The following is a 144,179-nucleotide window of genomic DNA, read 5'->3' on the forward strand; positions in this document are numbered from 1 at the left end:
TTCACATTTGCACTTTGAAGCACAGAAAAGAATGAGAATTGTTCCTTTGGGAAGGTTCCTTCCCTGCACAGCTGAGTTTGATACTTGTTTTCTTTAAGGACTCCATCATACAATTTTTTAACATTTTTAAAGCTTGTAAAACAGACATGAATGGATTTATGGTGTTTTTTTGTTTTTTTTTTTAAATATTTGAACTGTGCTTTCTTTGCAGTTTTCCACATCCTATATTCTGTTGGAAAAAAACATCCATTTATTTAAAACTAAGCCTTACCCAAAGCATGTCACATCTTGAAAAAATTCCCAAAGCACACAAAAATGCCAAAAACTAAAATACTATTCTGTAGAATTAAATTAGAATCTGACTACAGCATTAGGCTCAGGCCCCACGTTGTGGAAACACAGCTTTTTTTTGTTGCAGATATTGTTGCGGTTTTTTGAACCAAAGCCAAGAATGGCTACAAAAGGAATGAGAATTATAATAGAAGTTCTTCTACCTCTCCCTTCTGCTCAATCCACTCCTGGAGGCCGCCTCAGGTTCCGGTCCAAAATACAGGTAGCTGCAGTGCATCGGCATCCTGTCGCGCACTCCACTCCGGATTAGGCCCAAATGAATGGGCCTAGTCGGGAGGAAAGAGTGTCTTCAGGCGGATTCGCGAGGCAACTGCGTAAATTTCAGGGAGTGATGCAAGTGGTGCTAAAATGTTATCTCGCTGCCTGAGTTTTAGGCTCCAAAGAGCGTGACAAAGCTTATGCGCGCTACACATTGAAATCAATGGGTTAAAAAGCCTCCCATTGATTTCAATGTGTAGCGCCCGTAAGCCGGCACACATTGAAGTGAATGGGATCTGTTTTGAGCGCTCACACTCTGACACGTGTATACGTGTCTGAACAGAGGCGGATCCAGGGCCGGGCAACCGCCCGGGGCCCCGCGCCCGGCGGGGCCCCGCGGCGTAGCCTGGAACACAGGTCGCATGTCCAGCGGCAGCACACAGCATAGTTGGGCAAGTGCCGGGGCCCACATAGCCTCTGGGGGCCGCTGGCACTTGGCCGCCCCAGCACAGAACTAACGGGGAATTCTGTACTGGAATTCCCGTTAGTTAGCGATCGTTGCTTTCAGCAATATGTGCAAATGCACATACCGCTGAAAGCTGTCAGTGCAGGCTGTGGTCGCGCAGTCCACGTCCTTCACTGACCGTAGAGTGACCTCTGTCCCGACGTAGCGTCTGCCAGGGACTGACGTCATCAGCACTTGCAGCCAGAACATGGAGGAGGACGCTGGCTGCTCTTTGTGGGACATGTCATGTGGAACTTCAGGTAAGTAAAATTCTCGGGGTGTGGGGGCCCTACTGTGATGCATATGATACTGAGTGGGGGTCTACTGTGGTGCATATATTACTGAGTGTGGGGGCCCTACTGTGATGCATATATTACTGAGTGTGGGGCCCTACTGTGGTGCATATATTACTGAGTGTGGGGGCCCTACTGTGATGCATATGATACTGAGTGTGGGGCCCTACTGTGGTGCATATATTACTGAGTGTGGGGGCCCTACTGTGATGCATATGATACTGAGTGTGGGGGCCCTACCGTGATGCATATGATACTGAGTGGGATACTGTGTGGGGGTCTACTGTGGTGCATATATTACTGAGTGTGGGGCCCTACTGTGGTGCATATATTACTGAGTGTGGTGCATATATTACTGAGTGTGGGGCCCTACTGTGGTGCATATATTACTGAGTGTGGTGCATATATTACTGAGTGTGGGGCCCTACTGTGGTGCATATATTACTGAGTGTGGGGCCCTACTGTGGTGCATATATTACTGAGTGTGAGGCCCTACTGTGGTGCATATAATACTGAGTGTGGGGGCCCTACTGTGGTACATATAATACTGAGTCTGGGGGCCCTACTGTGGTGCATATAACCCTTTGTGTGGGGGCCCAAAGTGGAGCATATAATACTGTTTCGGGGCCTAAAATGGAGCATATAATACTGTGTGAGGGGCCACTGTGAAACATATAGTACTGAAGGGGGATGAAACTGGGGCAGAGATGAAGGGGGAAATTTAACAGGGGGCAGATAAAAGGGGCACTTAAAATGGGGGTGACATTAAAGAGGACCTTTCATGGGTTGGGACACATGCGGTTTTATATACCGCTAGAAAGCCAGTCGGCTTTCACGAGCTGTGCCCCAGGTAAAGAGCTATTGGTGCCGGTATTGTAGCTCTTTACAGTCATTCAGGAACGTCCTTCTTCACAGCATCGTGGGGAGCATAGGCACTGCTGTGAAGAAGGACGTTCCTGACAGAGTGTCAGAAACGCCCTTCTGATTGTGAAGAGCTGCGGTACCAGCACTGATAGCACTTCACATGGGGCTCAGATCATGAAAGTTGGCTTTCTAGTGGTATATAAAACCACATTTGCCCAAAGTGATGAAAGGTCCTCTTTAAGAGGGTCATTAAACTGTAGACAACTGGAGGGGGACATTAAATAATGGGGGTCACTGGAGGAGGACATTAAACCATGGGAGTGCAGTGATGGAAGCCAATAGCCTGGGGAACAGTAAAGGGGGTGTGCAGGATAACATTTTTTTTTTTTTTAATTATAGGTGAAGCTAGGCATCAGACAAACAGCTCTATAAATAGATGGTGAGACCAGTCCCCCAACCTTGACATACCTCACTCATTTCCCCCCTCCTTTATCTGTGAGCAGGAAGCTAGGTCACATGTGTGGTGCAGACACAGGAACAGGCTCGCTCCCGTGTACTTGGCCCATCTCCCTCCCCCCAGTTGGTCAAATACAGCTAACTAGTTAAAAAAACACCTCAAAAACGCATTTTTAGGGCTAATTTTTTCAAAAAATCCTGGGGGGGGGGGGACCCCCAGACCCCCTGGTGAGTAGGGCCCTGCAAAAGTCAATCGCCCAGGGCCACACAAAGCCTGGATCTGCCACTGTGTCTGAATGTGCGGCATGTTACTCCGTGGGAACGGAGCCTAAGTTGAGACCTTTCTAGAACATAAAATAAAGACTTTAATCAAGTAAAGACTTTAATCAATTTACTGGTGTATCCTGTATAAATCTTTCATGTCTGAACATACCCTTACTATGCTATAAAGAACATAAAAATAAATGCAGGCATCTTTGCGGAACCTCTCAGCATACAGAAATACTTGTTAATACTTGCTAAAACGTAACAAAGCAATTTCACAATGAATGAATTAAAAATGAATGTCAAGTGTTTTTGGTGGCATTTCTTTTTTTGGTTTTGTGATATTCGGGGGGGGGGGGGGGGGGCAAGTAGAAAGTGACATGTGAAGGCAATTTATTACGCAAGGCAGTAGTCGCTATAATAAGCAGATCTCTCCTGATCTGGAACCTGTTTATGTGTCTTCGGGGTCATTCACATTTGCACTTTGAAGCACAGAAAAGAATGAGAATTGTTCCTTTGGGAAGGTTCCTTCCCTGCACAGCTGAGTTTGATACTTGTTTTCTTTAAGGACTCCATCACACAATTTTTTAACATTTTTAATGCTTGTAAAACAGACATGAATGGATTTATGGTGGGTTTTTTTTGTTTGTTTTTTTAAATATTTGAACTATGCTTTCTTTGCAGTTTTCCAAATCCTATATCCTGTTGGAAAAAAAACATCCATTTATTTAAAAATAAGCCTTACCCAAAGCATGTCACGTCTTGAAAAAATTTCCAAAGCACACAAGAATGCCATAAACTAAAATACTATTCTGTAGAATTAAATTAGAATCTGACTACAGCATTAGGCTAAGGCCCCACGTTGTGGAAACACAGCTTTTTTTTGTTGCAGATTTTGTTGCGGTTTTTTGAACCAAAGCCAAGAATGGCTACAAAAGGAATGAGAATTATAATAGAAGTTCTTCTACCTCTCCCTTCTGCTCAATCCACTCCTGGCTTTGGCCCAAAGAACCAAAACAAAATCTGTAACCAAAAAAAGCTGCTTTTCCGCATCGTGGTGCCTTAGGCTGAGTGCACACGGGGTCTTTTGATATAGAACCTGAGGCGGAGGCCGCCTCAGGTTCCGGTACAAAATACGGGTAGCTGCAGTGCACCAGCATCCTGTCGCGCACTCCACTCCGGATTAGGCCCAAATGAATGGGCCTAGTTGGGAAGAAAGAGTGTCTTCAGGCGGATTCGTGAGGCAACTCCGCAAATTTCAGGGAGTGATGCAGGTGGTGCTAAAATGTTATCTCGCTGCCTGAGGCCGGGTTCACACGGAGTATTGTGGCTCGTCATTTGGTACGTACACGCCACGGGATCTTTTGTGGGCCGTATACGCTCCCATTGTTTTCAATGGGAGCCGGTACCGTATACGCGGCGCTATTTTGTGTGTATGTACCAAATGACGAGCCACAATACTCCGTGTGAACACAGCCTGAGTTTTAGGCTCCAAAGAGTGGGACAAGGAAACTGGGTCTATATTACACAGGTCAGCACATTTAGGCTGGGTTCACACAGGGATTTTTGGGCTGCCTCAGAATCCAGTCCAAAAAACGGCATCCAGTCGTGGCATTCCGCTCCAGATTAGGCCCAATGAATGGGCCTAGTTGGGAGGGAGCTGTCGCGCTTGCAGAAAAAGGAACCTATTGAAGTTAATGGAAGGCTTTTTTTTCAGTGCTGCAATTCCACACCAATTTTCTCACAATTTTCCTCTGTGTGAATGGACCCAAGGAGTATATCGCTTCGTTTTTCTGCGAGCGGCACAAAACTACTAGTGGAAAAAAGAAGTGAATGACTCCCACTGAAGTCAATGGGAGGCATTTTTTTGGAGCGGATTTTGACGCGGAATCCGCCTCAAAATCCAGCTCCAAAAACAGCTCCCATTGACTTCAATGGGAGCTGCTCACTTCTTTTTTCCACTAGCTAGTAGCTGAAAATAGAAGCGAGCTGCCGTATCTTGCCGCGGATTCCGCAGCTGTGGCATCTGCGGTACGAGGCTCCCTCCTGATTAGGCCTATTTTTCAAGCCTAATCCGGAGTGGAATGCTGCGATAGGATGCTGGTGCACTGCGTCGGCTAGCCGCGCGGAAGTGTTCACATATGGAATACAAATTCCGCCGTGTGAACATACCCTTAGGCTAAGGCCCCACATAGCAGGCTACAGCAAAAAAAAGTGCTGCAGGAAAAACCGCAGTAGCAGGTTTCCTCTGTGGACTTTCTGCTTCCATTATACCTATCAGGGAGCTGCTGATGTTTCCGTAGGTATAATTGACATGCTGCGATTTCCAAATCTGCAATGGTTTTGGAAATTGCAGCATGTCCGCAGAGCCGATTTTCTCCACTATACAGTAACTGTGAAACGTCATGTATTTTTCCGCTGCATTTACAGCACGTGGGGTCCTGGCCTTACACTTAACAGTATATGTAAATAACATACAGTAGAAACCAGTGGATGGGGGTGCCAGTTGCTGTCACCCTTTTCCCTTATTCTTCGAACCATTTGCTATCTTAGTAATCAGTTTGGGAATGATCCAGATGAATCTTCCCCTGAAATGCAAAAAAACTTCTAGGAGAATCCATATTTTTTTATGTAAAATTTAGTAGTAAAATGCCTCAAGCTTATTAAGAAGTGTATTCCTTGTAATATATAAGGTATATTTTTGGTTCTCTTTGAGGCTAAGACCCCACGTAGCGAAATGCAGCAAAACAAACCCTGTGGAAAAAAACACATATACATAGATACAAACTTTTTGGCACAGCTTTATTACATCATATTGACTTTGAGCTGAAATTCGGGACAGGCTGCTTCCTACTGATGCTTCCGATTCCTATATTAGAAACCAGTTCAAGTAGTCACGAACTTCTCTGGAAAGCCATCTAAGAGGTTGTGACTATCTGAGAAGTTCCTGACTACTTGAACTGGTTTCTATTATAGGAATCGGAAAGATCAGTAGGAAGCAGCCTGTCCCGGATTTCAGCCTGTCCCGGATTGCACTTGAAAAAGGGCGTTAAAGCCCGGAACGCGTCATGCTAAATAAAGTTGCCTTCTACATCTATCGGGGTGAGCGCTGGTGTTTTTGCCTGTCCCCTTGGAGGCTGGTCCATCTCTTCTATCAGCATAAAGATGGTACCTTTAAAGGGGCTTTATCATTGGGAAAAGTCATTTTTAATTATGCACATACTTGCATAGCCTTTAGAAAGGCTATTCCACATATACCTTTTGTATGTTAATCACCTCAGTAGTTTTAGAATAAGCCCATTTTTATCTATATGCTAATTTGCTTCCACCGTGCAGTCCGGAAGTTCTCAACGAGCACACTCTGCTATTCTTTCCTATGTGTGTGTACAGCACAGTCTACTGCTGCTCACCCTGCTCTCACACACACATAGCAGAGAATAACAGAGAGAAGTGCTCATTAGAACTTCCTTTGCTCGTTGGAAGCTAATTAGCATATGGATAAAAATGGACTTATTCAAAAACTGCTGAGGCAATTTACATACAAAAGGTAGGTGTGGAATAGACTTTCTAAAGGCTGTGCAAATATGTGCTTAGCTAAAAATAACTTTTCCCAATGATAGAGCCCCTTTAACTCAGAAAACTCGAATATAGTACAAAATGTTTTCAATGTGGTATAGTTAATAAATAGAGATGAGCGAACAGTGTTCTATCGAACACATGTTCGATCGGATATCAGGGTGTTCGCCATGTTCGAATCAAATCGAACACCGCGTGGTAAAGTGCGCCAAAATTCGATTCCCCTCCCACCTTCCCTGGCGCCTTTTTTGCACCAATAACAGCGCAGGGGAGGTGGGACAGGAACTACGACACTGGGGGCATTGAAAAAAATTGGAAAAAGTCATTGGCTGCCGAAATCAGGTGACCTCCATTTTAGACGAATAGTGGATTTCAAATCCGGGTCATATGAGAATGTGAACTTTGTGACTATGAGACAGGGATAGCTGTACAGGCAGGGATAGCTAGGGATAACCTTTATTTAGGGGGGAATGTTATTAAAAATAACTTTTTGGGGCTCTATCGGGTGTGTAATTGTGATTTTTGTGAGATAAACTTTTTCCCATAGGGATGCATTGGCCAGCGCTGATTGGCCGAATTCCGTACTCTGGCCAATCAGTGCTGGCCAATGCATTCTATTAGCTTGATGAAGCAGAGTGTGCACAAGGGTTCAAGCGCACCCTCGGCTCTGATGTAGCAGAGCTGAGGCTGCACAAGGGTTCAAGCGCACCCTCGGCTCTGATGTAGGAGAGCCGAGGGTGCACTTGAACCCTTGTGCACCCTCGGCTCTGCTACATCAGAGCCGAGGGTGCGCTTGAACCCTTGTGCACACTCTGCTTCATCAAGCTAATAGAATGCATTGGCCAGCGCTGATTGGCCAATGCATTCTATTAGCCCGATGAAGTAGAGCTGAATGTGTGTGCTAAGCACCCTCCAGACACGAATTTGGGTTTCCCCCTTAACGAGTTTATGTTCCCCATAGACTATAATGGGGTTCGAAACCCATTCGAACACTCGAACAGTGAGCGGCTGTTCGAATCGAATTTCGAACCTCGAACATTTTAGTGTTCGCTCATCTCTATTAATAAACTTTGTTTTTTTTTCAGTTGGTATGCATTTCTTATTCATAGGTACCATTTTAATAAAGGGCTTCAACTATTAGGGTATTGTCATTTTGTACTCTATTAGGGTGCATTCACACTGAGTAAACGCTAGCTTATTTTGTAGAGTAAAATTACACTTGTAAATTTTGCTATCCCATTGACTTCAATGATATTTTACAGGCGTATTTTTACAGGCGTATTTTTTACTGGCGTATTTTTTACTGGCGTATTTTTACACTTGTAAAAAAATATCATTGAAGTCAATGGGATAGCAAAATTTACAAGTGTAATTTTACTCTGCAAAATAAGCTAGCGTTTACTCAGTGTGAATGCACCCTTAAAGAAGCTTTATTTACCTTTTTCAGGAAATCCCCTTTAATTATCTATTTGCTTAACAATTAATCCTGAGGTTCTGGAAATGAAAAACAAGTCTCAGTGTCTGAGGAAACCAAGTTGTCAGGTGAAACACAGACTACCATATTATATTAAAAGGTTTATTCAAATTTAAAGAGTTATTTGGTTTATAAATCCCATTAACAAACAGCATATTCAAGTTTTCTGAGTTAAAGGTAGCATCTTTATGCTGATGATACCCAGGTATATACTTCCTCTTGTGACATCACCCCTGCACTACTCAGTTTGGAGACTAGTTTAGAAGTTTGGAGTTGGTATTTGTTTAGGGGCTCTATCTTTATACTGTGGTATCGTGTATGATTTTTTTTTTTAGGAAATCCCTGTGTATAAATTCAGCATTCTGGTAATATTTATAGAGTGAAGTATCATAGTACGTCTTCCTGCATGCACTCATGATAGAGTGGTTTTATTAATACATACAGTGTTGGCCAGAAGTATTGGCACCCCTGCAATTCTGTCAGATAATACTCAGTTTCTTCCAGAAAATGATTGCAAGCACAAACTCTTTGGTATTAATATCTTCATTTATTTTGCTTGCAATAAAAAAAAACACAAAAGAGAATGAAAAAAAAAGTCAAATCATTGACCATTTTACACAAAATGGGCTGGACAAAAGTATTGGCACCCTCAGCCTAATACTTGGTAGCACAACCTTCAGACAAAATAACTGTGAACAACCGCTTCCGGTAACCATCAATGAGTTTCTTTACAATGCTCTGCTGGAATTTTAGACCATTATTCTTTGGCAAACTGCTCCAGGTCCCTGAGATTTGAAGGGTGCCTTCTCCAAACTGCCATTTTGAGATCTCTCTCAGGTGTTCTATGGGATTCAGGTCTGGATCCATTGCTGGCCACTTCAGAAGTCTCCAGTGCTTTCCCTCAAACCATTTTCTAGTGCTTTGTGAAGTGTGTTTTGGGTCATTGTCTTGCTGGAATACCCATGACCTCTGAGGGAGACCCAGCTTTCTCACACTGGGCCCTACATTATGCTGCAAAATGTGTTGGTAGTCTTCAGACTTCATAATGCCATGCACACGGTCAAGCAGTCCAGTGCCAGAGGCAGCAAAGCAACCCCAAAACATCAGGGAACCTCCGCCATGTTTGACTGTAGGGACCGTGTTCTTTTCTTTGAAGCCCTCTTTTTTTTCCTGTAAACTCTATGTTGATGCCTTTTCCCAAAAAGCTCTACTTTTGTCTCATCTGACCAGAGAACATTCTTCCAAAACGTTTTTGACTTTCTCAGGTAATTTTTGCCAAATTCCAGCCTGGCTTTTTTATGTCTCTGGGTAAGAAGTGGGCTCTTCCTGGGTATCCTAACATACAGTCCCTTTTCATTCAGATGCCGATGGATAGTACGGGTTGACACTGTTGTACCCTCGGACTGCAGGGCAGCTTGAACTTGTTTGGATGTTAGTCGAGGTTCTTTATCCACCATCCGCACAATCTTGCGTTGAAATCTCTCATCAATTTTTCTTTTCCATCCACATCTAGGGAGGTTAGCCACAGTGCCATGGGCTTTAAACTTCTTGATGACACTGCGCACGGTAGACACAGGAACATTCAGGTCTTTGGAGATGGACTTGTAGCCTTGAGATTGCTCATGCTTCCTCACAATTTTGCTTCTCAAGTCCTCAGACAGTTCTTTGGTCTTCCTTCTTTTCTCCATGCTCAATGTGGTACACACAAGAACACAGGACAGAGGTTGAGTCAACTTTAATCCATTTCAACTGGCTGCAAGTGTGATTTAGTTATTGCCACCACCTGTTAGGTGCCTCAGGTAAGTAACAGGTGCTGTTAATTACACAAATTAGAGAAGCATCACATGATTTTTCAAACAGTGCCAATACTTTTGTTCACCCCCTTTTTTATGTTTTGTGTGGAATTATATCCAATTTGGCTTTTTGACAATTTTTTTGTGGTTTTCCATTGAAGACAAATTAAATGAAGATAATAATACCAAAGAATTTGTGCTTGCAATCATTTTCTGGAAGAAAATGAGTATTATCTGACAGAATTGCAGGGGTGCCAAAACTTTTGGCCAACACTGTAGCACTGCAATATCCCAGTGAAGAATATACATGAGATATTCAGTACAGTGGAATGTTTTGGCGTTCTGGTGTAATTACCGTCATCAGCGAATATCTTATGATGAGGGGTACTAGAGACAAGCAGGTGCTGGATTCATTGCTTGAATTAGACCCCAATTTTAATTCAGTTCTCAGACCAGATTCCAAAATAAATTCAGAACCTAGATTAGACCCCTCAAAAAAAAGTATAATACAATTAGACCCAAGACCAGATCAAAAAATACATTCCAATCTCAGACCAGAGCTTAAAATACAGACCCAAGTACAGACAGGATAAGTGGATTTCCCCTGTAGGATCCAGTAAATGGTTTGGGATAAACAGGTCTCTTACCAGTAAGTACACACCCAGATCACATCTTTTCCAGTGCTATGTGTGAGTGGGAATTATCTCCACTAGTGACACACACAAATATGCAGCCTGTGAAGTAAAGCTTGTATTGCTGCCATTTCCTTCACCAGGCTGATACAAAGACCTGCACATGTTTTTAATAAATCTTTATAAAAGATATTTTTGGTAATAAACTGAGAATTAATTCACTGGGCAGCCATCCATAGTTCTATCCCGACCTCCGGGCATTTGTTTATACAGGAACATTTTTATTTTTAGACTGTTCAGAATGTTCACTTTATTATATTCACTGATGCAATGCTCTTACAACTTTATTTTTCTGATGATTACGGAGTATACATAGTTGAAGGACTGTTATGTCAAAGACATTTTTGATTCTCCGTGTGTAGTCCTGATTCTGTGATATTTCCAAATTTTCTCAATATGGACCTGTTATGATAATATCTCTGGAGAAAATATCATAAATTGCAAGGGTGGAGGGGGTAAATGTATTGGTATTCCATTTTCAGAAACGGGGAAACGGAACGTCACCGGATAATCAGAAAATGTACCTGGGGTGGTCACATAGCCACCCCAGGGATATGTGTAACTATACTTTTTTTCTAAAGTATGTCATTAGAAAGTAGGTGGGTGAGGGTGTTTAGATTAATGTGGAAATTCCATTTTATCCCGGACAACCCCTTGAAGTCTAACTAGAATCCATAACAAACTGACATGACAGATCGAAGCCAGGGGGATGAATCAAAACAATGAGTGTTTTCAAGCCAAAAGTCAGTTTGAGATGTAATATCAGAGCCAAAAGACAAGCGGATTTCCTGTAACAAGCCAAAAGTCCATAATAGAGAAGTCCAGCACAAACAATCAGGATATAGGAGCCTCACTAAAGTAACCAAATAGCAGGCACCTGGCTGAGGAGGAATAGAGTTTAAATATCCCTCCTCAGCTGCTAATTGGATCAGCTTAGAAGAACTCTGAAAACAGCATCAGATTCACAAGTTGGCAAGGTAACCTTAAAGGAACAGCAATTAAACTGAGACTCCTAACAGTACCCCCCCTCCTTTTTGAGTGGCCACTGGACCCTTAACCCCTGGACCAGGTTTTAATGGAAATTTCCTGTGAAAATTCCTATCTAGAATATCTTCATGAAGAGAACGAGCTGATAGCCATGTGCATTCTTCTGGTCCCTGCCATTTTCCATGTACTAAGTATTGGAGTTCACCTTAACATCTACATGATTCAATGATTCTATGATTCTCAAATTCTGGGTCAACTTCTTAAGACATAGATTTTTAGTAGAGAGCCACACTTTTTCTCCCACAGCAAAAACAGTTTTACTTTATAACTAAAAAGTCATACATTTAAAAGCAAAAATGGTTCTTTACAACCCCTGTAAGCAATAGACACGTGACTACTACGACTAATGAGAGGTACTGGTTAATACAAATCCCACCAGTTGCTTGAACTGTGCGATCAGCAATAGAGTAGTATACATGCAGGTGAAAGGTTAAGGTTCATAGTATCTTCTACGGAATGTTGGTATTATCCATTTACTATCACTCTTCATTTAACCCCTTAAGGACACAGCCTAAAAGTGTGCTAAGGACCAGGCCTCGTTTTTAAAAACTGACATATGTCACTTTATATGGCAATAACTTTGAGATCCTTTAATTTACACAAATGTTTTTGCGGCTGTTTTTTTGTGACACATTATACTTCATGTTAGAGGTAAACGTTAATTACATTTTTTTGTATTTATTTATAAAGCAATAATAGGAAATTTGATGGAAATCGCAATTTTCAAAATGTGAAATGCTCTGCTTTTCAGATATAGTCATACCACCCAAATGCATTAATACATATTATCTCCCATATCTCTGCGTTATATCGGCATCATATTTTAATCGTCTTTTAATTTATTTTGGATGTTAGAAGGCTTAGGGGGCGTTCACACTACCGTCGGTGTCCGACAAGTAGTATCCGCTCCTAGTGTCCGATCAAAATCTGTCACGGACATTAGGAGCGGACACTAGCTGTGTCCGTGACACCTGTCATTTATTTAAATGGACATCGGGTGCGTTCTTTTGCACTCCGTGCCCTTCCTTCCCTGTCCGCATGTAAAGATGTCCGACTTCTCAAGCAGACAGAAAAACCCGACATGTCGGGTTCTTCTGTCCACTTGAGAAGTCGGACATCTTTACATGCGGACAGGGAAGGAAGGGCACGGAGTGCAAAAGAACGCACCCGATGCCCATTGAAATAAATGATAGGTGTCACGGACACAGCTAGTGTCCGCTCCTAATGTCCGTGCCAGATTTTGATCGGACACTAGGAGCGGACACTACTTGTCGGACACCGACGGTAGTGTGAACGCCCCCTTACAAGTGTAACAGCGATTTTCCAGATTTACAAGAACATTTCCCAAACTGTTTTTTTAGGAACTACTTCAGTTCTGAAAACGATCATAAAGGCCTATATATTAGAAACCTCCCATAAATCACCTCATTTTCACCTCAAATAAATCAAAACAGCAATTGGGATGTTTATTAACCTTTTAAGCATTTCACAGGAATTAAAATAGTGAAAAAAAAAATTAACTGTCTAAATTTCATTAATACACTTCTCTGGAGCCCAGAAATACCCCACATGTGGGTGTAAACTGATTTTTGGGCAGACGGCAGTGCATGGAAGGGAAGGAGCGACACTGAACGTTTGAATAGCAGATTTTGCTAGAATAGTTTTCAGGCGCCATGTCTCATTTGAAGATCCCTTAGAGTACCAAAACAATGGAAAGCCCATAAAAGTGACTCCATTTTGGAAACTACACCCTTCACAGAATTCATCAAGGGGTATAGTGAGCATTTTGACCATACAGCTGTTTCACAGATTTTACTAATATTGAGATGTGAAAATGAAAAATTACTTAAACGTCACTTTATCCCCAAATTTTTCAATTTAAAAAGGAATTTAAAAAAAAGAAGAAGACAGCCTGGGGCAGATAATATATATTTGCATCCCTGATCCCTTCATAGTTTGAGGATATACTCCAACTTTTGTTTACTCAGGGTTGAGTGAAGAAGCTTGGCAATTACTACCATGTTTCCCCCAAAATAGGACACCCCCCAAAAGTAAGGCATGCGGGGGGGGGGTTCTGTTGAATTGCCTAATATAATGCAATGAAAATAAGGCATGCCGAAAAATCTTTGCAGCCGACTGAACACTGTGCGATGTGCTCGGTGTGCAAAGGAAATCCGGCTGCTGCCTCTGCTGTTGTGCCCACTGTTCCTGCTGCTGTAGAATGAGCTGTGCATATGCTGCGGGGAGTCGGATCTCCCAGCTCATCCCAGAGGAAGAGGCAGCAGCCAGCTTTCCTGTGCACACCAAGCACAGAGCATAGCCTCCAGCCGGCTGCTGTCAGTGAATTGAGGATCACTATGCCCCGCCCACGAAAGGCCCGCTAAGCCCCGCCTGCCGAAGGCTCGCTAAGCTCCACCCACCACTGCTGGGATGAACAGCAGCACCAGCGCTGCTACGAAGATGGGAAAGGTAAGTATGATACCTTCCCCCCCCCCTCCCCTACACTACCTACAACCGGCAGTCATGCTGACGTCCGCTAAGGAAGTGCCGGCATGACTACCGGTTGTCATAAGACGTCCCCGAAAATAAGACAGGTCCTATATTTAGGACAACAATTTAATATAAGACACTGTCTTATTTTCGGGGAAACCCGGTAACAGTTTCTTAGCGTCACACTTTTCAGATTTTCATTTTAAGTAAAATTTTGGAAACCATATATCATTTTGGTTCCACTTCACAATTACCTGCTACTTTGTGTTGGTCTATCCTTTAAAATCTCAATAAAATACATTTATATTTGTGGTGGAAGGGTGCAAAATGTGAAAGTTCAAGGGGTATGAATATTTTTGCAAGCCACTGTGGCCCATTCACTCTCCACAGTACTTGGTATCTCACCAATCTCAGATAATACAGTGATACAGTGATCTTCCTGACTACTTTCTATCTAAAAACTGCCAAGAAGTGTGCTTTGGCTTGCTGTTATGTAGTGGCTGGTCCTTGTTAGGATGCTGCATGGGGTTGCTTTAATGTCTATTCCCACATGTAACCCCCATTCAGCCCGATACTGCTGATGTTCTTTACACACTATACACAGTCCTGCTTGTTCCACATCCAGCACAAAGGTTAACAAGGGAGTAACATGAAGCCCCTGGGCTGCAATTCGAAATCTGTACCAGACCCCCCCCAACTATAATATATAATGTATAGTACTGGTCTCCTCATAATGGAAAGCTCGTGGGCTCCTGGACTGCACCTTCTGCACCCCCTTAAGTTCCTGTATATGACATTTGCAATACAGCATCATATACATGGTATGGCGGTACAACCAATATTCAACATAAACAGTTCTAATATTACATGGGTAGCAGACCCATAATAACATTTAAAGGATATAGACCTATTTAGAGGAATGCTTATTAGATTTTAACCCCTTAGGATCTGAGATGTTGAAGTAGGAAATAAATAAATGTTAAGTATTACATTGAACTTTTTTTTATCTGCCCACTTAGGACCTTTCATTGCAGGATAGTAAGAAAAAAAAAACCTACAGAATTTTATATTGTGGTTCATTCATGATAAGCCACATCTGAGCTATCAATTTACATATTAGGATAGGGATATTAAACCTATTACAGCAGGCCACAATGGGAAATATATCGCTTAGTGAAGAAGAAATGTATTTTTGTAGAGAATGAATAAGAGCTGTAATTCACTGGGTTGTCTTGGCTCTCATTCATTGCACTGCTCCACCTCCTGGTCTGGTTTTGGGGCTATGAAGTCAGCTCGAGTAGCTTTCATAACAGGCCGGGCTGTGGTAAACAAGGGCCGTTGTGAGCTGCTTTTGGCAAAGATGTGAACTGCACACATACTGTTTTTGTGCAAGTTAGCAGGAACATTGGAGAAGAGTCTGTAGTGAGGACCCGAGAAAGCAGCAAGCAAATAATATCGCATAATATTAACATAACTAAAACACTGCTAAGACTTTTCTTAGAATGGCTTAAGTAGATTCGGAGAAAAATGATAATTGGAGATAGCTTTATAGGACAGGATGTTTTATTCAACAACACTTGGCTGGCACACATGTATAAATGACTAGAGGGTAGCTGGCAGCTTTTGTCTGGCAATCAACCTGTTGGAGTGTGGAAATTCGTGACATTACAAACCTGTATTACTAAGAGCGCAAAGGCAAAAAAAAAGCTAAATTCCTTACCTTTGTAAATATTCACTACATGGACAAAAATCCTATACCTACATGCACTTTCAAGACATCCCATTCACAGGCCATAGACATCAATATGGGGTTGGTCACTCATTTGAAGCTAAGACAGTTCTCACTCTTCTAGGAAGGCTTTCAGTTTCTACCACATTTCTTCCACATTAATTCTCAAGAGTATTTGTGAGGTCAGACACTGATGTTAGATGAAAAGGCATGGCTTGCAATCTCCATTCTATTTCATCTGATAGGTGGTCAGTTGAATTGAGATCAGGGCGCTGTGCAGGGGAATAAACACCTACAAGCAGAGAGGTCATCCAATGAAAAATTATTAAACCCCTACAGTATTCACAAGTTTATACTTGTGAATACTCTAACCTACAACACTATGGATACAGTGGCGTAACTAGGAATGGCGGGGCCCCGTGGAGAACTTTTGATATGCCCCCCCCCGACCGACACCGACGCCGAAGACCTTAACCGACCCCTCCTACGCATTCCTGCGCATTCTATTATGCCCTATAGTGGCCCCTGCACGCAGTATTATGCCCCATAGTGGCCCCTGCACACAGTATTATCCCAAATAGTGGCCCCTGCACACAGTATTATCCCCAATAGTGGCCCCTGCACACAGTATTATCCCCAATAGTGGCCCCTGCACACAGTATTATGCCCCATAGTGGCCCCTGCACACAGTATTATGCCCCATAGTGGCCCCTGCACACAGTATTATCCCCCATAGTGGCCCCTGCACACAGTATTATCCCCAATAGTGGCCCCTGCACACAGTATTATGCCCCATAGTGGCCCCTGCACACAGTATTATCCCCCATAATGACCCCTGCACACAGTATTATCCCCAATAGTGGCTCCTGCACACAGTATTATCCCCCATAGTGGCCCCTGCGCACAGTATTATCCCCAATAGTGAATAAAAGCATAAAAAACTACTATTTCTTACCTGTCCCCCGGCTCCTACCCTGTCTTCTCTGCTACCGTCCTTCTTCTATGACGTCGGACGTCACATGACCCGGGACGCAGGCTGGATTCATGTGACTATTTGACAAAGAGGGGCACAAAATGCTACCTTTAAACACACAAATTCTAACTAGCATAAAATATAACTTTTATTTTGATCAGCTAAAAATAATCCGTACCGGCTCCCACCATCAGGGACCGGGAAATGCGGTTTTAACCGCAACTACATCTTTATTATTTTTTTGATTGTTACATCCTCTCCTGATGATAAGTTTAACTTTGAAACGCGTTGAGAGATTTTATTATGCGCATCTTAAACCTGGATACCTGTAGTTTATTTTGAACAGGCAGGGACATAGTGAAAGAGCATAAATGTCAGTAAATTACTAAGACCAGCATTTGGTATGCACACTTAATCTGTAAAAAAGCCGCACCTAGCTTACATAGGGTGGCATGTGTGTAAGTGTGCATGAGTGTCAATAGGCTCCAGGGCTCTATGCAAGATATCAGAGCAGGATAATGGGGGGATGATTATCCTATACAGCTACGGCAGCAGCTAGAGTAACAACCTCTTATTCTTGAACCTATAAAGTGGTGTTTACTAGCATGTGCCAGAGAGTTAGTTTACTATTCCCTGGATGCTCATTTAAATCAATATAATTGCGCCAGCAGTCTGTGGGGACACATACTGAAAGAGTGTATTGGGAGTTGTCCTAATCACGTCTGCTGGTGTGTTTATTTGTTTGTTTTAATAGCCCTGGCTATATTATTTTTAGCTGATCAAAATAAAAGTTATATTTTATGCTAGTTAGAATTTGTGGATTCATGTGACGTCAGAGAGGTCAGGAAGGAGGCCTGGCAGGATCGTGGAGAGGTAAGTAACAGTGCTTTTTATGTTTCTTACCTCTCCCGATCCGCCAATCATTATACTCGGGGGTCCGAAAAGACCCCTGAGTATAATGATAGCAGCAGTAGCGGCTGTCACCGGGCCCCTAATGTCCCGGGCCCTGTGGCAGCTGCCTCTGCTGCTATGGCGGTAGTTACGCCACTGTATGGATAGTAATATCTCCTAAAGTAAGGCACCATAAATTATATATATACCACCATAAACACACATAAGACACAAGATACAGACAAATGAAACCAATTCCGAAAAAGAGGGAAAATACCATCTAACCACAATCTATCAAACCCAAAAAGTATCAATTGATTAAATACTTGCCCAGGTTTGTTGGTTTAAAAGTCTAATGCAATCCCCACCCTGCACCCTGATGCGCATTTCATCACCTTCAGTGGCGGATCCAGGCTTTGCGGGGCCCTGGGCAATTGACTTTGGCGGGGCCCTACTTATTGGGGGGTCTGGGGGTCCCCCCCAGGATTTTTTTAAAACATTAACCCAAAAAATGCATTTTTGAGGCGTTTTTTTAACTAGTTAGCTGTGCTTGCACACCTTATAAAACTGACCTTATTTGTGTACTATTAGCTGCATTGGGAGCGTGCACGCAAGGCCAGTGGCATAGAAGCACCACCAAGCCTCATGCTTGTAACCCATACCTCCCTTTTGAAAATAAGAAAGATGGAGAAAATGTGCGGCGCGCCGTGCGCGCCGCAGCAAACTTGGCTCCACCTACTTTTATGTTGACTCCACCCATTCTCATTCATTTTTCATGTGCTCCCACACAGTATAATCCTCCTACAGTCACCCGTAAATTATATGTCCCCCCTCCAGCTCTCCCCCAGTTTCATATACACCCTTCATCTGCCCCTAGTTTCATGTCCCCCCTCCATCTCTGTCCCCAGTTTCATGTCCCCCCGTTTCTGCCCAGTTTCATGCCATTCACCCCCTTCATCTGCCCCGTGTCATGCTGTTCTCCCCGCCCCCTTCATTTTCCCCAGTGTCATGCTGTTCTCTCCCCCTTCATCTGCCCCAGTGTCATGCCATTCTCCCTCCCCCTCATTTGCCCCAGTGTCATGCTGTTCTCCCCCCCTTCATCTGCGCCAGTGTCATCCTGTTCTCTACCCCTTCATCTGCCCCAGTGTCATGCCGTTCTCCCACCTCCCCCTTCATCTGCCCCCAGTTTCATGGGCCCCCTATATTATGTTCCATTTTAATGTTTAACACACAAAAAAAAAAACACACTCTCCTTCCCTCGCTCTCCCGCCGCTCTCTCCGCAGTCTCACTCATACACATATTGTAGGTGCGATGTGACGTCATCACATCACGGCTACAAATGCCGGAGCGAAGCATTAAAGCAGGAGCTGAACTTTGACAGCTCCTGCTTTAAACGCCTATGTATTCAGCTCATCGCCGATGAGTTAAAATCGGGACATACCTCCCGCCAACCAGGACCATTTTGTTAGGTCCAGGCCGCGCCGCGGGGCCCCTCTGGGCGGGGGCCCCAGGTGGTTGCCCGGCTCTGGATCCGCCCCTGTGTAATACCACCCATTTATGAGGACATGACTGGTCTAGGTATAGGACACATATAGGACCTGCTCCATAATTTGCAGCTCTTCAATGTGGCCCTAACACACAGCCGCAAAAACAATGGCCATGTGTACTGGGCCCATTGAAATATAATAGTACAAACTTTTATCCACAATTGAGGCTGACGCTAGGTTCACACCTGCGTTCGGGTCTCCGTTCTGTGGTTTCCGTCTTCTGCATGCAAGAAGACGGAAACCACAGACCGGGTCCGGCTGTGAGCGTTTTATGCTCTCCGCCGCAAAACGTTTTTTTTAATTCGGACACAGAGTACTGCATATCTGACTCTGTGTCCGGATTTAAAAAACGGTTTCGTGGCGGAGAGCATAAAACGCTCACCGCCGCTCACGGCCGGACAGCTTTCTCACCCATTCAAATGAAAGAGTCCTGCAGGTTTCCGTCTCCTGCCTCTGTTTTATGCAGGAAACGGAAACCTGCAGAACGGAGACCGGGCGCAGATGTGAACGAGCCCTAAAAAGTACAGTCATGTGCATTACAGCTTAGTAACTCCTTGTGCCTCATAGTAATAGCAGTTAACCCCATCATGTCCTTCACATTAACCCCCTGTGTTCCTCACATAAGAGTTACTGATATGCGAGAGACATGGAGGTAATAATGAAGTATCTTCATGATTAGTACCCCCATATATCTCACACATCAGTAACCCTTATGGTGAAGTACACAGGGGGTTAATATGAGGGACATGATGGGGTTAACTGCTATTAATATGAGGCACAAGGAGTTACTAAAACTAAATGAATAACTCCAAATGCCTGACATTAATAGGCATAGTAAGTGTAACCCCCCTCCAGCCTGTACCTGTGTTCTTTCTTTACTTTCAGTTTGCTGAAGCTTCCTCTTCTCCCTCTCACGTGTGCAGGACGGCAGGGATCTTCTGTAGAGCGATAAGCTCCGCCTCCTGGGCTCTCCTCATTGGTTGACAGAGGGCAGCCAGAGAAGGGGGGTGAGGAGAAGCTTCCTGACAGCGCTGAGTGGAGCTTCCCCTGTCCATAGCTGCAGCTCCCTGCGCTGGCTGCTCTCTGTTAGGCGCTGTTGCAGTGCTGGGGCCCTCGGCAATTGCCCTGCCGACCGACCCAACCTGCATTTTGTTAGGTGCGGGCACTGCCGCGGGGCCCCGCTAGGCGCGGGGCCCCGGGCGGTTGCCCGGCTCGCCCGGCCCTGGATCCGCCCCTGGTCACCTTCCTCAGGGAGTGACCATTGTGTGGGTCAGTCAACTTCTTCCACAAAACTCACCCAACCATACCTTTATGGACTTAACTTGGGCATTAGGTTGCAGCTGTTTTGGAACAGGGCCTTCCCTAACAGTTCCAACAATGTTAGAAGTATACAATTGTCCAATTTATTTTGGTATGCTAAAGCATTAAGGTTCTCTTCACTGAAACTAAGGGGCCTAGGTCAATCTCTGAAAATCAAAGCATGATCCCTCCTCAACCAGACTTTATAGTTGGCACAATGCAGTCAGGTAATTTTCTGCTAGCATTTGCCAAACCCAGACACATTCATCAGACTGCCAGGCAGAGACATTTCATTCATTACTCCATAGAACATATGTGCTTTACAAGACTCCATCTGACACTGAACATTGTGCTTGGTGATGTAAGGCTTGCATGCAGCTGTTTGGCTATGGAAATCCATGCCATGAAGCCCCTAGCGGGATACAGCACTTGGGCTCATGTTAATTCCAGGGAAGGTTTGGAGTTATTGTGTCAGCAAAGAGTTGGCAGCTTTTACGCACTATGCAACTCAACACTCAGCGACCCTGCACTGTATGTTTACGCGGTCCACGACTTACATGGCTGAGTTGCTGTGGTTCCTAAATGCTTCCACTTTTTAATAATACCACTCACTGTTGATCATGGAATAGCTAGGAAAAAATAAATTTCACAACCTTTTTGCAGTGGTGGCATCCTATTACACCAGCATGCTGGAATTCATGAGTTCTTCAGAACAATCCATTCTTTCAGAAATGTTTGTCAGGGCTCGTTCACATCTGCGTTCTTCTTTCCTTATTGCAGGTTTCCGTTTCCTGCATAAAACAGATGCAGGAGACGGAAGCCTGCAGGAGACTTTCTCACCCATTCATTTGAATGGGTGAGAAAGCTGTCCGGCCGTGCGCGGCAGTGAGCGTTTTGCGCTCTCCGCCGCGAAACCGGGTTTTATAATCCGGACACAGAGTCGGACATGCACTACTCTGTGTCCGGATAAAAAAATCCGGTTTCGCGGCGGAGAGCCTAAAACGCTCACCGCCGCGCACGGCCGGACCCGATCTATGGTTTCCGTCTTCTGCCATGCAGAAGACGGAAACCATAGTACGGACACATTGAACGCAGGTGTGAACCCAGCGTCAAGGCGACTGCGTGGCTAGGTGCTGAATCTCATACACCCATGGCATTGGGACTGAAATTAACACTTCAATTACTAAATGTGTGTTTCAATTTTTTTTGTCCATATAGTGTATTTGAGAATATTTACATTTGTAAAAACTCAGATCTTATAAAACATGGCTCAATAGTAGCTAGGCTGTGGAGTCGGTAGGCAAAATCACAGACTGTGACTCCAACTCCTCTCTTTTTCCACAGCTAATCTCTGGCTCCTTCATAAATGACAGCCTGCCCATAGTTTCTGTATAATATCCCGCACCAGCTGTGCATCTTCAAGGCTAAGCAGTACGCCACAGATGCATGATAGGCAACTCATCCAGCAAACCAGTACCCTTCTCCATATTGATGAAGGTTAAGAACCTTGAAACATCTGATGGCAGATGGGGGACCAGAGGTGAGACCTCCATATTAGAGATGAGCGAGTACTGTTCGGATCAGCCGATCCGAACAGCACACTCGCATGGAAATGAATGGACGTAGCCGGCACGCGGGGGGTTAAGCGGCCGGCCGCCGTCAAAGCGGAAGTACCAGGTGCATCCATTCATTTCTATGGAGCGTGCTGTTCGGATCGACTGACCCGAACAGTACTCGCTCATCTCTACTCCATATATAAGACATTTATGGCATATGCTGTGGACATGACATACATTTCCCACATGGGAATAACTCTGTAAGATGTAAACTGATTTGTATCCTATTTCCAGTGAAGCTTTGACTAACAATAAGTCTCCATGCAGATTACATGTTTTCCTATTCTGGTGAGTACAAATAAATAAAGTTGTCACAGTGGATTTTTATGTTATAGTCAATCATTTTAACCTATTACTTTTTTACAAAAGTGTTGTAATATTCTTACTGGCAAAGTTCCTAGCTTTTAATGCTGACCAGTAAACTGCACTCCAGTGTGCCAGACAGTAGTGCCGCTGCACAATATTACATCAAAGTGAAGATGCAGCCAGTGGGCAACAAGACCACTTGACATGTCTGCACTATGGATGCAAAAATTGTGACCTAGTTACTACCCAAGAATACATAAAACTGGAATGTTTACGGTTTCACAAACATTTTTGCAGTAATTGTATAGATGCTTATAATATTTTGTTTCCCCTGTCAGTATTTCTTCGGAGTGTGAAACCCACACAAGCACGGGGAGAACATACAAACTCCTTGCAGATGTTGTCCTTGGCAGGATTTGAACCCAGGATTCCAGCGTTGCTTAGAAGTAGTGCTAATCATTGAGCCACCATGCTGCCTTGCTTATAATAATCTAATAATTTTATTTAAAGGTCATTTTGTGGACCCTCAGGACACTGTGTCTGGTCTTCAAACCAGTTTCCAGTAATGGTGTCTGGGATGTGTCACATTAAAGCAAGACTGTAATGCCATCTATAGAAATCCAACCTTCCTTTAAGAACCCCTAACTGGCTCCCCGCTGTCACATCTTCTTACAGAACTGCATAATATCACATTATTCATCGGATGAAGACATTATATTAGTAGGCCAGACAAACTCAGGCTTCTATGATGATATCATTAGGATGGCCACATCACCACCATGTAGTTCCTTGGAAAAACACATTATTAAACATGACTGAATAGAAAATCACGGTCGATCCCTGCCAAAAATGGTGAAGGAATACTGAGGAATCATAAAAGTAGATAGAAAATCCATTAGTCTGGAACTAATCTATAGGAAAATATGAATCCTATTAATATTATAAATGTGAAATGTTTGTGAGTTTGTGGGTTTGTGACTTTGGATGTTCGGATGTTTGGCGGTCAATCACGCAAAACCTGCTCCACCGATTTGGCTGAAATTTTCCACAAACATAGTTAATACACACGATTGCGCAATAGGCTACTTTTGAACACAATAACCCACATACTTTTTCCACACGAACCCCACAAAAAACAAACTGACATCACCATCTCTGCAATCTCACACACTTTGGACCATAGCAAGCCCCTAAACTTCATATTACCCTCTACAGCCTAGCCCCTAACCCCACACACTCACATTCACATATACTTTCCCACTTTCACCCTCACCTTCACCATCCTGCAGGAGCCGACCTCTGTCACTCTCCGGACCAGCCATGTTTGCTGACCCCCACCGCCCACCACACTACTCCACTAGCTTCACAGGAGCATGCGCACTTTGCAGACATAAACAACGTGTTGCTAGCGCGCCACCATTTTGCACCTCCACCTTAGGCCGCAGCACACGAAATCCTGCCTCCAGCCCGCAACAGTACCCAACGCCGCTATTACCTCCCTGCTGTTTCCTCTGCACGATCCATCCACCAGCCCTGGTGACACTGGCAAGTTCACGTACCACTCTAACACTGCCAGGACCTCTGCCCTCTCTACTCCGCTGTGCCAACACCTTACGCTCCATAATAAACTTACCCCTCTCCCTCAGTGCCCTATCCTTCCACTTCTCCTCCGCAAACACACCTCACAGTCACTTGCACCTCACTTCACCCACCTTGCTACGACCCATGCCACTGATGTTCCTATAGCAACCGGCCACCATACCCCCTTGTACTACGGCGCATGCCGGCACTTTCCGTCTGCCAGGTGTCTGATAGCCGTACGCCCGCCATAGCCCTTCCCTTACACAATCGCGCATACACTGCGCTACCCCCGTCATGTCTCCGGTTCCTGCCAACTTTGCGTCCTCCGCCGCCTTCTCTTACCTTTCCCGCGACTCCCGTCTGTCCCTCCACCGCCTACACTGGGCTAGGCTGCCGCCGCGAAGGTTCCTATAGCAGACGCTAGCTCTTCCACGCCTCCCACACAGCTCAGTGTGTCTAGGCTGCTGCAGGCTATGCTACGTAGCCTGCAATAGCACTGGCACGATTATGCAATACATAGCAATACATTACGATTGCAATGCATTGCATTATTCAGGATACCCCATGCTGGTGTACAACGGTATTGTTTTGCAAGCTGCTGGATGCAGCCTGCAAACCTCATTAGCATTAAAATAAAAAAAAAATTAAAAAAACAAAAAAACAATTCTGTGAAACACACACATTACCTATCCCCGCCTCCGAAATTACCCACTCTACTAACTGTACTAAACATTACGTCTGCATACTCTCACACTATTAGACAATGCATTGCAATACATTACTATTGCAATGCATTGCATTATTCAGCGCACCCCCTGCTCTCCTTCACACCCACTAAACGCCCATGTATTTGCTGAAAATACACGTCTACAAATACACGTTTAAGGGTCCATTCACACGGCATAACACGGTGCTCATTTGGTGCTTATTTTTACGCTGAGCGCCGCGTTACGGGAGCATTTGCACCGCGCTATTTACGGTGCGTGTTTACGGTCGAGTGTACGTGGCGTTAACGCCACGTAAACCCGATCGTAAAATTTCGACTCGATTTACACACTTCTACAATCACTGCAGACGAAGTCGCGGGTAACAGCTAGTTTCTAATATTTGTGATTACCTCAAAGTTTTTTGTATTACCTAAATCAATAATGTTAAAGGCAATGTTCAGGTGTTAAGACTTCTCGTCGGCTGCCAGGATGGTTAGTCCCTGACGTTGCAGATCCACAACTCTTTCACTTTGTGAATGGATATCGGAGTTGTGATATATCGTGAGAAAGGAAGAACTGGTACTGCAAACATTATGTGGGGTGATTTCTAGGGTTGAGCGATCGTGTTTGGAAAAGATCGGATTCCGATCGGCGATCGAGAAAATTTCATGATCGCCATCGGAATTCCGAACACAATCTTTTTATGTGGGATCGAGATCGGTGATCTTTTCCCACAATGCTTTGCTTAGCTTTCACACTGTGTATACGCTGTATACTCAGTGTGAAGGCTCCGCTGCAGTTCCATAGGTATGAATAGAAGCAGCCGGCACACAGCCTTAACCCCCTGTGCGCCGGCTTCCTCCATTCATTCGAATGGAAGGCTAAACTAAACATCTCTAGCAGCTACTTACCTCTAGAGATGGCTGCTCCGGTGCCCTCCTTCTTCTTGCCTTGCTGCCCCGCCTCCCAGGTTAGTGTTTAAAGCGCTAGGTAGGCAGGGATTGTGGCTTAGGAGAGTGTGGGCGGGTACAGGGTGGGGAGACATGACGTCTCCCCTTCCAGTACCCGCCCACACTCTCCTAACCCGCCCATACTCTCCTAACCTGGCAGGGAGGGGTCAGCGAAGGGAGAAGAGAAGTGTGGAGCGGCAGCAAGGACAAGAAGAAGGAAGGCACCGGACCAGCCATCTCTGGAGGTAAGTGGACACCAGGGGGGACTAAGTAGCCAGAGGATTAAAAAAAAATCTTCTGGCTACTTTAGTGATTCACTACACAGCGTGGATTCTAACAATTGTTAGAGTCCATGCTGTATAGTGTATAGGATTGCTTTTAAAAATCCCATTGACTTACATTGGGATCGGAATTGGGATCGAGATCGGGTTCGAATGAAAAATGACGAAATCGGATTTTAAAATCGATCCTGAAAAGTCAAGATTGGCTCAACCCTAGTGATTTCCCTAGAAAATCTTCACGGACTCAGACCAGTTTGCTGCATGGATTTACAATCCCTGATTAACTATTGTATTGCTGAGGATCCCATTGTTATGACCCAGCGGTCTCAGCAGTCTCGGCCTGTTAGGTTCAGGTGCAGAGTGTCCAGACGGCATTCAGCGCGTGAACCACCTGATGCACAGCAGGGGAATGTTCACACCAGACATGCTGTTTCTGCTCTGGCACTCGGGCGTGGATCACATGGTGAGTTGCCTGGTGGATCAGTGCCTGGTGTGTCTTGGCCTCTGAAAGGGTTAAGTTCTCTGCAGTGCTGAATACTTTACAGGCCATGGGCGAGGCCTTCTCTTTACTATATAAGGCTGTTGCACATGCTATCTTATGCCGGTCTTAAACTTCTGTACCTGTGCTCTAGTAATGGTCTGTTGTCTGAAGCTGCTACCATCTGCATCCCGGCCCATCCAGTTTCTTGCTCCTGTTCACACAGGACTGGTTCGTTAAGTATTGAGCTCCTATCCAGACATAGTGTTCCGGGCGCAGCGAGCCCTAGGTATTTTTTCTGTTTGGAGGTTTGGAATTTTTTTTGGTAGGGGTTTTTTATAGTGTGTGATACTCAGTTCTGTTTTTTCCTATCCCTGGCTTAGTTCAGTTATTCTGTGTTTCACGTTTATTTTCTCCCTATGCTTTGCGTTACTCATGTTCACCGTTAGTCCAAGTCTGGACATCCGTGGGGGGCTTGTTCTGTATCTGCCTCTCCTTCGTAAACGTGAAGCTAGACAGGGGCTCTATTTCCCTTTGTAGGTTAGCTACTTCTCCGGCTGTGCTCGTGCCCATTCAGGCAAGTTAGTCGGGCCCACGGCTACTTCTAGTTGTGCGAGGCAGGGTGTAGGAGAATCCACACTATAAGTCCAAACTGCTCATACTTATTATTGTTTTCTTTTATATATGTTTTTCCTTTACTAGACTGAGAAGTTATCAGTCAGGGGCCAGTCCGTGGTCAGGGATCCCCAGACCATAACACCCATAGATTGGTGCAGGGTTGGGGGAACTACAGATTAATTCCCTTGCTCTTAGAAACCCCAATCTACTGATTCTTTTGCCTCACTTTCCCTCACCCACCCGTCTATAGCTCCCTTCCTTTTTCTTCTTTTTTGTTTTTTCCATCTCCCTGACAGTATTTTTCAATCGCTCCATAATGCTAGCAATGATTCCTTTTGTCACTTACTCTGGGTTACATAGTTATTCGTTGTTGACTCTTTATAAAGTAATGAAAACCTATTCTACCTAAATCACATTTTTTGTGAGTTCTGCTTTAAAGTTGCGAAGGCCAATGGCCAAATATTGCATAATATATTGTTTGAAAACCAGTAAAGTAGGGCCATTCCATAATGAATAATAACATTTTTGCACATTGATCATGTTCTTTGTGGCTGGACAATTTGTAATTGTAATTGCCCGGCTTGGCAAGCATGTGTGGATCTTTTGTTAGAAGACAAAAAAATTAACTAACCGCAAAATAAAACTTTTCCAGCCAAATCAGTGCTCAGATAAGCTTTGTTTTTTTTGTTTTTTTTTACAGGAATCCAAGGTTTTGTCCAGGGGGTACTTACTGTCTCACCACTTACTAGACTCCTTATCCAGCATATTTTGAGTGAAGACCCATTAGCACAAGGGCATGGTTTTGTTAATAATCACCACAGCTTTTCCTTAGTGTAAGACATATCAGACCCCACATGGCATATTGTAGTTTTTTGGGTCAGTGTGTAAGAAAATACAGCAGAGTCCAAAACAGTTCATCAGCAGGCGATCAAAGTTATTGAAGGAGTGGATGGTTTGTATATTTAGGATAGATCATCAATATCAGATTGATTGATTTGACACCTGACAACCTGTTGACTGAAGCCACAGGAACTAACAGAAAGACCAGAGGTGTTCCCTGTGTTAATATTGATTTCGGGGTTCGCTAGGATCAGCTGAAAAGTAGGAGTTCAGGGTGTTGGACCTCCACCAGTTTACTATTAACAAAAGGATAAGGTCAACAGTAATGATATCTCAAAAATATTTGTGACATCAAAAATTATATATACACAAGCCTCTTTTCATACCCAGCCCTGTAACAAGGGAATGCTGAGTAACTTGGCAGCAGACACATGGAAGTCATCTTCAATGAGAGTATTTTACTGTAAATATTTAAAGCTGTTACTTGAAGCAGACATCAGGGATTTTAATATGCATTAATAAATGTGACCTTTTATTCCATTATATGTCAGACTCTATTTCTATTTCACAGGAGACACAATTTCTATACGCAGTCATCTCTCTGGCACATACTGCAACAGAATGAAGGATTGATTTGTTAAGTGCTAAAGTAGAATATGTAGGAACTAAATAACTAAAAATGTATTATCATTACAATACAGACTGTGAGAACCTCACGTCAGAGCCATATGCACAAATCTTATATGGCAGCGCACAAAGCCCCTACCAATTGATAGACACTATGTGTGTCCTTGTTTGATACTTCGTAGTAGTGAAATGTGGTACATATAAAATCGGAGGCATGTAGAGATACAGTATGGGCTTAAAGCAAGGTAAGGATGACATATTAGGCTACATAGTCATAGCCAGGGGCGTAACTACTGGGCCCAGGACATTAGGGGGCCCGACGACAGCCGCTACCGCTGCATGTTTTTTATTATTTTTTAATAAGGCTGTTACCGGCCTACTTATTTACCGATCCTGGCTGGGGCCGGGATCGGTAAGTGACACCGCGGGCCCCACAAGCACTATTATACTCGGGGGGTCTTTTCAGACCCCCGAGTATAATAATTGGAGGCCCAGGAGAGGTAACTGAACATAACAAACAGCGTTACTTACTCTCGGGTCAGGCTTCAGGCCGACTTGTGTGATGTCCCTGACATCACATGACTGGGACCTGCATCCATACGCGTTGTGACGCAGGCCCCCCGGTCACATGACATCCCGAACATCATTGAAGATCGCCGACAGCGGCGGAGAGTGTAGCGGAGCCGGGGATAAGTTATAAATTTTGAATGGAAAATATGAAAAAAGTTGTTGCGCATTAACAAGCATACAAACCAGCATCCTTAAAGACATTCTATCATTAGAATCTCGTTTTGAACTACCCTGTTTCCCCGAAAATAAGTCATCCCCCGAAAGTAAGACATAGTAGAGGTTTGGTTGAATTGCCTAATATAAGGAACCCCCTGAAAGTAAGACGTCCCCCAATAATAATAATCTTTCTGCACAAAGATTGTATGAAGAAAAACATTGCAGCCGGCTGAACACTGTGTGCGATGTTCCGTGTGCACAGTGTACTGCTGACGCCTCTGCGATACGTTGTATCCACTGTTCCTGCCTCTGTAGGATGAGCTGGGAGATGCCCGCTCTGTATACACTAAGCATCGTATGTGGTGGGGGGTCCACTCTCACAGCTCATCCCACAGCAGCAGGAACAGTGGATACAACGTACGGTATCACAGCAGCAGCCGGCTTTCCTGTGCACACAGAGCACCGCACACAACATTCAGCCGGCTGCAATGTTTTTCTTCATACAGTCTTTGCGCAGCAAGCACATCTCAGCGTAGTGCAGTGGTGGCAGCAGCACACAAAAATAAAATAAGACATCCCCTGAAAATAAGACATAGCATATCTTTAGGACCAAAATTTAATATAAGACACTGTCTTATTTTCGGGGGAACACGGTAAGCCCACATCAGAATTGGCTATTCTTAAGAAAGCCTATTCTTCCCCTACCTTTAGAATTCTTCTCTGTGCCACCGTTCAGTAGATATCCCGTTTTTTTGTTGTTATGCTAATGAATCTCCAGAAAGCACAGGGGGCAGTCCCCCATGCTCAAACAGCACTGAGGGTGCCCCCTGTGCTGCTTGAAAACTCTCCAGTACCACCTCCATCTTCTTCTCCGCCTCTTCTCCTGTGCCACTGTTGCGTCTTCATCCAAAAGCGCCAGCTGCACATGTCCCTCGGCCATTTTCCTGTGGCCGAACGGGAGCAGCCACAGGAAAATGACCAACGGACCTGTGCTGTTGGACATTTTCCTGTGGCTGAACGGGAAGGGACATTGCAACAGAGTCTCCAATGTGGTCTTCTATACACTTCATTTCATCGCTTTGTATTAGATACTATTCCTCTGAATATCAAGCTACTGGGAGACTCACTTCCATGCTCGTGTTCAACTTTCTCCAATATAACATACACAGAAATCCTTGTAAAAACCTTCCTGTGATTTTAATCTTGTGATGGTAATATAAATGTAACATAAAAATACGGATCAATTTTGCTTTGTGATCCAAAAGGGCAGTTCTCCGTCGGACGGAACAAATGATTATGCAGTTAATATTCGGAAAGAGGGAAAAATGTTCAGTAATCCTGACATCTGTGGTCTTGAAAACTATTTTAACACAAAATATTCATACTAAACCCCTCTAAAGAACACATTGACCTCTAAGTTACAATGCCAATGCCATGACAAACCAAATCTACAAAAATTATTTTAACACATGGTTGTCTCATACAAGTAGTAGAAGAGTGGAATATAAGAAAAAAGGTAAATACCCTCTCTTATTAATACTCTATATTGCCATTGCAAATGAATCAATAGTGATGTATACACATGGTACAGTATGGATCCATAACAGTTTTCCGTATGTGAAACAGATTACAGACATGCACAGAAAAACATGAAGACATACAATGATACGGCCCTGACACTGTGTTTACACGAGGTTTTAAATAGGTTATCACTATTTTTTTTACAAAGTCATAGCTTATTCTTGAAGAAGACCTTTTACCACCTCCACCAACTCCAGTTTTCTGCGTCCTTTAAGAGACACTGCTCCATTGATTCTGGCACAGCTGGATTTTTTTTCTCTAGCCCCACCAATCCTGATCCATCAGTGCTGTTAATTTTCATACAGTAGGTGCGTGAGTCACATCTCTCATATTGCCCAATAAAAGGCGGACAGTATCAGAACTCAGCATCAAGACTCCTTGTCTGCTCCTCTCGGAGATGACCCACTTGAGAACAGAGACCCTAAGTAGCATATCAAACACCAAAACTAACTGAACTGATTGCTCTGAAACGGTGTGAGCTAGAGAACAATTTCCAACTGCACTGAAATCAGTGAAGCACCTACTAGATGATGCAAAGAACTGGAGTTGGTGGAGGTGGCAAAAGGTATTCTTGTGGCTAAGGTTCCATGTAGCAGCCAAAAAACAAAATCGCAGCATTTCCGCAGTGGATTTTTTGTTCTGCAATGTGTGGATGGGATACTATAGTAGGCAGTGTATTCGCAACGTTAGGGCCACAGCCTTAGGCTGGGACCCCACGGACCGGAAACGCCGCGATTTGCCTGCAGCGGAGACGCTGCGGGAAAAATCGTGGCGTTGTACAGTGCAGGCAAAGTGGATGGGATTCATGCAAATCCCATCCCCACTTTATGGAAAAGATCACAGCATGGACACGCTGCAATTTGCAAAGCCGTTACAGCTTTGCAAATCGCAGCATGTCAATTATATCTACGGAAACGCCAGCGGCTTTCCCGTAGATAGAATGTTAAGAGAAAGTCCGCAGAGGAAAACTCTGTGAACTTTCTCTTAAAAGTGCTGCAGAAAGAACCGCAATGCGTTCACGCAGCGGTTCTTCCCGCAGTGCTTTAGTGCTGCGGATACAGCCCGTGGAGCCTTAGCCTTAAAGGGTCTCTATCACTAGGAAAAGTCATTTTTAACTAATCACGCCTTTGCATAGCCCTTAGAAAGTCTATTCCACAGTTACCTTTTGTATGTAGATTGCCTCAGTGGTTTCTGAATAAGTCCGTTTTTATTCATATGCTAAGTAGACTAGTGCACGATAGATGGTGCACACCTCTCTCTGCTGTTTTCTATGGGAGGCTGCTGCTGATGACTCGCTTCCTGTTTGCTTCACACACATAGAAGATAATAGGAGAGAGGAGGCTGCTGGGAACTATCTGAGCTGGCTGGAAGCTCATTAGCATATGAATAAACACGGACTTATTCAGAAACCACTGAGGCAATCTACATACTATAGGTAAGTGTGGAATAGACTTTCTAAAGCCTATGCAAGCATGTGATTAGATAAAAATGACTTTTCCCAGTGATAGAGCCCCTTTAAAGTGTTTTTCCAGCTTTATTATAACAAAAGCTTTTGACCTCTCCGCAATCCCCAGCTTCTCTGGGTAATAGGCTGCCCAGGTACCTGCTGCGATCCATTTCCTAGTTTTTTCCGACCCACCCAGGAAATTCTCCAGCATGCCAGATGAGCCAATTACTGGCTGCAGTGGTGACTGGCCTCAGCCAGAGAAAAAGACTACATACACTCACAGTGCATCTGTATGTCACGTGCAGTCATACAGTCCTATGAAAAAGTTTGGGCACCCCTATTAATCTTAATCATTTTTAGTTCTAAATATTTTGGTGTTTGCAACAGCCATTTCAGTTTGATATATCTAATAACTGATGGACACAGTAATATTTCAGGATTGAAATGAGGTTTATTGTACTAACAGAAAATGCGCAATATGCATTAAACCAAAATTTGACCGGTGCAAAAATATGGGCACCTCAACAGAAAAGTGACATTAATATTTAGTACATCCTCCTTTTGCAAAGATAACAGCCTCTAGTCGCTTCCTGTAGCTTTTAATCAGTTCCTGGATCCTGGATGAAGGTATTTTGGACCATTTCTTTCTACAAAACAATTCAAGTTCAGTTAAGTTTGATGGTCGCCGAACATGGACAGCCCGCTCTCAAATGATCTGAAAACAAAGATTGTTCAACATAGTTGTTCAGGGGAAGGATACAAAACGTTGTCTCAGAGATTTAACCTGTCAGTTTCCACTGTGAGGAACATAGTAAGGAAATGGAAGACCACAGGGACAGTTCTTGTTAAGCCCAGAAGTGGCAGGCCAAGAAAAATATCAGAAAGGCAGAGAAGAAGAATGGTGAGAACAGTCAAGGACAATCCACAGACCACCTCCAAAGAGCTGCAGCATCATCTTGCTGCAGATGGTGTCACTGTGCATCGGTCAACTATACAGCGCACTTTGCACAAATAGAAGCTGTATGGGAGAGTGATGAGAAAGAAGCCGTTTCTGCACGTACGCCACAAATAGAGTTGCCTGAGGTATGAAAAAGCACATTTGGACAAGGCAGCTTCATTTTGGAAACAAAAATTGAGTTGTTTGGTTATAAAAAAAAGGCGTTATGCATGGCGTCCAAAAAGAAACAGCATTCCAAGAAAAACACATGCTACCCACTGTAAAATTTGGTGGAGGTTCCATCATGCTTTGGGGCTGTGTGGCCAATGCCGGCATCGGGAATCTTGTTAAAGTTGAGGGTCGCATGGATTCCACTCAGTATCAGCAGATTCTTGAGAATAATGTTCAAGAATCAGTGACGAAGTTGAAGTTACGCCGGGGATGGATATTTCAGCAAGACAATGATCCAAAACACCGCTTCAAATCCTCAGGCATTCATGCAGAGGAACAATTACAATGTTCTGGAATGGCCATCCCAGTCCCCAGACCTGAATATCATTGAACATCTGTGGGATGATTTGAAGCGGGCTGTCCATGCTCGGCGACCATCTAACTTAACTGAACTTGAATTGTTTGTCCAAAATACCTTTATCCAGGAACTGATTAAAAGCTACAGGAAGCGACTAGAGGCTGTTATCTTTGCAAAAGGAGGATCTACTAAATATTAATGTCACTTTTCTGTTGAGGTGCCCATACTTTTGCACCGGTCAAATTTTGGTTTAATGCATATTGCACATTTTCTGTTAGTACAATAAACCTCATTTCAATCCTGAAATATTACTGTGTCCATCAGTTATTAGATATATCAAACTGAAATGGCTGTTGCAAATACCAAAATATTTAGAACTAAAAATGATTAAGATTAATAGGGGTGCCCAAACTTTTTCATAGGACTGTAGATCTGGAAAGAGACTTGTGTCATCTCATACACTTGTATGTCTGAGTCTGTGCCGAAAACGTACAGAGCTAAAAGTCCTTTCATTCTGCACACTGTATCTTGAGAAACATCAGTTTACAGTCTTTTTCTATGTCAGTTTGGTTTTCATATGCGCTCCCATGCACTTTGGCTGCAGTGTGACTACTACATGGAAATCTAGTCAAACAATTCACAACTATAAAGAAGCCAAGTGTCTACCACTGAAGAAAAGTGGTAACAGATTACAGCTAAGGCCCCATGTTGCAGAAACGCAGCATTTTTTGTTGCAAATTTTGCTGCAGTTTTTTTTAAGCCAAAGTTAGGAGTGGCTTGAAAAGAAATGGGAACTATGAAGAATGCACTTGGACAGTTCCATTCTATTTAATCCACTCCTCTTTTTGGCTCAAAAAACCGCTGCAAGATATGCGACAAAAAAAACTTTTTCCATTCCTAAACCTAAAGGGGCTTTCCGGCCCACAGTATGTGATCTGTGGGGGTGTAACACCCGTACCCTGTACAGATCAGCTATTTCAGCAGCCTTTAGGTGCTGCGAGCTGGGGTAGTGGACGGGGAGTGCATGCTGACTGTGCCTATTCAAGTAATAGGTGGAGTGAAGCGATTCCTAGGAACCATCACCTTGCAGTGGATAGGGCTGATGCACTATTGCTATAACTTGAATAGGAGCAACCTACATGCTCCCTGTCTATTACTAAAGCTTCTGGTTCCTTAAACTGTCAGCAGAGCTGATCTTTGCAGAGTCAGGGTGTCAGACTCCCACAGATCACATGCTGAAGACGTATCTCCCATTTTGGCCCGTAAAACCCCGTTTATATCACACTATAGGTAGTAGGTTTCATATATTCTTTTAACAATAAACTGTAATTGTGCTTGATAATCTAAACATAACTTTAATATGGATTTTTTTTGTTCCCCATGGTTCATCCTTCTGGGCTCTTCTGACATCATGTGGCCATTTCTAGCATTACAGTCTGTTATACACACTGAAATTCTGTCTTCCTAATTACATCAGGGAAGACAGGCTTGCACATTCCAGTGAGCGCCCTCTATTGGATTGCAACACTGAGGCACCTGACTTCCTAATTACATCATGGAAGACAGATTTGCATATTCTTCCCATAGTCCCTTGCAAAGTGGTGTGCGAAAGGCTTAATAAGTCTCCACACACCTATATGGTGGTCTCTCCCCAAGGAGTGACGATACCCCCCTTAGTCTGTTATACAAGTATATAAAAATGCATCATAATTAGAGATGAGCGAACAGCGTTCGATCGAGTACATGTTCGATCGGATATCAAGCTGTTCGAGATGTTTGATTCGAGTCGAACACCAGGTGGCAAACTCACTAAAAATTTGATTCCCCTCCCACCTTTCCTGGCGCTTTTTTTGCACCAATAACTGTGCAGGAGAGGTGGGACAGGAACTACGACAACAGAGGCATCGAAAAAAAATCGGAAAAAGAAATGGGCTGGCTAAATCAGGTGACCTCCAATTTATACGGATGGTGGATTTAATATCCGGTTCATATGAGACTGTTAACTATGTGACTGTGAGACAGGGATAGATGTACAGGCAGGGTTAGCTAGGGATTACCTTTATTTAGGTGGAAATATCACTCACACAGCAATGCATTGACCAGCATTGATTGGCCGAATGTCATACAGAGTACAGCATTCGGCCAATCAACGCTGGTTCTAAATTGGGACAGAATGGAGACTGCTGTGGACCAATCTTAGACTCCGCCTCCTCCGGCAGAACCAGCGTTGATTGGCCGAATGCTGTTGTTATGGTTCTGTGTGTATATATAAAAATAATAATAAACACAACCAGAACCGCTAAGCTGCAGAGCACTGCAGCGAGGTCCACAGGCCCAGATGGGCAGCCGTACGTCTGAATTATTCACCACCAGTTGAACTGCACTGGCAGTGATGTTGTACAACACAAATGTAAACAGGCGGCAACAGACTCTCTCCAGTTAACGTCACTGGGAGAGCGTGCCAATGTATAGCAGTTGAACAAATGAAGTTGTCAGAAGCTCCTGCTATTTACAGCAGGAGAACCAGGCCTTAGCATGTGCTTCACTGTACTGCAAGCACAAGACTGCCAGGGGTTAACTTCACTCCTGGTCAGTCACACAATAAACTCCTAAACCTGCAAGGAGATATAAGGTAGTTGGACTAGGAATGGGTTGACTGGTTCCAAAGGGCAGAGCCAAGGAATACTAGCTGGATCCCTACTCAGCTCCTACAATTGACTGGAACTTGGCCCTAACCTCCTGTCTCAACGTATATTAAGCAAAGTGGGAGCACCGGGCGGGCGTCGGCTCACACTATTTAAAGGCTAGTCCCCGCCCAACAGGGGCGATCACCGATCATGCTCAGTATGGCCAAAATGGGACTTAGCAAGTCTATGTAATGGGATGGAAATTCCTATGAGACGATATTGCTTGTGAACATGTGTGCTTTTTAATTCTGGAATAAACGCTAAGTTTTATAAGGACCGTGGATGCAAGCTGGAATTTTTTACTTCTGAATCTTCTTGCAAAATGGGACTTAGCCTTAGAGCGGACCCAAAATGTCTGAGCATGCTCAGTAGGGAGAGAATGGCAGCCTCTGAGCGGCTCCAAAATGTCTGAGCATGCTCAGTGGGCCGAAAGCTGGACTTAGACTCCAGACATCTTACTGCACAACGCCGAGGGCGAGGTTCGGATTGGCCCGCAGGTGGCGCTATGCGCTGGACGGGAAGCCTGCAGGACCCAATCCTAACAGCTGTACTCTGTATGGCATTCGGCCAATCAACACTGGTCAATGCATTCCTATGCTGAGATGTAGCAGTGCTGGCCGTGTGCTCAGCACTGCTACACCGGAGATGAAGCAGAGCTGAGTGTGCGCTGAACCCTGCTGCATAATCAGCGCTGCTTCATCTCCGGTGTGCATCTCTGATGCATCAGAGCTGAGTGTGCAGCAGGGTTCAGCACACACTCAGCTCTGCTACATCTCTGATGCAGCAGATCTGAGTGTGCAGCAGGGTTCAGTGTATCTCTGATGCAGCAGAGCTGAGTGTGCAGCAGGGTTCAGCGCATCTGACGCAACAGAGCTGAGTGTGCAGCAGGGTTCAACGCACACTCAGCTCTGCTACATTTCTGATGCAGCAGATCTGAGTGTGCAGCAGGGTTCACATCTCCGGTGTAGCAGTGCTGGCTGTGCGCTCAGCTCGGCTGCATCTCCGGTGTAGCCGAGCTGAGCGCACGGCCAGCACTGCTAAATCTTGGCATAGGAATGCATTGACCAGCGTTGATTGCCCGAATGCAATACAGAGTACAGCATTCGGCCAATCAACGCTGATTCTGCTAGAGGAGGCGAAGTCTAAGATCGGGCCACAGCAGTCTCCATTCTCGTACGATTTAGACTCTGCCTCCTCTCAAACCAGCCTCCGGCAGAACCAGCGTTTATTGGCCGAATGCTGTGCTCTGTATGGCATTCGGCCAATCAACGCTGGTCAATGCATTCCTATGGGAAAAAGTCAGCTCCCGCATATTGCAAACTGACAGGAATCCCGACGTAATACAGTGACTTGGGCATGTTAGATGCCCCCAGACATGCTTCCCCTGCTGTCCCAGCTGCATTCCAGGGTGTTAACATCATTTCCTGGGGTGTCATAGTGGACTTGGTGACCCTCCTGAGTCGAATAGTGGTTTCCCCCTAAACAAGTATTTATTCCCCATAGACTATAATGGGGTTCGATGTTCGATCGAACACTCGAGTATTGAGCGGCTACTCAAATCGAACTTCGAACATTTCACTGTTTGCTCATCTCTAATCATAATATAGCTACGGTGCATGAAATATGGCAAAATAGACTTGCTATTATTTTTTAGTTTTTGAAAATGATATAAGTATTTAGTCTACATGTGGTTGTCCTGGGAATCCATACATCCGTGGGGAAAGTCTCTTCTACGAATATTATAGATCAGGGCTACACAACTTTATTCAGAGAGTCACATTGTTAAGTTGTACTACTCAAAAGGGTCATGCCAGTCATACAGTGCCCCAACTTAACAGTGCCAAACACTTGCCAAATTACTTTTTTGACAGGCATGTCTTTCTGAACAATCAGGATGCATACAAGCAATGCCAAAACAAGTCCCTGCAGAGTTAGGCGTCAATGCATACACATTAGACTTCAGACGGCCATCCAAACAACGATGGGATTGTTTGTACGAACAGTCCCACCAGAAACATTAACAACTAAACTGCCATAAAAAAAAAAAAAAAAAAAAAAAAAAATCTGCAGTTAGCCTGCACAAACTGGCCAAAGAAAGGCCAAAAGCAACCATTCATGCCAAACAATGGTATCTTTGTCCAACATCCAGCAAAAAATATTCAGGATAACTGATCTGTGTTCGGCAGGTGAAGGTAGCCAGAAGGTAGCCAGAAGTCAACAGAATTCGTCTCTAGCGGAGCTGAGGTGGATCATCGACGCCAACAACACGCTCATTATATGGTGTCCCAGCGAGCTGCTGAGATACCGGAACAATCACGGGCACAGCGCGAGGAACAAGTTCAGCAGCAGGCCAGCTTGACAGCTGTCAAAACACCAGGGCAGGCGGATCCTCAACACCAACAACACGCTCATTATATGACGTCCCAGCGAGCTGCTGAGATGCCGGAACAATCACAGGCACGGTGTGAGGAACGAGGTCAGCAGCAGGACAGCTTGAGAGCTGCCCATACGCCAGAGCAGGCAAACCATCGACGGCAGCAATTTGCTGAATATAGGCGGATCATTGACGCCAACAACCCGCAGACAAAGTTGCAGGCAGAGGCTACTTATACATATGGAAACACTAGTGTTTTACATATAAGTATAATAGAAGCAGAAAGTCCACAGAGGGAAGGCCTGCAGAAAAAATTGTGATGTATTTCCGTTGCAGTTTCCATGCGGTTTTTTTTGCAGCGATTCACTGTTTGGGACTTTAGCCTTAAAGGCGTTATCTCATGAAACAACACCTGTCTGTTTATTCTGATGGGGATTCATTAATTTGAAATAAATTTTCCGGCATGCTGCCTTTAATTTACATAATAGTCCTTCTAACTTTGGCCAAAGAGCTCTGCCAAAGTGGACTTTACATTCTTTTATAATTTCATTCAGGCTTCAGACCCTGTCAGTCCACTGAAACTGCCCCCCTCCAGTCCACCTTAAACTGTGCTGCTCGTTTAATTCACCTCACCCCCCGATCTTCATCAGCTGCTCCCCTCTGGCAGTCTCTCCACTAGTTACCTATAGCCCAGCGAATTGAATTCAAGCTACTAACGTTAACATACAAAGCCATCCACAACCTGTCCCCTCCATATATCTCTGAACTAATCTCCCGCTACCTGCCCACACGTAACCTCAGATCCTCCAACGACCTCCTACTCCGCTCTCATCCGCTCCTCACACAACCATCTCCAAGATTTCTCGTGTGCATCCCCCATACTCTGGAACTCCTTACCACGACACATAAGACTGACCCCCACAATCACAGGCTTCAAGAAGGTCCTGAAGACTCACCTATTCAGGAAGGCCTACAACCTCCAATAACACGACTGTCACCACACTACCATCTGTACAGTCTCCCCCTCTCCTTCTGTCTCTCCCCCTTCCCTCATAGACTGTAAGCCCTCGCGGGCAGGGCCCTCTACCCCACTGTGCCAGCCGATCACTGTTAGTATTATACCTACCTGTATATTTTGTGTACTATATGTAACCCCCAAATGTAAAGCACCATGGAATTAATGGTGCTATATAGATAAACAATAATAATAATAATTCTGTTCCAGTGGCAATGTAAGACCAAGTTCACACTTTGTGTAAATAATGGACTCTTGAACCAGTTTAAAAACGTGTATGTGATACATTGCTAAGGAATTAATCAGTAGGAAAAAAAATTACAGCAAAATTCATGACAGTGGGCTGCGATCCTGATAGAGAGGCAGGCCCAGGATGCACACTGACAGTAAATTCATTCTCTATGAGCACTAGAGATCGCTATTAACAGAATTCGGCTACCTCTGGTGCTCACAAAGAGAATGAATGAAGCTCCAGGGCACATGCTTGGCCTGCAGCTCCAACAGAAAGGTCCATGTGGGCTGACCCCACCAATCATGAAGTTATCCCCTATTCTTTCGATAGGGGATGACTTCTAAACTTAGTACACCCCTATAGTGGATTAGCGTATCATGAACTTGTCCACTACCCTATAGATATTGGATACTTCTAAATTTAGTATAAATTCAGGACATATTAGCTCCAGTTTTTCATTTCTGAGTCCACTTGAATAAACATGTCAGGTATGATAACATCAGCAGCCCAGTTATTCTGCATGGATCTTCTTTAGTGCATGTGAATGTAGGTGACATTGATGAAGATTCTGTCCATATTAAGATGTGTCGGCTACATTGCAGATTTTTATTTTCCAAAATCTCATTTACTGTTGAACCATTCTACAGCATTAACCATCCTGGGGTGTGAATTTTACAATCATAAGGTGGGTTTTGACTGCAGATTTAACTCTTTGCAATGTGTAGAGTGAATTCTGCGAAAACTTTGCAGTTATATGGTAAAAATCTGCAAACTTTAAGAGGTTTTCCCAAGTCGCCCTGTCACCAACTTGCAGGCTGTAAACTTTGTTCTCTTCCTGGTTTTCTCGGTAAATTGGTGGGCTGGGTTTCACTTCCTGTCTCACATGTAAAGCCAGCGGCCAGTCGCTTCTATGCCTGGCCTTGCATGCCTGTGTGCTCCCTTATCAGCAAAATTCAATTAGCGGAGCTGATAACTGGAAGAGCAGGGAGATAAAACAGCTCAGAAATACAAGCTGGCTCCAAGCACTCAGCTCCCCCTCCCTCCAGAGAGCAGGAAACTATGTCACTTGTCCTTGGCAGAGAGATAAGATCATCCCCAGGTCTGTGATTATGGAAACACAGTGTAAACAATGAAGTGAATACATTAAAGGGGTTGTCCCATCACAAGGATCCTATCTATACTGCTTGTTAATGTGAATGTAAAACTTTTCCTAAATACACTGCTTCAGCAAAACTGCTTTGTTTGTCCACTATCTTACTTTATTCATTTTTTTTTGACACATCCCTTGACTTATCTAGTCATAAGTCAAGTGATGTATCAGCCTGCTCTCAGGGGGGAGGGAGGAGGGGCTAAGTGCACGGGAGCGAGCCTGGAGGGGGGGAGTAGTTTACCCTTTAGGGGGAAGGGGCCGCCAATACAGACCCGGCATCCGCTGTAATGGAGAGGCGGATGCCGGGGAGTGTAGACGCCGGCACAGGTGAAGCCAGCAGCGGCAGGAGTGATGCTGATATTCCGGAGGGGAGGGAGGGGCAGAGGAGCGGAATAGCAGCATCACTCCTGCCGCTGCTGGCTTCACCTGTGTCGGCGTCTACACTCCCCGGCATCCGCCTCTCTATTACAGCGGATGCCGGGTCTGTATTACATTGTGAAGGCTGTACGTCCAATGCCTAGTGCATCGGCAGCGCACACGCAGGGCCAGCGGCATAGAAGCGACGACTTCTCGCCGCTGGCTTTGCATATGTAACCCCGCCCACCAATGACACAACAAAGCCGGAAGACAGAAGAATTTACTGCAGCGAAGACTGCTGAGTATGCTACGTGGGAATACCCCTTTAAGATAACAGTCAAACAAAGCAGTTTTGTTGAAGCAATGTATTTAAGGAAAAGTCTAGAATCCATATAAACTAGCAGAATAGATAGGATCCTTGAGATGGGACAACCCCTTTAATATTAATAATTTGATCTCTGCAAACTTAATACTCTGGACAGAACCCACAACGTGTGAACAGTATCCTAACAATGGCTCCCAAAGCTGACAGCAATGTATCAGCAACACCACTACAATGATCTGTCTAAGCTCTACAGGCAGCAGCTCTAATGTAGAAACTCCTGGTATATATAAGGGTATTCTTGTAATAACTTAATGTAGTCGTCTTGCTAACGAACTTTCTAAACTGGAATATCTGCAGTGAGGAGTCAGGCGATAACCCTCTGCTATACCCTCGGTTACCATTCATTCATTCATTCATTCATTCATTCATTCATTCATTCATTCATTCCCAAAGCCCTGGGAATTTTCACTTCCGTCGCTTTGTCAATGACGTCATGAAGCTCTTGCAGCCATTCTGCTTCTTTCCACCTCTGCCAGTAACGCGCTGATTGGCTGAGCCCTGACAGTCACATGATTCGAATGACGTGTCCCGGGAAGTGGCTGATGTAGATGTATAGAACGGATCCGTGAATTGTAACGTGGAGCGCTGGAGACCCGGGGGGCGATCAGCAGATCGAAGATCCGTCCTGGGGCGACATCCCGGTGGCTTGCGCTCCTGCTGCAGACGTGTTACATTCCAGCGCCATCATGATTAAAGCCATCCTCATCTTCAATAACCACGGCAAGCCCCGGCTGTGCAAGTTCTACCAGCACTATGTAAGTGACGTCACTCCGACACCCTGACACCTGCTGGGGGGTGGGGTTAAGTGACAGCTTTGCAGACAAAGGGTGCAATGGCCGGGTGTCATTATTGTGTGTGACAGCAGGCTTGCAATCTACTGACCCCTTGGGGTATGAACTACAAGTACCAGCATCCCATGCTGAGCTATTCTTTATGTTGAAATAATGCGATGTTGACAGAAGACTCATTAGAGCAGGTCTCTACACACTGTACGAATGGAAAATGCAATTAGAACCCAATATCATTCTTCACATGGCAGAAATTTTCCTATCTGAAAATTCAACTTCAGGAATTTGAAACTGATTTTTCCGATTGTCCAAATTCTGCGTCAAATTCTGCTCCTGTCAGGTGGTATTTTCTGCCTCCCGTTCACTTCATTAGGAGTTATCAGGCAGAATGTGCCTGAAGATCACAAATGACGCTTATTCTTCCACTGGTTGAAAACATCAGCTAGAGGAAAAATCAGCATTGAAATAAATGGAGGCTGGATTCAGGCGGAATTTGGAGCTGATGTTGAGGCGGAATCTAGAATTTGGAGCTGATGTTGAGGCAGTGCTAAATTCTTTTGTGTGCAGATTTTATTGCAGAAATTTTTTTAAGGAGAAATCCTGGAAAAGCATTTTGTTTTTGCAGATTTTGCTGTGTTTTTTGAGCCAAAGCCAAGAATGGCTATGAGAGGAAAGGGAGATATCTAAGTATCACTTATATGTCTCCCTTCTGCTCAATCCACTCCTTGCTTTGGCTCAAAAAACTGCAGCGAAATATGCAACCTAAAAAAGCTGCTTCTCTGCAACTTGAGGCCTTGGCCTAAAGCTGAGTTCACACAGGGTTTTTTAGATCGGATTTGACGCAGAATCCGACTCAAAAAAACACCTCCCATTGACTTCAATGGGAGCCGTTCACTTCTTTTTTCTGCTAGCGGTTTTATGCCGCTCACGGAATAAAGAAGCAAGCTGCGGATTCCGCAAAAGAATCCGTGGTGCAACACTTCCTCCCAACTAGGCCCATTCATTTGGGCCTAATCTGGAGCGGAATGCCGCGACTGGATGCCGGTGCACTGTGCGGCTAGCCAGTCCTACTCACTGCACCCCTGGAGTTATTGGATATAGATGGGTACTGTCCTGCAACCCCAATTCACTGATGATCATGACAGTCCCTGTATGAGTTCTCCTTCGGTCATGCATTGATCATATGTATTGTTAAATTATGTTGTATTGTTAAATTATGAGCTCCGGGACAACTTGTGAAACTTGGAAGCCCTTGCTGATGAACTCCTTAAATCAGCAGTGGCACCCTTCTGAGCATCACTTCTGCTTCATAGGCCTGTGATGTCACATTCTTTTGTTATGTGACCTGTTTACAGCTCAGTCCTTTTTGCATATTGACAAAAAAGGGATATCTGGGCAGCAGAGGCAACAATTCACAAGGTGAACACAGTTTGATTCCGGTGGCCCTATCCTTAGGGTAGGTCATCAGTTAAAAATCCATGGGGTCTGACACCCAGAACACTCCCGTCCTGCTATAGATCTGCTGGTTGCTGCAGTTTTACTTGCATGATGCTGCTTCACAGGCCATGTGATGTCGCATGGCTTGATCACAACTCGGTCACATTCAAGTAAGTGGGTTGTGCTGAAATACCAAGCAAAGCGATAAATATATGGGAGGCAGTGTACTTGATAAGTACTGAAGAGGCTGCTGCGCTCACCTGAATGCTACAGCCCAGGTGTCTCACCTCTGTCTTTATTTGGAGACCTATCTTAAGAATAGGCTACCCATTATGAAACCTGAAACTCCTTTAGGCTTAGGCCCCATGTGGTGAAACGCATGATAGTTTTTCCCACAGAACTTTTCACAGAAAGTGTGCAGAGTTTTCCTCTGCTGACTTTCTGCTTCAGTTACATCTATACGGAAAATGCCAGTGTTTCCGTAGGTATAATTGGCATGCTGCGATTTCCAAAAACACGCTGGTTTTTTAAATCACAGTATGTCCGTTGCAGATATTTTTATGCGCTGTATGGATGGTTTAGCCAGAATCCCATCCACTTTGCATGGACTGTAAAATGGGGCGTTTTTTGTTGTGATATTTGTGCTATGTGGGGCCCCGGCCTTAATGCTGCTTTTATATTTATGAATTTGTCTATATTTCATGCACTGGTAGATTCATTGCTTTCATTGACCTGGTTTCAGGCATCCATAACATGGCTCAGTTTACAACTTAGCTTCTTTGTATTGTAAGTTAGGTTCAGTAACACCGCGGGATCTTCATTTAGCAGTTATTTTTAAGTTGTCTGGGGCCAAGTGTATTCTCCTAATATCCAAAAAACATCTTTTCCCATTTTTATGAACTGTTAAAAGTATTGGGATAATAGAAGAATTTTTGGCCATTGTTATTTGTCATATTATTCAATACATCTTGCTTCATAGTGCTTTCTATCTCCTCCAGAGAAAGGAAAGTATTGTTAGTTTATGTTTTAGATGCTTCTCATAGGTTGGAGTTTTTTTTATATGTATTTTCTCTAAAGCTTCATTCAATATAAATACCCAGTTACATTCCGAACTGGCTTGTGGCTGCCTGCTGCCTCTCACATGACCCCATGTAATGTGATTTAGTGACGGATGGCCGGTAACAAAGACCGCGTTACAGGATGAGAGGCTGCTACTCACTATAGCAGATGATGTGTCTGTAGTCTATTGATCAGTGAAGAGTAACAAGTCTGTCCCTCATTTGCACGCTTGTTCAGAATACAGGGATGAAAGGTCTCGTAGACAATATAATTATAGAGATGGCTTTATTACCATACACCTTCATTAAAGGCATGAAGCCTTTCAAGTTAAAGCTCTGCTTGTATATTAGGAAACTGAATATACAGAAAGTCAATGTATACTAATGTTACCTATATTGCTCCATAATGTACTGGATTGGTTTAGGTAATAAAGAACAGCAGCACCCAACAGAAAACATGGGATAGAGGATGAATTGTTATAATAGCCATCAGCGTGTGACAGTATTCTCACTAATGTAAAGAGTGCCAGGAAGAGCAGAAGAGGGAATTTGATCTTCTTGCAGCTCTTTCTCTCTATGATCTGAATTTTTGTCTAGTCGTAAAGAATACTCTTAAGATAATAGGAATATATTTGGGAATTGCAACAAATAAATCTATGTGCACTCCCAAGAGCACTGACAAGTAGGGAATACACTTGGCGTGAATGTATAAAGAGTGATACTGAAGGTGTATCCCAGATGTGTGATGCACTAAACCTGTACACTTCCATAGTGGGATCCCTCTGAATTAAAAAGAACAGTTAGCAATGGTTTAGTACAGTCTACACCATTAAAGTGGTCAATGTACACCTCAAACAATTTAGCGAAACAGAGGGAATGTTATAAAATAGCACTGCCACTTTGGTACCTCTTGCTGATCTTTGTTTTTGGTTTTATTGCAATGACATCCCTGACTGCCCCAGTTTGCTGCTGTAGCCCATCACTGACCTCAGCAGTCATGTCGAGTATTCAGAGATGATATTGCTGCAATGCCATAAATGAAAATCAGAATCCCAAACAATTTGCTCATTCTGAACTCACTGCTTAAAGGGAGTCTATCATTAGAAAAACACCTTTTTAACTATTGGTACATTGGAATAGCCTTTAAAAAAAAGCTATTCTTATCTTATAGACGCGAAACAGAAGAAAAAATGCAGCCCACTTACTTATGAATCTTCATCTAGTGTTCTTACTGGGAGTTCTGTGTAGTCTCATAGATTTAAGGACAGAGGAAGCCCGGAATTCAACCCCACCGGCTATGAGTCACGTAGCAAAAGAATCCAATAGAAATAAAAGATTCCAGCTTTCATCCACGGTCCTTATAAAACGTAGCGTTTATTCCAAAGTTAAAAAACACACATGTTCACAAGCAGTATCGTCTCGTAAGTAAATCCATCCCTTACATAGACTCGCTGACGCGTTTCGAAGACATATAATCTTCTTAGTCGTATTCTTATCTTACCTTCCATTCTTTTCTTCTCCCCACCGTTTCTGATAAAATCTGTTTCTTCTGTTATGCTAATTACGATTACAGAGCATTGGAGGCGTTCCCCCTGTGTTATGAGCATCCTTGCGTCATAACTTACCACCGCCTCTTAGCTTGTTATGTTCACTCTTCCTCTTCTCAGTATCTTCTGCTTTTCTGCATCAGATGCAGCACTGTAACAGACCACTGGAAAATGGTGGCCTGGGCATGCACAGTCGGTGTTTTTCTAATGATAGACTCCCTTTAATCTTCATTGGTTTCCAAAGACTGATTGCCAGCTCCTTCTGCCTGTAGAAGTCTATGGAAAGGGTGAATCGAAGGCACAGAAACATGGTGCTGCAACTAGCAGTAAGTTTTCTCACACACTATTCATATCAGTACTGCTCAGTACATTACTGAATAGTGGGCCTACGCTGCTGCTTCTGAATGAGAAAGAGAGTTAGGGTGCAGAATCTCCTCTTGTACTTCCATTTTCTGTTTGAGACATTATAGCAGTAAAGCTCTACCCACTAGATAGGGGAAAACTGAGAGTCCTAGAGAGAGTCTGCTCAAGGGAAAACCGCTGAAATTACAGAAAACATAGCCAGGTATAGTATCGTTCCCCTTATACTTATATTTAACAGATTATCCTGAAAAATATTCCAAATTTTAAGGTACAGTATTTTAAATTGACTGTTTTATAATGCTGAGATCTGTTGCAGAGGGATCTTATGTGGCACTAGTACTGTTTGCAAGAGTGTAGTACCTTATGGGTGAATGCACCTAGTCAGCAGGAGAAAGAGGTAGATATAGTGACCGTGCTAGTAAATGCACATAGTCCTGACAGTACTTAGGTTCTAGGTATAGTCACTGTACTAGTAAATGCACATGGGGCTAGCAGGCCTGGTCACCAGGATAAAAAGGTGGACATAGTCACTATGCTAGTGAATACACATAAGCCTGACAGTACCTAGTCACCAGGGACACTAGATATAGTCACTGTACTGGTGAATGCACATGGGGCTAGTAGGACTTGGACACCAGAGAAAAGAGGTGGCTATAGTCACTGTGTTAGTTAATTCACATAGGCCTGGCAGTATATAGTCACCAGGGACATGACGTATAGTCACTGTGTTAGTTAATTCACATAGGCCTGGCAGTACATAGTCACCAGGGACAGGAGGTATTGTCACTGTACTAGTGAATACACATGGAGCTAGCAAGACATGGTCATCAGGGACAACTTGAAGGCTTCTCTTAGACATCTCCTTTCCATGCGAGCGCATATCAACATGTTTCTGTCTGTGATCAGAGTTCATGTAAACTAAAAAGCTTCATAAAATGTGTTGTATGTAACTTCACATATTGTAGTGCTTTGGTATAACCGCTCTCACATAAATGCTTCCTCTCTAGGTTTTTCTGATAACGGGAAGTTCCATCGCTCTGCGGTGTGAACGTGTGACTGGTCACCATTGGTAACACTGCTGTTTTCTTCCTCTGACCTAATTTTCACACAGCACTGATACATTCCATTTACTTTTTATTTTCAGAGTGAAGACATACAACAGCAGATTATCCGAGAAACATTCCACTTAGTATCTAAAAGAGATGAGAACGTCTGCAACTTCTTAGAAGGAGGATTGTAAGTATACAAATAGTGGCGTTATCGGTAATATCTACAAAGCTTGAAGATTTACATTGCACCTTACTTAAAGATGTATCACTCACTTGAAGGGGGTGTCATGTTCATATTTTTGAGATTTAATAGTGCTTTTGAAGATGTTATAAACTAGGGCTGGACAATTATGTCCTAAATTAAAATCCTAAGTAATTGTTTTTTTTGCGTTGATTATGATTAATGGCGATTATTTAGGTCACGCCCCTTTTAAACCACGACCTTTTTTACAGTATGAGTATGTGAGGGTGGCCCTGAGCTTTTTTTTTTTTTTTTTTTTTGGACCAAACACATCCGAACTAGAACTGCTACTTTACTCTGGGGTCCCTTCAGACCCCAGACTACAATGATCTGAGGCCCAGTTATGTTTGACCAGCACCCATCGACCTCTGCTTATTATAGTCTGGGGTCTAAACAGATTCTAGAACATAATGATAGTAGTTCAGATTTGTTCGATCTGAGCTAAACTGCAGGTAGACTCCCCCCCCCCTCCTTCCTATCCCGTCAAATAATGTAATAAACCAAAAAATCTGACCTGAACAAAATTTTGTCAGCTATCCAGGTTGGTGTTCAGTTTCAGTTATCTTTAAATTAATATCCCCGCCCTATTATAAACATAACAAGTACTCGTCTCCCCGTGCCTTGGTCTCCAGCGGTGGCCTCTGTGTTAGTTTGTATACAAGTCCCCTGGCTGACATCACCAGAGCATTCCTTCAAAATAAAATGAAAAAAACTTTCAATGTGATTTATGTTTTTTTTAAATTTATTTATGTTTTTTATATTCTTGTAGTCGTCCAGAGTTTATAGCTGTGCTAGACCTGGGCTCCTCCTAATAGTGGGAGGGGGCTCTATTACAAAAATGTACACTAATAGGCAAATAAAAAAAATGTGTGTGGTATATTACACTGCTGGTTACAGCACGGATATATTATATGATATATTTAATATTTCCTTGACATGTTGTGTTTGGACCTGTGCCAAATATGCACTTTAGCTATCTGCATGATTCTTCTGGTCATTCACATTGTCAGCTTTTTCAGTAATAATTGTATTTTAGCTATATAATCCATATCATTGTCACTGATATAAATGCAAAACTAGGGTATGATACCGTTGTCGGGGGCGGGAGATGTAATAAGACACAAAATGATGTGTTAGGAGCAATGAGACATTTGGCTGCTGCTTATATCTAAGCAGAACAGCCAGCAGGGCTAACACAAAGAATGGGATTGGGGCTTGTGTCACTTACATTGTTGTCTAAAACATAGCCATGATTTGGGAATTAGAGGATTATATTAGTATTAAAAAGGGCTAATCTGAATTTGTATAGAAATAAATGTTAAATAAATCGGAATGAAATGTATTAACCTATAAAGCAGCAGGAGCATAAATAGAGGTAATAGTTATGTATCATGAATATTGTTGGCATGTATACATTCCTCCATTGACTCATGAAATGTGCTTACAGGTTGATAGGAGGATCCGACAACAAGCTCATATATCGACACTATGCAACATTGTACTTTGTCTTTTGTGTGGATTCCTCAGAGAGTGAACTTGGCATTTTAGATCTTATACAGGTAAGTCGTGCTTGTCATCTCATGGTGGTGAAAAGCTTGACACAGTTCTGTTTTTTTTGTTTTTGTTTTTGTTTTTTTTTATTAAAAAGAAGCGAACATTTTTTGTGCCCACAATTTTTCAAAGCCTGACTGACTTCTTCTCCGACTCCTTCATAAATGGTGGACAGCTTGGTTAGTCAGAAGCAGCAAAATTCTCTTATTCATTAAAATTTAAAAGCCAGTGTTTGACTTCCTATGAAAGTAAGTATGTAACAAACGATACATTTATATTGAAAGGATATTCCACTTGCAGCAAATAAATATTTTCACATTGAAAAGATGAACAATATTCAATACATGGATTCATAGATTTATTGCAGTTTTCAAGATCTCTTCTTGTTGTCATACAATATGAGCCGTCTACGTCCACGTTATCCAGACAATGATGTATGTATGGCTCATTAGAAAGACGCAGATCTGATACTGTACTGACCATATGACCAGGATAGATTTTTATCACCGAGAAAGTAAACAGTTGGTCTCTATTTATTGTATGACTTCAAGCAAAGATCTTAAAGGGACTCTATCATTGGGAAAAGTCATTTTTAACTAATTAGTTTTTATACATATGCTAATTAGCTTCCAGCCAGCACAGGAAGTTCCCAGCAGCACTGCTCTCTACTATTCTCTCCTATCTGTGTGTGCAGGAAGTCATCATCAGCAGCAGCAGCAGTTTGTGCTGTATACACCCATAGGAAACAGTAGCAAAGAGGCGTGCACGATGGTGCACCAAGAGGCTAGTTAGCATATGAATAAAAACTGACTTATTCAAAAACTACTGAGGCAATTTACATACTAAAGGTAGGTGTGGAATAGCCTTTCTAAAGGCTATGGAAGGATGTGATTAGTTAAAAATGACTTTTCTCAATGATAAAACCCTTTAAAAACTGTGAGGATCTATTCCTGAGCTTTGAGGAGATGCTTAGTATTTATTTTTTCACAGAATAACACTTGCTGAAGCAGAAATTCCACTTTAAGGCTAAAGCCCCACAGCTTTTTTTGTTGCAGATTTTGCTGCGTTTTTTTGAGCCAAAGTCAGGAATGGATTGAGCAGAAAGGAGAAATATAAGAACTTCCTATATATTTCCCATTCCTTTTGTAGCCATTCTTTACTTTGGCTCAAAAAACCGCAACAAAATCTGCAACAAAAAAAGCTGCATTTCCGCAATGTGGGGCCTCAGCCTAAGATCTTCAAAATATTGATACATAAATTGAATCTAATAGTGACCCATCATCATTGTATGGCACCTGGTCCTGTACTTTAAACAGGTGCCATTGTAACTGTATGGTGCCTGTATAAGGCAGGTTCTAGTTGAGTGCTCGGCTGTCTCTGGCTTGGAGTAGAAGACTGAAGTGGTTTATGAAAGTTATGTAATGAGTAGAGGATGTGGCAGTACTTCTGCTTCCATTGTACCCCTGGCATGGCACAACTACAGAGGGCTATCTTAACTTTTTAAATATGACTTTGATACCCCAGTCACAAGAGAAAACTGCAAATATGTTGACCTCCTGAGCATCAAATTATTATGGTTTAAAAATAAATAAATAAAAAAAAATTATATATATATATATATATATATATATATATATATATATATATATATATTACTATAAAAAGTTTGGGCACCCCTATTAATCTTAATCATTTTTAGTTCTAAATATTTTGGTGTTTGCAGCAGTCATTTCAGTTTAATATATCTAATAACTGATGGACACAGTAATATTTCAGGATTGAAATGAGGTTTATTGTACTAACAGAAAATGTGCAATATGCATTAAACCAAAATTTAATTGGCCTGCCACCTCTGGGCTTAACAAGAACTGTCCCTGTGGTCTTCCATTTCCTTACTATGTTCCTCACAGTGGAAACTGACAGGTTAAATCTCTGAGACAACTTTTTGTATCCTTACCCTGAACAACTATGTTGAACAATCTTTGTTTTCAGATCATTTGAGAGCGGGCTGTCCATGCTCGGCGACCATCAGACTTAACTGAACTTGAATTATTTTGTAAAGAGGAATGGTCCAAAATACTTTCATCCAGGAACTGATTAAAAGCTACAGGAAGCGACTAGAGGCTGTTATCTTTGCAAAAGGAGGATCTACTAAATATTAATGTTACTTTTCTGTTGAGGTGCCCATACTTTTGCACCGGTCAAATTTTGGTTTAATGCATATTGCACATTTTCTGTTAGTACAATAAACCTCATTTCAATCCTGAAATATTACTGTGTCCATCAGTTATTAGCTATATTAAACTGAAATGACTGCTGCAAACACCAAAATATTTAGAACTAAAAATGATTAAGATTAATAGGGGTGCCCAAACTTTTTCATAGGACTGTATATATATATATATATATATATATATATATATATATATATATATATTTTTTTTTTTTTTCAGCAGCCCCACCTAAAAAAAAAAAAATGAGACTGGTAAACCATCTTGGTGATATATAGAACTGAAACTTGGGTCTTTAAGTTGCTAAAATGCTAAAATGAATAGGCCATGTTCTATGTTGAGCTGGTGGATTGCCGAGGAGTTTTTCTCTGTAGAAGCTTACTTCAGTTGTAGAAGCAGCGCTGTGTGAATATACCGTCTGTTACTGTTGAAGGTAATTACGTTGTGTAAATGCCATTCAGATGCCGGTTATTGATCCCTGGTTGTCATATCATTTTACTTGAGACGGCAGAGCTGAAATATTCATGGAATAATAGAAGACTGAGATGAAATATTCATGGAGGACTGACCTAGATATTTAAATATTCTCATTGATGGTGTATGGCGTGTCCTGTAGCATTAGCCTTGTGAAGGATGAATAGCTTACCTCTCCTGGCAGGCAACATGATGTACATCTTATTGCTTCTGTCATATAATAGTTAAAGGGCTTTTCCAGGCCTTAAATTAGTTTTCATCACCAGTTTGTGATCTGTGAGGAACCAACACCTGAACCCCACATAGATCATCTGTTCTGGCAGCCTTGAGTTGCAGGAAGCTGGTGCATTGTATGGGAGCACATACAGTCTGCTCCTATTCAAGTAATACAAGCTGTGCAGCAGCCCCATCCACTGCATAGTGGTGGTTCTAGGGATTGCAACGCCATTCCTGTTATTTTAATAGGAGTATCTTGCACATGATCCCGGTCCATTACACCATCGAGAGGCTGCTGGAACGGCTAATCTGTTCAGGTTCTGGTTTGTGGACCTCACAGATCCTGTGAATAGGTCATCAGTATGAAAACTCCATTTGGGCCCAGAAAACCCCTTTCAGCTAATGTCCCACTTAGCGAAATGCAGCTAAAAAAACATGCAGGAAAGAAATGCGGCATTTGTTTTTTTTATACAGCAATTTTCATTAAATTGCTGCATTTTTTTCTCCGTATATAGAGAACATTCTTGCAATTCTGCAGCTGAAATTAATATGCTGTAGTTTTCAAAAACATGCGCAACTTTTTTTTCTTGTTTGGATAAGATTAAATAAAATGTCATTCACTTCATTGGTACTATAATTCACAGCTTTTTTTTTTTTTTTTGCTGCATTTTGCAGAAGCCAAAAACGTTTCCTCATCATGGGTCGTCCATTGTGGGTTTTCCAGGATTAAGATATTAATCTATATTAATCTTATTAGTGTCAAATCAGTGGCGGTCTTACACCTGACACCCCCACCAATTAGCTGATAGCAGACAGTTCCATACACTGTGTAGCAGCCGTGCAATGCTATTGTAGCTTGGTTCCCATCCATTAATATCTTAATCCCGAAAACTCTTTAAACTCTTCCTACAGTTGTGGAAGTATCCTGCTTGGGGGTTGGAGCAAAGTTCATTTACAGTTCCCCCTGAGCAGGATTACGTTATGTTAAACTGTTCTAGTTTGGGAGCCGAACTGTGATATTTGTTTAAAGCTTCAAAATAAGACCAAGATCATGTCAGTAGCCCACATAGATATTGAGCTATCACTGGTTAAAGTGGACCTCACAGCTTTCACTTTAACCGGTGTGCGAACATGTGCAAGGAGAGGAGATTTTAATATTCTCCTGTCCCCAGTAACCCTAGAACAGGGGTGCCCAATACGTCGATTGCGATCTACTGGTAGATCGCAAAGGACGTATGGGTCGATCGCGGGATGCAGGGATCCCCGGTGTCTGCTTGTTCACAGTGCAGGCTGAGAGTCATCTCCGGACACTGGCAATTTTCATAAGCTACCAGTATAGATAGGATCTATGAGATGAGACAACCCTTTTAAGATGCACATAAGACACTAGAGTTTTTGCAGTTTTAATGTGACTGTTAGAGGGTTAATATCACTCAGTTGCAGCATAATAAGTAACAAAATGTAAACAAAACTTAACAAAAGTTTCCTCATATATAGTTAAGGCCTTTGTAATGTTTCTTAACATTTATATTACACTCACCGGCCACTTTATTAGGTACACCATGCTAGTAACGGGTTGGACCCCCTTTTGCCTTCAGAACTGCCTCAATTCTTCGTGGCATAGATTCAACAAGGTGCTGGAAGCATTCCTCAGAGATTTTGGTCCATATTGACATGATGGCATCACACAGTTGCCGCAGATTTGTCGGCTGCACATCCATGATGCGAATCTCCCGTTCCACCACATCCCAAAGATGCGCTATTGGATTGAGATCTGGTGACTGTGGAGGCCATTGGAGTACAGTGAACTCATTGTCATGTTCAAGAAACCAGTCTGAGATGATTCCAGCTTTATGACATGGCGCATTATCCTGCTGAAAGTAGCCATCAGATGTTGGGTACATTGTGGTCATAAAGGGATGGACATGGTCAGCAACAATACTCAGGTAGGCTTTGGCATTGTAACGATGCTCAATTGGTACCAAGGGGCCCAAAGAGTGCCAAGAAAATATTCCCCACACCATGACACCACCACCACCAGCCTGAACCGTTGATACAAGGCAGAATGGATCCATGCTTTCATGTTGTTGACGCCAAATTCTGACCCTACCATCCGAATGTCGCAGCAGAAATCGAGACTCATCAGACCAGGCAACGTTTTTCCAATCTTCAATTGTCCAATTTCGATGAGCTTGTGCAAATTGTAGCCTCAGTTTCCTGTTCTTAGCTGAAAGGAGTGGCACCCGGTGTGGTCTTCTGCTGCTGTAGCCCATCTGCCTCAAAGTTCGACGTACTGTGCGTTCAGAAATGCTGGCTACCTTGGTTGTAACGGGTGGCTATTTGAGTCACTGTTGCCTTTCTATCAGCTCGAACCAGTCTGGCCATTCTCCTCTGACCTCTGGCATCAACAACGCATTTCCGCCCACAGAACTGCCGCTCACTGGATGTTTTTTCTTTTTCGGACCATTCTCTGTAAACCCTAGAGATGGTTGTGCGTGAAAATCCCAGTAGATCAGCAGTTTCTGAAATACTCAGACCAGCCCTTCTGGCACCAACAACCATGCCACGTTCAAAGGCACTCAAATCACCTTTCTTCCCCATACTGATGCTCGGTTTGAACTGCAGGAGATTGTCTTGAGCATGTCTACATGCCTAAATGCACTGAGTTGCCGCCATGTGATTGGCTGATTAGAAATTGTGTTAACGAGCAGTTGGACAGGTGTACCTAATAAAGTGGCCGGTGAGTGTATATTCAGTGGTCTTCACCATAGTTCATACAAAAATGTCTGCATCTTGCTAGATTTAAATATAACAGAGAATCATTTGCATAAGACTAATGTAGCTCTTTATGTAAAGAGCAGTATAATTAACCCCTTCTAGACCAAGTGCTGTGCTGTATTTTGGAGGGTCTTAAATAGTGTGAGATGGAGAGGCACCGTTAAGGTAAGGCATAAACAATTTTGAATGACCTCTATAAAACTCCTGCCCTGACAGCTTCACCGATAAATACTACATAATACTATCCCCTTAAATCAGTGGTGAACCTAGCGTCTTTGCTGCCTGAGTCAGAAGATCAAAAGACGCCCAGCCCCCCCTCCCTCCCCGGACTCACTACCGGGAAGGGGGGTGGGGTGTTCGTCTTTTGATTGTTCGCCTCAGGCAGCAAGGGGGTTGGACCGCCATGACCACTTCTTCCATTTGTGATTTGACTCTTTAAAGTTTGCGACACAGAAATTTTTGACTCCTCACTTCACGCATTCAACCCCTATATATATATGTATGTGTGTGTGTGTAATATATATATATATATATATATATATATATATATATATATATATATATATATATATCCCACAGTGGCCCCTGCAGCCTATATTATTCCCAACACAATGCACAATAGACTGTGGGGCATAATAGGGGTTTCAGGGGGGTGGCTGTGGGGCATAATAGAGGTTACAGGGGCCACAGTAGACCTTTCAAGCTCTATTATGCCCCACAGTTGCCCACCCAACTATTATGTCCCACAGTTGCACACCCATGAACTATTATTATACTTGGGGGGTCTTTCAGTGTGCTTGGGCTCGAGCCTCCTCGGCCTCCGCGGCCTATAGTAGAAAGGGAATAAGGGGGCAGGTATGAGCAGGCCAAGAGAGGTATTTAAATAGGCCGCTACCTGCTGGGGATACTCCAGCAGGTAGCAGCCTATTATAAAATAAAAAAAGTCTGATACTTACCGCCCTTGCCGCTGCTTCCTCTTCACCCAGTGATAAGACATCTGCGTCTCAGCGCAGGTGGCGTGGTGACACCGCCTGCGCTGAGATGCAGAGGTCTAAACCAGCACAGGAGAGACCGCCCGGGTTGTTTTTAGAGCGGCCTTCTTCTACGCTAGTTTAGGAAAAAATAAAAAAAATTATTGCAATGGCTGCCGCCCCCTCCGGAGTGCCACCTGAGGCCCTCGCCTTTTTAGAGGTGCGGTGCTGCCTTAAATTGTACAATACCTGACCCAACTTTTCAACTAAGTTTACAAACATCAGTTTACAATAGACAGATCAGACTCGTGCACAATCCTAATTCTCAAACTGAATCGAGACCCGATGCTACCCCAATCATACTAATAATACCGGCCCATGGTACACATGAGTATAGATTATTGACAAAGACCTCAACAACGAGACTCCAGACAATACTCCTCTACTTCCTTGCAGGAACCCAACAGGATTTGGTAACAAAAAGATACTCCGTCAAAAACATCCATAAGGCGATAGCTGCCACAATTTAAATACTGTATATATTCAGTATAATAATGGTAAAGTTACTATCAGCAAGCAGGTACTATTATGTTGCCATAAGGGTTTTCATACCTAAATGATGGTCTGTTATCCAGATATTCTATACCTCAGTGGGCCAAGGAGTTACAATTTCTTTGTATATTGGTCATATTGCAGTACAGAGTGTGGGTAGGTAAAAATCCAAATGGGCCTCTGTGCTTTAGTAGTGCACAGACAAACGTAATTGGGGTACCCAAGCTACTACTGTTCAATATGTAATAGACTTTCCTATATATACAAGATGATTTGTATAAGCTGGGAAACCCTATTTAAGTCCATGTTATTAGTACTATAGTGGCAGGCTTGAAGCAATGATTTCTAATTTACTATGTATGCATGAGCTTCAGCAACCTGTGCTTGCATACACAGTTGCAGGGTAAGTAAATAAAATTGTTTGCATTGTTAATTCTATGCTATGAACACTAGATGGTGCTAGAAACTCTATTAAGCTTCCTCCTATGTTCTTGCTGGAGACTAGGAGAACAATATCTGCCTTGACACATTTCTTTTTGGTACTAGGAGATCACACATTTTATTTAGTTTCTTCATTATAAATGACCTGGTTCTTAATGGAAGTAGCACCTGCACTTTTTTAGAACAAGGCAGTGTCGATAATGTAATATACAGGTGCATATGTCAAGGGGAGATGCAGATGTAACAGCAAAGGGTACTAATGCGGAGTTCTTTAAAATAAATAAATAAATAAATAAATAAATAAATAAAGTTTTGGGCTGTAGAGTCAGTAAGCCAAACCTGTTTAATACTAGGAAAAAGCCAGTGATTGAATTCCTATGAAAGTGAATATGTAACAAACTCTACAACTCGTTTTTTATACTATATTAATAATCCTATAACGTAAAATATAATTACGGTAATCACTTTATTCTTAAGCCCGGTTCCATTACCTTTTTGCAATGCTGACTACACTCAAAACTGTCCCCGACTCCAACATCACAGCTGTGTTTTTTGTTTTTGATTTTTTTTTTTGTATTCTCCCAGGTTGTGGAAATAAAGCGTTTTTTGGCTGCTGTGGAATACAGAGGGAAAAAACCAAAAATGCTACATTTATACATAATGAATGATTTTGCCAATCTCATTGGTAAAAAGAGTTGCTTTAAAAGGATAGATTTAATAAAAAGCAGAGGGAAAAAATAGTTGAGAAAAACGCAGCAAAAACTCAGTGAAAAATGCTGCGGGGAAAAAAAAACTTTTTTTTTTTTTTTTTTAAAGCTGTGTTTCACTAGGCGAGGTCTTAGCTTAAGACAAGGTTTGATGAAGGGTTAGGGATAAAATGTGTAAGCAGTAGAGGCCCCAGCGATTCCTACACTGTAAAATGTACCCCGTTATGGGCATTCTTTAGGGTCAGCTTTCTGGAACACATACTTAGGATTTCCCAGATCACTTGGGTTGTACCGGTGTAATTGTTTGACTTTTTATGTTTTATTATTTTATGACATTGCACATCTCAGTGACTTTATTTCATACTCGATATGCTGTAAATGGTGGTTATGGTGAACGCTAGGATGATCCTTTTTTGAGAGTATTATGCTTCAAGACCACTCATCAGAAGGGCTTTAAACTAGAAGAAGAGGGGATGGGAAGAAAAAAGAAAGACAAGAACATGCAGCTAAAAGACATACTAAACAAGGTTACTAGATGTGGTAAAGAGGACCCAAGACAGGATACTCAGAAGGAAATTACGAAAAAGGATACAACAGAGCACAATCTGAAATGTTTTTACACAAACGCACAAAGCATGGGAAACAAACAAGGAGAACTAGAGCTGATGATACACAAGGAAAACTATGACGTCATCGGCATCACAGAAACCTGGTGGAACGACATGCATGATTGGAACATACAGATGGAAGGATACAACTTATTCAAAAAGAATAGAACTAATAAAAGAGGGGGAGGAGTTGCATTGTATGTTAAAAAAAGAACACATCTCCACAGAAATTACAGTTTTACAGAATGATAATCTACTGGAAATTATTTGGGTAGTAATTCAAGGGAAAAACAATAAGGACATCATACTAGGCGTTTATTACAGACCACCAGGACAGACAGAAGACATGGATGAGATTTTTTCACAGCAAATGACCACGCTCTCAAAGAAACATGAAATAGTGATCATGGGAGACTTCAATTACCCTGACATTCATTGGGAAACCCACACAGCCAAGAGTAAAGGCTCCATCAAATTTTTATCCTCTCTAGCAGACAACTTCATTGCTCAGCTAGTAGAAGAAAACACGAGAGGAACATCCATTTTGGACCTAGTCCTAACCAACAAAGAGCACATGGTTAAGGGACTACGGGTAGCAGGGACACTGGGATTCAGCGATCATGCTATACTTGAGTTTGGGGTTGCAAGAAGAAGAAGACCTGAGAAGACACAGACTTCAAGGCTCGACTTTAGCAGGGCAGACTTCAAGAGCCTGAAGGCAAGGGTTAGCAGAATTCCATGGTGCAAAATTCTTAAGCACAAAAATGCACATGAAGGGTGGGAAATCTTCCGTAGGGAAATCATTAAAGCACAGGAACTAACAATACCTAGAAGGAAGAAAAATGGGAAGCACCTAAAAATATCAGGCTGGATGACCAAAAAATTACATAACCTGCTAAAAAGGAAAAAGGAAACATACAAAAAGTGGAAGATGGGAACTATACCTAAGGAAGAGTACACAGCAGTCTGCAGACTCTGCAAGACAAGCATCAAAGGAGCTAAGGCTGAACACGAATTGAAGCTTGCAAAAGAGGCAAAGAGTAAGGTAAAAGGATTTTGGGGATATGTTAAAAGCAAAAGAAAAGTGAAGGAGACCATTGGAGTCCTGAAGAATGACAAAGGAGAAACAGTTAACATGGTGGAACAGCAGGTGGAGCTACTAAATTCATATTTTGTATCCGTCTTCTCCCAAGAAACTAATGGAAATATCGACATTAATGGTGATGGAGATGAGGGGAAGGAGGACTCCAAGCTGACTATAAGCGAAGGTCTGGTAAGAGAGCACTTAGCCAAGTTACAGGAAACCAAGTCCCCAGGACCAGATGATTTACACCCTAGAGTCCTGAAAGAGATAGCAGAGGAAATAACAGAACCCCTTGCTATAATCTTCGGTAAGTCATGGAAAACAGGAGTGGTCCCTTTAGATTGGAAAAGGGCAAATGTTGTCCCCATCTACAAAAAGGGGAAAAGGGACGATCCAGGAAATTACAGGCCGGTAAGTCTGACCTCGATAGCAGGAAAAATCTTTGAGCAAATTGTCAAGGAACATTTACTTTGGTACCTGGATGGGAAGGCATTAATTAACCAGAGCCAGCACGGCTTTATGACCAATAAATCTTGTCAGACTAACCTGATTTCCTTCTACAACAAAATCACTGAATGGTTGGACCAAGGGAATGCCGTGGACATAGTATATCTTGACTTCAGTAAGGCATTTGATAAAGTATCACATAACCTTCTTATTGAAAAAATGATTAAGTATGGCTTTGACAAAAAATCAGTTAGGTGGATTCACAACTGGCTTAATGATCGGGCACAACGAGTAATACTAAATGGCTACACATCGAACTGGAAGAAAGTCAAAAGCGGGGTGCCGCAGGGCTCTGTTCTGGGCCCAGTACTTTTTAATATCTTTATAAATGATCTGGACAATGGAATTATTGGGGAACTCATAAAATTTGCAGATGATACGAAGATAGGAGGAATAGCCAACACTAGAGAGGAGAGAGAGTGTATTCAAAAGGACTTAGACACACTGGAACAATGGGCTGAGGCCAACAAAATGGTATTTAACAGGGACAAATGCAAAGTTCTACATCTGGGTAACAGAAATGTAAAAAACATATATAGTATGGGAGGAATAGAACTAAGTGATAGCATAGGGGAAAAGGACTTGGGCATAATAGTAGATCACAAATTCAACATGAGCCAACAGTGCGGTGCTGCTGCAAAAAAGGCTAATAAAATTCTGGGTTGTATTAAGACAAGCATTGAATCTAGATCAAGAGAGGTCATTATTCCGCTGTACTCTTCCCTGGTCAGACCACACCTGGAATACTGTGTACAGTTCTGGGCGCCTCAATTCAAGAAAGACATCGATATATTGGAGCAAGTCCAGAGAAGAGCAACCAAAATGGTGGAAGGTCTGCAAACCATGTCCTATGAGGAGCGGCTAAAAGAACTGGGATTGTTTAGTTTGCAGAAGAGAAGGCTGAGGGGAGATTTAATAGCAGTCTACAAATATCTGAAAGGTAGTCACAGTGCAGAGGGATCTACCCTATTCTCATTAGCACAAGGAAGTACAAGAAGCAATGGGATGAAACTAAAGGGAAAGAGATACAGATTAGACATTAGGAAAAACTTTCTGACAGTGAGGGTAGTGAGAGAGTGGAATAGGCTGCCACGGGAGGTGGTGGGCGCTCCATCAATGGAAATCTTCAAGCGGAATCTGGATAAACATATAGCTGGGATGATTTAGGAAAACCTGCACTCGCAGGGGGTTGGACCCGATGGCCCTTGAGGTCCCTTCCAACTCTACCATAAGAAAAAAAAAAAAAAAGATATTTGTGCCAATTTCTTGAGGGTCATTTGGTGGTTCATCACTAGTACTTTATTACATTACCTATAAATTCCTCATATAATAGCTAAATATATATATATATATATATATATATATATATATATATATATATATATATATCCGGTTTAGGCACAGAGCAGCCGCGGATGAGACCAGTCATGTGTTTAAAGGGGTTGTCTGGGATCACTGGATTAAAGGCTCAAAGTTCTGGAGAGCTAGAAAATATAAATGCATGGATACATACTTGCATCCTCCTCTCCATTCCTGTATACTACTGAGAGCAGTGACTGGCTACAGTGGCTCCGTGTGACATGACTGCTGCAGCCACTGTGTATAGCGAGCAGCAGAGGTGACAGGCGGCCCAGCACAGGAAATAAGGGGAGAATGCCGGAAAGTGTCAATGGAACTTTTACTTCTAGTTTTTCGGTACTGTGCGAATTTAATATCCTCTTAGACACCTCTGACTTCCATTACATAACATAGCTAAACTGGTTTTTCTTCCATTACATAACATGGCTAAACAGTTGTAATATGTGTCCTAGCAACCAACTCTGGATAAAAGGAGTTAAAATGAAAGCTTATTCCCATGTAATAAGATAATCATTGTAAGGCCTTATTCACATGTCCACATATCATGTACGTAAGGCGTCCATGTTTTTCATGGTCACCTTATGTACTCTTTCTTTCAGATTGTGATTATTCAGACATCGTACATTTTTTTTCTGACACCTACATCACACGAATGTGTTTGGATCTTTGATAAAAGAAAAAGGATGACGTCTGTGTGTTATCTGCTTTTCACAGACTTGGAAGCATACAAAATATAGAAAATGAAACAAAAAAAATGTTGATCTACTTTTCGCAGACTTGAAAATTAAGGACCGCACACTTTTTGCAAATAAGCAGGGTGAGGTGTTATCCTTGAATAGCACGGACCTCAAACATCAGCGTGAATGAGCCCTAAATCTGAAAACGTGGAGCCCCATTAATCTTGCAGCATTCATTTAATTTAGTTCCTGACCACCAGTTGTGTACAGAGAGTCTATAGCGGTGACCTCATGTAGACTGGACCATCACAGACTGTCACTAGCCTTAGCGGCTTTTGGCTGAGACCAGTCATAGACTGCTGCAATTCTGTTGACCTGTGGAAAAAATTAAAGAGGACCTTTCACCACCTCTACCTATTGAAGTTCTTAGCACCTGTGAATAGATGAAGTTCCCCTGATTCCAGCGCAGTTAGTTTTGGTGCCAGATGTGTTATGTAAATTCTGTAATGTCAGAAGGGCGGTGTCAGGCGGGTGTGTAATGCAGAGCTGTAATCAGAGGCAGCCAATGTCAGAGCTCAGAATCACACCCCTTGTCTGATCCAGCCTGACACCGCCCTCCTGACAGTACAGAACCTAAATAGCATATCAGGCACCAAAACTAACAGCGCTGATTGCTTAGGAATGGTGGGGGTTAGAGGAAAAATTCCAACTGTGCTGGAATTCGTGGAGTAGCCCCTTTTAATTGGGGTAAAGCACTGGGTTTGTTGGAGGTGATGAGAGGTTCTCTTTAACCTGGACAACCCCTTTAAGCATTACTTGAAGAACAACTGTTTTTCTCATTTTTGAAACATAATACCTTCAATAGCTGTTCAGACAACCTCTCCAATATTTTACACATGTCTTGGCTGAGCTTGCATGTGTACTAATTGGAAAGAGGGGAGTAAGCAGCTGCCAGACACATCTGTCTATGGATTATCTCATCTGAGGACAAAAGGAATGTGCATGTAGAATTCAACATGCCCCTTCTTTCTTTTACCCCCACACACTTCAGATCAGAAATGATTTGGTTTGGCAGACTTTAATCTGATTTGTATGGCACCTGTTCACATTTGGAAAGCCTTGATCAGGAGTTCAGCTCGCCTTTCTGGTATTTATGGCGACATTTATAGAGTATGGCAGGTTTTCAAATCAAATCAAATAAAGTTTTTCGTCGATGAATAAATCATGATCTGTCATATTCCATATACAACTAGTATATGGCTGCCTTCCTGCTGTAGATGTACATGTATACAAAGTATGGTATAAACATGGTGATAACATAGCCATACGTATCTATCGTGTCCTAATATAGGAGTCATCCGCTTTTGGGCACCTCCTATAAAATGGCCAAGTTGCATCTTTTATAAAACTAAAAAATAATGGCCTTCTTGTCCGTTACAACCAGCATTTTATTGCTGCTATGGGCAACAGCACAACTTTTTTTTTTTTTTTTTGTCATACAGGTTTGAAAAATGAGTCGCACAAACTTTTCCCTCAAAGAATGTGAACAGGACAGTAAATGTGGAAGTTTTCGGTTTGGCTTTGTGTTAGGAACTTCCATTTTGCTTAGCAGAAGCTAAAGGCTCTTAACTTTGACATTCAGCTGCATTTCCAAAATATAGTCGCTGCCATATCTAATGTGCGCCTTGAAAAATGAATACTGACTTTTCCAAAGTGCTTTTCATCTTATAACAACACTTTCCATTAATGGAGACTGTCACAATATGATGGAATTCCTCACATTTCCCTTGTAACCAGTGTAATACTGAATGGCAATTTTCAGTCCTTCTCTTGGAAATCTATCAGAAACCTCCGTAAATCTGTCGGGTAAATGCCATAGCTTGAATCATTGGTAGTAATAAGAAACTTGTTCTTCACTGCTACACAACACGGGATGTTTTCAGCGCCTGTGGTGAAAAGAAGAGGACTCTGTACACACTATTAGTAGTATATCTGGAGCCACAGAAGTGTTTAAGGGATCGTGGACACTGGCACAGAGCCTGTATGGTAGTGCGCGGAGCCTGTATGGTAGTGCGTGGAGCCTGTATGGTTCCCTCAGTATGAAGGCATACAACTTCCATGCACTGCTGTAAGGCGTTGTCAGAGTCAAGAAAAATTCCTTGTTGCTTGTAACAACCAATCACAGTACAGCTTTCTTTTCTCAACAGCAAAATACAAAATGGAATCTGCACTATGATTGGTTGCTCTGGGCACCCTACAGAAAACTAATGATTATGACTATGAAGTCTTCCTTCTTTCTTCTTCTGTTCCTTAGCTGCTATGGACTCCTAGTATGTCTTCTCTTCTCAGCATATGCGTGCCTGTGTCTGTAATATATTACTGTGTATTATCATGTATCTGTATTACTATGCTGCTGTAACATGCTGAAATTTCCCCACTGTGGGACTATTAAAGGATTATCTTCTTCTTCTTCTTCTATAGCGGGCACATCCTCATATTCCTATTGAGAATTCCACAATTTTCTTTTGTTTTTTTTTTGTTTCCCCCCTCTGTCGGAGTATAAAATCTGACACAAAAAAATCCCTACATATAACTGTCTATGAAAAATAAGGCATACAGAGGTACAGTAGGGGGCTCCTGGATCTGTATGGTTCTATATTACAAATCTATACGTGCTCAGTATGCCTTTGTATGGATCCTATGTATTGCACCACATTCTAGCATAGAAGCAATGCTTGTATGTAACACGCATGGACATTCAGTCTGGATCAAGCATTCAGTATGGATGCTTTATCATGGATTAAATAAATTCATGATAAGGCTAGTGCTTGGGCCTTAAAGAGAGTCTACCGCTTCCTTCAAGGATGTTCAACTGCCACCAACCTGTTATAGAGCACACTAGCTGTCGGACACTGACGGTAGTGTGAACGCCCCCTTAGCTATGGCTCAAAGACTCCCTGCTGCCCATTATGCCCATTCCGATGCCCTGCGTCAGCATCTGGTTGAGGGTGAAAATGCCAGCGACGGAAGATGAAGAGATGTTTCTCTTCATTTTCCAAAGCGTAAACCTACCATTAGATGTGCCATGTGCACAGGCAGGCTGATTACTGTGCTGTGACCATAACAAGCTGTGCAGGTCACATGACCATGGACATGGAAAATTGTATAACTTTTCATTATACATCAATAACATTTGTCTCTTAATAGTGTTCTGAAAGTGGACAATCCCTTTTAAATTCTCTTTATGAATGCAAACAGTATGTTATAAATGTGCCTGATTGGAAATCCCCCATTACAAGATTCAGGGTGCTATGTCTCACAGACACAGATGTCACACGTTATAGACGGACTGTCTTATCTTCAGTTTTCTGAAAGCAGTTTCTTACTACATCTTGGTAATTGCCTAAAGATGAGGACAATCTCAGTCATATTCTATCCATCATAGCTGATAAGCCTTAATTCTCCGCCCATGACTTGTGGTGTTTTCTCCGCTTTTACATCTGTTCTGAATTATATTTGGATTAAGTTTTACTATTGCAACAAGTTGAGACATTTCACATTTTTGTGGGTAATTGATATTCTGGTAATGCCCCGAGATGAAATGATTGATTATTCATTTTCCTGTTACTAAGTGAATTGTAAGTTTTTTCCACTGTAATAAAATAATTGTCATGTTGAAAAAAGAAAGAACAAGCAGACCCATACTAAAATTTCTAAAAGTAATGCTCTACCTTTTGATTATGGTACAATTTGGCATCTTTTATTACCTTTTTGTGTTGTTTTCCACTTAATTTCCAGTTTGACTGTATTGTTTGCCAGCATTTCCCGATTATATAAAGTGTATCTGTCAGTATAATATGCTGCACTTCTTAAAGGGGTTGACCAGGCAGTACAGTTTTCAGAATACGTCACCTGTGACGTCCCATGTCTTACCCTTGGGCTGCTGATTGGTCTTAGTGGTCACATGCAGTGAGGACCTCGACTGGAACACAATCCAGTTGCAGCAGGACCATGGCTGCAGTCCAGTACAGGTGAGTATGGGTTGTTTTGTTTTTTTGGTTCCCTGGCCTCCTTGCGGAGAACTATATTTTCTAGACAACCCCTTTAAGGGCTGAATGTTAGAAGTCTAATTCAGAAAGGCTATTGTAACAATCAGTAGAAAGAGTTATATTGGGCTTTTTATTTAAAGAGTACCTTTCTTGTCCTTGGGCACATGCGGTTTTTCTAAACCGTTAGAAAGCTGACAGTGCGCTGAATTCAGCACACTGTCGGCTTTCCTGTTATGTGCCCTGGTGGAAGAGCTATCGGTGCCTTTACCAATAGCTCTTCAGTGTCAGAAGGGCGTTCCTGACAGTCTAACTGGGAACGCCCCTCCTGTCAAGAGTTGGGGGGGGGGGGCTACCGTTGTCAGAAGACACAGCCCCCAGCGGCTACTTTTTCCAGCCACTGCTTATCGTCTGGGCACTATTCAGTATTTTGTTCTTACGAAATCCTTCATAAGCATCTGTGAGACCTTGAATGCGTTCAGATAAGCTGTCTGAGGGACACCACTCCCTGAATCCTAAGCATAATATAAATGATAAGTGGTTACATTCTTTATTAATTAGAAGTTGAAGTAGGAGGAATTTCCTGTACTTATTCTCTCTTCCCAACATCTGCACATACCTCTTAATAATGTATTTATCCTAACAGTAATACATTATATGATATAATGTAAAAAGTATTCCAACATATATAATTCTTGGTATAATAGGAATTCATTTGCTAGCATCTAATGAGTTAGACGAGCTTTACAGCTTTTAATTGACCATGGCATGTAATAAAGGAGTTTGAGTTGGTCTGTGAAAAAATGGAGGAGTCAGAACTTTGCCTACTCCACAACCCTAGCTAGCACCAGCCTAATGTGTAGCACTAGCACAATCCAGTAATAGTGAAAATTTTGTCCATGAACAAGCCATCAGTTTAAAAAAAAAAAGACTGATAACCCCTTTGAGTGATATATTCCAGCCTCGTAACATGATGGCATATTACCAACCTGTGCTATGACTTTATGATCAATGGTTATTGGAACTTCTGATTGAATGAGAATTAAGTCATTCTCTGCGCCTGTCAACCCGCTGTGAAGGGGCGGTGCAGCGTGCAGCATTCAGGGCAGTAGGACTGGCTACATCGCTTTAGGAAAATGAACAAAAATTTGTAATATATTTGTAATGCAATTTTTATTTCTGTTCTACACCATTGCTACTAACATTAGGAAAAGGTGATTTCCAGGGGTAAAAGAATATGTTAAATAAAAACAGCAAAAAAAGATTATAAATAGTAGAAATCTGTCTCTTGCTGAATTATTGCTCTACTACATCATTTATGAGTTGTCATGATGTTTGTGCAATGCGGGATTTGCATTCCAGTCCTATTCCCTTATGAGTTATCCCACAAAGTTGTACTTGGCTATGAATTAAGTAATTGTACTGTTATCGTATTTAGTTAATTTCTCAAGTATGTGGTAATGGCAGATTACTTTTTAGTATATTCATTTAGATTTTCAGTTATATAGTTGTTTTCTAAAAGACGTTGCTGTAGTCATTTAGTTCATGTTTGTTTAGTTATATATTAATATTTCTTATCAGTGTCAAATGTCTATTTCTGCTCATCAGGCTGTCTCCCAGCTCCCCCTCCACTGGTTAAGTGACTCTCACTGTGAAAATCACTGCTCTATCCATCTTGAGACTTAGATGACTATAGAAGTCTATGGAGACAGGCGGGACAGAGTGAGCAGTGTGGAAAATTTATATAGGAAGTATTTATACTTCTACCTTCTGCTCAATCCACTTCTGGCTTTTGCTGCCCGAAGAGGTGCAAAAAAAAACAAAAAAAAAAACAACTCCAAAAGAAGCAGTGCGAACCCATCCTTAGACTGATTTTGGAACTGAATAGAAACATTCCCAACTATATGATATACAACCAAGTGTGCAATCCAAGGAGGCTCTGTTAAAATTTGGAATTCCCTCAGGGCTCGTTCACACAGGGCAAGAGGGGGCGGATTTTGACGCCGAATCCACCTCAAAATCCGACCCCCTCACAATAGTGGTCTATGTAGACCGCTAACATACTTTTTTGTGCTAGCGGTGTGTTCCCACTCGTGCAAAAAATAAGCGAGTTTCCCTCTCTTCAGGCGGATTCCGCAGCTGATTCAGCCGTGGCGTCGCGACAGCAGCCTCCAGACTTGGCCCGTTCATTTGTGCCTACTCTGGAAGCTGAGACTGTCTGAAGCCGCGACAGTCGTGGCTGGCACATTTTGGTCCTATTCTGATGCGGCTTCCCGACAAAAATCAGGATCAAAATACGCGGTCACTAGCCCCGTGTGAACTAGCCCTCAGGCTGCACACTTGTTCACTACCAGGATTACACTTCTTATTTATTGAATTTAATGTATTTTGAAAAGTTTGTCAGGCTGTATTTATAGCTTTTTAATCCATTGACTTCTTGAGTAAATAGCTTCACACTTTTATGGTGTGGTTTTGCAGCACCACCACTGAAATACTCCTTCACGGTTTCCTCTTAAGAACTACTAAAATCATTTCTTTACCATGTGGTTAAAGAAGAGCGAGTTGGAATAAGACATTTCTGTATTAGATGTTAGGAGTATTTAGGTTCTTTACTTTCTATTTTTCTTACCTGGGGAGTTTTTGGCTGCGCAGTGTCTGGGGTGGCATCCTGGCGCTGCGGGGTTGTCCTGTCGTGAGTATTGGTGCACACCTTCTGACTTGCATGCGCGCACTGCTGGTAGGCAGCTTTATCTCCTGGTTGATTAGTCTGTCCTCCCATTTGCACCTGGGAGGAGTGGTCTCTACTCTGTATTTAAACCCATGCCTCCCATGGTTCTGTGCTGAGTGTCGCTTTTACAGAGCTAGGCCTTAGCAGGAGGAGTAGGTGGTGTTCTGGGATAGAGGAAGTTCCGTGGTTGGTTTTTGGGAGGTTTGGGTGAACGAGTTGGTTTGTGTGTTTTCCCTTCTGTGTTCACCAATCCTCCCTCTGTGTATAATTGACTGTGTGAGTGAATTGCCTTATCCTTTGATTTCTACTCAGTTTCCCTGTGTTTGTTTCCTAGTGTAAGGTTCCTTCCCATATTGGTTTGGGGGAATCCTTTCCCACATTTTTCCTGTGTGCTGCTTGTGTTGTTAGCGCACACCCTTGTCAGTCCCTGTCAGTAGCAGCTTCACTTGTTCGTTAGGGGTGACCCCCTTTAGTCTCCAGTCCCTAGAGGTCTTATAGGGCATTCCTTCTCCCACTTCCCTCTAGGCCTACGGAAGCAGTGAGAGAGGAGCTGTCGGGGTCAGGCTTAGCCTGAGTACAGCCGACCCACACCCGTGAGGCAGGGACCGGGATAGCTAGTGGGAGTAGTGCAGGGCGAGATTCCCTACTGCTATCCCTTAGCCCCGTTGCAGCTACCTGGACTGACATAACATTAGATCCTTTTTAAGAGGATCTTTTACCACTTTCAACAACTCCAGCTCTTCACATCAAGTAATAGAGGGCGCTCCACTGATACTGGCACAATTGGATGTTTTTCTCTAGCCGCCACCGTTACAGAGCAATCCACGCTGTCAGATTTGGGGGCCTGACATGCTATTTAGACTCTATTCTGTCAGGAGGCCGATGTTGGGTAGGAGTGGGTAAGGGGTGTGAGGGGGAGATCTGAATCATGCCTCCCATCCTGACTCTGCCCTTCTGACATAAGAGTTTAAATAGCGCATTGATCACCAAAACTATCTGCATTTGTTGCTCAGGAATCGTGGGGGCTAGAGACAAAATTCCAACTGCACTTGAATCAGTGGAGTGGAGACTATTAACAGATAATGATAATGAATTGGTAAAGGTGGTGGAAGGTCATCTTGGAACTAAAGCCTAACGTGACAAGAAATTTCTTAAAAAAATAAATAATGATATCCAATATTATATTGACAGTGAGACGGAATAACAATAATCTAAATCCAGCCAGTAATATGTTCATGGTTTATCGTTATTATCTTATGAGATTGTCTGTCATTCTTTTACAGGTATTCGTGGAAACCTTGGACAAGTGCTTTGAAAATGTCTGTGAATTGGATTTAATTTTCCATGTGGATAAGGTTTGTCTTTTATACAAATGACTATAGTTTCTGGTGAATTTGGTATGACTGTAACTTTTCTAATCTTTTGTTCTCTAAGCAGGAAACTTGATGTTGATCCAGCCTTAGTACATTTTAGGGGATTATAATAAGCATCATAATAACTTTAGATAGATGCACCATTTCCTTGGCCAGAATTTGCCAGATTTATTGTGCCTTGTACTTAAAGGGGGTATTCCCACGTAGCATACTCACCAGTCTTCACTGCTGTAAAATCTTCTTTCTTCCTGGTTTCTTGTGTCATTTGGTGTGCAGGGTTTCATGCAACCTGCAGTTTAGCTCCGCCCTCAACTTAGCGTGTAGCTCCGCCCATCGCCCATGATCCTATGTGGCGGCTGAAGGGCCTGTGATGTCATCAAAGGTCCTCAAACAACACTATATGCACAATACTGCCTGTCTCTGCCATAATGAACACTTATTGAATTAGCTAACCTGATAAATGAGAGAACAGAAGACGAGTTCAGAAATGCAAGCAGCTCCTCTCCCCTATCTGAGAGCAGGGAGCTAGGTCACATGTTGTGTAGACACAGGAATATCTAGAAACACAGGCTCACTCCTGTGCACTTAGCCCCTCCCCCCTGAGAGCAGGCAGCTACATCACTTGACTTTTGAGCAGATAAATCAAGGGCTGTGTCAACAATGAACTAAATAAAGTAAGATAGTGGACAAACAAAGCAGTTTTGCTGAAGCAGTGTATTTAGGAAAAGTCTTAAATCCACATTAACAAGAGGTATAGATAGGATCCTTGTGATGGGACAACCCCTTTAAGTTGTCTGGAATACAAGGCATAAAAAGTAGCAATTTGCAACTTTTTTCACTTTTGTACTGCCCTCACCACTTTTCTGAAAAGGGAGCATGCAGATTTATTGAGATTTATGCACGAAATCTTGCATAACTGATGTGGAAAATATATACCAGCTACAAGGTGGCGTACATTTCATTCTAGGGGCATGGCCCGAAGAAGGGTACACCTTGTATATGGGGAAGCATGCACTCCGTCATATATGAGGCACACCCTCTGCTCGCTCAGATGAGACTCAAGCGCAATGGAATGTGCCAGAGCCACCAATTTACCCCATGTGAGTAAAGCGTTTGGATATAGCGGTGACTTTGCTTATGTCACTGTTACAGCTTGATGATTGGTTTGTAGTACATATGACTGATATAACATATGGTGGCTAAGTTATTATTATATATTAGATATTATATATTATGTGTATACGTATGTATGTGTAGACGTAGATCGACAGGGAGGACCTGAGCCCTCGCTCTTGAGCATGTAGCAGCTTTCTACTCTGACCAATACAGGAAGGTCCTGCGTTATATGTCTTGATAAGGTATATACAGGGGGTTTCAGTCATGTTATTGATCCTTCACCTCTCTTATTTTGATCCTACCATAATGATCACTATTTTGTGGTCTCTTATATTACAAGAAATGTTGTCCAGCCTGTTACACATGGAAGTGGCTCACCTATGTGGCCAGTAATAGGTTGAGCCGTCATTTCCGCTGTTTCAAGAATGACCATTATTGTTTAATTTTCTAAAAAAAAAATTACCTGTTGGAGAAACACTTTTAGCTGACCTTTTTTTTTTAAATATATGTAAATTTGGATGTGACTGCATTGACTCTTGACAGTAACCAGAAATCCCCATCTGGGTGTAGCACTTACATGCTACCCCTTTTTCAACATTCACATTCAAATACTTTATAAAATGGGATTCAGGGGGGTTTGTGTTTTTTTTTTTTTGGAGAATGTATGTTCTTAGCTTTGCCTTAACAATACTATATAACAGAGATCAAAACATTCCCTCATTTCCGTGTAACTTTCCTATCTATCCTGCTGCCTCTTGTGACACAGATGTGAATTCTTGTTTATAGTGAAACTTTCCACCAGTCATCGGTGGAGCTAGTAGTTGAATTTCAATGAACAGATGCCAGATGGCTCTATTTAACTTGGATGTGCAGGAATGAAGTATAAGATTGTTCTCTTCCTTTGTTCTACTCTTGAATCTTTAATTTGTTTTTCTACGATGAACTCAAACATTTTACGTACATTCTGCTTATTGGGAAGAACACTGGAGACAATTCTGGGCTCGCGAAAGGACATATTTATATCTTTCTACAGTCAACAACTGAGCATTAAAGTGATATTGCCATACATTATATAATACTTTTCCCATTGTCAGCTTTATTAAAACCCACTGGCAAGATAATGTTTGTGTGCGTGATATATTATATATATTAATACCATAGCAGATATGTTACATCATTCATATGTGCTACAAACCATTCACATTCATCACACATTCATCTGTTTTAGGCTCTCCGCACCATCTTTCAAGTCAGTTGGATCAGAATCTGAAAAAAGTTACCGACTCCTGCTTTAAAATAAAATTACTATATTATAAATTGTATCATATACTTATTTAGCTTGTTTCATAGTCACTTTCTTAGGAAGAACTTTGTAGCTTCTGTCTGACCATGACTGTCAGTCATTTATCAAGGGGTCCAAATCGGAGCCGGAATTGGAGTTGGGATGTGAGAAAACAGAGGAGTCACAGTTAGTGGTTTGGCTTATTAACTCTACAACTGAGTACTAATAAGAAACAGAAGCTCAGAAACTGAGCTGTCTACAGATGGTTGTCTCTGGTTTGGCTTCTATCCCTTTGGCCTAATCCACGCAAACAAACTGACACTTGGCCGTGTATTTAATTGATTGTTGCAGCGCCCATGTTTGTCATGAACCTGTTCACCTGTTCCTGGAAGCCCAAGCCATGAAAAAGTAGAACGCATTCTATGTTTTTCATGGCTGATGTACTTTGCCATGTGAATAGGCTCTCATGTATAGCAGACTCGTCAAGTACAAATTATAGAAGATTTGACGAGCCTGTGTAGACAAATACACTAAAATATATATAGACATCTATTTAAGAGGTAGCAGAATAAGTGTCTTCTTGTTAGAAGTTTTGTGAAGATGTTCTGTAACTGGATGTGTAACAGATTAACACTAGATATCCATTTTATTTTATTTTTTAATCTGGAGGAACGCTAACGTACATACTTTTTTCCTAGGAAGCATTGTTGTACGAATCCCTACAACAGTTGGTTCCCTTTAACTGGAGTCTGTCATGAAAGCCCTGCTTATCAGCCCAGCTTTGCGGATAGATAACTTAGGATCACCTAAATAAAACAGCGTTTTCCCCAATGTGAACGTGTGTCTGCTTTTCTGAGACATAGCCGTTTTTATCAACTCTTTCGAGCCATTTGGCTTTTCAGCCACGCCATCACCATCTCTGGAATGGAGGCACTAGTTCACAATGGGAAAACACTGTTTGATTTGGATGACCCTAACCTTTATATTTGTTGCCAGAACTCAGAATATCAACTCAGACTCACAATAAGGAGGGCCAGTATCAGAGCTGGAAATATGGAGTGACAAGGATGGACAAACTACTCTAGGTGTTAGAAAACAGCTATGCCAGTCTTAGAGTCTGAGTGAGTTTAATGACATCAGTTAAAGTGGACCTTTTACCACCTCCACCAACTCATGCTTCACATACTTCAATAAGAACTGCTCCACTGATTCTTGAATTTTTGCTCTAGCCCCCACAATCCTGAGCAATCTTTTCTATTATTTTCAGAACTGTTATACTCTCTACTGTCAGATAAGAAATTGTAACCGCACCAGAATCAGTGGAGTGCCACCTATTGAAGGATGCAAAGTGTTGTAGTTGGTTTTGGTCCTGAAAGGTTCTCCTTAATGGACATTAATAAATGACATTCAAAAATATTGGTTTCCTAGTTCGTAAGATTTCTCAAGCTTATGTAGACAACTACGCTAAAAATGTATATAGATTTCTGTTTAAGAGGTAGCAGAATAGGTGGCGTCTTCTTATTAGAAATTTTATGAAAATGTATCACACGATACGTGGATGTGTAACAGATTACCTCTCTGTTTCCATTAGGTACACAATATACTTGCAGAAATGGTGATGGGAGGTATGGTTCTAGAAACCAATATGAATGAAATTGTAACTCAGATCGATGCTCAGACAAAACTGGAAAAATCTGAGGTAAGACCTTACATCTGTATGGTGACTGTACTTCATCACACCTAGTGCATCCAGTGTGGTATTACATGGTGTCCAATATAGTCCATGCCTGTGCCAAGTAACCTAATGTAGAAGCCATTGTGCAGCAGCCCTCTGCGGTACCGATGCTGATATCCATGTGCATTGAGGCTTTTAAGCAAAATGTAAAGCAAACAAATTATTTTAGTCCAGAAATTATTGCAAATGATACAGTATATAAAATATATGGACTGAATATTGCATGAAATAGGAACATCATTTGTATGTGTGATTATCTCCATTGTTTTGCAGAGACACCACTCAGTGGTCTTAAAAATGAGGACATGGTGATTTTTCTGTTTCTTTTATTGTTTTTGTATTTTTCTTTTTTTTTTTTTTCCCCCTCGCCACCCTTCAAAAGCCATACCTTTTTAATTTTGCCTAGCCATATGAGAGCTTGTTTTTGGTGTCATTTAATCTTCTATATAATGTACTGCAAAATGGTAAAAAAAAAAAATACTTTTATACATTGATAGTGCAGGCATTTTCAGACATTAGGATGCTTAATATGTTTATTCTTTTTGGTAATTTTATTTATATCTGATCTAGGAAAAGAGTGGAGTTAATTTTTAGGACTTTATTTTTATGATTTATTTTTTTATTTTTTTTTTAGCAGCGGGTGCCTGCATATCTTCTGTCTAGCACCAACTGTGTAGGAAGAGGGCTCAGCTCTTGATAGTCCGTGTCTAACACCATGATTTACTGTTATGTCAGGAAATGGTTACACAAATATGGCGAGCACATATCAACTCCATGCAAATTTAATAAGTTGCATTTGAACCCAGGACTCCAGTGCTGCAAAGCTACCCAATGAGTCATCATGTAGCCCATGTATCATGCTCTGCCCTTAGGTCCTGCACTAGGCATAAGATAGTTTTGTTTGTTTTGCCTGAAGTTTCCATTGATTCAGAAAGCAGACTTTGATGATCTTCATTGCATTTCTAGAGAAAGCTACAAGACCCAATCCAAAAGTCCTGAGGCTTGTGCGACATGCACTTCTTGCCTTTCACCTTCCTCTTAAGTTACTTCGGCCTGCATAACTTGCTGGCACGCTAACACTGTACTTTAATTTTAAAGTGTGAAATCTTAATGGGTGGATAAAAGGGTTAGAAGGACTAGTAAATGTATTTTTACAGTGGTTCTAAATGGGAATCGGTGTGACATTAGAAATCCTAAATGTCAAAAGTACATGTAAACCTAAGAATTGTAGGTAAAAGGTCATGGACTAAATAGATTATGGTTTCCACTGCCTTAAAATTTGGCTTTTTTGTGACTTCCTGCATAAGGTTTAATCAATAATGTCTTATGTCCAGATTCTGCACAGAATTGTATTGTTCCCTAATCATAGGGGTCACATATGGTTAACCTAAGCAGCATGTTAAAGGAGATTTTCCACATTAGAAGTATGACCTACAGTTGTGCTAAAAAGTTTACATAACCTGGAATATTTTTGTTTTTTTGGCCTTTTTTTTCAGAGAATATGAATGATAACACAACAACTTTTTCTCCACTCATGGTTAGTGGTTGGGTGAAGCCATTTATTGTCAAACTTTTTTGTGTTTTCTCTTTAAATCCTAATGTCAACCAAAAACATCAAAATGATGCATACCTTGGTGTTTTTGGCCTGATAACATGACCAAAAGTTGACACAGTGGTCCATGGATCTACGGGAGAAGGTAGTTGAACTGTATAAAACAGGAAAAGAATACAATAAGATATCTAAGGAATTGATAATGCCAGCCAGCCGTGTTCACACTGTGATTAACAAATGGAAACTCAGGGGCTCTGTAAAAATCAAACCATGGTCAGCTAGGCCAACTAAAATTTCGGCTACAACTACCCGAAAAATTGTTTGGGGTGCAAAGAAAAACATCAGCTGAAACACAGGACTCTCTGAAAACTACTGGGGGGGGGGCTGTTTCAAGATACTCAATAAGGAGGCACTTGACAAAAAATGGGCTGCATGGTCAAGTTGCCAGAAAAGTCATTACTGCACAAATGCCACAAAGAACCTCGCCTTCAATACACCAAACAGTACAGAGACCAGCCTCAAAACTTCTGGAACAAGGTAATTTGGAGCGATGACACGAAAATCGAACTTTTTGGCCACAACCATAAACGTTACATTTGGAGAGCTGTCAACAAGGCCTATGATGAAAGGAACACCATTCCTACTGTAAAGCACAGAGGTGGATCACTGATGTGGGGTTGTGTGAGCTGGCACAGGAGACTTGGTCAAAGTTGAAGGAAAGATGAATGCAGCAAATTATCAGCAAATACTGGAGGCAAATTTGCACTCATCAACCAGGAACTGCGCATGGGACGTACGTGGACGTTCCAACATGACAACGATCCAAAACACAAGGCCAAGTTCACCTGTCATTGGCTACAGCAGAAGAAAGTGAAGGTTCTGGAGTGGCCATCTCAGTCTCCTGACCTCAATATCATTGAGCCACTTTGGGGAGATCTCAAGTGCGCAATACATGCAATTTACAGGAACAAGAGGAATGGGCAGCTTTACCATCTGAGAAAACAAAGAGCTTCATCCACAACTACCACAAAGACTTCAAGCTGTCATTGATGTTAGAAGGGGGCAATACACGGTATTAAGAACTGGGGTCTGTGAACTTTTAAACAGGGTCATTTTGATGTTTTTGGTTGTCATTATGATTTACAAAGAGAAAACACAGAAGTTTGACAATAAATGGCTTCAACCAACCTCTAGCCATGAGTGGAGAAAAAGTTTTTTTGTTATTCATATTCTTTGAAAAAAATCCAAAAAACAAAAAATCTGCTGGGGTATGTAAATTTTTTAGTACAACTGTATTCACAAGATAGGTAATAAATGTCTGATTATAGAGGACCACCAATCTCTATAACAGGGGCCCCAAGCTCCCAATACACAACCAGAGCCAAAATGAGTTTGAACGGAGTAACGTGTTCCCCCGCTGCTTCATTTAGGGGCTATGAGGTTGACATAAACAATTAAATGAAGTACTCTGCTTTCTCAAATCTGTAGATATCGGTAAAGATGTTTGGCACCAGGTTGGTTATTCCATTATGAATGGATCCATCCTTTGTTTTTGTAAATCCCCTGCCTTGACCTTTAATAAGGGTAAGGGCTCATTCACACGACAGGGTTCATGGGTTCCATTGAAATGAGTGGGAGGGTTGGAAGGTGTTTTCCGGGCACATTCCACTTCAAAGATCCACCTGCAAGAAACTGTGTGTGAACTTACCTTTATAAAGCATCCTGTGTTTCTGATAGAGCAGCTTCTGAGAATGGGAATAGTTTATACTAGCTGGTTCCAATGTTTTATCTTGTTAGTTGAATATAATGCTGACAATTGTTATATTAGCCGTCTACCTATGTGTGATTATGTTTTAATATTTTGTGCTGAGGTCTCATGTATTTTTTTTTTTTTTTTTTGTATTTGCATTTGCCACATTTTTCTGATAACATTAACACCAATGAAAATAGTGAAATGTGAACAAGCAGATTTGTTGCTATGAATGTGTTTAGCAGTGACTACTGTTATGCATATGTGTGTACATTTGTATCTTTAAAATGTGTGTGTGTGTGTGTGTGTGTGTGTGTGTGTGTATATATATATATATATATATATATATATATATATATATATTTTTTTTTTTTTTTTTAATTAAGTGCTGTTATACTGTATATAGCTGTCATGTTTTTAGGATGTGTATTTATTTATTTATGTATTGTAGGTGATCTATCCAATAACATAAATTCTTCATTGCAGGACTATACTACCTTTGGTGTCCTATCAAAAACACCAGCTCATTCATTATCCATCTCCTAATGTAAAGCCTTATAGGAGAAATATTATCTGTATGTGATATATCAAACTTTAAGCATATATATCTGCTGGTAGGTTTGTGCCTGCATATAATAGAACCTATACGATTTACGTATTTTGCAAAATACACACAGCTAAATATATGCATTGTTCTGTCTATGGGATCATAGAAGATGAATATACAGGAATTTAAAACAGTATAACTTACATTTAGCCTAAATGAGAGTCCTGATAGCCTGATGGGAGTTGTAGTTTTGAAACAGAAATCTTTGCAATCGATTAACTGTTAAGACTCTGCACTGATGAAGTATGCTTAGACGTTACGGTCATATTCACATGAATGTTCCCTTATAGCTATTGTAGTTTTTGCAGAACCAGACATAGTAATACCATACATTACTGAAAGACTTTAACAAATAACACAGAGACTTTGAATAAAAGTCATTCTATTTGCCACTCTTTGTTCCGAACAACTAAATAACTTAAGACATTTATTCAAGGGTTTGTCCATAACCACTTACCGTATATACTAGAGTATAAGCCGACCCAAATACAAGCTGAGACCCCTAATTTTACCACAAAAAACTGGGAAAACTTATTGACTCGAGTATAAGCCGAGGGGGGAAATCCACCATTGCAGATAAAAAGTCTGCTCATGTGCATTACAGCTTAGTAACTCCATGGGGATCATAGTAATAGCAGTTAACCCCATCATGTCCCTCACATTAACCCTCTGTGTGCCTCACATAAGAGTTACTGATATGTGGGACATATGGAGGTAATAATTAGGTATCTTCATAATTAAGGTCCTTCATTAGTACCCTCATGTGTCTCACATATTAGTAACCCTTATATGGGGCACACAGGGGTTAATATGAGGGACATGATGGGGTTAACTGTTATTAATGTGAGGCACATGGAGTTACTGAAACTAAACGAATAACCCCAAATGCCTGACATTACTAGGCAGAGTAACTAAAGGAAGGTCCCTGTGTGTGTCACATTACTGTAGCTTCCTCTCCTCCATACAACAGACATCTTCCATAAGACACAATGAATCCTGGCCACTCATCTGCAGGGTAGATGCTAAATCCTAGTGTGCTAAAGGACCTCTGATGACGCCATGACCATGTGATCGGACTCTGGTGTGGGCGGAGCTACTAGGAGTTAGACTCAACCTTATCTGCAGATGTTACATACCAGTGGCTACAGGACCTTTGATGACATCACAGTCACGTGACCTCATGACAAGCCAATCACAGAGCAGTAGCACTAAAGGACCTCCCCCTTCCAGGTCCTTCCAGTTTTCTGTGCTCCTTGGACCCTGACTCGTGTATAAGCTGAGGAGAGCTTTTTCGGCATGAGAAATGTGCTGAAAAGGTCGGCTTATACTCGAGTATATACGGTACTATCTTTTGGGTAGTTAATCTATATAAAATCCATGATATGTGCTCCTTCACTTGAATGGTAGATAAGCAGCAATAGCATGACATGGCCTCTGCACAGTGTGAAGTGGCGTCTGCTTCTATTTCTGTACAATGTGCAGATATCAGCTGATCAGTAGAGGTGCTGAATGTTAGATCCCCACAGTACCGCACCTCCCATGAGGCGACCTGAAGCAACCGCTTCAGGCGGTGCTATGCCAGGGCCACGGGGAGGGCGGCATTTTTGCTGACCCATGCCAGTCCAGGACAAGCTGTCCTGGACTGGCTTAGGGTCAGAGTCACTGAGCAGTGGATTGGGGAGGTCGCTGAAGCAGGGGGGGCTTTCTGACGTCCGCTTCAGGCGGCAGAAAGCCATGGTTCACCCCTGGATCCCCACATAGGTGATCTTTATAATCTAGCCTAAAATTAGGCCTGGCCTTGGGATCCCCTTTATATTGGTTTGTTGTGTGCTAATTCAATTGGAGAAAAGAGTTAAAAGTTAAACAAATTGGGTATGATTTTCTTTAACTTTTTTTTTGTATTGAAATGTAATATGTGACAAATTTTGGCACAAGCCATAGATGTGGTTTTTTAACTTGTAAAGATTCCAACAAAATCAGGGCATTTGAGACTCTGTTGGTTTTATTTAACATGCCTACTAAAAGCTACACAGCTTGGATCAGTTGAATCTTATAAGATGGCGATATTGTGCTTTAAAGGTTCCGCAAATGTTACGTTAAAGTAGATCACAAAGAAATACCTTATATTTCAGGTTTAGCATGTCCTTCTATGCCATAAAGTAAAACCCCACAAGCACAATTTACCTTATTTAAAAGGGTTATCTCAGCAGGACAAGTCCTATTAAAAAGGAAATATCCCTATGTTTAGCTTATAGCCAGACTCTGACTTGTAAAATTCCGACTGTTGCATATTATCAATAAGTAAACAGCAATGGGCCCCAAATGTAGTATTACATAGCATCCATTAAAAGAAATGGGTGACTGTGTAATACATATATGGGCTGATTCCACCATTTCAGGAGGTACTCCTCATTTCTGACTGTACATGGTGGTCCCTTCCCCCATGTCTTTACTGCAAATGATTAGTACATGATACTTTACAAAACAGTTTGATTAAAAATATGAGCCCACTGGGTTTTAAGATGTTGTAATGGAGAAACTGGGCCACAGCGGATGCTTCCAAATATGTAATGTGAACAAGCCCAGGCACTGAAATAGTTTCCAATGTTAACAATCTGTACTTCATATCTTCATTATTTTGGTGAAACATCTGTCCTTGAAGAACCAGGCCAGCCTCTGGATTCCTACATGTTAATTCCCCCGGATCAAGAGCCAAGTCTAATGTTTATGTATTTTGGCTTTTTATATTTGCTCGAAATGAAATGGAATGGAATTCCGAACACTTCCCCTTATTGCACCATGATGCTGAGGATGAGCGCTATCCCAGTCACTCATTAAGGAAATTGTCTTAATACGTTTATTTGAATTCATTTCTTGTTACTGAGAGATATTGGTGACAGATTTTGAAAATATCTGCTTTGCTGACATCATCATGTTTCCTGTGATGTCATTGATTACATTGTTGCTTTGAGATGTTTTGGCTCCTTTCTGTGAAATCCTGCATCTCTTTATTCTTTCCCATCATTCTGCTTTGAGAACTGCACGTTGCTTCTCACTGGAGTGCGTTTGTACAATCCAAGGAAACTGAGACTGGGAAGGTCAATTCAGATAGATATACAGTAAGGGAAATAAGTATTGAATACGTCACTAATTTGTAAATTAATTCTAAAGGTGCAACTGACATGAAATTCTAACCAGATTTTGGTTACAACCTATGTAATCAACACAATGTCAAATGACTCCATTGTGATTTCACAGTGCCCCTTTGTCATGTCATTCAGAGGTCACAACATCCCATCCCAGAGGTCACAGTTCTCCATTACAAGAGCACGATGAGGTCACAATGCCCCAGTGTGAGGTCATATTACTCCATTGTGATATTACTTTGAGGTCACAATGTTCTACTATGTCAGAATGCCCCCTTTTCTGGTCACATTTAGGCCACCGTCCCCCAATTGTGAGGTCACAATTCCCATTTTGTGAGGTCACTGGGAGTCCACAATGCTCCATTTTGAGGTGACTGTGATGTCATAGTACCTCACTGTGATGACAAAATTCCACATAGTGATGTTATGGTGCCCCATCATGATGTCACTCTGAGAGCATGATGCCTCATTATGAGGTCACTCTGAGGACACGATGCCCCTTTGTGATGTTATATTGCTACATTATGATTTCACAAGGCCCTTTGCAATGTCACAGTGCTCCATGGTGATGTCATTGGGATGTAACTGCCCTCAGTGGTGATGTCATTGTCGCAATGCCCTTATGTGAGGTCACAGTGGTCCATTGCAATATCACTGTGATGTCACTGTGCCCCTTTTTTTCGGTCTGCTGGTCATAGACAACCTTTTGTTTGGAGCAAGTTATATTGTAGGACAAGGTACAGCTTACAGGTAGGTTGGAATTCCTGTGCTCTCGAGCAGTAATGTACACACACGGTAGTGTACATACACTTTGGCACAATGATATTCTAAGCCTGGAGCCTTTCATAGCACTGATTTGAATTTACTTAGCATGTCATTTTTGGAGCAGAAATACAGTGTTGGCCAAAAGTATTGGCACCCCTTACTTCCAGAAAATGATTGCAATCACAAATTCTTTGGTATTATTATCTTCATTTAATTTGTCTTCAATGGAAAACCACAAAAAGAATTGTCAAATAGCCAAATTGGATATAATTCCACAGCAAACATAAAAAAGGGGGTGGACAAAAGTATTGGCACTGTTTGAAAAATCATGTGATGCTTCTCTAATTTGTGTAATTATCAGCATCTGTTACTTACCTGAGGCACCTAACAGGTGGTGGCAATAACTAAATCACACTTGCAACCAGTTGAAATGGATTAAAGTTGACTCAACCTCTGTCCTGTGTCCTTGTGTGTACCACATTGAGCATGGAGAAAAGAAAGAAGACCAAAGAACTGTCTGAGGACTTGAGAAGCAAAATTGTGAGGAAGCATGAGCAATCTCAAGGCTACAAGTCCATCTCCAAAGACCTGAATGTTCCTGTGTCTACCGTGCGCAGTGTCATCAAGAAGTTTAACCCCTTAAGGACCAGGCCATTTTTTGGTTTCGCATTTTCGTTTTTCCCTCCTCACATTTCAAGAGCCATAACTTTTTCATTTTTCAGTTCACAGAGTCACATGATGGCTTATTGTTTGCGGGACAAATTGTACTTTGTAATGGCACCATTCAATATGCTGTGCAATGTACTGGGAAGCTGGAAAAAAATTCAGAATGAGGTGCAATTGGAGAAAAAATGCATTTGCGCCATTTTCTTATGGGTTTAATTTTTACAGCGTTCACTGTTTGGTACAAATGACATGTTACCTGTGTTCTACGTGTCAGTACGAACGCAGTGATACCAAATTTATATAGTATTTGAAATGTTTTGATACTTTTAAAAAAAATGATAAACTTTGCAAAATAGGAAAAAAAAATGTGTCATCATGTTCTAACACCTGTAACTTTTTCATATTTCCATGTATGGAGCTGGTTGTGGTGTCTTTTTATGCGGGACAAGATGACGTTTCTATTGATACCATTTGGGGAAAGATCTGATGGTTTGATCACTTTTTATTCAATTTTTTTATAGGAGGCAAAGTGTTGAAAAAAACGCTATTTGGCTATTTTTATTTTTTTTGCCGCTACGTTGTTCGCAGTACGGGATAAATGTTTTAATATTCTAATAGTTCGGGCATTTTGGAGCGCGGGGATACCTAATATGTTTATGTTTAATGTTCTTTAATTACTTTTATAGCTGATCTAGGGAAAGGGGGGTGATTTGAACTTTTATATTTTTTTAATTTTTTCAATACTTTTAAAAACTTTTTTTTTTCTTGTTATACATTTATGATCAGACCCCTTAGGTACCTTGAAACCTAGGGGGTCTGATCGCTCATACTATTCACTGCAATACTACAGTATTGCAGTGAATAGCAAAATCGCAGCACTTCTATTAGACGATGCCTCTGGCCTCTGGCATCGTCTAATAGATCTAGTGCAGAGACAAGCCTGGAAGCCTTCAATAGGCTTCCGGCTGTCATAGCAACCGATCACCACCCTCATGTGATGTTCAGGAGGGCGGCGATCGGCGAAACATGGCGGCGCCCGTGCCGCCGGCGCCGTTTACACACTGCGGTCACACTGCAGTGTGTAAAGGGTTAACAGCAGCGATCGGCTCGGGCACCGACCGCTGCTGTTAGTGGCAGGTCCTGGCTGTATGATACAGCCGGCATCTGCCCTGTATGGAGCGAGCTCAGCGTGTGAGCTCGCTCCATACATCCCCATGCGACCCATGACGTACAGTTACGTCAAGGGTCGCTAAGGGGTTAAAGCCCATGGCACTGTGGCTAACCTCCCTAGATGTGGACGGAAAAGAAAAATTGACGAGAGATTTCAACGCAAGATTGTGCGGATGGTGGATAAAGAACCTCGACTAACATCCGAACAAGTTCAAGCTGCCCTGCAGTCCGAGGGTACAACAGTGTCAACCCGTACTATCCGTTGGCGTCTGAATGAAAAGGGACTGTATGGTAGGATACCCAGGAAGACCCCACTTCTTACCCAGAGACATAAAAAAGCCAGGCTGGAGTTTGCCAAAACTTACCTGAGAAAGCCAAAAACGTTTTGGGAGAATGTTCTCTGGTCAGATGAGACAAAAGTAGAGCTTTTTAGGAAAAGGCATCAACATAGAGTTTACAGGAAGAAAAAAAAAAGGCCTTCAAAGAAAAGAACACGGTCCCTACAGTCAAACATGGCGGAGGTTCCCTGATGTTTTGGGGTTGCTTTGCTGCCTCTGGCACTGGACTGCTTGACCATGTGCATGGCATTATGAAGTCTGAAGACTACCAACAAATTTTGCAGCATAATGTAGGGCCCAGTGTGAGAAAGCTGGGTCTCCCTCAGAGGTCATGGGTCTTCCAGCAGGACAATGACCCAAAACACACTTCAAAAAGCACTAGAAAATGGTTTGAGAGAAAGCACTGGAGACTTCTAAAGTGGCCAGCAATGAGTCCAGACCTGAATCCCATAGAACACCTGTGGAGAGATCTCAAAATGGCAGTTTGGAGAAGGCCCCCTTCACATCTCAGGGACCTGGAGCAGTTTGCCAAAGAAGAATGGTCTAAAATTCCTGCAGAACATTGTAAGAAACTCATTGATGGTTACCGGAAGTGGTTGTTCGCAGTTATTTTGTCTGAAGGTTGTGCTACCAAGTATTAGGCTGAGGGTGTCAATACTTTGTCTGGACCATTTTTGGAGTTTTGTGTAAAATGATCAATGATTTGGCTTTTTTTTCATTCTCTTTTGTGTTTTTTCATTGCAAGCAAAATAAATGAAGATATTAATACCAAAGAGTTTGTGCTTGCAATCATTTTCTGGAAGAAACTGAGTATTATCTGACAGAATTGCAGGGGTGCCGATACTTTTGGCCAACACTGTATGTGAGTACCCTGTAGACCCACTTATATATACTTGTATTAGATCCTTTTTATCGCATATTTTTTTCAGCCTACTTTTTCTTTGTGTCGAATGAATGAAGTAAATCTGTGCATGTGTTCATTTTTGGGGCTCTTGCTCGTGCAGGAACATGATTTCTGTATAATACTTTATATATGTTTTATACCTTCTTTTCTGTATTCTATTTCTGTTATTGTTTCTGATTTGTTACGTCGCACTTCACCTGTACTCATGATGGTTGCCATTTTGCAGACAGAATAATTGCATTGAGAATAGTTATATTGTTTTGCTGTGAAACATAAGTATAGGTCTGCACTGATAAAAAATGGCTGCCTATACTACTTCATATAATGAATGTACTGTAAGGACTATATTTACTAAAGCACAAGTTGGAATATAGATTCTAAGTTACTAACTTTTCCTTCCCAATGCAGTTTTTTGTACACTGTTGAACCAAATTTGCAACACTTTTGCTTGAGACATGTCAAAGTATTGAAGGGTAAACTCAAGTTGGAAAGTCCTTGATATCTAGCTGTTTAGTGACACAGTCCCATGAATTTCTTATACTTTTTCCTACTTGATTTATGGGTTTGTTCCTTAGCTTTTCCCAGGGAAAGAATTGTTCTTATACACGTTTTTTTTTAGTTTCTTCCATTCTTCTCTCTTGCAGAGTTTTCTCTTTCAGTCTCCCAGACAGGACAGGTAGACCAAAGGTACTGCTGCCGAAATATACCTGACGCACTGAGAAAGGCAAAGCAAAATGATGTCAGTGACATTATATTTAGGCCAGACATGCTAGTATGACCCTAAACTTATTGCACTGCCAGCCACACAGCCGTTATTACTGCAATTTTTTTTTATTTTTTAGTTGTATTAACCTGTGCTTTACTAGATATTGCAACATTTCATGCCTTTTCTTTTATTCATTACCATTGCTTTTTTATGAAGTCTAGACTTGTCTGATGTTTAAATCCCAGGCTAGGAGAGGGTCGGATATAGGTAGTTATCACTTGGTTTATGGCTTTTAATTAAGACGCTTTGTTCTTGCATCCATTTGCTTTAATGTGTGAGCACAGTGGAAGTCATCAGATATCCTGTTAATGGTAATGAATAGGAAGCTATGCTATAGAAGTGCTTAACATTAACACTTCCACTCTAATTGGAGGTTGCAAGAAGTGGTACCTGATCTCAGAAGGAAGCAAATGCTAAACTTTTCTATTTGGAGGATTTGGTTATAGTTTGCTTTTTAATAAAGTAAAGGGACAAGGGGGGAGGGGGGTCCAGTTTGAGAAGTAGCATCTCAAGACATAAGACACTTATACAATATACATGCATATTCTCAGTTGGAAAACTCCAATTATATTGCAGTAACTACTGATGTCTCAGTTTAAGCATTTGACTCTATAGTTGACCATACAGATTAGCTGTTGGCTAAAATCTTCTATACCTTCCTCACGCTCGGGAGACCATGCATGTGTTATGCTTCTGGTGGTAGCTTAATTCCTTATAGTGGATCCTTCACCAACTCTACATCTAACTCTATGTGTCCTTCAATAGGTGAGACTCCATTCATTCTGTCATAGTTAGAATCTCTTCTTTAGCCCCCACTGTTCCTTAGTACCTAATACCAGTGGCGTAACTAAAGTCTTGTGGGCCCCGGTGCAATCTTTTGTCCGGGGCCCCCTACCTAATCCCTACAGCGAATTCTTGATTGTGATGGTTATGGGTGCTAAGGAGTTTAATCAATCTTAGTGTTGTTACAGTAATCTGTGGTTCTCCTTGGCTTATGAGTCAGATGAAAGCTGCAATCTAAACAGATGCTAGTGCTTATGGGCCTCCTGGTCCCTGGTACGACTGCACCCTCTCAAGTTACGCCCCTACTCAGTACTGTCAGATGGATTTTCCTGGGCTAGCAGCAGACAGATAAGTGGAGCAGTCTTTTGAAGGATGCAAAAAACTGAAGGTAGTGGAAGTGGTGAAAAATCTTGTTTAAGAACAAAAGGATGTTGAATTCTAGGAAACAGATCCTTTTCAATGCAAAATCTGCCACCTGGGGAGAGTAGATGGTCTGCTCCACTCATAAAAGTTGAGCTTTCAGCCGTCATAATTTTAATGTATAGAACAACTTAAAGTGTACCTCCACTTATAAAATATTTTATCAATGGGAATATATAAACACCTCTTAATATACCTTATTAAAGAAATATGTTTTTTTTCTCCCCTTATTCGTCTGCTCTCTTACTCATTATCTTCACTCAGACACTTTATTTATATAGAATCCATCTCTGTATTCACCTCACCCACTGATCAAGCTGAGTTACCTTTTATAGAAGTCTATGGAGAGGTTTCAGGTTGGAGGAGGGTACTGCCGGTTACTTAATTGGTTTACTGTCTCTTTATGTGTAGTTTTACTAGAAGGTACAATAGTGTGAAAAGAGTGATCTCACAGTGTAGTAGAGTTTAGCAGCTGCAGTTATTTGTACAGGTATGTCTATTCCAGCAGTCTCTTCCTCCATAGACTTCTATGTAAAAGTAGCAGCCTGATAAGTGGAGAAGGATTACATTTCTTTAATACAATATGTAACAAAAGTGTCTTATATTCACTTATACTATTCATTTATAAAAAGTTATTTTCTAATTGGAGGTATGCTTTAAGTGATTATATATCTGTATTACAATATAACAAAACAAGGACCCAGAAGGTCAGGTAAGTATAACACTCAAATGGGAAAAATCCAAAGACGACACATTGAAATGGGAAAATACAAAATCATTTTATTTGAAAAACACTAATGAAGATTAAAAACACCAAGGCACAATGAGGACAATAAACACAATCATATGAAAGACCTGTAGTATCACAGCCACCATTCGGAGGTCATCCCTGAAAAATTGATGATAGTACAACACAATGCAGGACTGAAAGTGTTGAACAGTAAATGTGGCATACAGACCAAGCTGTTATCCTATGTGTGCAACTACTGAAGCAAACTAGCTAACAGATCATAGTATATAGAAATTAGCATGAGGACTTACCCATGATATGACAAGTGAAAGAGTTCACGGTGGTCTAGTGAACGCAGGTCGGACCCGACGCGCGTTTCGGCACGTGAATGCCTTCAGATTATATTGCAATATAATCTGGATATGTTATATAAATGTTAACAATTAGAGCACCTGGTTCATGAACTATATCAAAGAAATCCTCAGTTTCCATCATTCCATTATCCAGAACATAAGTTGTTATATCGGTTTCTATCCTTGCCTTTTCTATGCTTAGAAGACCAGTGGGCAGGCAAACTTAGTGAGCAATATCTACCTGTGTATGCACAAAAATAAATGAAAGGCATTGCACTTGTATGTTGTGGGTCACAGGACTTTTAGATATTTTTTTTCTTTGGTCCTGTTTAGACAACTGAACTTAAAGCAAAACTTTTAGCTGGTTTGCTTTTGTCTTATTTGTACAAAGTGAATAAGTTCTCTAGCACCTGATCTACGTACCCTTTTAAAGGGATCCTATTATTCATCCTTTTTTTCTCACTAGCACATTGGAATAGCCTTAAGAAAGGCTATTCTTCTCCTACCTTTCGATGTCTTCTCCGCGCCACCGTTTGCTTGAAATCCCGTTTTTTGTCGGTATGCAAATGAGTCTTCTTGCAGCACTGTGGGCGTCCCCAATACTGCAAGAGAACGCTCTCCAGCGTCGCCTCCATCTTCTTCAGCAATGGCCTCTTCACGCGTCTTCTTCCTGGGTGTTGGGTGGGGCATTTCTTTCTGGACGCTTACGCGAGCATGCGCAGTACGCTCCTGTAGTTCTATGGCGGTCCCCATGTGAAGTTGGCTCTGCCAGCGGACCTCGGGCAGAGCCAACTTGCGTATGCGTTGAATTTTGACACCCCCCCCCCCCCCCCCCCCGTGCACCGGAAGAAGACACGTGAAGAGGCCATTGCTGAAAAAGATGGAGGCTGCACTGAAGAGAGTTCTCTCGCAGCATTGAGGATGCCCCCAGTGCTGTTTGAGCGCTGGGGACCGCCCCCAGTGCTGCAAGAGAGCTCATTTGCATATCGACAAAAAACGGGATTTGAAGCGAACGGCGGCGCGGAGAAGACACCGAAAGGTAGGAGAAGAATAGCGTTGTATTAGTGAGAAAAATAGGAGTTTGAATGATAGGATCCCTTTAAGCCTCTCTGTTCTACTGGTCTTTGTGGTTTGGTAAGTTTAATTCAGTAGAACTGCTAAGGTTCAGGTATAGTGATAATTTAAGGGGTTTTCTAAAATATTGATGACCTATCTTTAAGTCACCAGTACCAGATTTGTGGCACCTGGTACCCATACCGATCAGCTGTTTTGAAGAGACTGCAGCATGTGTGCAGTGCTCAGCCCAATTCACTTGGATGTGATTGAGTTGCAAATAGGCAATTTTGAGTGTGACTTCACATGGCCTGCAGAGTGGAAGTGGCACTCGCTGGCACGCTACTTTCACTTTGAAAGCTGATCTGTGGGGATCGGACCTCAAATATCTTATAGTGATTACCTTAAAGAGGCTTTTTGACTACCTCCAAGTCCAGCTGTATACATCATTTAATAGGGGCTGCTCCGCGGATTCTGACATGGATGGATTTTTTTTTTTTTTTTCCTCTAGCTCCCACCATTGCTGAGCAATAAGTGCTGTTAATTTTGGTGCCTGATATGCTATTTAGCCTCTGTACTGGCAGGTAGGCAGTGTCAGGCAGGAGCAGACAAGGGGTGTGATTCTTAGCTCTGACACTGTCTGCCTCTTATTGAATCTCTGAGTCACACCTCTTTTCTCATCCTGCCTGCCACTGTTCACACTGACAGTATAGAGCCTAAGTAGAATATCAGAAACCCAAACTAATGGCACTTATTGCTCAGGAATGTAGGGATCTAGAGAAAAGAAATTCAATGACCCTGGAATCAGCGGAGTGGCACCTATTAACAGGAAAATCCCTTTAAGTATAGGAAAAATATACATGGTGAAGACCTTGGCTTCTATATTGCAGGCTTTGGTCAAAAAGCTACATGTATTTCTCATATGGATCAGTACAGTTAGTCATGACAGGGCATTATAACTAAATCACAACCTCTTTCATGGCAAGATCTGTTAAAAAAAAAATTCTATAAAACTCCTATAAAGTTGCAAATTGTGTGCACCAAGCATGGCAGGAACTTTCCATGAGATAGACATAGTCCTGTGGGGTTTTCCGTTTGTAATTACACTTATGCTTCTAGTCTTATTTATTTCATTTTTTTTCATATCCATTTCTCTTTTTCATTTTGTGGGTCTGGCATATGAATTTGATATACTATATTACCATCTCCCTACATTATTATCCTTGTGATTCCATAGCTTCAATTGAAACGAGTGTCTGTACAACCAGTTTGGCCTCATTTTGATAAACCTGCAGACTTCATTTTGTTTTCTTTCTCTACTTCTTTTCGTTTTTTCAGTCATTGAGGTAGCTTGTCATGCTCTTTTACCTTTGTACATGTTCCCATCCCCATTTCACCCAAGCTTCATGAACTAGTTAGAACTAGTGAGCACCTACTTGTTGTCTATCTTGTGTCAAACCCTTACTGACGTGTTCCTTAGTCCGAATTTGAAGAACTGGTTCAAGAAAAAAAATATATTTTTGTCTTCTTTAACCCAGTGATGTTTCACCAGAGTACAAAGTAATCATTTACTGGTAAAATAAATGGGATTTTGTGCCTTATACAAAATTTTATATAAATTTCAGCGTTAAAGGAAAACTGTCACTGTTTTTTCCACCCTATAATGGCCCCATATGTAACATTATGTGATGTCCTTTTCTCTGCCCCTCACTAAGCTTTCTGTTGCTAAAAAGTCAGGTTATAAGCTTTTAGAACCTTAGATTGGAGTATGCAAATGTATCTTTATCAGTCATGGGGCGTGGGGGGCAATGATTGAATGAGTAGATGAAGCTGCTTACTGTTCCTGTGATAAGATAAATTTGGTTAGGGTGGAAAAACTACTTGACAGGCTTATCCTTTAATAAATGTTGGGATTTTTTGGAACTCATGAAAGTTAAAGGGGTTTTCCAGGCAAAAAAAAAAATAATTTTTCAAAAAAAGGTTTATTAGTGCTATTAATAGGTTAATAAATGCACCCAAATACCTTTGCAGGGGTGCAGTGTTTTGAGTGATTTATGGGTTTCTCTGGGAGTTCCTGGCATCTTCCTGTTCTGGGTTTTTCCTACAACTACCATGATGCCTTGGGCTTCAGTTAGCGCTGATTCCGCACCACATCCCTCTATCACCCCCTCCCCTTCTTTTTCTCACTCAGACCCCTTCCCTGTTTCCCTAGTTAGTCCACTCACTACTAGCCCTTCCTCACTAACTCAGCACCCCCTCCCACCCCATCATACTTACCTGTCTTACAGTTCTGACATTCTGGGCACAGGGCATCACTTCTTTTGGACAGCTGGCACTCTGACTCCATTGAGCAGGCTTGGGTGGCCAGCAGACACTAAGAAGAGGATGTGCCATCCAGAAATTGTGATCAGAATGATGTCTACCAGGGAAGTCTTGTTCCCACTATGGAAGATATTGTTCACGTGCATTGCCTTTTGTCATCTAACAGTTGACAAAGGCTAGGACTACATGTCAACATGTCACATGACATGAAGTTCGCAGTGTTGTATTGCATCATCACATCCAATAATTGTCAATGTGGTCATGTTGTGCCATAGAACTTAAATGTTGCAAATAATCCAAAGTTCATTGATTCTTGGTTGCAAGTTGAACACTACTTTGCTGTGTTTTTCTTGCCACATTCTTTCAGCCAAATCACAGTACTAACCTAGTGGTACAACACCAAGTTACACAAATATTTTGGGTCCCCAACTTGTCTGAGCCCTGCTGGTGCCCGGGAATTTATGCTGCTTAGCACTTGCCTAAACGTTACAAGGTATATTTTATGGTCATCAGGAGACCTTCAGCCATTTTCAAAATGAAACAAATCTATGGGGCTGTTAATGTGTTTGTTTATTTTTTTGATGGATAATATAAACATTCGGTAAGACAATTGGACAAGTCCTATCCCCGGTGTTTTCCCAGATTCCCAGTAAGACTCTTATCTTTAAGAAATCTGTGAAAAAGGTTGCCCAACGGATGAAAATTGACTCTGTAAAAAGGACTATATTGTGAATTTATAATGGCAATTTTTTTTTTTTTTACCGTGATCATGTGACTATAGTGTAAGTGTATGAACATGTTACGTTTTCTATTGTATCTTCTAAAACACAGCAGTTCTTTTTTCTTGAATTGGCAATTTCTGCCCTGCAAGGTTTGTTATATACCAAGTCTACGGGAAGGATTTATAGCCATGGTTGTATTTATCTGTATTTATCTATTGTAGGCCCTTTCCTTGCAGAAACATTACAGGTAAACTGGTAAACTATATGTGTGTTAACAAATGATAATAACATTATGATCTGATTGCGGCTTTAGCTTATTGTATGGTACTGCTTCCCGCAGTGTAGGCCTGACGGTGCCAGATATTTTATATGTGTTTCAGGTGGATTTACTAAAATGCTAATAATTGATAAACAATACACTTATCAGTTGTAGATGGAATTGTGAGATATTTTCATTACTCTTTTTCTCTTCAAGGTACACACATTCTTATAATAAAGATAAGGAAATAAAGTTACGGCTTGACTAGTTGTATAGTAAAATAATTAAAGATCAGAACAGCTTGGGGCATAAGTTATTAGACCCTAATAGGCAGGGAAAGTAATAACATCATGGCATCCCATAAGCCTTCTCACAATCACATTAATGTTCAGATTGACATTTCATGCGTCTTTGTCTTTGTGCCATGTCTAATCCTAAATTCATATTAATCCATTTCATGCAATCCAGGTGACTCCTCACAAAAGACTTAAATGTAGTAAACCGAGTGTAGAGAAAGTGATATTGATCTTGTTTTTCTATGTTTTGTTTCTACTCTATACACAGGCCGGATTAGCGGGCGCACCAGCGCGGGCGGTGTCGGCCGTAAAGAATATGAATCTTCCAGAGATCCCAAGAAACATTAATATTGGTGACATCAGTATAAAAGTACCAAACTTGCCTTCTTTTAAATAGCATTCCTTTGTCCTCTTCTCCTTTTTCAAGCTGAGATATGTTTACCAAATGAAATACATCTACGTGAAGGAACTGCTAGGGTTTGTGCAAAATTGAAATGTTGGATGTGAATGTTGCCCTTACTTAACATTGCTAAAAGAACAAGCTCCTAGCTGGCTGCAATGTGTTCCTAAATGGCCTAACACCTATTTAAGGCATGTTCTGTGACTTGGCTGCTGCCGTGTTCAGAGAAAGTGTTAACATAAAAAAAAAAAAAAAATCAGAAAACAAAAAAAAATGACTTTGTTAAATTTCCAGTGTTGCTATGTTTTGTATCCTCTTACAGTGCATAATTTCTATTATTCTATAATGAATCATGTATGCATCATTCCTATACGACGTTGGGTAGATTATTTATGACCATATTTAGAATGAATGGGATCATCACAAATCACATTTTTCAATGCATTTCAGAGTAATGTTACTGGTTCTTTGTTCATTGTGTCGGGGGAATGTGTCCAATGGTATCACTGTTTTTTTTCCTTTCGGATTTTGGCTGAATAAAAATTAACTATTTTAACACTGTAATAAATTGCTGAAGTTTAATGCTATGGTCTCATGTCTTAGACGTTCTTTAAAATTAATATTTTATGAATGATGAAGCGCTGGTGCTAACCTGGTGAAGTGCAATATAAAAAGGGTATTTTTATTTTTTGAGGCCTCTGCTGGGAGATGACGAAACACGAGGTTATGAGTATTGCACTAAATGCACATCCATCTGTAATGACACTCGTACTTTATTTTATTTTTTTATTCATTTATTTTTTTATGCAGATTGTGAGCCCCACATAGGGTTCACAATGTACATTTTTTTTCCCTATCAGTATGTCTTCTTTGAATATGGGATGGAAATCCATGCAAACACGGGGAGAACATACAAACTCCTTGCAGATGGTTTTTTGCCCTTGGTGGGATTTGAACACCAGGACCCCAGCGCTGCAAGGCTGCAGTGCTAACCACTGAGCCACCGTGTGGCCCCGACATGCGTACTTTATTATAAGGGTTCTCCAGCACAGGCGGAAACAGTTGAGTAAAGAACTCTGCTGTTTCCATTGGCCCGTTGAGGTCTGGATCTTCACTTTAAAGCTGGTTGCATTTACAGTAAATCCGCCATCATCATGTTACATCAGTGGCTTGTTATTTTACCTAGGTTGTCATTTGCAACCATGGACATTTGTCCATAGGCCTTTTTCAAGATAAATTAGAATGTAGAAAACTCAATCTACTAGTAATTATGACCAAGTCTGAATATGTCATAATTGTCACAAAACTTTTCTATTATAACTGTCGACTCAATCTAGCCATTACTGGGCGAGCGGCGTTCTTGGATGGCGGCGCAGATCATCATCTAGTAGTTATTATACTTCAATGACAATAGCAATGCTCAGTCTTTTCAGTATAAGAGCTCAGTCTCCTGTTCACACTCCCTCCATTGTCATACAGACACTGCTTAGCACATCATTACTGTCATTCAGAATATTATCAGGGATTTTCCTATGTAAATACTTCTAAAAAGACATTCAATAGTATGCACTTAGATGATGTGTTACTGGCTCTTGTCCAAAAATATGAAATTCTTCTCGTATCTGTCGAAGACTGTTTTACAAAGTCCCACATGGCTTCTAGAATAGGAAACTGTCGAAGTAAAACATTTATCTGTATACAGCATGAAATGTCAAGCAGAAATGACTAGTGTGGGTGCATGTAAGTAGTAAATATGAAGAAAGATAAGGCATCGTAGGAGAGCATTGTGTAGATGGCCGTATATGGTACAAAAATGTTACAAGATAGTTCCACAACTTCATTCTTATCATTTCTAGTGAATCCACCATGCACACTTACTGTACTATTCAATCTGTCAAATAGAAGTCCACCTCAAGGTTAAGACCACATATTTGATTGTTGCGGAAAACAGCAGAAAAAAAGGCATTCTATATTACCAGTAAAGTGACACTAGGTTCACATTAGCATTTGGGTTTCTGTTCTTCCGAAAAACAAAAACCCATAGACCTATAGACCGTCTGCTTCACCCCAAGTGTGAGAAGGAGGGCTGTCGCAAGTCCTTCCTTCCAACCGCGACCAGGCTGTATAATCTACATCAGACCAAGCGAAGATCACTCCACACATAGAACTAATGATTATGACGATGACCATGAAGTCTTCCTTCTTTCTTCTTCTGTTCCTTAGCTGCTATGGACTCCTAGTATATCTTCTCTTCTCAGCATATGTGTGTCTACTTCTGTAATATATTACTGTGTATTATCCTGTACCTTTATTACTATGCTGCTGTAACATACTGAAATTTCCCCACTGTGGGACTATTAAAGCATTAAAGGAAAGGGTAATGGGGTCCAGCAGGAATCCGTACTGAAATCAGCAGAGAGAAAATATGGGACGGAGTCTCCGAATTCTAGTGTGAACAAACCCTGAATCAGATTTTTTTTTTCTCATCCACATAGTGTGCATTTTTCAAAGACACATACTTATGTTAATGTTAACTCTGGAAATGCAGCATTTTTCCATACACCTACATAGAATTGTGAAGGCAAAAATAAAAAAAAAATGCAGCAGCAAAGCAGTTTAAAAAAAAATACAAGGTTTTTTTTTCCCCCAGTATTTTGTAGCTGCGTTTTGCTACACGTGGTCATGACATTTTTCAGAGATGCCATCCATCAGGGTCCATGACCTAAAAGAATTACCGATTTTAAAGAGGGAAACTACCGTTTAATGACACAGGGTAGTTCGGGTGTTTAATGCTCGGTGACTTTTAATATTTTCCATCTCTGCCTTCCAAAATCGATAACTATTTCCTTTTTCTGTCAACGTAGTCCAAGTGAGGGTTTATTCTTTGACAAGTTGTACTTTCAGTTGGCTCCATTTTGGGGTACATATAATGTTTTGATTATCTCTTATTAACTTTTTTTTTTTTTTTTTTTTGGGGGGGGGGGGGGGTGTCCGTGTGAAGAACCTACAATTTTCAGCAGTACCATGTTCATATAGGTTTTATTATGTTTTACCACTTTACAGAATACTAATCATTTTTTGAAAAGATACAATTTCCATTTTGCAGGAAAAGTATTTTTTTTTTTTTATTGGTACCAATTTTTGGTATTTAAATTTTTGACCACTCTTTTTCATTTCTTAGGAGGCTAGGTGATCAAAACATATTATGCACATTGTGGTATATTTCCTTCTACAGTCTTCACTGTATGGGATAAATAGCCCTGGTTTTAGATACATGATACCTAATATGTTTGTTATTTTTACATTACGCGCTTTATAAATTCTAATGGGTGTTTTTCCCCTTTTTTATGTATTGATTTATACATTCTGGGATCTCTTGTTCTCCAGTTCAGTGTACGGCAATACATCTGCCAATCATGAGAAGAGAGTAGACCGATCCAATGTGGTTAATACTCCATGAGCTTCTGATGGATACCCACCAGCCATTACATATGAGGTCCATGTAATATTTTACTTAATGAAACTGTAAGGGAAGGGAAATTTCAGTGTTGACTTCCCCTGGCTATAACCTTTATAGATGGGCCTTTTGTGTGGGTTGCCCACTAGTTTTTTTTCGCCATGGATCTCTAGGTGGATCTGTATGCATCATGGATTTAATGAAACTCTTCAATATGATTGTGGATCCATGAAGTGCAAGGAGCTGAAAACAGCAGTGACAGTGGACAGTTCACTAAAGCAGATGTGGCACAAGCAGTACTTCAGATGTAACCAGAAATACAGCTTCAACATAACCAGGAGACAAATGGATCAGCAACTATCGAAATAAGCCCTAGAACCATTGTACTTAGGGTTCATCGGAACCTGCTGGCAAGAGTTAGAATCCACAGAAATGCAGGACAGAAACAGAACAAAACTAGCAAGCTCATGTCATGGGATAGATAACATTTCGATAGTAGTGTCAATATGGGACAGCAGAAATTGCCAAATCTAGGAGTCCAGCACAGGAGGGGTTATTATATGCTGCTGTTTCAGCTGCTGCAAGGAGTGGTTGTGCAAAGCAACAGGGTAAAGTAGAGGCAAAACAGGTAAAAAGCTGACTTTGAAGTGAAGACAAACAACAATCTACTCACAGGAAGAGGTGCACGAATAGGCAGTTCGTGACCATTTCTTTGTACCCACTGAAAAGACATTTGCGTTGGCTTCTATGTGCTTATAAAACCTGTACTTTGTAAACATTGAGACCTGCCGGTCTCCAAGAATTGATACAGACGGCTGCATAATGTTCCATGAAGTGTAAAATGTTGATCTCTACATGTTTTGCTTTTTATCCCACTGTGGTTTTGCTGCCTTTGCGTGATTCTCTGTAGGCCTCTTACAAGTCTTAATCTCTTGGATAACCTTTTTGGAAAACCACAGCTAAAGTTTGCTGACATTAATGGTTTTGGCAAATACTTAGAGGTCTGTTTTTCGTTTTAATCGCAAGGTGGTGTTATAGCGTGATGGTCATATTTTGTATGGTTAATTTTATTACAAAAATATCTATGTACCCACATTGCAGGTTATTTTTCTCAGGATGTGTTTTTGCTTCAGATTTCCCTTTTGTTATTACAAAACATTGTGCACTTTTTAGACAAAATAAAATAGCAATAAAAACAAATATTGAACAAAAACTGAATATTTATGTTGTCTTGCTTGGCATTGTAATATGTCCTGTTTAGTGTCCCACAGACTTTTTGGGGGACATTTTACTCTAAAATGCCAAATTAATCTAAAGAGAGCCATGCACATTATGAGTGGTACCAGCTGCCTATCTAATGTATATGGGGGCCTCCCAATTCCTCACCAATAACAACAACAGCAACAACAGAAGTTGGAGGAGATAAATTGTTGATAGTGCTGTTTGGCAGCAGTTTTCTCCTCACAGTCCTGTTCTGGATACAAGCATCGCTTGCGCCAGGTTTACACTAGGGCAGCATGGTGGCTCAGTGGTTAGCACTGCAGCCTTGCAGCGCTGGAGTCCTGGGTTCAAAGCCAAGGACAACATCTGCTAGAAGTTTGTATGTTCTCCCAATATTTGCGTGAGTTTCCTCCAGGTACTCCGGTTTCCTCCCACACTTCAAAGATATACTGATAGGGAATATAGATTGTGAGCCCTATATGGGACAGTAACTGTCAATGTCTGTAAAGCACTGTGGAATATGATGGCGCTATAAAAATAAGCGTAATAAATAAATGCGACCACCTCGGGAGAACCGTGCAGAAAGGTGGATTGTCACGGTGACCTTATAGCCACCAGAACTCCCAGGAGAGGTGCACAGGGTAATAGGCAGAGCCAGTTAGATGTGACGCCAGTTGGAGTATTGATACACCCGCTGGTCCCTGGGCTGGAGATGGTGATGTGGGTGCCAGTGCTCTACTCCAACAAAGAACTTGTGCCCAGGGCTTAGCTGCAAGGAAGGCAATGTCCAGGCCAGGATCAGTAGAAGTGCTCACTGCTTTATTGTAACAGGCATCTGCTGGTTCACTTGTTCTGTAGCAGTGAGCAGTGGCACAGTGACTTGTAGCTGGCTGACACCTTCCCATGTATTAGCAGAGAGTCTAAGACAGGGGTCCTCAAACTTTTTAAACAGTGGGCCGGAGGCAGAGCAGGTCGCACAGACATCGGGAGCGGTGCCCTCCAATAGGTAAAGTGAAGTGCGCTCCATAGCCTGGCCCGAGCTCCCCAGGAGCTTCATTATAAATGCACGCCTGCCGGCATTGTCGGCAGGGCCAGATAGAAGTACTTGGCGGGCCGCATGTGGCCCCCGGGCTGCAGTTTGAGGACCCCTGGTCTAAGATGTCTGCAGATCCAGATTCTGGTTTACTGCAGGGGCTCAGTTACCTTGTAGAGGTCGGTGCAGGCTGCCAGGGTTATAGCTCTGCTTAGCCTGATATAATCTCGTCCTCTTACTGATGGTGATGCAGGGCGCTGTCACACAGCTTCTCTGCCCTGCTGCTGCTGTGGCAATCCTCACAGTACACAGTGTCTGAAACACAAGATGGCCACTGCCACACTACTACTTCCTCCTCCTTCCCTGGCTCTTACAGAATACTACTTCCTCTCCCTGCTATGACTATTCCTGTTCCAGCTACAGATCCACGTGTTGCTATGGAGATCACAGCTCACTAGGACAAGTAAAACCAGAGAACAACAGCTTGAAAACATTACACAAATGAACACAAAATGAACATGGCAACATATACAAACAGTCATAACATTAGGCACTTTTATGGCCAAATAACCATTAGTAACTCCTGTGAGGGGGTCACATAAATAATAATAGTGTTTGGGGTTTCCATTCTTTGAGTCCGCATGGGGACCTGAAAAGGTGAAAGGCGATCTACCCAGAATAGAGAGTGCCAGTCTGTAGCTCTGTAGGAACATTGGTATACAGGATTTGTTTTCCATTAAAAGAGGAGACAGCTAGAAGTTTCATCGTATATATGGTTGTGAGCAACTATAGACCCATGCAGGATATTGCCAATAGCACCAGGGTCCATGAAGGCTTCCTCTGTGAAGTGGATGTTACCACCAGGCAGAGTCACATGAATAGTGCATTTTGGCAAGGGGTCTCTGTCACTCAGGATAGTTTTTCCTAGAAGTCCTATGTGCTGGAGATGTATGAGTTTACTCGGCAATACCAAACATAGTCATCCTTCCCACCACAGCATAAACAGATGCTGTTGCTGTGCCTGCATTTGCCTGGAGACGACCATTTTAATCTGTCCTCATGCATTGACTCCTCAGGAGCAGCTGGGACTTCAGGCTCTAGCTGACTTTTAGAAGATGGTGCCAGCAAGGAACCCTTTTCTTATGGAAAGCTACTCTGTGGCACTCTTGCAAGCATAGGTCAATTCAGGTTCAGGAGTAGTAATAGTGGGTACGTCACATTCTTCTCACTGATGCAACATGTCATACCTTGTTATTCCAAGAAAGTTCTGAGGCTAGAGTGCAAAAATATATGATGTGTATTGGACTACTGTTGTGGTGCCTAGGAGAAAATATTGGATAGTAGATGCAGCTGCAGACATCATAACTGGTTCCTCAAACAACTTGTGGAAAGTCAAGAGGAACATTTCATTCCCAGAGTGGCCTTGCCAAAGTCAGAGCCTCCTCGATAGTAGAGACACAAATGAAGGCTACTTTAGGGTGGTCAGTAGTAAACTGGGAATCATGCACTTGTTAAGAGAACCATGCCCAGTTTAATTATTACAGAGCTTGAACCCCAGTTGATTTTGATAGCCGCACTTTTTTCCTGTATGAAATAAATAGGTTATCAATGTAATACATCATAGTATTAGGTCAAGTTTAAAGCAGCTCCCCACTCTGGGTATGAATGGGTGAGTGTAAAAACTCCATACATACTAATCCATTCTCTACCTACCCTCATGACAAAGCATTGTATGGTGTCCACTGATATTTATACATACTTCCTGGGCATTGCTGAGTGACCGCCAATGTAATGTATTATGCTCATAAAAAGCCTATTAATACAAGGTATCTAAGCAGACAAATTGTCATCTGCCTCCAAGGGGTTTTGTTCTGTGTTCCACACTATTATTATGCTCCAATAATTTATCACAAACATTATTTTTTAACAGATATGATGAAGAGTTTACGGCTCAGCATCTATGGGTTTTTATCATTATGGTCTCTATGGGCTTTTAGTACTTAATGTGCTTTATAACATAGGAACAATTTGTAATGCTGAACTATGAGAACAAAAACAATATCTTAGCCTCCACCTAGAATTCCTGTGGCGATGATAAAAAAATGTCTTTGTCTGTTTCTTTGGAATACAGATGGTTGTTATAAATGAGTTATAACCGCACGGACGTTCTTTGTGTTCAAGTATATTATCATTATATAAAGATTCTCAAACATTCCACAAATTATTAGTATCGGAAGACAAGGGGTGAGCACAACTGGATTTGTCTTTGGGCTACTTTTCCTTTTTCCGTGAAAGCTTAGTTGTGCAAGTATTTTCTTATGATCTATTTTTTACAATTTAATATTAGTTCAGGGAATTCCAGTTAACAGTTGTGAGTAAAATCATGGCACTCCATGTAAGATGGAAAATGTGAAGTTATTTATCATCTAGCTTATGGAAAGTAAACATGGACAACATTACCATCCTACTTAAACCTTGATAATGGCCTACAAATCCATAAAAATACAGTATAAGGCTCCGTTCTCACCGAGTAACGTGCCGCTCATTTAGACACGTATACACGTGTCAGAGTGCGGCGCTTCAAAACAGATCCCATTGATTTCAATATGTAGCACACGTAAGCTGGCACCCATTGAAATCAATGGGATCTGTTTTGAAGCGCTGCTCTCTGACACGTGTATACGTGAGAACGGAGCATTAGTTTACATAGTGGTGCTGTCCCTGCAACTAGAATGCTGTTGACTCATGGTAGATAGAACATGACATGCATGCATATCGAGAACACCTATCATTAAGTTACAACAGATCACTCCTACCTCTTTGTCCTGATCCCACATAAATATAATCGGTGATAGAGAAGCTGGACTATCGGTATGAGCGCCGACCTCTAGGTTTACATAGTGTGCCCATTTATAGAGGAGGCATGGCTATGTCGTAATGCAAGAAGGGAGCGACAATTGTTACTGTCCTAATAATGAATGGCACACTGGCATTAGGTGCCAGGGGCAGCAACATGATAAGTAACATCTCCATATTGCCAGAGACCTTGGTGGGTGCCATGTTTCTGGTGACAAGGGCAAATGTAATAGATAAGAGAAGATTACAAAGGGATATAATTCTAAAGTACTAGTGGGCACCTAATATGCTACACATGCAAATAAGAGGTAAATGACCAGTGACGAGGAACAATGAGTGTTAGTAAACGTACAAGAGAGGGTAAGTATACAAAATGGATGGTATTGCTGCCTCATGTTTCAAAGTGACTGTAAGAGAGAAGAAAGTAAGAAAATTGAGACCAAAAAAGCACAAAAAGAAATAAACATATTAATGACTGTCTCAAGCCCACACATCGAATTCTAATGTTGAGGCCCACAGGAGAAAGTGTCTGGAGATTTATTTTGCTACCACTCCATCTAAGTTGTCATGAAGCATAGAAATACCATTGGCTGGTGCTGTATGAGCAGGTCATGGACTGGGGGAGCTTTGCTGGTGCATTTCACAAAACAGAATATCATTATGAGTAAGTAAAATGATATTGAGATATAGAGAGATTCAAGCAACATTTTAAGTTTTAAGTTAAGTTTAATCTTACAAATGGCTCTTTAAAATGGTTGCAAAGCTGGATGTAAGAAGGCTATGAATGGAGTGGAAGTCAAGCATGCACCCTGGCCACTCTACTCAGGTTTATGGTACAGACTGATCCCATTTTCTAATGGTATGTTATATGATAGGCGATAAATGCCCCTGGCCAGTATACTCCTTTAAAGGGGGTGTACCGACCAGAAAACATGGCTGCTTTGTACTTCTCAGGAAGTGACCTCACATCCATTGATCACTTCAATTGCTAGACTAAACCGCAGTATGGCCACGTGACCAATGGACATGATGTCACTTTTTGAGAAACAGAAATCAGCCTTGTTTTCCAATCCTGTAAAATCCTCTTAACCTTCTGTAGACAAAAGAATCTCGGTACATATACCATATTCCAGAGCATCCGGCTTATTGCTACTTAGTATATATAGAGTATATAGGAATGAGTACACACAAACTAGATATGGTTCTATAGAGTAACTTTCTTGATATTAGGATTATGATAGCTCCAACTATTCTACTTGCAGCAATTACTGTACGTTTTATTGTACAATACATGCAGAGACAGAAATTGGTCGCAATTGCGATTGGTACTTTTTTCTGGCTAAGAAAGTGCTGTAGATCCCATGCTAAGTGCATATTCTGCTCACAATGTGCATTGAATTGGACAATATGCAGGGATATTTTTAGTTTTAACTATGAAAAATTTAGCGTGAAACCAAGACAAAGCTGGATAAGTCATTTCAAGCTCCATTCTGCTTCTACTATACAATGTGAATTTTATTATTGTAGTTTACTGCTCACATTAACATGTTTTAATGCTCTTTGTTCAGCCGACATTAGCGCATTAAGCGGATTATCTAGGTTAGCAAATTCAATATTTAACATAGGCTTTTTCCTATAACAAATGCATTGTCAAACTTCACAGAACTGTGTTTGCTTCTTTCTCACTACCAGCCTGTACAACAGCAACTATTGGATTCTTGAAAATAACTTTTCTTAAGTAGAAAAAAAATGACTGATGATTATTATATTCTAAGAATTTCGAATACATACCTGCAATGAATCTGGGGGTCAGGGACTTCACTCAGTATTATAATAGGAATCAGTGCACCGTCGCTGTGGGAGCTTTAGATCATATGCAAATTGTACCATTGTTCTTGTGTGATTTTCCTACTTCTATCTCCTGCTATTGTTCTGTACAAGATGCTCATATCTTTTTATAGCATAAAATAATATCACATAATAATAAATTATTCTAAAGTGTATAATAAACATTTTCAGAGTATTTATGAGTCATAGTTAGGCTTTTCTCCACCTACGAAAAATTTAGTTTGCTCTCCTGAAATTGACATGTCTGTTTTAGTAAATGCTAACATTTTCCCATAAAAGCTCACTACTGGACCCCGCTTTTATCATATCTCCGAACTGTGCCACTGCCTCGTTACTCCTCCTGGAAATGTATAGATATATTTACAAGAGTGGTCCACATTTACTAATAGATAGACATAGTATACGTAGACAGTCTGAAATATGTCCGATTTAGCACAGTGGCTGATGCTGAATGAGAAATCTGATGCAGGTTGGGTTCACACCTATGCTGTCCATTGCAGATCAGTCATAAATTGCCAGATGAAAAAGTGCTACGATGATTTCAATTCAAATAAGCGGACCCCTGACAGACCCCATTATATTATAATCCGCTATTTTCATGGTTCTTTAATCCTTTACTTCTGGTCCTCACTCCTCAGGCGGACCTGAAAAATGGCGCAGATGTACTAATGTAAGCGTCACCTGTTGACATAATTTGGGCAAGAATTTTACATCAAAAGTTTAAAACCCCACCTATTGAGATCAAATCTATTTTTCAAGCGAGCTAGAAAATATTGGTGTAAAACTAGATATGTCAAATTGCCCTAGTTGGTCCTATTTAACCCACGGCTGAGATACAACCAGAAAAGTCAATCTACCAGTGTTAAGGGCTAGTTCACACGGGGACATGGACGCTGATTTTGACAGCTGATTTCGCGGCCAAATCAGCCTCCATAAAATGTAGCCCTATGTGAATTGCTAGCTTTTTTTTTTCTGCTAGCTTTTTTTATTGCTAGCTTTTTTTGCTAGCAGAAAAAGAAGCAACATGACCTTTCTTCAGGCGTTTAACGCCTGAAAAAATGAATAGGAGTCTATGGGGCACTGAAAAAACCGCTAGCTGTTTTTGGTCGCTTATTCTTGCAGCTGTTTTGGCAAAAACAGCGACTGAAACCGCTAGCGGTTTTTTATCATGTACTTTTTTGTAATGCAAAAAAAAAAAGCTTAAAAAAAACAGTGACTGAAAAAGCGTCAAAAACAGTGTCAAAAACAGCATCCAATGCAAAAAACAGTGTCCAAAAAAAGCGACGCTGAAAAATCAGTGACAAAATCAGCTAGGCTTTTTTCACGTGTGAAGGAGGACACGGGGACATGGACGCTGATTTTGACAGCTGATTTCGCGGCCAAATCAGCCTCCATAAAATGTAGCCCTATGTGAATTGCTAGCTTTTTTTTTCTGCTAGCTTTTTTTATTGCTAGCTTTTTTTGCTAGCAGAAAAAGAAGCAACATGACCTTTCTTCAGGCGTTTAATGCCTGAAAAAATGAATAGGAGTCTATGGGGCACTGAAAAAACCGCTAGCGGTTTTTGGTCGCTTATTTTTGCAGCTGTTTTGGCAAAAACAGCGACTGAAACCGCTAGCGGTTTTTTTATCATGTACTTTTTTGTAATGCAAAAAAAAAAGCTTCAAAAAAACAGTGACTGAAAAAGCGTCAAAAACAGTGTCAAAAACAGCGTCCAATGCAAAAAACAGTGTCCAAAAAAAGCGACACTGAAAAATCAGTGACAAAATCAGCTAGGCTTTTTTCACGTGTGAACTAAGCCAGAGTTTTTTAGCGCTGATTTTGATGCTGAATCTGCCTCAAAATCAGCCTCCAAAAAAAGCCTTCCAATAGAACTCTATTGGGAGGCTTTTTTTGGAGTCTGATTTTAAGGTGGATTCAGCATCAAAATCAGCTCTAAAAAACAACTCAGTGTACACTGACCCTACGGATCCATTCACACAGAGGAAAATGGTGAGGAATTTGGTGTGGAATTTCAGCGCTGAAAAAATAGCCTCCCATTGACTATTGAAGTTCCTTTTTCTGCTAGAATTCATACTGAATTTTTTGTCAAGGATTTTGGGGAGGAAAAAATCCGCTTCAGGAATTAGGAAATGTTTTTTTCATCCAACCCAGTTTATGGATCTTGAAAAAACCACTAGCGGTTTTTCCACGTCATTTTTGCCAATTCCACATGAATTTTCCGCCTCCCATTGACTGCATTGGTTTTTGAAGATGGCATCCGCCTAATGGAACTTTTTTTCCGCTAGCGGAAAATAAAAGCTAGAGGAACCCATGGAACTCTATAGGGAGGCGTTTTTTCCATGTGGATTCTGACATGGATTCAACACCAAAATCCTCGCCAAAAAACTCAGTGTGAATGAACCCCTAACGCTCCCCTTAGCATTGGATTGAGGCTCTACACTGTCTAAAACTGAAGACTGACATCCTTCTTAGGTAAGAAGATACTTTATCAACAAGGAGGCTGCTAACTTAATAAATGATTCATACATTTTAGGAGGAATGACAGGATCCAATTCATAGTTCCCAGAAGAGATAATCCTGCATTGCTATTTTAATAGAAAATTCATGCATTTCCTAAAACAGACATGTGAATGGAGTTGTAATACAAATGCATAATCAATCCTCTATTTTCTTCTATGGGATTTCTGAATATGGCCATTCCAGAAGTTCCATAGAAGTTAATGGAGTGGTGTTTGTATTAGTCATTTCTATGGCTTCAATATTGGTAGCCCTTTTCTAGGTGGTATAGTAGCCCGCAATGCCACGAAATGCCCTGACTTGCTTCTTGGTTAGCGGTCTTGGCCAGTTCTGTATTGCCTCCACTTTATTGATTTGGGGCTTTATTATTGATTTGGGGCTTTATTACCCCTTTGCCAATGACATAGCCCAGGTACTTGGCTTCCTCCAGCCCTAAAGCACATTTTTCAGGGTTGATAGTAAGGCCTGTCTCACTTATGGAGTCCAGTACTGCCTGCACCTTACAGAGATGACTTCCCCAGTCTGGGCTATGAATGACCACATCGTCCAGGTAAGCTGCTGCGTAGTCACGAGGTGGCTGCAAGATCTGGTCCATCAACCTCTGAAAGATAGCAGGAGCTCCATGCAAACCAAATGGCATAACCCTGTATTGGAACAGCCCTTATGGAACAACAAAGGCAATTTTCTCCTTGGCTTCTTTAGACAAAGGTATTTGCCAGTAACCTTTTGTAAGGTCCAGTGTAGTTATGTACCTGGCATTACCCAACTTCTCAATAAGCTCATCAAACCTGGGCATGGGATAAGCGTCAAACTTGGAAATCTCATTCAATTTTCTAAAATCATTGCAGAACCGCCAAGTACCATTGGGCTTTGGCATCAATACAATTTGGTTAGACCACTCACTTTTGGATTCCTCAATTACTCCTAACTCCAGCATACGTTTAACCTCAGCTGACACTACCTCCCTACATGCCTGGTATTCTGTAGGGTTTGAGGCTCTATCAAGTGTGTACACCCTGGTAGATCAGAGAACTTGCGTCTATTTTTCTGCAGGAACTCTTTTGCCTCCTGTTGTGGGGGCACTGATAGGGTCTCATTCACACAGACTGGAGGGATTGGTGGCAACGAATCACCCACCTTTGTATTTGAGGCCACCAAGGATTCCTTCTGGTTCCAGGGCTTAATCAAGTTCACATGGTAGATTTGAAAAGGCTTCCTTTTCCCTGGTTTGGTTGGTGAACCCTATAGTTGACTGGCCCTACTTTTTCCACAATTTCATATGACCCTTGCCATTTCGCTAAGAACTTGCTCTCCACAGTAGGCACTAAAACAAAGACTCTGTCCCCTGGGTTAAACTCTTCGACTCTGGCAGAACGATTGTAAATTCTTCTTTTGGCCTCTTGTTCTCTTTGCAGATGTTCTTTTACAATTGGCATGACTGTTGAAATGCGGTCCTGCATTTGAGCTACATGCTCTATGACACTACGGTATAGGGAAGCCTCCATTTCCCAGGTTTCTTTGGCTATATCAAGTAAGCCCTTGGGGTGTCTACCATAGACTAATTCAAAAGGGGAAAAACCTGTAGACACTTGTGCAACCTCTCTAATAGAGAACATCAGGTATGGCAACAGGCAATCCCAGTCACGACCATCTTTTTAAGCATATGCTTGAGAGTCTTATTAAAGAGCTCCACTAACCAATCTGTCTGGGGGTGATACACAGAGGTCCGTATGTGGGTAATTTTAAACAGCTTGCATAGCTCTTTCATAAGCTTATCTCTTTAGGTATGCCTGTTCTTGAAAACATATAGAATAACTCATGGGCAATACTCTTTGATGTCGTTTTACGCAAGGGAACTGCCTCAGGATAGCGAGTAGCGTAATCTAAGACAACCAGAATATATTGGTGACCTCTAGCTGACTTGACTATTGGACCAACCAAGTCCATAGCAATCCTTTCAAAAGGCACTTCAATGATGGGCAGGGAAACCAAGGGACTACTTAAATGTGGGGCTGGGACATGTACCTGACACGTAGGACAGGACGCACAGTAGTCCTTCACTTCCATGCACATTCCTGGCCAATAAAATCTTTGGAGAATCCTCTCCTGTGTTTTCTCCGCCCCTAGGTGTCCCCCAAGCACATGATTATGGGCCATATCAAGTACCACACGGCGGTATGGCTTTGGTACGAGCAGCTGCTCCACAATTTTCCCATTACGTTTTGCAACCCGATACAAGGTCATTATTCATAGCAAGATGTGGGAATTGGTGGTCAGCATCAGGTTTCTGAGGCACATTGTTAACAACTGTCACATTATCACGAGAACTAGCAAGAGTGGGATCTCTCAACTGTGCAGTACCAAAATTATCCCGTGAGACCTCTAATTCAGGTATATTAGGTTCAGGGACTGGGGAAGAGGCATCATCCTCCTCTCCAGCTAGGACCTGTAATGGAAAGGTGTTGTCCTCCTCATGCACTTTGGGCGAAGGTGGGAGTTCCACCTTTGGCTGTGTGGTTATACCTTTTCCCCACATATCCCAGAACAAAGAGAAATCACGTCCCAAAATCACATTATGCATAAGGTTTTATACAACCCCCACTTCATAATAAACAGATCCTACTATAGTCTCTATTGTGACCTAGGACATGGAGTAGTCTTTGACATCCCCATGGATGCAACAAACACTCATACATTTGTCCGGGATAAAGTCCCCAGCTATCAAGCTGGCATGCACCAGAGTGACCAGGCTACCAGAGTCCAACAACGCCTGGACAGAATGGCCATTCACCACAGCTTGGCAGACCTGAGGCCCAGTCTCTAGTCCCGGTGCCTCAGCACACACAGGTCTGGCAAATAATGATCGACGCCTAGCAGTGTCACAGTCCATTGGCTCAGAGGTGACTGGGCACTGGGCAGCAATATGTCCCCGCTCATGGCATCTCCAACACTGTACCAGCCCTGGTTTCTCCAGCAAAGAGTCCCTTCTTGGGCTGGTAGACTGCCTAGAAAACACATCTCCAGCTCTTTTCCCTCCACTCTCAACGGAACAGTCTTACCGAGAGGTGCCCTCCGCCAGGTGTTCCTGGGGGATGGTCGCACTGTAGGGTCATCACGGAGTTCTGCCTCAGTCACCAGGTACCTTTCCAGAAGGCTGACAAGCTGGTTGGCATCTTTGGGGTCTCCATGTCCAACCTAGCGCTACAACGCAGGAGGAAGAGCTCTGGTGAACCAGTCTAGGACCACCTTCTCCACAATCTTTGCAGGGCTACAGGTGTCTGGTTCCAGCCACTTTTTCACCAGGTGAATCAGGTCGTACATCTGGGATCTGGCAGGATTGTCCATATGGTAGCTCCAGGTATGTACCCACCGGGCACGGACAGCAGTGGTTACCCCCAGCCGAGCAAGAATTTCCGTCTTTAACTTATCATAGTCCTGGACATCTTGCTGGCAGAGGTCATAATAGGCCATCTGGAGTTCACCGGTCAAACAGGGTGCAATGACATCTGCTCACTCATCATCACTGAAGCCAAGAAACGCTTGTTGAGGGTCCACAACCACAAAATCGGCAGGAGATGACAGATGCTCCGGTGTTTAGGCATCAGGACAGAGAAATTTGTCTGTTAGCTCCTTGGATTCGTGAAGTGGTTGAACAGAGTTGAATAGTGGAAAAGGACCCAAAAACAGCTCCTGGGAGGGGGCAAGGGTGGGATGAAGGAGGGGCAGACTCTTGGGTATGAACACGACTGGACATAGTGGCTGACAGGCTGGTGGAAAAGCAGCTGGAAGCATTAGCACTAGCCCTTTTAACACCTGTTCCTGGTACTTGGGCCTGGTCTGTGTTGTACCCTTGCCCCTGCTTAAAGTTGCCATCAAGCCAGGGATTGTGGATGAGCACAATGCTGGCTGCCCCTCACCAGTAGGCATTGCATCCGCAGTAGCTTGACCGCGGCCTGGGCCCCAAGATGGATTTCCACGCCCCCGTCCGCTATCCATACGCATTTCAAGATGTATACAAGCGTAGTGTATTGCAAGTATACTACTCGCTCATCTCAAATCAGTAAGTCTTTGTAGAATGGGAGGAAATCCACACAAACACGGGGAGAACATACAAACTCCTTGCAGATGTTGTTTCTGGTGGGATTTGAACCCAGGACTCCAGCGCTGCAAGGCTGCAGTGCTAACCACTGAGCAACTGTGTTGCCCCATGTGACTACATCAGATTCTTGTCACCAGCAAATCTCCTGTAGCCCCTGTTTTTTTAAGGTAATGATAGGAATGAATGGGACCACCCATGACAGTAACCTTTCCCACAAGAAGTCACCTGTGCAATATACAGTAGGATTGGTTTATAGCTGACGCTAGGTTCACACCTGCGTTCTACTTTCCGTTCTGTACTTTCCGTCTTCTGCATGCCAGAAGACGGAAAGCACAGACCGGGTCCGGCCGTGAGCGGCGGTGAGCGTTTTATGCTCTCCGCTGCGAAACCGGATTTTTTAATCCGGACACAGAGTACTGCATGTCCGACTCTGTGTCCGGATTAAAAAACCCGGTTTCGCGGCGGAGAGCGCAAAACGATCACCGCCGCTCACGGCCGGACATCTCTCTCACCCATTCAAATGAATGGGTGAGAGAGACTCCTGCAGGTTTCCGTCTCCTGCTCTGTTTTATGCAGGAAACGGAAACCTGCAGAACGGAGAGGGCAACGCTGATGTGAACGAGCCCTTAGCTTGTTCCTGCAGGGGTAACTGCTGCTTAGTCCTGTGTACTGATGGTTTTCTGACCCTTGGCTTGTTTCCTGACTCCATATTTGTTCATCCTGATCTTTCTGATTTCTGTCTTCTGACTACTGAACCCCTGCAAACAAAAGAAAAAAAACAATGCAAATGAAGGCACAAATACTGAATTTTAACTATAAAGTGCAAAAAATATTGTCAAAAAGACAGAAATTCATAAATGAATGAAGTTTATTAGAAGTAATTAATAAAAATAAGGAAACAAAGTAATAAAATGAATATAAATAAATTACATATAAGACAGGGGAACCAAAACTACCAGAAAAACAATGTGGAAGGTGCATGGATCATACTGGTGCGGGCAGCGCCGTACCTCCCATGAGGCGACCTGAAGCGAGCGCTTCAGGTGGCGCTATGTCAGGGGCTCAGGGAGGGTGGCATTTTTGGTTACCTAAGCCAGTCCAGGACAAGCTGTCCTGGACTGGCTTAGCACCGAGCGGTGAGCAGCTCCAGCAGCCTCCTCTCACGCTCAGGCAGAGAGCAGGTCGTCTCCGTGCCTGCTCTCTGCCGGCGAATGGCGCTAAGCCCCGCCCCCTGCGCTCCGCCACGCCCCCTCCGCCCGGCGGGGGGGGGGCTTTCTGTAGTTCACCTCGGGCGGCGAAAGGGGCAGGTTCGCCCCTGCATATATATAAACAGATGAGAAACGAAAAAAAACAAAACAAAAAAAACCCACACAATGTGAACATAGTCCAATATCAATTATGATCATATTAAAAATACAAATGAAAGTGTTAGCATAATAAATATGAAGCGTGATATAAACAAGGATTGCATAAATGTGTGATGACGGAGCGAAAAAAACAAAGTCAACCCTTTGTTAGACTTTTTGCCTGATCCCTGGTGCTAAGCACCAGCATCTCTCTACCCTTAACCAGCTGGCACTTATACTGGGACTACTCCGAGAGGTATTCACTTGCTAGTCTTCCCGCAGCAAACTCCAGACCCCCATAGTGGATATGAGAAGGAGTTGCCTTCACAAGTCAATTTACCATTAAATTGAATGTGAAAGTAAAGTCAAACAGTATCCCTCACTAGTTTCCTGCAGAAGTATTTATCGGTACATATGTTCCTTACTACTACTATCCTGATCTCTCTTTAAAAGGAGAACAAAAGAGACAAAAAGATGTGCTGAATATGCCGTAGAAATCTTTGCTTTATGTTATACTTATTTTCTTTGTATGTCATGCATGTTGTACATGTGCATTTTATAAATTAAGGCTGCTGCTTCTATTTAGGGATGTTCTTAATAAATTCGCAAAAGTTCACATCTCTAGTAGGCTGTAATTTATCACAAAAAGGAAGATAGCAGGAAAGAATAAAAGCATTCTGTGGGTTTATTCTTCACAAATGGTAAGTTATCATAAAACCTACGCAAGAATATATTAAATAATATTACCAAAAGCAGATCTTCCTGCTCCTGCTCATCTCAAAATGGTGTTTCAAATTTCTATGGGTGACATGAGTGGGGGAGGGGAAGTAATGTGGCTAAACCATTTTTTGGTTAGCATGAAGCCCAAACCCTGAATTTAAAGTGCAGCCCTTGAATGAAGTCAGGGGCCTGATCTCTAGCTCTTACAATGTATTGCCCAGTTGGATAAGTGGGCATTTTTTTTGTTTCATGTATCAACATAAAATATAAGAAATAAAGCCCTGCTTGGGGATAGGGCTATAAAGCCGAACACCAGGCATTTAGTTACCCGCTGCTTTTGACTGGCTCTTTGAAGTGCAAAAAGACAAAAAAATTTAGGAAAAACATTTTGGACATGAAGCAAACAATGAATCTCTTGTAGCTGTTCGATGTTTTGTTTTAGTTCCATTTTCTCTTTATTTTAGACTGAATTTTTTTCTTTACTTCATATACATGATAAAAATACAAGGGAAATTATAAAACATAAGATAAAAATAATAATCAGTGCCAATGACATAAGCTACAAATCAGTCCAATCACCTAACCCCCATCCAAAAAAAAACAAACCAACTAATTAAAAAAAAACAACTAGCCATATGGCTACAGTATATGATACAGGTCCGGGTCTCTAAGCTTTTCTACCATTCGGATAAGAGTGAAGTTTAGTATGGATCTTATAATGCTTCTTTTCGCAGAAGTCTGACATATTGTAATTTGTGCTTTATTAAAACTCAAAATCATCTCAATTTCTTCATCTGTTTTCTCTTCTATTCTTCTGAGCGCTGTTGTTTACATTATAAATTACTGCCAGTTTTTGTTCCCCCGAAGTCCATTGCAGCATGAGAAAACTTCTTGGTTTCATCACATATTGCTAGAATCATGACCACTGTACACAGCACATTGAGACGGTGAGTGTGAGTACAAAGTGGAGTTTCAGCTTGGCTCACATCTGATTATTTTTTTTTTTTTTTTAGTTCATAGCAACAGAAAATTGTAGAGAAGCTGAGGATAGATCCGTTACATGACTAACACCAATGGAGTCAGACAGATCACAATGATTATAATGGTTTCCATCAGGCTTCTTGTTAGGATTCTTGGTGTTTATTCTCTACACTGCAATATTGCTGGATGCTGTTTCAATAAAGTTGCCATGCTGACAAATGAAGCTTGAACTAATCAGCTTCTGAAAATGTATATTTAAACCTTCTTCCTCCTCAGGCAGGTGTCTGCTAATTGGTTATAGCTGGTGTGGCTTTCTTAGGCTTGGTTCACACATCAGTATGCCATCCGTCCGTTTGAATTCAGTTTGAGACTAAAAACGGACTGATACACATACTGATTGCATACTGACACCTTTTCATGCGGATAGCAAATGCTGTCCATCCCTTAGAGGACAGATAAGCGAATTAAAAGTAGAATTTGGATTGGATACTGCAAATCTGCTTGTCTTCTAATTTTGGCCCTGACATTATCTCTCGGGAACAGACTTTTGCCTTGTTGCTGACAATCCACTTGTCTTGTGATTCGGCCTCTGATGTTACCTCTTGAACTGGCTTTTTTAACTTGGGCGTTCAATCTCCTGATTATTTTTCCAGGTTCTGATCTACCTTGGGTGGGGTCTGGTTTGATTTCATTGTGTGGAATGTTTATTTCTTGTACCAGTTTCTGTGGTGATAACTTGGAGTTCAAATTCCACACAAGTCCAGCTGGCTTCACGGCTATCTTAAGTGATAGCGAGCGATTGTCTCGGATCTATCTCTCTGTATAGGATTTAAACAGCTAGTTCTACTGCTCTCTGCAATTTCTGATATTTGTTCCAGAGACTCTACTATAACACTTCTGTTATGTGTCCACCAATTTACCAAACAAAACGCGGAGCTTACAGGACTTCCAGATTTTTACACCTGAATCTATTGTTTTTAGACTTTAAATAAATCCACTACACATCCGTAGGTGGGTGCATTGGTTCACTGTGCAAGGGGCTTGTGCTGTGAACACACTGAGGTGTAGTACTATAAAGTTCAGTATTACATGTCTATTAAATCTCTATACACTCCAGAAGAATTTCTGTAACATATGGCATTGATGCTAGCCTTATACAGCAGCTTACAGACTGATAGCATGGTTTCTTTATCTGTTCTGTCCTCCCATAGTGATAACACAGTCCCTAACTGCTGTGCCTTATATTTGGGTCACCGTTACATTCATGTCAGATTGAACCAGTCTGAACACTCTCTAATAATCCTTTCCATTTATTCAGATCTGGATGAAAATCTTTGAGATTACGAAACTTAAACCACTTTATCCATCAACAATAACTTTGTTCTCTGAAAAAGAATGGGCCTCTTTACATGTTGACATAGTTGCAGGCACCAAAGATCTGCCGTATCATTGGCTAATTTAATGTTTATCTGATAAAATTGTCACTGAGCTATATATTTTCAGCTATTTATTTTCTGCCATGTATTTTCAGGCAGTTTCTGCAAAATTCTCTCTTCTGGGTAAGTTTCAACTTTAAGAGTAATTTTTCCAACACATTCCTGATGTTTTACTCAACAGATGAGAAAAGCCACCATAAAAGCTATGATTCTGTATTATTCTTCAACTCCCACAGTCTGCCACAGTGTCAGGATAAATTTAATCCTTATTCAAGTTTCCAGTAAACAATCCACTCCCATGTCATACCGATTCCTCATCGTGATTTCATCTTAAATAGTGTTCAGATTGAAGGTTCCAAGATTCCTCTGTTTATTTCAGTATGTGTCATGCTGTAATTCATACAAATACAATGCTATACACATTAGACAATAAACCAACAACTGAGAATAAAAATACCAAAAATTAAAAGTTGCATGTGCGCTGCCACAAAAAGCTTTGTATATTTTAGATTTTCACATATTATACAAAAGTGGTGACATAACATACTTTAATTTATAAAGTTGCACTAAGAGCCCATTTAGGCCCCTTTCTCAGTTAGTCTTAATAACCCAGGCCAGAGCCTCTGCTGCATTCTGTGGAGGCTGCCGGCCCACTCTGTTGCTGGCACGCGTTAGCGCTTCCGGTCTCCTCCTGGTTATTCAGATATTCTGGTGACAGCTCCTCCTGCGCTTCCATTGCTATCCTGACCCTAAACGTTCTGTGAGTCCTCTGTGTTCCTGTGTATAACCTCGGCTTGCCTTCCAAACTATCTCTCCTTGACCTCCTGATTTGGCTACCTTCTGACCTCCTGTAGATGACCTTGGCTTGTTTCCTGACTACTCCTTCTTGACCTTTGCTTGGCTTCTCCGTGACCTCTTGTGTATGACCCGGCTCTCCTGCCTACGCACTTGCTTCTCCCTCCTACAACCACGTGACCTCCTGTGTACCAACTTGGCCTTTACGACCTTTCTGCCGTGCTTCTGCTAACTTCAGAACATCTCTCTCAGTCCTGACCAGCTCTCCCGTCTGCTCAGGTTAGTGTTTCTGGGTTTTCTGGGTCCTCTATTACTTGGGGTGCACTGAGTGTGTGGCGCTCTCTGGGCAGTTGTGGTTCTGGGTCCCAGAATTTATCAAGTCCAACTCCACCATCAGGAACTCTGGCAAAGACCTCTGGGGCCTGGTTCCGCTCTGGTTAGGAGAGTGTTGTACACTCAGGACTGTTTTTGCCTCAGTGTTTAGGGATTCTGGTAGTCCAGGACTTACTGTCCATTATTGTCGCATCAGGTTCCTAACAGTTAACATTTCATCAGTATTCTGCATCAGTATTTGTAAGACTATGTTCACATCTGCATCGGTAACCAGTTCTTCTGGTTTATCAGAGGAGCAGAATAACGGAAAAACAGACTGCAAAAATAGCACACACAAAAGGAACCCGAGGGATGCCATGACCATAATGGGGGTACTTCGTTGTGTCCATCAAATGTCCATGTTTTTTAACTGAAATAACTGGATGAAAAAAATCAGGCCTGCAGCACTTTTTCATCTGGCAATTAATTTTTGATGAATCTGTGCCACATGGACCCTTGGCACATACTGTATGTGAATTTAGCCTAAGTCAAAACCAGAAGTGGAACCTACACGGAGGATATAATGTAAAGATTTAGACCTCTCTTGTGTTTCTGACTCTATCCTAGTTTTGGTTTACAATTACTGTTGCGAAATCCAAAATAAAACCAAATACTTGAGATGTAAGAGTGCCATTACACAGGCAGATATAATCTGCCCATAATGAACATCAGACGGTGCCCATTTACTTACATTTACATTGCGCAGTCATGGCTGGTATGTTTAGACATAAAGTTCTTTGTATCTTAGCTCGCCCCTATACATTGCATTATTATCGGCAGCACATCCTCATACATGATGCCAAGAAATTATTTTTACATCATCATAAATAAGAAATGAGCGATTTGTCGTCTGATCAACAGGCATGTTTACATGGGCAATGACTGTGAAGAAATGTTTGTACAAACCATTGCATATGTAAATGGCTTTAAGTTTAAGGCTCCAAAGATTCCACAGCAGCCAAATAGTAGGGAATAAAGACTGTTTGGAGGGTTGCTTATTTTGGCATTTAAGAAGAAAATAAACAACAAAAAAACAGTACAAGGGTGAGATCACACTGAGTATACGCCAGCTTATTCTGAACATAAAACACGTTCAGAATCAGCGGCGTATAAAGCAGTTCCCATTCATTTCTATGGGAGCCAGCATACGAGCGCTCCCCATAGAAATGAATGGGCTGCTTTTTTCACTACGAGCACTCCCACTGAAGTGAATGGGATGTGCTGGCGTGTACGGCTAGCTCTGCTCATGCCGAGCCGTACATGCGAACACTTTCCATTCACTTCAATGGGAGCGCTCGTAGTGAAAAAAGCAGCCCATTCATTTCTATGGGGAGCGCTCGTATGCCGGCTCCCATAGAAATGAATGGAACTGCTTTATACGCCGCTGATTCTGAACGTGTTTTATGTTCAGAATAAGCTGGCGTATACTCAGTGTGAACTCACTCCAAATGTGTCCATAGTGTTTAAGTCACAGTCAGAGAACCTGTAGACTCCTACATTTCCTTTATATTCTGTTCTACCTGAAGACTATTATAAGCAACAAGTAATTGTATCCACAGACTTAATACTTGGCAATACTTGTTCCAGATGTACCTAGCAAAAGGCAAAACTCCAGACTATGCAAAAACAAAAAACTGAAATAAACGTACATGTGCAAATCTGCTGCAACTGCAGTGCAAAATCACACAAATAAGGTTCAGAAGCCCTTGCACTGCCAAGATAAAGTTGTGATCAAAACATAGTACATACATGGTTTGAGACAGAATTTAAAAAATCTTCTCAGTTGAAAGCCTTAACATTAGGTAAATAAAACCTCAGATGAACAGCAACATACAACAGCTTCCATGTTTCAAAAACTAGGCCAATATCAGAAGCAATGTGTGAATTATGTACCCGCTTACTTCTATGGGCATTGAGGTGCTGCTAATTAAATGCCCTAGATTAATTAATCCTTTGCAAGTGTGGCCAAGTCTGGGGCCGCTCAGTGGTTAGCACTGCAGCCTTTTCTGGATGGGACTCACATTCAGGCGAGTGTTAACACAATGCCAAGAGGGACATACATCTGCATTGATCTTAACAAAACAATTTTTGCTGCCCATCAGTCTGCAAAGGGTTGTAAGGCCATCCAAACAATTTGAAGTCTATCATTCTACAGTGAGAAATATTAGTCACAAGTGGAAAAAACTCAAGACAGTTGGCAATCTTCCCAGGAGTGGACGTCCCAGCAGATTCACCCCAAAGGTCAGACTATGCAAAGCTCAGAGAAACTTCAAAAAGACTCTCCAGGCCTCAGCTGAAGTTCATGACAATACAATTAGAAAAAGGCTTTGTATGGCTTGTCTGGAAGGGATGCCAGGAGAAAGCCTCTTCTTTCTAAAAAGAACTTGGTGTCATGTCATAATTAGGACTTCTAGAACAATTTTCTTTGGACAAACGAGACCAAAGTTGAAATGTTTGACCGTAATGCACAGCGCAGCATGGTGAAAACACAAAACACAGCATATGCGAGCCTTGAGTTTACGCTCTGCTCATTCAGACATGTAAACACGTGTCAAAGTGCCCGCTGTATAACACAATCCCATAGACTTCAATGTGTGCCGCTCTTACGCACGCTGCACATTGAAATCAATGGGTTTAAAAGCCTCCCACTGATTTCAATGTGCAGTGCGCATAAGAGCGGCACACATTGAAGTCTATGGGATTGTGTTTTAAAGCGGTCACTTTGACACGTGTTTACTAGGGTTGAGCCGATCTTGATTTTTCAGGATCGATTTTAAAATCCGATTTCCGATCGTTTTTCATTCGAACCCGATCTCGATCCCAATTCCGATCCCAATGCAAGTCAATGGGATTTTTTTATTAATCGGAGATCAGATTTTAAAAGCAATGCTATTCACTATACAGCATGGAATCTAACAATTGTTAGAATCCACGCTGTGTAGTGAATCACTAAAGTAGCCAGAGGATTTTTTTTTAATCCTCTGGCTACTTAGTCCCCCCTGGTGTCCACTTACCTCCAGAGATGGCTGGTCCTGTGCCCCGTGCCTTCATTCTTCGCCTCGCTGCTGCTCCACGCTGCTTTTCTTCCTTCGCTGCCCCCTCCCTGCCAGGTTAGGAGAGTATGGGCGGGTTAGAAGAGTGTGGACGGGTACTGGGAGGGGAGACGTCACATCTCCCCGCCCTGTACCCGCCCACACTCTCCTAAGCCACAAGCCCCGCCTACCTAGCGCTTTAAACACTAACCTGGGAGGCGGTGCAGTGTGGCAAGAAGAAGGAGGGCACCGGAGCAGCCATCTCTAGATGTAAGTAGCTGCTAGAGATTTAGTTTAGCCTTCCATTCGAATGAATGGAGGCAGCCGGCGCGCAGGGGGTTAAGGCTGTGTGTCAGCTGCTTCCATTCATTCCTATGGAACTGCAGTGGAGCCTTCACACTGAATATACAGTACAGCGTATACTCAGTGTGAAGGCTAAGCAAAGCATTGTGGGAAAAATCACCGATCTCGATCCCACATAAAAAGATTGTGTTCGGAATTCTGATGGCGATCGTGAAATTTTCTCGATCGCCAATCGGAATCCGATCTTTTCCGAACACGATCGCTCAACCCTAGTGTTTACGTGTCTGAATGAGCGGAGCGTAAACTCCGTGTGAAGGCTTCCTATGAGGGCAAACACCTCATACCGACTGTCAGGTATGGTGTTGGAAGGGTGATGATATTTGCTTCATTTAAAGCCATGGGACCTGGAGACCTAGCAATTATAGTTTCCACCATAAACTCCTCTGTAAGCCATAATATTCCACAGTGAAAAGTGAGGCCAACTATCCAACAGCTATAGCCAGATTGAATCTGGATCATGTAACACAGCCATGATCCCAAGCACACCAGCAAATCTGCAGCAAAATTTATCTATGAACGAATAGATAAACTGCTGAAAATGAGACAAAATCCCTGGTCAGTGAATTTGCAGTTGGCCAATGTTATTAATGGTGTGCCCTCTCCCACACTCCCTATCAGACATACTTATAGGGAATTTATAGTGTAGACAATATCTGTAAAGCGCGGTGTAATATGATGGTACTATATAAGTAAGCTAAATAAATGTCAGAGCTATTGCTACTAGAGATGGTTCTACAAGCTGTTGATTCAGGGGGTGGACATAGGTTTTTATACATGACTTTCTTTTCCACTCTGGCTTTACTTTTGTAATATGAATAAATATTGAAACGGTGGAATCTGTTGTGTTTGTTGTTCATCTGAGGTTGTATTTGTCTAAAGTGTTTTTATTATATACCTTATTCCTGACTGTGTATGCAAACATCGAGTTTATGGGTTATTTTATATGGCATTACTGCTGTAGCTACTATGCTTAATGAATATACCTACTATGCTTATGAAAGGGAGTTAGCAATCGGTGCCAGACTGCTGCTGCCAAGGCAAACAAAATCATAGCATGCATCAAAGGAGGTCCAGATGTACAAGATGAAAATATAGTTTTACCCTTACATATATCACTAACTATTGACCACATATGGAATATCATTTTGAACATACTGTAGATGAACAGAAAATGGTTCAGAGAGAGATGGCAAAGGCAATAAAGAGAATGTGTAGACTGCAGTATGTTTTTTGTTTTTGTTGGTTTTTTGTTTCCCATTCCTATTGAGGCCACTTAATTTGACAACATATTAGGACATTGTTAATGGTTTGGAGATCCCACTAAATTGGTTGCCCAGGGGTTTCCAATCACCTTGATACATATTTGTTGGACACTGGGATCTATAATAATACATGCATTTTTGTTTTTTAGGCCAAGGCCCCAAATAGCTAGTCACAGACAAAAAACACCACGGAAAAGACTGTGGCGGAAATTCATTGCGTTTTTTTTCTGCAGCGTTTTTCACAGAAAGTCACCAGAGTTGGGGCAACACAGTGGCTCAGTGGTTAGCACTGCAGCATTGCAGCGCTGGAGTCCTGGGTTCAAATCCACCAGGAACAACATCTGCAAGGAGTTTGTATGTTCTCCCCATGTTTGCATGGATTTCCTGCCATTCTACAAAGACATACTGATAGGGGGAAAAAAAATGTACATTGTGGGCCCTATATGGGGCTCGCAATCTACATTAAAAAAAAAAGTCACCAGAGTTTTCATCTGCGAACTTTCTGTGTCTGGTGTGCATGGGGTGGGGGGTGCCGCGGGAGGGGGATGCCAATTGACCCCCATATGCATATGCACAGATGTACATACGTCTCAGTATACTGCACCCAGGGGGCAGGGATGCACAGGTAGGGGAGGGGGGCCTGGGGCACAGAATGGGGAAGAGCGCTGGCCAGGGGTGAGTGCTATGTAGGGGGACCGCGGGGGCAAGCGGGGCGGAAAGAGGGGCGGGGGCGCACACAGGGACGGTGCACAGGCTCATGCCACGGATCATACAAACAGCACTTGGCCAACTATCCACGGCTCAGCGCCAACACCATCCCACAGTCGTGGGCAGATGCTAGTATACATACATACATACATATATATATATATATATATATATATATATATATATATATATATAATGTATACATTCGTGTATTCTATATGCTTGGGAATATCAAAAATCTATTTGTTATAAACAAAGTTTTAAAGCAATATACATTTTTCAATCAATTGTACTGAAGAATTGTATATAGCATAATAGTAACCTAATACGATCTTTGATACTTGTAGGGAAAAAAAATAAATATAAATAAAAAGAAAAAGGAACAAAGAAATAAGCTAATGGGGTAAAACTAGGTCACCAAATTCTTTGTAAGTGAAAGAAATAACAGATCTCTGGAAAGGTGGAGAATCAAATGTCTTTGCCTTTTATCCTATTCATATTTCATATTTTTTAAAGAGAAAAGTAAAAATAAACATTCCTGTAGCAATTTCCCTCTCAGCATTTTCAGAAACATTAAAGAAAACTAGCAGGGCCAAGCGCACATGCAAGTAGATCATGCTGTGTAAGCTTTCCCACAGAAGGCTCCCGAAATATGTCAACCCTGACCTACATTACTTCCAGATCTGGGCCTCTTAGCACAGACAGCCAATTGTGCTGCCCTGTGTGGTGAGATTGGAACATGATAAACATTGACTAGGAAATATATTTTGGCTGTCAACTTCTTCCCTTACCTGAACCTCTGCTCGAGGTGCTAAGTGTAGATTTTTGCGTGCCGCCTTTGACAAATAAAAGTAGATGCAACCATTAAACAGAGAGCGGAAGGTGAGACATTAAACATCAACACTAATTATCACTGGCACGAGTGTGCGCCATGTCAGCAATGATTCCAGAGCTGATGCAATATTTGCCTCCACACTGTCAGGTGCTCGTGTCAATGCAAAGTATAGCCATGATTTCTTACAGTGGGGCAAAAAAGTATTTGGTCAGTCACCAATAGTGCAAGTTCCACCACTTAAAAAGATGAGAGGCGTCTGTAATTTACATCATAGGTAGACCTCAACTATGAGAGACAAAATGAGAAAACAAATCCAGAATTTAGAAGAATTTATTTGCAAATTATGGTGGAAAATAAGTATTTGGTCAGTAACAAAATTTCATCTCAATACTTTCCTTTGTTGGCAATGACAGAGGTCAAACCTTTTCTGTAAGTCTTCACAAGGTTGGCACACACTGTTGTTGGTATCTTGGCCCATTCCTCCATGCAGATCTCCTCTAGAGCAGTGATGTTTTGGGGCTGTCACATGGCAACACGGACTTTCAACTCCCTCCAAAGGTTTTCTATAGGGTTGAGATCTGGAGACTGGCTAGGCCACTCCAGAACCTTGAAATGCTTCTTACAAAGCCACTCCTTCGTTGCCCTGGCGGTGTGCTTTGGATCATTGTCATGTTGAAAGACCCAGCCACGTTTCATCTTCAATGCCCTTGCTGATGGAAGGAGGTTTGCACTCAAAATCTCACGATACATGGCCCCATTCATTCTTTCATGTACCCGGATCAGTCATCCTGGCCCCTTTGCAGAGAAACAGCCCCAAAGCATGATGTTCCCACCCCCATGCTTTACAGTAGGTATGGTGTTTGATAGATGCAACTCAGTATTCTTTTTCCTCCAAACACGAAAAGTTGTGTTTCTACCAAACAGTTCCAGTTTGGTTTCATCAGACCATAGGACATTCTCCCAATACTCTTTGGATCATCCAAATGCTCTCTAGCAAACCAGACGGGCCCAGACATGTACTGGCTTAAGCAGTGGGACACGTCTGGCACTGCAGGATCTGAGTCCCTGGCGGCGTAGTGTGTTACTGATGGTAGGCTTTGTTACATTGGTCCCAGCTCTCTGCAGTTCATTCACTAGGTCCCCCCGCGTGGTTCTGGGATTTTTGCTCACCGTTCTTGTGATCATTTTGACCCCACGGGGTGAGATTTTGCGTGGAGCCCCAGATCGAGGGAGATTATCAGTGGTCTTGTATGTCTTCCATTTTCTAATTATTGCTCCCACAGTTGATTTCTTCAATCCAAGCTGGATGCCTATTGCAGATTCAGTCTTCCCAGCCTGTGCAGGGCTACAATTTTGTTTCTGGTGTCCTTTGACAGCTCTTTGGTCTTCACCATAGTGGAGTTTGGAGTCTGACTGTTTGAGGGTGTGCACAGGTGTCTTTTTATACTGATAACAAGTTTAAACGGGTGCCATTACTACAGGTAATGAGTGGAGGAAAGAGGAGACTCTTAAAGAAGAAGTTACAGGTCTGTGAGAGCCAGAAATCTTGATTGTTTGTAGGTGACCAAATACTTATTTTCCACCATAATTTGAAAAAAAATTCTTACAAAATCAGACAATGTGATTTTCTGGATTTGTTTTCTCATTTTGTCTCTTATAGTTGAGGTCTACCTATGATGTAAATTACAGACGCCTCTCATCTTTTTAAGTGGTGGAACTTGCACTATTGGTGACTGACTAAATACTTTTTTGCCCCACTGTATACAGCACAAACTCACCTTCAGTTTCCCAAGTTATCTTCAAAATGCATGGTCATTGGAAATACCACCAGAAGACTTGAGCAGGCCAGCAGTGCACATGGCAGGTCCTTAATATGGAGGTGCCCATGTGCTGCCACATAGGCTTCAGCAGGTGCACAGAAATGTCACTATCCATTTGGCGTCCAGTAGTGCATGCCCATATGCCTCTATATCAGGGGTCGACAACCCCTGGCACGCATGCCAAGAGTGGCACGCGAGGCATATTTTGCTGGCACGACAGGCAGCCTGCAACTTTCATACACTAATTGAGAGAGAGAGCGTCCCTTCAGTGCTCTGCTACAGCTGGGGTGTAGGACACGCCCTCCTCTCACTGCCCACCAATCAGAGGTGAGCCTCTCACTGTACAGGATAAGGGCTCCCTGGACCTGCTGCTACACGTGAAGAGGAGCTCCTGCCGTCTGCAGCCCTGAGGAGGAGAGGAAGCAAAGTGAAAGTAAACACAACACCAGGTACGTGTGTGTTACTAACTATTCTCATTAATGCCAGGCATTTGGGGTTATTAATTTAGTTTTAGTAACTTCATGTGCCTCACATTAATAGCAGTTAACCCCATCATGTCCCTCACATTAACCCCTGTGTGGCTCACATAAGGGTTACTGATGTGTGAGACATCCTCCTTCAAGCATGCTGTTATAACCCCGCTACTGAAAAAACCCTCCCTGGACCCATCCTGTGCTGCTAACTATCGACCCGCCTCTAACCTCCCCTTCATCTCTAAACTTTTGGAACGCCTGGTTTATTCTCGGTTAATCCGTTATCTCTCTGCTAACTCTCTGCTTGACCCCTTACAATCTGGTTTCCGCGCTCTGCACTCTACTGAAACAGCTCTCACAAAAGTCTCTAATGATCTACTAAAGGCTAAATCCAATGGTGACTTCTCTCTTCTTATTCTTCTGGACCTCTCTGCAGCTTTTGACACTGTTGACCATCAACTTCTCCTCACTATGCTCCGCTCAGTCGGCCTCAATGACACTGCGCTCTCCTGGTTCTCCTCTTATCTCTCAGACCGCACTTTCAGTGTGTCATTCGCAGGCTCTGTTTCCTCCCCTCTTTCCCTTGCTGTTGGGGTTCCTCAGGGCTCGGTCCTCGGCCCCCTGCTCTTTTCTCTCTACACAGCCCCCATTGGACAAACCATCGCCAGATTTGGCTTCAGGTACCATCTTTATGCTGATGACACCCAATTATACACATCTTCCCGTGACATCACCCCTGCACTCATACAGAACACCAGTGACTGTCTCTCTGCTGTCTCTAATATCATGTCCTCGCTCTATCTGAAACTAAATCTCTCTAAGACTGAACTACTACTGTTTCCACCATCTAACAGATCTGTCCCTGATATATCCATTGCAGTCTCAGGCCTTACTATAACTCCTAGGCAGCATGCCCGCTGCCTCGGGGTCATATTTGACGCAGACCTTTCCTTCACCCCTCATATTGAATCACTCGCACGTTCATGTCACCTCCACCTCAAAAACATCTCCAGAATACGCACTTTCCTTACCAGAGATACACTAAAGACACTTATTGTCTCTCTGATTCATTCTCGCCTTGACTACTGTAACTCCTTACTAATCGGTCTTCCCCTCACTAAACTCTCTCCTCTACAATCTATTCTGAATGCAGCGGCCAGGCTCATCTATCAGGCTAGACGCTACAGCGATGCCTCCGGTCTGTGCTAGTCACTACATTGGCTGCCTATTCAGTATAGAATAAAATATAAAGTTATTACTCTCATCCACAAGGCTCTCCATAATGCCGCACCTCCCTACATTTCTTCCCTCATCTCTGTCTACCGCCCAACCCGTGTTCTCCGCTCACTCAATGATCTAACACTTACATCCTCTATTATCAGAACCTCCCACGCTCGTATACAAGACTTCTCCCGAGCTGCACCACTTCTCTGGAATGCTCTACCCCGGACAATAAGATTAACTCCCAACTTCTACAGTTTCAAACGCAAACTAAAGACGCATCTTTTCAGACAAGCCTATCACAATTCCTAATGCACAAAATTGTCTGAACACTGTATAAGCAATGCCGCCCCTGCTACCTCTTGTGTCACCCCTTCTACCTCATAGATTGTAAGCTCTTTTGAGCAGGGCCCTCAGTCCCATTGTGTGAAATGACGTTCTTTGTTATGTATGTCTGTATCTGAACCCTATAAATTGTACAGTGCTGCGGAATATGTTGGCACTATATAATTAAAATGTATTATTATTATTATATGGGGGTAATAATGAAGGACCTATATAATGAAGATATTCACTTATTACCTCCATATGTCTCACATATCTGTGTCAATTATGTAAAGCACACAGGGGGTTAATATGAGGGACATGATGGTGTTAACTGCTATTAATATGAGGCACATTGAGTTGTAACCTGCAATGCACATGACCAGACTCTTTATCTACAACTGTGGATAAAAGTACAGACCTATATACAGGTAGTCCTCGACTTACGACGTTGATCCGTTCTTGCGCGGCGTCGTAAACCGAATTTCGACGTAAGTCGGAACCTACCATACCGACGCCGCGTAGGAACGGATCAACCCCCCCCCCTTTAAAATAAAACCCTGAAACAGAATGTGAAACTTACCGTACGGTGCAGGGTGGGCGGGCGGGCATTCAGGCCTCCTCTTTCTCCGATGTTCCGTCCTCCTCCGGCGCTCGCAAGCTGATAATGGCCTGGGCGCATGCGCAGTAGCCGTAATAGAAGCATCATGATACTGCGCATGTGCCCTGGCCATTATCAGCTTGCGAGCGCCGGAGGAGGACGGAACATCGGAGAAAGAGGAGGCCTGAATGCCCGCCCGCCCACCCTGCACCGTACGGTAAGTTTCACATTCTGTTTCAGGGTTTTATTTTACAAGCTCACTTGTAACAGCAAGCTGCCAGCATTGATTTTCTGCAGGCTAGTCCTTGCTAGCTGGGAGTGCTGGCAGTTTTCTGTTACAAGGGAGCTGTCGTAACCGCGAAACGTCGTAACCCGGGACCGTCGGAACCCGAGGACTACCTGTATTTCAATTGACCCATATATACAGCCATTCTTTTTGTGGCTGTGTATCTGAGCCAAATTGAAGAGCTGAAAACTATGGAGCAGGTCCTATATCTGTCCTATGCGTACCCTATATCTGTCCTATACATCCCCTATATCAGTCCTATACGTCTCCTATATCTGTCCTATACATACCCTATATCTGTCCTATATATACCCTATATCTGTCCTATACGTACCCTATATCTGTCCTATACATCCCGTATATCTGTCTGCATTTGCAGCCCTGTCAATTCATTTTTAACGTATAGGTCAGTGAAAACCACATGCGTGCCACTTGTATGCAGGAGGCGTAAGGCTGAGGCCCCACGTTGCAGAAACGCAGCGTTTTTGTTGCAGATTTTCATGCGGTTTATTTCAACCAAAGCTAAAAATGGCTACAGAAGGAATGGGAAATATATAGGAAGCTTCTTATACATCTCCCTTCTGCTCAATCCACTCCTGGCTTAGGCTCAGAAAAACACAGCAAAATATGCAACAAAAAAAGCTGTGTTCCCTATGCCTCAGCCTTAGGCTAAAGCCCCACGTTGCAGCTTTTTTTCGTTGCAGATTTTGCTGGGGTTTTTTAGCCGAAGCCAGGAGTGGATTGAGCAGGAGGGAGACATATAAGAAGCTTCCTATATATTTCCCGTTCCTTTTCTAGCAATTCTTGGCTTTGACGGAAAAAAAAAAACGCAGCTAAATCTGCAATAAAAAAAAGCTGCATTTTTGTAATGTGGGGCCTCAGCCTTAGTGTGATTCTATTGGGTGGTGACACTGTAACTAGATGCAATTATAGTCAAATCCAGTTCCTGGGCACCAGTGCGACCACTTTGTTGAAAGTGTGACACCGATTAATTCCTGGCTGGGGTTTTGCTGTTACTGCACCACCAGGAACTAAAAGTGACTGAAATTAATCTGCGTTTCACTTAAGGAGCGTTCACACTACCGTCTGTATCCAACAGCTAGTGTCTGCTGCTAATGTCTGTTCAAAATCTTGTGCGGACATTAGCAGCGGACACTAGCTGTCGGACACCGACGGTAGTGTGAACGCTCCCTTACAGAATACTGAAGTTACTAACAGCCGAGGACTGGATGGAGCATACAGGTACATTGTGTGTCAGCTCTTTACAGGTATGACCTTACTCTGCTCCCAGTCACATACATTACCACTAATTATGGGTTACGCATGTACTTACATTGCTTCTAATGGCAAAGAACATGTGTATCCAGGCAAATAGTGGTAAGCGCATGTGGCTTGGATCACAGTATGACAGCACCCCTGTGCTATATGACTCTAGTGTAGGTGTTGTCGGCTTTACAATTATTGCCCGGCACTCTGAGGACCTCATCTTTGATTTTTTAATTTAAATCGGCACGCCGAACAAAAAAGGTTGCCTACCCCTGCTCTATATGATGTTGAAGGCATACAGAGGTAGTGGCCTCATGCACCGGTCCGTGATCGCTCTGTACAAAATAGAGCTATACTATGGCCATGTGCATGAGCCATAAAAAGGTCAAAGAGACTGTTCTTGCTTGCAAGGGGTGAGCATAAATGCTTATTATGAAGATGCCACACCTCCAGTGCTAGGTTATGTCATGTGATGCCATGGAGATGGAGAACAGGCATACTGTAGCTCCCAACTGCCCTGGACAAGTTCCCTGCTACCTGCCGACACGGTAAGGCAAAATCCGCGCACCCACTCCAGAATATGGTCTCCTGCCTCCCAAATGCAGCCTCCTGTGTCCCGCCTCCCAGCCGCTACTACAGTGATACCTCGGTTCTCGAACATAATTCGTTCCGGGAGGTTGGTCGAGAACCAAATTGTTCGAGAACCGAAACAAAAAAACCCATCGGAAATAATGGAAACTGGATTAATTTGTTCCAAGCCCCAGAAAATGCCTATTTACTGGCCTAATTTGTATATAATATGTAGAAAAACATGAGTCTCAACAAGAAATAAGAAATAAAAGTGTATTTATTAAAACAAAAAAAATAAAATGTATTGTACAGTACAGTAAATTGTGTTTCATTTACTGTACCTGTACCAACCTTTATGGCAGGAGGGAATGAATGTGGAGGGAGGAGGGAAGGGGGATGGTTATTGTTCTGATGGGAAGTCCTCTTCAATAAAAACAGAGGGTAACTGCTCTTCGGGTGTTTCTGTTCTCTGTCTCTTTTGCTGAGGAGAATCAGAATCTTGCTCTGCAGTTGCTTGTCTGATTTCTTTACGGCAGAATTTGTCAATGGTTTGCTGTTTTTTTTCTCCTTTGCAAAATTTTGCGGAAAGTGGACATAACATTGTCATTAAAAATGTTAACTGCTCTATTTGCTACCACTTTATCAGGGTGATGTTGTTCAACAAAATTGGCGATTTCTGCCCATTTAGCACACATTTCATGAATAAGGCCACTAGAAATATCCTCCACTCTCTCCTCTTCTTCAGAAGAAATTTCTTCAACCATATCCTTCTGCTGCTGTTGTTGTAGGTGCATCAGTTCCTCGGTGGTTAACTCAGCAGCGTGACCTTCCACAAGTTCGTTGATGTCATCTTGTTGAATGTCAAGGCCCATGGTCTTTCCTATGGCCACAACATCATCAACCACAGCAACATCTTCATCAACGACAGGAGCTGACTCAGGTTCTAAAGCCTCACTGTCCCTTTCGGGCCAAAGTTTTCGCCATGCAGCATACAATGTGCGATGAGTGACATTACTCCAAGCAGTGTCAATCAAGTTTACACAATTCAGGATGTTGAAGTGTTCTTTCCAAAATTCCCTCAGAGTTAACTGTGTGTCATTTGTCACTTCAAAGCACTTCTGGAAGAGGGCCTTTGTGTACAATTTCTTAAAATTGGATATGACCTGTTGGTCCATGGGTTGCAGAATAGGGGTTGTATTGGGGGGTAAGAATTTTACTTTTATGAAGCTATAGTCATCAACTAGATCTTCTTCTAAAGCTGGGGGGTGAGCAGGAGCATTGTCCATCACTAATAGACATTTTAATGGCAAATTTTTTCCTGTCAGGTATTCCTTCACTCGAGGTGCAAAAACTTCACGCACCCACTCTGTAAAGAATTGTCGGGTAACCCAAGCTTTGGTGTTAGACCGCCACATCACAGCCAATTTACTCTTCATGACATTGTGTCTTTTGAATGGCCGGGGATTGTCAGAATGATAGACAAGCAAGGGTTTTACCTTGCAATCACCACTTGCATTTGCACAAAACAAAAGAGTAAGCCTATGTTTCATAGGCTTGTGCCCTGGTAGTGCTTTTTCCTCTTTGGTTATGTAGGTGTTGGCTGGCATTTTTTTCCAGAATAATCCGGTCTCATCGCAGTTGAAGACCTGCTCAGGAACAAACCCTTCTGCCTTGACATAGTCACTAAATTCTTTTATGAAGCTATTAGCAGCCTCCTGGTTTGCACTAGCTGCCTCCCCATGCCTAGTGACGCGATGTATGCCACTTCTATGTCTGAAATTCTCAAACCAACCTCTGCTGGCTTTAAACGTGAAAGCACCTTCACCACTTGTACCAGGTGTTTCTGTGTTCAGGTCACTAAATATTTGGAGTGCTTTCTCACAAATAACGACCTCATTGATGCTGTCACCTGCTAACTCTTTTTCTTTAATGAAAATAAGGAGCAGCTTCTCCATTTCCTCCATTATCTGAGGCCTTTGCTTAGTTAACAGTGTAACACCTTTGGCAACACTGGCAGCCTTTATAACAGCTTTATTCTTAAGGAAGGTAGAGATGGTTGATTTTGGCATGCCATACTCTGCAGACAGATCCGACACACGTGTGCCCTGTTCATATTTGCCAATGATTTCTTTCTTGAGTTCAATCGTTGTTCTCACAGCTTTCCGCTTACCTTTGTCTGCATTACCACTTCTGGCTTTCCTTGGACCCATGTCTAAGGGTTAAATTCAGTGTACAGTACAGTACAGTAATTTGCAGTACAGTGCAGTACTCTCTCTCTCTCACTGACTCACAATGATGACGCAGGTAAGGCGCTGGGCCGAATGAACGCCATTCGGCTCAACTCGGCTAATCTCGGACGTTCGGCTGTTCGAGTTCCAAATATTTGTTCGGATTCCAAGACAAAATTTTCTCGAATTTCCTGTTCGAATACCGATTTGGTCGAAAGTCAAGGCGTTCGAGAACCGAGGTATCACTGTATACTGTGGATTTGGCTACCTATGTGACCAGATACCAGGTGCCAACCCCGCTCACTCCCACAGACACAACAACAGCATCTCCCCCTTAGCATAAAGCAGAGCATAAAGGATAGTAGATAGAGGGCATGGTGCCACTGCCATACTAAGTTTTTAGAGAGAGAGAAAGAACCAGTAAGTTTGTTCAAACCCCACTGAACCTGCACCATCATTTATCAATTTAGGTGAGGGTTCCTACCCCTAACTATTTTACAAATTCGTCTGGAGTGAATCAGAATAGATTCAGATTCTCTCTGGTGCCTGAAAAATTAGACCAAACCCATAAATAAGCCCTAGCCCCTTTTTTTGAGGGAAAAAAAAAATCCTGTGTTATTTTTGGCAACTAAGAAGAAAAGAAAGACTCAGGATGATTTAGTTCTCTGTGTGGAGTGATCTCTGCTTAGCCTGATGTTGATTATACAGCCTGACCGCGGTTGGGAGGAAGGATTTCCGATAGCGCTCCTTCTTACACTTGGGGTGAAGCAGATGGTCACTGACAGTACTACCCAGTGCTGTCATGGTGTCATACATGGGATGGAGGTTGTTCTCCAGCATGGAGCTCACCTTCTGTCACCCACCACCTGCACTGGGTCCAAATACAAATACAAAAATTGCAGCAGCACTCTGCACACACTACTAGGACATGTACAAAATAGAGATCTAAATGGCATTGCTGCTATTGTTACAATCAACTAATATAATCTATAAACTACACACATAAATGAGAGGTTGTTCATTATACATATTTGATCAAACAGTAAGAAGTCCACTTACTACAACATACACATATAGATATGATTTGGTATCCATATTTGATGAGGATTCACAGGAACGCTGCTAAAGTTAAAGAAATTATCCCCATTAAAACTGACAGCCTATCCATAAGATTTTTAGTTTTAGATTGGTGAGGGCCCAACTATAAGGACCTCCACAGAACAGCTGTTTAAAGCACTGCAGTTCCCAGTATTGATTTTAGAATATAGTCTTTTATATAGTGGCAGTTATACGTACTGCAGCAGTGTCCTGTATACATGGGACAGCATTACAGTACTCACACAACAACCTGTTGGACAGAACTCTGAGGTTGGGAGTAGTGGTTCTTGAACTTGGACTTGTCACAGTGGTTAGATAACTCAAGCCAATTCCTCTAACTCTTCTCCTGGGCTGCTGCAGAGCTGAGAAGGCTTGCTGGGTACCAGATGGTGGCGGTAGAGTTTCCCATAGGGCACATCTTAATGGTCTTCAACTCTCCTAAGCCTTATGGATGTCGGAGTGCCCGTGATGGTGGTGATGCAGGAATAAGACTCAGGAGACTAGTGGTTGCAGGAAAACAAGTCACATATATCATTACTTCAAATGGAGCAGAAAGGCAACCAACAGCTGCCAGCAATTAAATTGCACTTGTTATGGTACTGGATCCCTGTATGGGGTGAGACAACAATTAGTAGTTACAAATCAGTCTGTATTTGGGTTTCTCTTTCACTGACTCTCTCATCATAGACCCAGTTAGGCCAGATGCGGTGTCCTTCCAGGGTTGTTGCTTTGAGATACATTTGCAGTCCTCAGATTGCAGGAAAGGCACTCTTTTTACTGTAGACCCACAGCTCTCTCTATACAGTCATTCTTTCCCTGACTCTAGGCTGCAGCATGGCAATAGTTTGTCTCTGACTTTGATCCATTACTTTGCACAGCCGTCCACTACATTGTACCAACTTGCTGTTCTCTTGCCCATAGTGGTCCAGCCAATTAATGGGGAAAGACATATGTTACACGAAAACTATGTACAAAATATTATAAAGTCCATCACATATACATTACGAGCATAACAGAAACATTTTGCAGTGTTCAATGGGATAATGATCTGAGACGATAAGTGAGCAATGCAGCTGGATCCCTGGCAATATAACATTTACGGTCTATCATAAGGATAGGCCATCAATTTTATTAAAGTAGATAACCCATTTACCCATTAGACTTTGTGCCTTTTGATCTTATTTCTGGTACTCAGTTTGCAAATCTTTCACATATGTTGGATGAACATTTCTAGAGAGGATAATGGGGCATCATTCTCTTCATGTGGCTGCCATATGCTCGATTATCTACTGCTGAAGATCCGTGCTTCACAACAGAGCCAGCAAGAATCATTGTGCATAGGACTGGATAAGGAGCCTGGTTCAGCAAGCCAGTTCAGTTTTGTATCACGTATGGCAGATAGCAGCAATCTGGTACTCATAGACTGACAAGTAAAGGTGCCTGGGAACAGAAATGAACTATAGGAGCAAGGTCAGGGTCAAGCAAGGTCAGCAGGAGGGAATCCATCTGAGAACAGAGGCACTAAAGATAACTGTGTAGAAAATGTCATTGCAGCAGTTCCCAGCTCTTACCTACTATTATAGTCTCTTGTTTTTAAGCTCTCTCTCTCATATGTGCCAAAACAATTTGCATAAATTAGTATGGTCTAATTCTGCCACTCGATGCTAGGTATGTGAAAATAAATGTGTGAAGAGATGTTGTAATGTTCAAGCCTTCCTGATGGAAATGGACTAAATAGATTAGACTTTGTGAGCGTCTCATTGGCAGCACTTTCATTTCCTTTTGTTTCCTTTTAGTAAATAAAGTGCAAAATATTAACAAATAACAGAGAAATAATGAAAAATAATGAAAAATAAATCAAATGAGAATTTCTTACACAAGTTGTGCCAGGGACTATTTGTATGAACATTTCTTTTGAATTACACCATGTCCTAACATGAATTATAAAATTCAGAACAGATCTTTTGTTAGATCTTTCATATGGAAAGTGACCCTATATTTCTTTTTAGAGCCTATGCAAGACAAACATGTCCTCTTTTATAGGGTGACTGTGCAGAAATCAGAATGATTTGAGGTTAAAATACTCTCTTAAAAGGTGCAAACAAGCAGCCATGTCCTTCCTCAGAAGTTTAAAGGGATTCTACCATTAAAAAACTATTTTTTCTAGGTAACACATCGGAATAGCCTTTAGAAAGGCTATTCGTCTCCTACCTTTGGAAGTGCTCTCCGCCGCGCCGTTCGTTTGAAATACCGGTTTGTACCAGTATGCTAATTAGTTCTCTTGCAGTGATGGGGGCATTCCGCAGCGCAGGAGATGCGATGGGGGCGTCCCCATTGCTGCTCGAAAACCGACTGCAGCGCCGCCTCTATGTTCTTCTGCATCCTCCCCTTCCTTCTGCAGCTTGATGTCGGACGCCTACGCAGTCGCTCTTTAAGACTACGACGCCACATAGTGATATGCAGCTAAAAATGCTATGGGAAATAATTATAGATGAGCGAACTGGCTGTTTGAGATATTCGATTCCAATCGAATACCACGCGGCAAACGCAGTAAAAATTCGTATCCCGTCCCACCTTCCCTGGCGCTTTTTTTGTACCAATAACTGTGCAGGGGAGGTGGGACAGGAACTATGATAACGTAGGCATTGAAAAAAAAATAGGAAAAAGCCATTGGCTGCCGAAATCAGGGGACCTCTGAGTCATAAGAATAGTGTCGGCCATGTTCATCTCATTTTCGTTTTGGAGAGGTAGGGAGAGCTTGTTCTCAGGGTGAGAAACAGATTTTAGCGTTTTCTAGGCAGGAAAACATTCTTATAAAACAGCTCTTTTCAGAGCTACATTGCAGGAACACTGTACACATACAGTGAACCTGCCAATCATGCAGCAGGGTAGCAGCACAGGACGTAGGCGAGGATGTAGACGTGGATATCCAGCTGGGTATCCAGTCCACAGTCCAGGTACTGGAGAGAGGCTGCCAGCACCCAATTCACTCATCCTCCTCCTCCTCAAAATTACGTGGCAAAATCTGCAACAAAAAAAGTTGTGTTTCTGTAAGGTGAGTCCTCAGCCTTATCTGTGTTTTTTCTGCAGCCTTTTTTTTTTTTTTTACCTGTGATTTACTACATAGGGGTTTTAGCCTTTGTAATGTTAGCATGAAAAACCTAATAAAAGCACAAGCAAACAATATTTAATCTACTTGACAAACTACATTTACCTGATGTCAGACAAAGCCTTGGTTCTCTGAAGGTTGCAGATTGGTCTTTATAGTATTTTGTGGAAAAAGCACAGGTGCAAAATGCTGATCCGATAACCACTCCATATCTACAAGGGGTAGGGGGTAGATGCCGCCATTTACAATGCACCCAAATAAAGCTTGTATAAAGGTGGCAGTCACATGATAATGTGAGGTGCACACTGCTGGCTAACCCGGATAGCCCATACTTTTAGACCAGGCTGTTTGACCCGCACTTATATATGTGCATTTATTCCGCTAGTACCAGTGTATTAGCCTAGAAGTACATGCTATCTTCTGCAGATTTGTATCATGACTTGTATTATTCACAAAAACATCCAATATGACAGAAAGGCAGCGCAGACACCAAGCTCTCATTATCTGCAGCTGCTGAAGAAACGAACACGAAAATGCTTCCTGCAAGTATCAATGCATCCCAAAGTAACCATACAAAGCGCGATAAACACACTACTTAATCTAAGTGAAGTAAAATGTTAATATCAAGACTCTTGTTCTTATTTCTTGCATTTTCTTTTTTAACCCTTTCACTATCAAATTTCTATTTCTGCTTCAGTGTCCCCTGCATTATATGTCTGTCTATCTATTTATCTATCTATCATATTTAATTTTTTGTGGAACATAAGTAATTACAAAAAAGAGAAGAGCTGATAGGTCTTCTTAAGGCTGGGGCGACATGTTGCAGAAAATGCTGAGTTTTGCATTACCTGCAAAATTGATGGGATTCTGGCTAATCCTATCCACGTACTCAGGGGTCATCCTGCCCCTTTCGCTGCCCCTAGGCGAACGACAGAAAGCCGCCCCCCCTTCCCCGGGAGGAAGGGGCGTGGCGGAGCGTAGGGGGCGGGGCTTAACACCGTTCGCAGACAGAGAGCAGGCACGGAGAGGACCTGCTCTCTGCCTGAGCGTGAGGGGAGGCTGCTGGACCAGTGGCCTCCCCAATCCACCGCTTGGTGCTAAGCCAGTCCAGGACAGCTTGTCCTGGACTGGCTTAGGTAAGAAAAAAGGCCACCCTCCCTGGGGCCCTGGCATAGCGCCGCCTGAAGCGGTCGCTTCAGGTCGTCTCATGGGAGGTGCGGCGCTGCACGTACTGCAGAAAAAAATCTGCAGCAGATATGCTGCGATTTAAAGAAACAGATTTAGGCTAAAGACCCACGTTGCGGAAACACAGCTTTTTTTTTTTGCAGATTTTGTTGCGGTTTTTTTAGCCAAACCAGGAGTGGATTGAGCAGAAGAGAGAACTTTAAACTGGGTTCACACAGGAGTTTTTTGGAACGGATTTTGAGGCTGAGGCCACCTCAGAATCCAGTCCAAAAGATGGCTAGCCGTGACTGGATGCCGGTGTAGTGCATAAAATGTAGTGCCAGTGGTGGCATTCCACTCCTAATTAGGCCCAAATGAATGGGCCTAGCTGGGAGGGATTGTCATGCCGCAGACTCTGCAGCAGATTCTGCCTCAAGAAAGAACATGTGCAAACTGCTCGCGGAAAAATGAACCCATTGAATTAAATGGGAGGCGTTTTTTTGAGCCGGATTCTGACACAGATTCCGCGTCAAAATCCAGCCCAAAAAAATCCCATGTGAACCCGGCTTAAGAGTTTACCATAGATTTGCCTTTAAATTTGTAGGCATTATTAGCTTTCTTAAGTGGTAGGGCCCCTTCACACGGCGTAAGCATACCGCTCATTTAGACCCGTACACGCGAGCACTTCAAAATACATCCCATTCACTTCAATGGGAGCGCGCGTAAAGCCGGCCATACGCGTGCTCCCATTGAAGTAAATGGGATGTGTTTTGAAGCGCTCGCATGTACGGGTCTAAATGAGAGGCTCGCTTACGCAGTGTGAAGGGGCCCGTAAATTACACTTAATAACTTGCAAGCAGATGGACATTTTTCTGCTGCGATGCAGCTCCCATTTTTTGTTGTGACATATCTACACAATATATACAAAACGCCATGCCGACATTGCACAAAATAACATTGTCGATTTTTAGGGCAATTTACAGATATTGCACAGCTATGCCATGGGTTTTAACTTTTGCTATTTAGAGGGTGAAATCCATTGCAAGATCCAAGTCCAAGGCCCCATGTAGCAAAACACACCTACATTTGGGTTGGATTACCGTACCCCCCCCCCCCCCTTCCCAAATAGAAGCCTAATCAGCTTAAAAAAGTGGTTGCCTTTGGAAAACCACAGACCACAAAGACTATAATGGAGTCCACCAGGTTTTCGCCCAAAAAGGGCGAAAAATGCAAAGCAAAAGTTGCTGATTGCAGTGCTTTCCTCTCCACATTTTCCAATCAGAATGGGAGACGGAATTTCCATGCGTAGACCGGGCACAGATGTGAACCTAGCAATACTGCATTGAGTTTTTTACTGCAGATTTTCTTCCCTTATTAAACCTATAAGGAAAACACCAGAATTTTAACAGGTATAATTGAGATGCTGACATTTTCAAAAATGTGAGCATTTTTGAAGACACAGCTTTTCAGCAGCTATTTTTTTTTCTTAAATGTGTGAATGGGATTAGCCAGAATCTTATTCACTTTGCAGGTACTGTAAGGTTAAAAGGGTTGTCCCATGAAAAGCATCCTATCTATACTGCTAGTTTATGTGGATTTAAGACATTTCCTAAATGCATTGCTTTATCAAAACTGCTTTGTTTGGCCGCTATCTTAATTTATTCACTTCATTGTTGACACTGCGTTTCTATGGCCACTGGGCTTATCTGCTCATTTCCCAAGTGACATAGCTGCCTGCTCTCAGGGGGGAGGGAGGGGCTGACAAGCAACAAAGCTCCTCAGATAGGGGAGGGGAGAGGTGAGAGCTCTGGGATTACTGTGCTGTCTATCTTCAGCTTTTCCACTTATTAGATGGTTTAATTGAATTTGGCTGATAAGGGCTGAGATAGGGAGTCCGGTACCTCTGTATGTAATGCAAGCTGACTCAAATCCAGCTCTGCTACATCAGTTTCCACATCAGCTCTATACTGTGGTAATGCATTTACAACTAATCCCTTATTACTGACTGCAAACATAGCAGATAGCAGAACAAGTGAAACCCCACCCACCAATGTGCCGAGAAATCCAGGAATTGAAGAGAGCAGGCTGCAGAAAAAGAGTTATGGGAATACCCCTTTAAAGCCCTACTTTGCAGAAACACAGCTTTTTTGTTGCAGATTTTGTTGCATTTTTTTTTAGCCAAAGCCAGGTGTGGATTGAGCAGAAGGAAGAAGTATAAGAACTTCCTATATATATCCTATTGCTTTTGTAGCCATTCTTGGCTTTGGCTAAAAAAAAAAAAACGCAACAAAAACTGCTACAAAAAAAGCTGTGTTTCCAAAATGTGGGGCCTTAGCCTAAAACACAGCAGTGAGTTTTTTGAGCTGTGGCTGTGTTTTCACAACATGGGGCTTTAGCCTAAATCTATTGTAGTGTCCTAGGATATAGTCATGTATAAAAACAGTATTGGTTTCCAGAGGTGACAAGGCTTCTTTACTGTTAGGGTGCATTCACACTGAGTAAACGCTAGCTTATTTTGTAGAGTAAAATTACACTTGTAAATTTTGCTATCCCATTGACTTCAATGACATTTTACAGGCGTATTTTTTACAGGCGTATTTTTTACAGGCGTATATTTTACAGGCGTATTTTTACACTTGTAAAAAAATATCATGGAAGTCAATGGGATAGCAAAATTTGCAAGTGTAATTTTACTCTACAAAATAAGCTAGCGTTTACTCAGTGTGAATGCACCCTTAGGCTGCATTCACACAGAGTAACGCCAGGCGTCATTTGTGTGTAATTTGTGTGTCTTTTACGGCCGTCATAAAACGTTTACATAGAGTTCTATAGGAAAAGACGGCCGTCATTTACGGCCGTCATTTACGGCCGTCATTGTAATGACGGCCGTAAATGACGGCCGTAAATTACGGCCGTCTTTTCCTATAGAACTCTATGTAAACGTTTTATGACGGCCGTAAAAGACACACAAATTACACACAAATGACGCCTGGCGTTACTCTGTGTGAATGCAGCCTAAGATGACTTTTTACAACAAAATGGCATTGATGCTTATAGAAATGAATATAATGAATAGAATACTTGTTTCCTTTGGTTATGCCCTCAACCGTACAAACTATGTAACTCAATGGTCCTCAACCTTCTTTGCACCAAAGACTACTTTCAGTAAAGACAATTTTTCTGTGTTATGTTGGGCACAGGAGACGGTGCAGATTATTGGAGCACCACTGAGGAATACAATGAGATAGATTGATTATAGTCAGAGGTTTTGAGTAAACACAGAAGATCTGAATGCCTGTACACATATTACTTTCAGGTCTGCCAACTTTCCATAAACACAGAGGAATTTTGCCCAGGGTCCATAATAAAAATTAGACACGTCTGTGATTTTGTTTTATGCTGGGATCGTCATGCAGGAAATTGTAGTTGTAATTATGATCACTTTACAGTTCTCACTAAATGCTGTTCACGTATTCATATTAGTATTCTGCGGCATAGATATATAATACAGGGAGTTCATCCAATTTATTTTTGGTGTCATAATTGGTTAATTTGAGCTGGGATTTTTTTTAATTTTTTTACTTAGTTGCCTAAAAAATGGGGGAGGATTTGAACGACCTTCATTATATAACCTAGAAAAGCAAAAATGAAATATTATAAAACACTCTTCAGCTGAGGCCCCATGTTAAGGGAAAATTACTTTTTTTGCTCCTATTTTTGAGCCACAGCCAGGTATGGATTGAGCAGAAATGCAAAGTTTAAGAGTTTCCTATAGATTTCTCTTTCCATTTGCAGTCAGTCCTGGGTTAGACTCAAAAAGGCTCATTTGAGCAAAAAACTCCCAAGTCCGAACCCCTAGTGTGGGATTTATGGGAACAGCCAAGCGGTATTGCTTTATGCTAATTCCAAAACTTCTATAGCTTAGAATAGGAGTTACATGGATCAGAGAGTATAACAGTTGAACTACACTGTTAGGGTGCATTCACACTGAGTAAACGCTAGCTTATTTTGTAGAGTAAAATTACACTTGTAAATTTTGCTATCCCATTGACTTCAATGATATTTTTTTACAAGTGTAAAAATACGCCTGTAAAAAATACGCCTGTAAAAAATACGCCTGTAAAAATACGCCTGTAAAATGTCATTGAAGTCAATGGGATAGCAAAATTTACAAGTGTAATTTTACTCTACAAAATAAGCTAGCGTTTACTCAGTGTGAATGCACCCTTACTGTGGTTTTACAGTTATGGAAATAATGTAGCTAAATACGATATACTGTTTCCGTAGCTTCCATTGACCTCTATAGTGCTGCTCTGCGCTGTTTCTTTTGGGATGGGACTTGGAAGTGGTCATTCCCATCTCATCGAAAAATTGCTGAGATAGCATTAAAATCATTACTGTTATGTAATTTTTCTGGATGAAATTGCAAAAAGCAGCATCGCAACCGGAAAAGGGTTAAATTTACAAAACCACCACTGGATGGCCAAACATAGACACAAATAGGATAAAGAGTGATACCATAGCATGAAAAGCTGCTCATCTTCTAACAAACATAACTGCAAAGATCCAGCCAAGAGAAAAACTAAGGTAGGACACATCTGTCTCTTCCTTGATGGTAAAGATTCTTAATCACTTAAGGAGTTTTCCTGCACCATGTGCATATTTTAATATAATGAGCTATCCACAGGTCAGAAGTGTCTAATCTTTGGGGGTCAAACACCTGGACCCTCCACTTATCTTGGCTGGACCCAGATGCCGGAAGCTGCTGCAGTGGATGGGGAGCACATGCAGGCTGTTCCTCTTCACGTAATAGGGTAAGTCAAGTATATCATTGTTTCTGAGGAATTGAAGCTCCACTCCTATTATGTTAGGTTCACACTAGTGTTTGGGTCTCCTGTCTGCTTAAAAAACAGTTACCTGCTTTTTAACCTGTGAACCACATTTACTAAAACTGGTAGAGAGAAAAGTCCTCTATGCAGGACTTTTCTCTCCACTGGTTTTAAGCGGAATCTGTGGGGGGACAAAGTGTTCTTCATATTGGTACTATTTATTATTCTGGGGTGGGATTGGAGTAAAAGAACATTTGTGAGACTTTCTTATGGACTTTGTTTTTATGACGTTCAGTGTGCAGCCAAAATGGCATGTTACTAGGTATTCTATGGTTCAGTAGGATTCCAGGGATACCAAATTGATACAATATTATTTACATTTTTACCCCTTCCTTAACAAACATGCAAAATGAAATTTTTTTCTTAAAGTTGGGCTATTCAATATCACTTTTTGTTCAAAATTTTATTGAGGTGAAACAGCGAAGAAACAGCAGTCCGGTATTTTTTTTTTTTCCTGGTATGTTGTTCACTGTACAGGATAAATATTTTTTATAAATTAGTAGCCCAGGCATTTTCAGACACAGGGATGCCTAATGTGTAGATGTTTCACAGAATTTTTTAAAACTTTTATATGTATTCTAGGGAAAGGGGGATGCCCACAACTGCAGTTATCAAGAATATGGTGAGCGAGTGAGTGAGCAGTGCCCGGCATGTAAACAATACTGGGAGCTGCGTGCTGTGGTAAACAGCTGATCTGCAGGGTCCTAACAGTCTAAGAAATATAGGACATCAGTGGGGATCTTGAACCCGGGCCAGTGTTGATCAACTGTTTGAAGATACTGTGGTTCTTTTGTGAGCGCTGTGACCCCTTCACTATTTACTTGCACACTATATATTTTATAATCACCATGCAATGTTATGATGGCCTGTAACAATAGTGCACGGCTGTTATACAACAGATGGTGTGTAATGTGAATGGTGAAGGGGTCCCACAAAGTATAATATGCTCCATATTGGCCTCCCACACAGTATAATATGCTCCACACTGACCTTTACGGTATAATATGCTCCACAGTATCCCACACACTATAATATGCTCCACAGTCACTTCACACAGTATAATATGCTCCACAGTGGTCCACACACAGTACTATATGCTCTACAGTATCCCCCACACACTATAATATGCTCCACAGTCACGTCACACAGTATAATATGCTCCACAGTGTCCCCAAAACAATATAAAATGTACCTAAGAGCCCCCCTAGATCCGCTTCAGATGAATCCCAAAATATTTGCTGAATATTCCTGAGATTTGGCCCTCCGCTTTGGTGCTATTATTATCCTTAGACCCCAGAGTATAATAAGTAGAGGCCCAGAGGAAGTGATTAAAAATAACAAACACTTATACTCACCTTGTCTCACCTTTCCTTGGCATCCACGCTCTAGCTCTCTTCAGCATTTTCTTTGGTTCTCTTTTGCCTGTGACTGAGGTGACGCATCCCTGACATCACTGCCACCATATTCAGTAAATCAAACGATACACACCAGAATATTAAATAAATCAAGTGATATTCAGTAGATCAAATTATATATATATATATCACCATGTTCAGTAAATCAAGTGATACTCATCCCCATATTCGGTAATTCTTATGATGCTCACTCCCATATTCAGCAAATGAAGTGATACATACCAACATACACAGTTCGCTTTGTGCACTTACTCCCACTCACTGATGATATCATTTAGATCTACATGTACTGATAAATACATTTTAAAGCAGCCTTCATCTTCACTTGTAGGATGAAAAGCTTGTAATATACTAATTTTACTTTTCTCTTTCTCCATACATTTGTAAAGTGGAATATAAAAGGCATAATAGAAGAAAATGCATCAAATTACGTTTGTAAATTGTATTTGCAAACAGAATTGGAAATCGCTTTACTACTGCTACACCTGGACTTACTCTCCAAAAAATTAATTAAAAACTTTACAGTGCTGGGAATTCTCCATGCTACACCTGCTTAATGAGTGCTATCTAATTGCTCTGATTACTGTTGATAGCACATTTGTTATTCCAAATATATTCTGTACAAAGTCACATTCTACACATTCTCCAGATGCACACAGTGAACTAAGTATGCTTAAAAAGTTATACATTGTACAGCCGAAATGTGCCTAGAATGAAATAAAAGGTTGTGTTTTGACTTGTCCCCCAAATCTTCTCATACTGAGGGTAATATCAACCATATAGGATCAATCTACAGAAGAGGAGATGTCAGTCATAAATATAACTGCCTTAGTTTGTCACCATCTACCCCTTGCCATTCTTGAATTAGGTACAGAAAAGCCATTTTTCAAACTTATCTGTCTTTTATGGTTTATAACTCTCAAACCTATTCCTTATGCTAATTTTAATAAGACACTCAGCTGTCATCCATTTCTTCCTTGGACTACAATGAAGAGTCACCAGGTATTTGTAGCCACTGACTACTGGAAACAGAAAATGGACACCG

At 42.0% G+C, this 144,179-nt stretch overlaps 1 protein-coding gene across 2 annotated transcripts; it reads left to right on the plus strand.

Moving 5' to 3' along the window:
• The first annotated feature begins 42,378 nt into the window (after positions 1–42,378).
• AP3S1 (adaptor related protein complex 3 subunit sigma 1) lies at positions 42,379–94,370 on the plus strand. 2 transcript variants are annotated; one of them, XM_075272089.1, is made up of 7 exons: positions 42,379–42,622; positions 48,205–48,296; positions 49,798–49,909; positions 70,564–70,635; positions 74,643–74,750; positions 86,329–86,371; positions 93,657–93,772. In XM_075272089.1, exons 1-6 carry the CDS (start codon positions 42,554–42,556, stop codon positions 86,362–86,364), a joined length of 489 nt encoding a protein of 162 aa, XP_075128190.1. In that variant the 5' UTR covers positions 42,379–42,553; the 3' UTR covers positions 86,365–86,371; positions 93,657–93,772. The 2 variants fall into 2 exon arrangements, with proteins under 2 accessions (XP_075128190.1, XP_075128182.1); XM_075272081.1 differs by lacking the exon at positions 86,329–86,371 and having other exon boundaries at positions 93,657–94,370.
• Positions 94,371–144,179: the final 49,809 nt, after the last annotated feature.

The sequence above is a fragment of the Leptodactylus fuscus genome, chromosome 1 (genome assembly GCF_031893055.1).
Source record: "Leptodactylus fuscus isolate aLepFus1 chromosome 1, aLepFus1.hap2, whole genome shotgun sequence".
Classification (NCBI taxonomy): Eukaryota; Metazoa; Chordata; class Amphibia; order Anura; family Leptodactylidae; genus Leptodactylus; species Leptodactylus fuscus.

What these genes read in the sequence shown, in the direction of transcription:
- AP3S1 (XM_075272081.1), top strand. Translation starts at nt 42,554, where the DNA reads ATGATTAAAGCCATCCTCATCTTCAATAACCACGGCAAGCCCCGGCTG. An exon ending in GCAAGTTCTACCAGCACTAT is followed by an intron (nt 42,623 to 48,204) that starts GTAAGTGACGTC and finishes TTTTATTTTCAG; the next exon opens with AGTGAAGACATACAACAGCA. An exon ending in CAAAACTGGAAAAATCTGAG is followed by an intron (nt 74,751 to 93,656) that starts GTAAGACCTTAC and finishes CTCTATACACAG; the next exon opens with GCCGGATTAGCGGGCGCACC.